Source organism: Amphibalanus amphitrite, unplaced genomic scaffold (genome assembly GCF_019059575.1).
Source record: "Amphibalanus amphitrite isolate SeventyFive unplaced genomic scaffold, NRLGWU_Aamphi_draft 001669F_arrow, whole genome shotgun sequence".
Classification (NCBI taxonomy): domain Eukaryota; kingdom Metazoa; phylum Arthropoda; class Thecostraca; order Balanomorpha; family Balanidae; genus Amphibalanus; species Amphibalanus amphitrite.
Genome location: NW_024883162.1, coordinates 1 through 125,565, shown reverse-complemented (window position 1 = coordinate 125,565; position 125,565 = coordinate 1). Strand labels below are relative to the sequence as shown.

The 125,565-nt window shown below is 47.7% G+C and overlaps 7 protein-coding genes across 12 annotated transcripts; 4 read left to right on the top strand and 3 right to left on the bottom strand.

Moving 5' to 3' along the window:
- The first annotated feature begins 4,274 nt into the window (after window positions 1-4,274).
- LOC122374541 lies at window positions 4,275-12,350 on the top strand. The gene is made up of 5 exons (XM_043353349.1): window positions 4,275-4,809; window positions 6,672-6,830; window positions 7,760-7,894; window positions 8,476-8,647; window positions 9,802-12,350. Exons 1-5 carry the CDS (start codon window positions 4,766-4,768, stop codon window positions 10,384-10,386), a joined length of 1,095 nt encoding a protein of 364 aa, XP_043209284.1. The 5' UTR covers window positions 4,275-4,765; the 3' UTR covers window positions 10,387-12,350.
- Window positions 12,351-25,505: 13,155 nt separating this feature from the next.
- LOC122374546 (tether containing UBX domain for GLUT4-like) lies at window positions 25,506-40,420 on the top strand. Its single transcript, XM_043353357.1, has 11 exons — window positions 25,506-25,689; window positions 26,983-27,122; window positions 27,457-27,626; window positions 28,084-28,243; window positions 28,640-28,909; window positions 33,617-33,803; window positions 34,134-34,270; window positions 34,747-34,882; window positions 35,493-35,580; window positions 35,898-36,075; window positions 38,854-40,420. Exons 2-11 carry the CDS (start codon window positions 26,986-26,988, stop codon window positions 39,047-39,049), a joined length of 1,659 nt encoding a protein of 552 aa, XP_043209292.1. The 5' UTR covers window positions 25,506-25,689; window positions 26,983-26,985; the 3' UTR covers window positions 39,050-40,420.
- A 4,202-nt stretch (window positions 40,421-44,622) lies between these two features.
- LOC122374540 lies at window positions 44,623-54,485 on the top strand. The gene is made up of 4 exons (XM_043353348.1): window positions 44,623-45,143; window positions 45,355-45,553; window positions 47,105-47,200; window positions 52,981-54,485. The coding sequence occupies exons 2-4, from the start codon at window positions 45,425-45,427 to the stop codon at window positions 53,134-53,136; spliced, it is 381 nt and encodes a 126-aa protein (XP_043209283.1). The 5' UTR covers window positions 44,623-45,143; window positions 45,355-45,424; the 3' UTR covers window positions 53,137-54,485.
- Window positions 54,112-87,633, bottom strand: LOC122374538 (transmembrane protein 184B-like). 3 transcript variants are annotated; one of them, XM_043353345.1, is made up of 11 exons: window positions 87,494-87,633; window positions 86,966-87,050; window positions 86,508-86,795; window positions 73,918-74,008; window positions 66,634-66,801; window positions 64,810-64,979; window positions 64,195-64,421; window positions 62,985-63,069; window positions 59,499-59,687; window positions 56,615-57,119; window positions 54,112-56,201 (listed from the first exon to the last, which is right to left on the bottom strand). In XM_043353345.1, exons 2-10 carry the CDS (start codon window positions 87,045-87,047, stop codon window positions 56,944-56,946), a joined length of 1,476 nt encoding a protein of 491 aa, XP_043209280.1. In that variant the 5' UTR covers window positions 87,048-87,050; window positions 87,494-87,633; the 3' UTR covers window positions 54,112-56,201; window positions 56,615-56,943. The 3 variants fall into 3 exon arrangements, with proteins under 3 accessions (XP_043209280.1, XP_043209282.1, XP_043209281.1); XM_043353347.1 differs by lacking the exon at window positions 59,499-59,687; XM_043353346.1 differs by lacking the exon at window positions 54,112-56,201 and having other exon boundaries at window positions 56,680-57,119; window positions 59,538-59,687.
- Window positions 87,634-92,558: 4,925 nt separating this feature from the next.
- Window positions 92,559-98,947, bottom strand: LOC122374545. The gene is made up of 6 exons (XM_043353356.1): window positions 98,281-98,947; window positions 95,808-96,154; window positions 95,424-95,533; window positions 95,087-95,216; window positions 94,601-94,754; window positions 92,559-93,689 (listed from the first exon to the last, which is right to left on the bottom strand). Exons 2-6 carry the CDS (start codon window positions 96,095-96,097, stop codon window positions 93,129-93,131), a joined length of 1,245 nt encoding a protein of 414 aa, XP_043209291.1. The 5' UTR covers window positions 96,098-96,154; window positions 98,281-98,947; the 3' UTR covers window positions 92,559-93,128.
- A 756-nt stretch (window positions 98,948-99,703) lies between these two features.
- On the top strand, window positions 99,704-109,030 carry LOC122374544 (N-acylneuraminate cytidylyltransferase A-like). Of its 4 annotated transcripts, none has more exons than XM_043353352.1 (6): window positions 99,704-99,727; window positions 101,846-102,094; window positions 102,538-102,690; window positions 103,050-103,202; window positions 103,702-103,840; window positions 106,468-109,030. In XM_043353352.1, exons 2-6 carry the CDS (start codon window positions 101,947-101,949, stop codon window positions 106,748-106,750), a joined length of 876 nt encoding a protein of 291 aa, XP_043209287.1. In that variant the 5' UTR covers window positions 99,704-99,727; window positions 101,846-101,946; the 3' UTR covers window positions 106,751-109,030. The 4 variants fall into 4 exon arrangements, with proteins under 4 accessions (XP_043209287.1, XP_043209288.1, XP_043209290.1 ...); XM_043353353.1 differs by lacking the exon at window positions 99,704-99,727 and adding an exon at window positions 100,946-100,959; XM_043353355.1 differs by lacking the exon at window positions 99,704-99,727 and adding an exon at window positions 101,399-101,667 and having other exon boundaries at window positions 101,854-102,094.
- Window positions 109,031-117,286: 8,256 nt separating this feature from the next.
- Window positions 117,287-120,505, bottom strand: LOC122374543 (heat shock 70 kDa protein cognate 4). The gene is made up of 2 exons (XM_043353351.1): window positions 120,143-120,505; window positions 117,287-119,385 (listed from the first exon to the last, which is right to left on the bottom strand). Exon 2 carries the CDS (start codon window positions 119,382-119,384, stop codon window positions 117,429-117,431), a length of 1,956 nt encoding a protein of 651 aa, XP_043209286.1. The 5' UTR covers window position 119,385; window positions 120,143-120,505; the 3' UTR covers window positions 117,287-117,428.
- Window positions 120,506-125,565: the final 5,060 nt, after the last annotated feature.

The window sequence follows — 125,565 nt, the reverse complement described above, 5'->3', positions numbered from 1 at the left end:
TTTGAAGAAACATCGATTACTTTTTGGGATATGTACCTAATTTCGGCACTGTTGCGCTATCAAAGTATTAATTTTCTTTCACGTTTTGCCACTAAACTCTTTCAGCCATCTCTTGAAACTGTTGCTACGCCAATTTCCATGAAGAGTAACGCCCATTCAATCAATCGCACTATGGATAATGTAATTAGTATAGGCAAAAAGCGACAAAAATCGCTAGCACGAGGCTCAACCACCCAAAAATTGCATTGAGCTCCGAAAATGGAATAATGCCTGCAATTTTCACTCATACGACCACTCAGTGTCTCGACTCCTGGCCCAGCGCGAGGTCTGTTCACCCGGCTGACCTGGCCTAGTGCCTCGGGACACAACAAAGACCCCGGCAGGGACGCCGCTGGCAACTTGCCAGGAGCGTCTGTGTGTGATATACAGTGTACCTACCCCGGCCAGTTTGGCACGAAAAGATGCAGTGACGACATCATGACAGCAGGAGCGGGGCCCAGATTTAAAATCAGCGTTGTCGTGTCTTGTGGTGGAAATGACTTTTGAAAACTCATTTTTAGAATAGATGCATGCTATATTTTGCAAAAGACAGCAATTGTATCAATAGTCAGTGATTGAGTTTGACCAGCGGTGACCCTACTCGGGTCCATGTGCGCAGTAGCTAACCATTTGAGTTGCATAGTTTTTCCGAAATGACTTGCACCATGCATGAATGTATGTCCTGTACTCATTTCTCAATCAAAAACATGAAAAATAAGATATAAATCGGAGCTTTCTTACGCCACAATTGTACTGCGCAATACGCATTTATTACGGAATTAATAACGAAATGAATATCGAATAAGAATTTTCATATACAGCATGTACAATGCAAGTGCGTACCTAGCTTGGTTATGCACATATGTATGCATTCAGTCAGAACATTTATGCGCAAGTTAAGTGGTCTGAAGAGTGACCCCTCGGACCCAATAAGTCACGCTGAATGCTAGGTTTGAGCAATAGGATTAAACTCAATTTGACATTTTCCGGGACTTCTTGTTTGCTCTGCTTCTGAGGTACAGCCTATTCTGCACCACGGTCTATTTTGACACTCAACAAAGAGACAATAATTAAGGGGCAGGCACTTCGCCATGATGCTAAGACAAAGAGTCACGAAAGTGACAATGAACGAACGAGTTGTGGATGGATGAGTCTCTGTATCGTCACAATAACTTGTGTCAGAAATGCCTTAGGCTTCGGCGCGCATACTATCGTGGTGTCTTTAGCTTGGCTTTGGGTAAACATTATCGAATCGCTTATCCACAAGCTTCAGGAAACGAACTCAAAATGCAACTGCCAGCACTGAAGTTTCATTTATTTGGCGTCGCTGTCGCTGTGAAGCTCTGCCAAAACTCTCTCGGTAGCTGTTTAGGCCTGTGCACTCCCTATGGGGCGCCGTCTCAGCGCTGACGGCGAGCCATGCCTGCCAAAATCTCCAGCAGGACTCCACCGAGTGGCAGCCTGCCATGAAACCAGGAGGGGCCCCTGCCATGAAACCGGGAGGGGTTATATTCGTACAACCCGGGGGTGTTGATTTTGGCTAGCATTTAGCCCATTTATTTGTGGATTCAGGATTGTAGGTGGAATGATACCGACAGGGCCGCCAAATTGCTTGAGCAGGAGCTGGCTGCACTCATGTTCGGATCTCTGTTACCTGACGTCTTACGGCTTGTTCTAAAGCTTAAGTATTTTTAGAGGGTCATCTGACTCATTTGTCCCAGGACTCATCCTTCCATGCAAATGCGAGTCAATTCAGGCTGCTGACTGCCTTGCCGGCATAGTCTCAATTTTCGTTTTTACGACAGTCAACTGGTACACATTTGGTGCAGATTAGGTGCAGATTTGGTCAACTTAGGTGCATTCGCCAGATAGCCCGTCGTGAAAGCGGCTAATAAGAGCTAAACTACACAAATGGCTGATATATATGAGGAGTGTCGATTTCTGGTTTGTCTACAGAAAATGTACTTTGGCTTAGCCGTGCTGGGACGTACCCTGCCCTATCCTATACTGTATCAAATTCCATACCCATGCCATATTCCATACCTACCCATTCCATACACCCAGCGTGCACGTCAAAGCATGCTTTGACGTGCTGGAACGCGCTCCATCATATCTTGCCTTTCGGCTTTCAGCCAGCACAAGGTACTATTACCGCAAGACCGCAACACCGCACTTCTGGGCAGGTGAATCATACCGGCGCCAAGCAGTCGTCTGTACCACTACGACGCGAGTTTTTACTCTCTTTTTTTCTGAAGAATGAATGGTGGCGGTTTTGAGTGCCGCAGCGTTGGTGCTGGTATCAGATAGGATGATGGTTTGTTTGAAGATCCCGTGCCTCAGTTTGGTGTCCAGTAGCAATGTTGTGCTTGCCGAGCAGAACATCAACAAATATTCGGTAGTACTTTGTCGCATGTAAGCTCTTGTAATGTTGAGTAATGTATCATTCCGTTAGTATCACTCAAGTGTATGTTTAGCTGATGTGAGGTGAATACCATTCCCGTGTTCTGCTTATTTACACATGATCGAGAAGGTCGCTGTTGAACGTCCTTGCTCTAGAATTGTTGGCATAGGGATTAGTTATCAACTGCTCGGCATCCGGCTAGGGGCTCAACCTGAATGATAAGAGCAAAGTTTACTTTATGAGTCCACGTTGACAGGCCTGCCAATGGTTCATATTGCGCTTTTGATATTGCTTATTTGGTAAAGATTCCTTATTTGGCCTTGCTATACGTTGTGCCCCACTATCATATTGTTCGTGGCCGATCCAAGCGACGTCGCGCTGACGCAAGACTGTGATTTCGACACATGCTCCAACTTTGGGTTTGATTCACCAATATCAGGGCGAGCACCAGGGTGATACCGCGCGCGGCCCAGAACCCCGCGCACATCTCTCTCCCTCTCTCTCTCTCTCTCTCTCTCTCTCTCTCTCTCTCTCTCTCTCTCTCTCTCTCTCTCTCTCTCTCTCTCTCGCTTAGGCGACGCGCTAGCTGATTCACATTTATACCTATGCGTCACACAAACATGATCTGTTATAGGACGGGTTTTGATGATCGTTATCTTCCTCTATTCGCGTGCTTCATGTCTCTAGTCTTTTTTTCCTCCATCATATTTCGTCATTTTTTCTATATCTCAAACTGTTTGAAGAGAAACATCTACCCCTTGACCCCATCGTCTACAACGCATCCCGCGCCGTTTTTGCCTCCGTGACGTCAGCGAGTGTCCTTCGTCGGTCGGCGACCCGCGTGGCTGATTTGGCAGGTCTTGTTTATTTCCCGCGCCAGAATCTCGACGGCGGCGAGCCTGTGCGCCAAAAATGCCGTGACCTGGCCGAGAAAAGGGCGTTACTGGGCCACTGCCAGCTCGTGCTGCCATGACACCGTTCTGAAATGGATTTATCTAGGCGTTCGCACTTCGCATCTTTGTGAGCATGTGGCGACACAGTAAGGAAAATAAGTAGTTTGATGTGGATTGGAGATTGATGTCGATTGTGGACATTTATCTGTTAATGTGAAGAAGAATGATTGTGATACCATGGAAAGACAAGTTACGACTTCATAATATTTACGACGCTTGGGATGTCTCGCAATATGTCAGCAATCAGCATCCAATACTTTGCTGACACTCATGCCTATAAATACATGTATTAAAATTGTCATTTGCGTGTGCATTTACCCAAGGAGAATGGAAGGGCGAAATTGGTACTGAAGTTATCGAATTGGTCAACGTTCCCAGTCAATGCTGTTTCGACGTCAATACCAATGATAGGTACTAATATACGGATGGAATATATTTCGTTATGTGAAATGTACATTTATAGGCATGCCGTTAGGTCTTTGGTCAACTACTGATTTGTGGAATCACTTAGTGGTCGGTTTTGGAACAACTGATCTGTAAGACATGATCTTCATGGTATGAATGATTTCCAGGTACACACTTTGGTAGCTCACAAGCAATCACGTTCAGCGTTCATTTGGAGGGTGGCAGCATATATTGTTGAAAAACACCTGTCACAACATTAGCTAATTAAACAAGAAGTACCCAAGCGGGATCGCAGCGTAAGGTCACAGCCATACGATCACTTGTTATGTTTATGTGTGCCTGCAATACCCTGTTTCATCAGCTGAAGGTTCTGAGACGTGATTCGGAGGCGGGTCAGGGGGCCTGGCGACACCCAGGGGTCACGTGGGCATTACTCAGTGGCAGCGCGGCCGTCTGATAAACCGGGGGGCCCGGAGGGGAGGCGAGGCTGGCCTCTGCGGAGCACGCCACGCCTACCGGGTAACCACCACAGCTTCCTATAAGGTGGATGTGCCGCGGCGGTCAGCCAGTCTGGCACCAGCTGCAGCATGGAGCCGGTCGCCATCAGGGGCTCCAGAACGCCACCTTCGGCTCCGGCCCGCACCTCCAGCAAGTGGACGAGCACGGCTCAGAGCTGACATCTGACCTGACATCTGACCTGACATCTGACCTGACCTGACATCTGTCAGCTGACAACTGTCGACACGGTCGCAAGGTGATCGCAGCCGCGTACTGACGGACGCAGCAGAATGTTGACGAATGATGAAGTTGTTCTCTGACAAACGCTGAACGACTTCAACAAACGCTGCCAGGTGTTTACGACTGCAATCGGACGGTTTCTGACACTGACCGGATCGAGACGGACGCAAACGGACGCTGACTTTCGAGCGAAGTCGCTACCGAACACCGACGCAGCTCTCGCAGCATCATGGGTGTCTTCTCTAAATGTTTTCTGCCGCCCAAGGCCGCCAGGTGAGTTTTAAGCTCGCTTAAACCGTCAACGTGTTTTTTTGTGAAGCATTCAGTCGCACTTAGCAGCAATCTAATCTAAAAGAATGTTTGTGTATCAATCATCCAGATCGGTTTCGCTGATATTAACGTAATCATGTCACAGGCCTCGGCTGTTGGTCCGATGTAATGCATTATTTGGTGAGCTATGCTATAGTTAAGCCGATCAACAATATCGTTACGTTAGCAATATACGATGGTTGAATAGAAAATAAAATCAATGTAATGTAGCGTAGTTCACTGTTTTATATATGTTTTAGATCTGCTTTAAAGTTTTAAGCACAATCTTTCTTCGTTTTTTAGTGTTTGATTTTTGACGTACATGGTTTTGGTTTCATATTGCTTCATGTACTTGACGTGGAACAGTAATACCCAATTGTTTGGAATGTTCCAATACACTGAACTGAACGCTTAAATAATTTAATGATTTTTTGAATAAATAATTGAAGCATCAAAATAAATCATTAAAATAAAGATATTGCTGGTGTTTCAATCTATTCGACTTTGGGGGCACACGAACCCATTTCGCTTGATGCTAACTTAGTGGTCATCGGCACTCCTTTCAGATTGCATATACTCAGGTTTTTCACCTGGTGCATTAGGCATTCATGTTGACATGCATCTAGGGGCCACCAGCCACCGTGTTGCGTTGTTGCGTACTACAACCAAACCGGTACACGGAATAATGAGTATCCTCTGTATGCTGAGGAGGTGTTTTGGAATGTGAAATGTGTGAATAAATAAATAAATGATGGCTCGGTTTCGTTTTTTCTGATGTCTTTGTTTTGCAGAGGTGCAAGTTAACCGGGTAGCCGGGACCTTTGTAGACCTTTCAATCTTCTATACATGTGCATGGTGTCATGCCGCACAGTGCATGTAACGTGAAAATATTGTTTTCGTATAATCGATGTTCATGTTGTAATATAAAGCGTATGAAGCAGGTTTATTACCTATAGTCAACACGTAAAGAAAAAGTTAACAATTTATTAACGCATCGTTAACGTTGTTTGATCCGTCGATTTTTACCTTTTCAAGTTTTTGTAGGGCGTGGGCTCCGGCTCTGTCAATCCGTCCATTCAAACATTCGAGATAAATTTATAAATAAAAAAATCCGGGGGTAGACGCTCGCGGTCTTTCTATAAATATATCATTTGGTGGTGGCTTCTCTCAGTACGGCGGAGTGTGTTAGGTTGTCGTGCCTCCCACAACTCACACCCGTCTCTTACGTTGTCGTTTCTCAAAAATCGCTCGACCGATTCTCACCCCAGTCGCTGGCCGCTGGCGGCATCGATTTTGACCACGCCTGCGCTCTGCTGCCCCGTCCCCCAGCCCCCACCCTCCCCTCCTCCCCCCACCCCACCCACCCCACCCCCATCCGCCGACGATGCGACCCAACCAGCGAGTCGGTGAGGCGTTCCCGCCGACTTGGAAATGAAACACACGAGCTGAATTGAACCCGAGGTGTCTGAAAAGGACGCATAGCGTAGCCGTTAGTCAGCTTTTCGCGAAACATGACCAAAAGCAAACACGTCGGGTCTTTCCAAACGTTTCATGGCTATTAAATCCTTGAAACATGTGCTCTTACTTATCATTCGCTCCTCTGCAACGTCTCAGATGACCCCGTGATGACCCAAACGTGACCTTTCCATGACCCTCTATAGTATATGTCCCTGCATTGCCCCTTGTGTGACCTTGAATGCCTTCGACTATAGTGCTGAAAGAGGCCTACCACTAGCCCTGCATTTATCACTGCATGATCCTTTATGACCCTACGCAGGACACCTATGTGACCTCTGCATTGACCCCTCATTCGCCTTGCTTTTCAGGGTCGATTTGATGGTGAACGGTGGCGAGGTGGTTTCTACAACGGTCGATATTATTCAGCGGAACCCTGTGCTCAACATGCTGTGGCAACACTCGCTGGCGGAGCCCGGCAAGCCTCTGCAGCTGAAGGATGACAAGAACGATGTAGTGACACTGCTCCGGTATGTAGATGCCGACGGACGAAATATCCGTGTTTGAGTGAGACCAGGCTGGGAGTGGGGGTCTGTACGCAAGTGTGAATATATCTTGGCATGTGAGTGTGTGTTGGTCCCAGGCCATCAGTGGGTTGGATTAAATGTATAAATTACACCACGGAAACGGTTTTGTGTGACGGCATTTGCTCATTAAGTTCTGGTGCTACCAAATCATTTTTCTGGCCCCGTGTCGCATCCTGTGCAAACGCCAGGCATGTAAAAGACTGAACAGCTTTCTCTCAAAGGCTTGGCGTTAATTCCGCTACATCTTTCTTTTTCCTGATGTCTTGGAAAGTAAAAAGAAAATAATGCATCAATGTAATGTTAAAACATATTTCTCTAAGATTGTCACTTAGATCATTTCGCCGAGTCCAGGGGCTCCCAATCGCCCTGGCGATGGGCCATTTGTGGCTCTCAAACCACCAAACTGGGCGTCTCCCTCCTCTGAAGTAATCAATAACTTGGAAAGAGGAGAGGAGGAGGTAGAGGGGTGGTCGAGACGTCGGGAGCCTTCGGAGAACGAGAGTGGAATGATCGATCTGTTTGTCTGAAGGGCAGGTAGAAAAGGCGGGAATGATAGACGTTTTTTGGTTGTCATTGAACAATATAACGAAAAAAATCACTCTTTCCTCTAAGCCATCAATACCATAAGATAGCTCAGAATGAATGAATGAATGAATGAATTACTGACTGAATGAAGGAAACAGTAGCCTTGAATTGTTTGCTAAAGCTATATTTGGCCGTTAATTATTGTCACTTGTCTCGGATACCTGATGGTGTTTTTACCCACCCCACCTCACGTCTGTTTTTACCCACCCCACCTCCCCGTCCCGTCTATCATACCCTCGCGTTCTGTCCCATTTCGTCCGCTGACCGTTCCGTTCTGCGCCGCTCAGCCATCTAGCCGGACAGCCGGTGGATCTCAGTAACCGCGAGCTGGCCGAGCTGATCAAGCTGTTCTGCAGCGTCCACCAGTACCAGTGCTACCGACTCCTCTCAGACATTCTGAGAGAAATGGAACGCTTCCAGAGGTACGAACAACACCGCACAACAATACAACAAAAACTACGACACTTACAGAGCGTCGTCCGCACAGCACTCTAATTTGACGTAGTTGTGGAGACGTAGAGACGTGACTGAGGGCGTTTCTAGGAGCCAAACGCTCCGGGTCACTGGCACGGAATATCACAAACAGGCTGAGAGCAGCCAAAGCTGGTCCGAAATTAGCCTTCAGTGATGATGAGCACTTTGAGTGAAGGGTGTCGGGGACGAGAGGCGTATAGGAGGGGCTCAGAGGTTCGGTGGTTTAATAACGAAGGACGACACTACGGGACGCAATTTGCTTGTAAAATGAAATAGGTACATTCTTTGAGTGGTTATTTTTTCTGCAATGTCAGCAATGGTTTTCAAGAGCAAAGTTAAGTTTCAAAAGTTTATTTTGGCTCTCGACATATGTTTAACATAACAGCATCTTCTTTGCCAAACATGTGTACCTATTGCGCATCAATGTTTAGTTTTAACCTGTATTATGACTACCATTGTTACTGTATCTCGCTCGAGCCAATAACCCATTCAAACCATCCCTAATAAGAACCCCACTTGTATCTTCCAGTCCGGAGTATCTGCTGCGTATCTACAAAGTTCTGCGGCCGCTGCCGGAGCTGCCGGAGATTGGCGACCCTGACGGCCCGAGTGCCCCTCCCGAGATCGACCTGCGAGACGTCGACCCGGAGCAGGACGATTTCGCTGCTCAGCTCACCCGCACCTACCAGCGCTGTCTGCAGGTCAGTGGCCGGGTCAATCACGGGTCATCCGTCCACTGGTCATTCGGGCATTATGTGTGAGATGAGTTGTTGAGCTGTTTGTGAGCATGTCTCGTAGGTGCCGTTTTAGTCGATGTGCATAGTTAAATGCACAAATGGCGTATAATATTATTACGTTTTTGTTTTATCAGAGTATACGTTCTTTATGAGAAACTCAGATAGTTTGAATGAACTCTAGGATCACATACTATTTTTTTTCACAACTCAGACGGCAGTTTACCATTGAGCTGTAAAAGTAGCCATGTTATGTGCAGTTACCACTTGTAAAGATTGTAAGGCATCAACAGTGACACCACGGTTCACCAGAAGCGTCACAAAACACGAATGCCGGAACGTAAACGTTGTGCTGATTCACATGTAGACTGCATTGGTGTGACCTATGACGTCGGCTCTGGGGCACTGCCTATGGCATTCCAATGCCCGGTTCCACTAGCAACTATGTTTATTTAGTTACCGGGCAAGTGGCCTTGATTAAGTTCGCACTGATCGGATGTTGTATGTAAATGTCGTGGTGATGTTAAACACGTCTTGTCAGTTTATCTCGACAACGGTGGGCCTCCCAGTCATTCCCGTAACCCGGGACTCAAAGCTGCTTCCCCGTAATAGTAGAAAAATGTAGGGTCGCATTGGGAGTTGTTGTTTTTGGTCAACTTTTGGTTGTAAAAGTTTTGGTAGATAAATATTTTCTAGAATTTAATATGTGACGAATGAGCTTAGCAATTTAGCATTCCATGATACAATGAAAGATCATGCGACATGTACCCTTATCCCTCATCGCCTAGGCGTCTACACTTACTAATTACTATCGTGTCAGTTCCGGCCCGTTTCCACGAATTTCCTACGGCTCCCTCTTAGCGCAGTTCACACCTGTTTTATGACCTTTGCACTGTGCTGATGGCTGGGTGACCTGTTGATTTGTTGCTTTGACCAGTTGTATGTGAGCTTCTATGTGTGACATGCCGGGTGATTCCCATGCTATGTTGATCTGTGCTGTAATATTTTGTGCTGCGTGACGCGCCCTCTCACCCGAGTGACCTCGTCTCTGACCTCCTGTGTCCTGCCCTCTGACCCACCTGACCCGCCGTCTCACCCCCCCCCCCCCCCCTCCTCCCCAGGTGATCGACAGCCGCAGCTCGGAGGTGCTCAGCTCGGACGCGCTGCTCTCGCTACCCCTGGAGCTGCTGGAGGAGCTGATTCAGAGACCGACCCTGAAGGCCCGCGAGCTGGACATCGGCCGCGGTCTGCTGCGCTGGCTGCGTCACCACCGCTTCAACTCGCCGACGGGCAGGTCGGACCCGGGCCGCGCGCTGGTGCTCGACTCGCTCCGCCTGCTCACCATGTCTCCCAAGGATCTGAAGAAGCTGGAGCTGGAGACGGAGAACATTCTGAGCCGGGAGGAGCTGGAGGCGGTGCTGCGACTGGCGCACCACGGCTCCGGTCCGCTGCCGCAGCAGCTGGAGGAGTACCGCTCCTACTGGCAGTGTCCCCGCGGCGGGTCTTCCCGCGATGGAGGAAAGGCCGGCAGAGGGCTCCTAAAGAGGCTGGTCGGACACACCAAGGGGAAGGGTCACGGCAGTCACAGAGGTCAGGACGTGACCGACTCGGCCGAAAGACGCGAGGCCATCCGGCAGAAGCGCAACCGAAGCGCCGATAAGTTCAAAATGGCGCTGGCCACCGGGGTCTCGTTTGTTTTCGATTGAGGGTATCGGCAGCGGGGCTTAGAGAGGCTTCAGGTGTGGCACGCCGTCCGAACGCGGGCTTTCTTGTTCTTTCAATCACGCTTGCTTCTCGGCTTCTGGAAGTTCAGAGTCAGAGCGCTGAATTTATATGCCACAAGAAGTGGCGGGATGTTTCGAAGCAGGTTGGGGGCTGCAATTGTATCTGCTTTATGGGGCGCAGAGAGAAACCTTGGCGCGTTTTGTCTAATTATCCAAGAAACTGATTTGCCAGACTGAGGGCCTATCCCAGAGTTTATGAGCTAATAAGTGTAAAAGAATACCAGTTAAGTAAGCTTAGATTATAAAGCTAGGAGCGCATTTGTGATAAGGTTGTATAAAGTATGTGTGCGTTTTTTGTAGCTTTCGAAAAGGCCCTACTAGTACCAAAAAGTTTTGCGAAGAGTTTCCTTTTTGCGCTTTATGTTAAAGCTGTCTTATCTCTGAATACCCTTAGAAACGGTTCTATGAAAATACTTTATCTACACTACCTGTTACTTTTTAGAAATAGTATGTATGCCTTTTTAATTCTCATTCGTTTATTCATAGGCAATGCCTCTGTATTATATTATAGGTTCCCGAATTCATTTGGTTTTGCATTGCACATAGAAAATCTGTTTAATTTTTTCATCAACTTCTGTCATCTCATGTCATTGCTTCATTCAAAACAGCGGGATCTTCTTTTTTCTTTCTGTTTTGCCTATATCCATAATGATATCGAAATAATACTCCCTACTTTGAATGGCAAAGTAACGATAAGCAGCTTGGAGAGCAAGCAGCATAGCAGTATGCTTCTTGATGTCCTGTGCATTATTCAATGCGCATGAAGCTACAAAGCTGTCATTCTTGTCAAATGCCAACTCACTTGTTACATAGTTTTAAAACAAGTTCTGGACATAAGGTCCAACGTAACCCACCGAATTAAAATGCTCTATCGAGTTCTAACGTTACTGGAAGAAAAAGAAAAATTCAAAACGTATCTCCAGAGAAAATACCTGTCGTTGAGCTTAGGTAGTCTTCGCTCTAAAAGAAACAGCGTTAAAGCTGTCAATGCATTTGTTGAGTGTCCTGTTGCGTGTATTGTTGTTGGTTATGTGTTGTTATTTTGTGAGACCCGGCGACCACTGTCATCGCTTTCGCTTTTCAACTAAAAGGCGCGCCAAGGCCTTGCTGCTTTTGACGCTATGCCTGGCCGTGCAAAGTACCAACGTCTCTACTGTATGCCCGTTTGTGCGTGGTCCAAACTCGGAACGTTGATCAGTTTGGCTGTTGTTGTTGTTAAGCGATGCCTCGGTGGGCTGAAAGCCGGCAAACACATGGTATGGCATGTCGAATCTAGTCAGTTTCACATCATGCCAATGCGCTCGGCTGTGGCGAGTGAGTTCCTCAGTGCACGTGATTCGCTGGTTTTTAGCAGTCTGTCACCCTATTTTGTTTTCCCTCTGAATTCATTGCACCCATGTTCGTCATATTTCAAGCCTTTATTTCTTGTTTAGCTTGCATGTCTTCATTTTCACAGTAGTGTTAAGTTTTTGGCTATCCACCTCTTTTGTGTCAATTGCTTCAAACATTAGTCACCTTCTTCTATAATCAATCCATAGCGCTTTGCCCTCGCTGGGCGCGAATTGTTGTCCTAGTCGTGTTGATATTCGAACTGTGTGATTACATAGGGGCGCGCTGTTAGCTGTAGGTATAAATGCGTGTATGTTTGTATGGCTTGGCCACAAATGTTGCCCTTTGGGGTGAGTCCGGCGCAGAAAGTCTGCTCTGTCGAAGCTAGTCAGATCACATCATGACTTTCAGCATCGCGCCGCCAAATGTTGTTGTTGTCTTTGCTCTCGCCTTTCGCCGCGCTTTAGGGACAAAGAGCGAGTCAGGGTGGAGATGTGAGAAAAATGCTTATGTAGGTATAGCATTGTATTACGTTGTCAATAAAAAAGTGGACGATACTTGTGATTTAGCATGGTAGGTACATACATCCATATCACAGAACGGTCAGTTTGTTCGGGTAGCCAGAACAGTTATGTTCCTTGGTCAATTTTATACACTCACAGAAGCAATCATGGTTGAGCGGTGGTTGGGTCGTTTTGAATAAACGCGCAAACGGTCAACGGACATATAAATTGGCCACTATGTGCACACAAAAAGAAGAAAATTCGGGCTCCACACTTCTTGTAATTTGAACGTGATCAGTTCGTAGAAATAGTATCTAGAATGTACCTTCTTCTTGAAACAATATCTAAAGCCACACCCACACACAATGACGCTAATGGGCCATGGAAAAACATTAGGGGAGAGCGGGGAGAGTTGTATCATGTCCAAGTTGTATCAGGGCGAATTGTGCCAACCTTATCCAATAGATAGCGCTCGTGACACGACCAGCCGACGAGGTTTTCCGGGCGCCATCTTTCCCTGTTCTGTCGTGTGGCTTGGTGGACGCGTCTCGAGATGAGAGCCGATTTTATGTTTTTTTAAAGTCATTCTAAAAAAAATAAGTTGCAAGAAAATGTGTGTTTTGGGCATTTAGATGTGCACGAATTTGAAAGATCTTCGTAGCGGTGGTGAGGGTAGGTTCTAAGGCTGCGTGAGTAAAAATGGAGTTCTCCAGCTGTCCGCTGTTTTTGAGCACGAGCATGTTTTTTCCAAGATGGCGGCGAGGTACATGTTGTATCAGAGCCGGGTGGGGTATGTTGTAACATGTATGTATGTATGTATGTATGTATGTATGTATGGGTATGTTGCTTTTGATTGCGAAAGCTAAGCCATGGCTCGCGTTTGTAGGTAGCTAGTCAATACTCGTTCCATTTCGGCACAATGTGTTGGCTTCTTTGCTCTTAACCCTCGCCGGCACAGGCCATTTTGCGTCCTTCGACGGCACAAGGGGGGGGGGGGGGGGTTGGTACGACCCCCCCCTCGCGTTTGGCCCCTGATAGAGCTAGAGCTTCGCGGAAAAAACGAGCGTGTTGCCCGTCACGAGACGAAGCCGATGATACCCAATTTTAAGGTCCTAGGTCATCGGATGACCTTCCAGGTCAGGTCAATGACCCGAAAACCGGGAAAATCGGGACCTGTTAGAAAGTCGTAAAGTGTGGCTGCTATGTGGTTTTCCGGGGTGCTGATCACGAATATCGTGTTAGTTTTGATCAGAGATGATGTTTTTAAGCATTTAGACCAGGTCGGGTCAGGTCAGGTCAGGTCAACCGGTAGGGGTTGTGACGGGTATTCGTAATACGTGTCAACCGCCTCTGACAGCTTCGTAACATGTTACGAAGGCACCAAAACTACTTCGTAAATGTTCAAATGGTTGGTAAATTCGAATTCAGCTCCAAAAAGTAGCCTAGAAACATGTAAAACTCGAAAAAGTGAACCGAGGTCACCCGAGGTTACCAAAGGTCAATGACCTGACCTGACCTTCAGGTGACCTTGACACCCACCCTAATGTATGGGAGCAACATCAAATCACATGTTTGAACGTTTGAAACCACGAAAAGCTTGCAAACGCGCGGCTAATGCGAGCCGACATACGCCGAGTCGCGATTTCGGCCAAACATGGTCACGGAAAAGAGGTCACAGGTCAAAGGCCATTGGGGACAGGGTCATGAAATTTTCAGGGAACGTGTAAAATTGATCAATGCGAGGGTACTGAAAGTTTCGTTGCGATCGGCCGCTTTTTACGCGAGTTATTCGCGAAAAACCTTAGGGGGGTTGATGCAACCCCCCCCCCCCCCCTGTGCCGGCGAGGGTTAACGGGCCACTTTTGCGTCCTGTTGATGTTTCGTTCGTTTCGATGTTTCGTTCGGGTTGCATTGACCTAAGTTTGGTCTAATAAAAGTGAAGCCTTTGAGCATATCCATTGTATTAACCCCATTTAATGTTGTTGTTATGTTCAAAACCAGTAGCAAGCACACTCCCTGAAACGTGAAATACTTAGTGATACAAATTACCCCACCATGTGATACAACTCACCCAGGCCATGGGGCAAGTTGTGGGGCATTCCACGATAGATCGTACCAGGCCCGTCACCCTCATCTCTCAGATTTTAATGAAAATCGGTCCTAGGGGTAATCATAGGCCCCAAAGACGCCTGGCAAAATATCAGACTTCTCAGATCAAAACTTTTTGAGTTATATTGCATTACATTTTTTTTAACTTCGATATGTAACGGTGAGTTTGATGGCCTATAACTCAAGAACGGGTTAAGCAACCAACAAAAAGTAAACAACACTAAGCTTGCGATGAATCAAAAATTAATATTACCATTTAAAAATTCCAAAGAAAAAATTTCATTGTTGAGCAAGAACCTTAATCTTTTTTCATTTGCCTCTAATGACTTTTGGGACCAAAATTTTTCACATTTTTATTTTTTCAAAATAAACTTCATGTCAAAGCAATTCGACATGCAAAAAATTAGAAAGGTGTTCTTTCTATAAGTTCCTCATTTTCCCGCAAACAAACTGGGTTTCGGAGGGGTTGATACGACCCCAGCACGCCGTTTCGCTTCTAATAGAGCTAGAGCCTCGCGGAAAAAACGAGCGTGTGTGCCGTTACAAGTCGCAGCGATTGGTACCCGATTTTAAGGTCTCAGGTTAACCGGTAGCGTCTGAGGTCAGGTCACGTGACTGAAGTTACGGGTTCGGTTTTTAGTAAATAACTTCGCAAAAAAATGGCCGCAGAGCCGCAATTTTGGCATCATTGTGTTCGCCTAGCTCAGGTGCATCGAATGGTATACTTTTTGCTAGGGTGAGGTCAACTTAAGTAGTTGACCTCGGGTCAAGGTCAGGTCAGAGCCCTCAGGTCATGAAGCTGAGCAAAGGGTATCATATGGCATATCATTCGATTCGGAAGGTCTTCCCGAGTCCATTGGTGGCTTTCCCGACTCTCTAGCTCCATTTGATCGGGAGTTATTGACGAAAAACTCGTACGACCCTAGTAACGTCATAAATGACGTCACGCAAGGCTAACAATGCAAAAGTAAAGCATTGGACTTTGCAAGGAGTGCATGAAATCACGATACCATGTACGTAGGATAGTTTTAGATCATTCTCGGCACCAAAATAACAGTTTTTTTATATTTCCCCATTGATTTATAACAGTGATGTCACGTGACCGACCTTACCTCATGTAACCTTGAAAAATTCCCAGATATACAAGTTGTGAGACCTCTGGAGGACACCATGTATGCGTCCTGTAACTTTCATCTCGGACAGCTATGGTCATTGGCGTCCAAAACAATGTCAGAACCAAACAGCCTTTTTCACCCTCGCGCTTATAGGAAAGAGGGTTGGATGAACCCTCTTTTCACTTTTTTTCAGATGACTCAGACTTAGATTGAACTTTCAGTAACCCGTGATGTCACTATAGGCAGCTTTACCACGCCATTTGTAAACTCGCCTCCCGAAATCACTATTCGAAACCGTTATCGTGACGTAAAATAAATACATTTATAGAAAGAACACCTTCCTTATTTTTTGCATACTTCTTAACAATGAGCCAAATATTTTTTTAAAGAAATAAAAATTTAAAAAAAATTGGTCCCAAAGTCCAAAAAATACAAATGAAAGAAAACTCGATATGTCATCTATCAAAAATAGCGTATTTTTCGAAATTTCAAAAATACATATTAATCTCTGTTTCATTGCAAGTTCAATATTATATAACATTTGGCATTTGAATAATCCGTCTTAGAGTTACAGCCCGCCAAACTTAGCGCTGCAAAGCAAGATCCAAAAAATGTTATACACCATAACTAAAAAAATACTTATCTGATAAGCCTGAAATTGTTACAGGTGGATTGAGAGCCCCTGATTACCCCTGAGACCAATTCTCGTCAAATTCCGAGAGATGAGGGTGTCAAATTGGAAAAAAAGTGGTACGATCTATCGTGGAATGCCCCTTGTATCAAAAACATTGTTCTATTCGGCAGACCGTAGAAGAAAAACTGGTAGAGGTAGCGGAAAAGTTACTTTGCTCAAAAGAGCAGAAGAATCAAGGAAGGAGATAGTATGGAAATAATGAGTTTATCACGGATAGTTACGAGGTTATGGGTCTCGGAGTAAAAACTGATACAACCCACCCCACTCTCCCCGCTCCAGCAGCACATCTGCCTATATCTTTAGATCTTTAGAGTTTCGGAACAGTGAGGTTAGGGTGCACTGGCTTCATACTAGCATTGTTAGATTCGATGCAGACATCCTGCTTTTTTCGCTTTTTTTGCTTTTTGATCACGTCTGCAAGCAGACGTGATCTCCTTGCCAGTGCCAAGGCCAAGGCCAAGGCGCCACTCGCCAGAGCCAACTCATGCTCACTAGCCAACACATTCCCGCTCTGCTGTATTTAAGTGAGAACTTCATTTATGAAAAGCCTCTGAGGTATAATGACAATTGACAAAAAAGCTAGACGGCCTTTTACCTCGAAACAGTTTCTAAGCAAAATTGGGCTTGCTCAAGGGTTAAGAAATTGCTAGCTGCTTGCACCATCAAGAAGTAGCCAAATGACACGCTTCTGCGGCATTAATTGGTATACCTGCTGTGTTCGTTTCTAGGAGCAGCAGCTGCTGAGTGAGTGCTCTTCATGAACCTTTGTTTACATTTACGATCAAAGAAACTTCAAAGGCTCACAATGCTACAGTTTAAAGCAGGGGTCGGCAAATGGTGGGGCATGCCCCCTTTGGGGGTAATGGAGCCCCTCGGCGGGGGGTAATGGGGGCCTCTGAGAAAGCCTTATCTTAGAATTAATGTCTCCCTTGATGGGACAGACATCACGCCTGTTTGGTCTCAGGGTTCAAAGTCCCTTGATGGGACAGACATCACGCCTGTTTCATGTTTGGTCTCAGGGTTCAAAGATCGAACGCTGACCGTCGCCCCTCTATTGGCGTTTTCATAACAGCTAACGTAAACATTAGGATTATAAACGTAAATATTAGGATTATTAACGTAAACATTAGGCGGCAGGCCTCAGGAAGCACTGCGCCCTTTACCCTGCTGCGCTGTTGCTCATGTTTTTTCTGAATTATTGCATTTGGTGTGAACTCTATATGACGTCATGTTGTAATTGCCCGTATATATTGATAATTTCTCGTATATATACCTTGATGGTATTGTAATTGCCCGTATATATTGATAATTTCAACAGGCCATTCGGTAATCACGTTACCGAACGTGACCCCACCCCAACCCCTACCTTGTCCCCGTGAGAGCCTTACCTTGCTGTCTCCTCGACAGCTGACCACTTGACTGAGGAGCGGACGGCGGCGCGGCCGGAGAGTACCGGCCGGCTACCTGACTGTCAGGCCGACGGTCTGCCTCTAGCCGCGCTGACGGACCCAGTCATGGCTTGGAGCTGTGGCGGTGACCGATGGGTGTTGCGACCCTGGTTGATTGGGAGGATGGAGGAGGAGTGCTGACGTGAAGCCGTCAGGGAACCGGTGATGCTGTCTGAGGCTCTGCTGCCGGGATTATCACCGCTGGTTCAATGGCTCAGAGTGTGCCGGCGTTCCAGATCAGCCTGGTCTGTGTACGATGGATATGGCGATAGCGGCGTACCCGGCCACTATCATGAAGATCATCTGATCTTGTGGCTAACTGCGCTGGTCCCTCGACGGGTGGTGTGGTGGGGGCGCTGGCTCATAGCGGCGGCGCTGCTGCTGTCGTCTGCGTCCCCGCCTGGCCGCCTGGCTGGTGGCCTGCCTCTGTCTTCCGAGCCATGGTGGACTCTGGCGGAGATAGGTGATGCCTGCGACCTGGAGTACGGATGAGCTGACGACCATGGCGAAGGAGTCCTACCGTGAACACGAGGGAGAACGCGTGATGGAGCCGGGATCAGAGGTGCGGCTGCGGAGGTGACTTCTGCGCTTGTGCTGCCCTGCGGACCTCTGGAGCTGTGTGTTCTTGGTTGTTGCAGGGCCTCGGCTAACATGTTAACTGGTGGGCCAAATGGCCCACCAGTGACCCGAAATGGCCCACCAGCCTCAAAGATTTGGCCCACCAGTAATTTTCCGAGAAATCTAAGTTTTCACATTTCAAATTGAACTAGCAGATCTTATCGTACATTTTCAGGCTGTAAAGTACCCATCGGTGAAACATATTCTTGTGATAAAAAACTTCAACCTATTGTTTGCAATATCCTCTTGGGGTAAAAGTGGAAGAACAGACCAGTTCAGACGGTCGGGGATAAGCCTGCGAGCGATCTCAGGCGGCTGGCCGATAGACACGATATAAGCCAGAGTCAAACTAGAGGTAGTGTCGGCGACTTCCAGCCGATTGAAGTCTGCAAGCGATATTAATACTGCCGAATTTTGGCCACGACCCTGTCGCCGAATCACGTCGTGTAGGAAATCGGCGAACAGTTTACCGACAGGGGCGAACAGTTCGCCGACAGAGCCTGATTTGCAGAAAACGGGTGGGGCCCCCCTAATCGTGCGCGGGTCGAAGCTGATCCATGTTTCGGCGAAAATCGCGAATGAATGGCGAATCTGTTGCGAATAGTCGGCGATGCCTTGGCAACAAGTCGACGCACGCAGCGACATGTCGGCGGCGACTCGGCGACTGTTTGGCGATCATGTTCGTTTATTATAAATTCGGCTAACGGCCACGAAATTTTCATTTTTCATGAAATATTCGTGGCGGTCGTGACGAACCGTAAAAGTCACGCGGTGGACACCGACTGGTCTGCGAAATGCCAAGACCGTGGAAGAAAGATCCCGAATCGGTCCGTGACATAGGATGACTTGCATATTCGTGCACATTCGTGTACCAAAATTCGGCTTTATGCGTCTTCACGACCGGTATGATGCTTGCAGTCACACATCTGACCAGTCGGACGAATTTCGAACCGTTCACAGTCAACGTTCCAAAAATTTCTCATTTGGGCTGAAGATGACACTCAAGAATAAGAAAGGATAATTTTCCACTCTCACATTTTGGGTGGCTAGAATTTTCCACTCAGACACCCAAGACAAATCGGAAGTTTGGGACACTGTTCACCAGGTGTACATAACTTTTTTTTTTAAATAAAATATTAGGGTTGCGCACTCACGCGCAGTGCGCTTGGGCTTTTGAGTCAATTCTTTTCCATGCGACACCAGTAGACTTAATGATCATTTTATAGATGTTGGGGTTGCTGCTACAACCCTCTTTTGGGGTTCCTGCTACAACCTTGTTTATATATAAAGTTGCACTCGTGCTGTTCACAATTCCTCCCGATCCACCCGACAACGCCCGATCTCTTCCGACCGCTTCCGAATCTCCGACTAATCGGCGAGCGATCCACTCAGGGCTCGCTGATTTTTAACATCCGACCGGCCGTAAGTTATCGTCCAAAGTTTTATAATCTGCGTCAATATTTTGTGCATACTTGTGCGATTTTATGTGCACTGCCGGAGTATCACCGCTGAGAGGGTTGTGGGTCCCTTGTCTCTCCTCTCTCTGAAGAGTCGGGGGGGGGGGGGTCGAGCCCCGTTTTTTACATTTTTTTTAAATGCCATCCTGACGTTTTTTGCAGAATAAAGTGGCCGAAATCTGGGGAGAAATCGAAAATTGGGGGTGGGTGGGCTATGGCTACGAAGGTCAGTCCATGTCGCTGCCCAAGTGGCCCACCAGTCAAAATTCCTTAGCCGAGGCCCTGGGTTGTTGGGTGCTCAGCTGACCATGGCAGCCGCCATGAGTGTCGTGGCCGTACCACAATGGAGTGGGTGATGGCGGTGCGGCCACTGGTTGGGTGGTGTAGTGCCGGTCTGCTCGGCGGCTGACATATTTGGCCTGTCGCTGATGAACTAATCGACCTGCTGATAGGTAAAGAGGGGAAGCCGCTGACGAACTGAACGCTCTGCTGTGCGGTGAACTGGAGGCGACGGGGGCACTGGTGGATGAACAATGGCCTTGACTTTTGTTTGTTTGTTTTTTGTTTTGTTGGGTTAGGCCCTTTCGGTCCAATTAGACCATTTCAGAGCCGGGAGGATGATAGGATATAGGGGGAGACATTGGTCTGGGCAGGCACCCTAGTGAGTCGCCGGGGCTGAGCCCGTCCAGAGGACAGGCCACCCAGCCCCAAGGCACTCACTGCACCCGGCTACGGGGTGCGCTCCCTCGGGAGCAGCGGTGCCGCTCCAAGGGAGCAGCCCGCATGAGATAAAGTTGCCTGTCCAGCCCGGAGGGGGGTTGCGGCGTGGAGGAGAAGGATTTCAGTATCCTGAGGATAGAAGCACGGAACGGTGATGGCCTTGACTCCGCGCTGAGTCGCTAAAAGGGGGAGGAGTGTTGCTGCCGTTGCGACATTGGGTAATGCATTGTCCGATATTGTCATTGCTTCGACACTCTCGGCCCCAGTATTACTGCTAGCGCCACCTATCACGTTATGGACAGTGCCACCTACCTACCGTATGTTACAATGATTGACGACTGGTTATTTTCACCTCGTATGGCTTAGGATCTGCATGTATGTAAGCACGGTGGGTCTTAAAACAATGACACTACCGATTCCTTCCATATCATTAACGAATAACATGGACTCGCTACTAACATGACTAACTGTTCTACATCCTCCTAACCTATCGGTAGTGTCACATTGTTCGTTATCAATACGGGCGAATTATGTTTATTTTGACCTATTTGCGAGTTAGCTCATTTATTGTTATCTGCACTAAATGCATCGAAAGGAATGGATTGATAATAATAAACTACCGGTTGAACCCCGGACAAGGGAAACGGGGAGGGGCCAGTCGGACCCCAGCCTCTCGGCCTCTGAAATCTGAACTGGAGCTTTGCGGTAGAAAAATGAACGTGCTACCCGTGACGATAGGAAGACGCTGCTACCCAATTTTAACCTTCGCACTTATAGGGGCCTTTCCTCGGGTTTTCGCGAATAACTCGCGCAAAAAGCGGCCGATCGCGATGACATTTTCAGTGCAGGTTTATCAATTTTATACATTGTAGCTAGAATTTCGCAACCATTTGAACATTCATATACCCAGTAATTTTGGTGCCTTCGTAACATGTCACGAAGCTGTCAGTGGTTGTTGATGCCTACTATAAATACCCGACAGGACGCCTATTGGTTGACCTGACCTGACCCGACCTGGCCTAAATGCACGAAGACATCTGTGATCAAAACTTAGATAAAGTTCGTGATCAGTACTCCGACAAACTCCACAACATCCTCACTTTACGAAGTTCTGACAGGTCTCGATTTTCCGACTTTTTGGGTCATTGAGCCGACCTGGAAGGTCAATCAATGACCTAGGACCTTAAAATCGCGTATCATCAGCTTCCTCTCGTCACGGGCAACACGCTCGTTTTTTCCGCGAAGCTCATGCTTGATCAGGGGCCGAACGACAAAGAGGGGTCCAACGAATTTCTCCCCCCATAAATTAGCGGCTGGCAAAACACCAATACGGGTGACGGTTAACTTCCTTGGCCATTGGGTGACTTAAGACTTTCAAAGGGTCAATGACAATCCCAGTAAAAAATACCATTTGAAACCATTAGGATTTACCAATTGGTTTCAAATGTGTCAAATGGTTTGAAATAGGTTCTAATGGTTTTCATGACCATTTGAAATGGTTTCCAATTGGTTTTTTCCCAATTGGTCTGAAATGGTGTTTTCCATTTGGTCCCAATTGGTTTTGAAATGGTTTCCTAATGGAAAATAAATCCCATTTGATTTCAAATGGTGTTTTCCATTTGATTCCAATTGGTTCCAAATGGAATAAAACCATTTCATCCCAAATGGTGTGTCCCATTTGGTCCCAATTGGTATCTAAATGGTTTCCATATGGAAGAAATTCCCATTTGATCTCTAATGGTTTTTCCCATTTGATCCCACTTGGTGTCCAATTGGTCTCCAAATGGAATAAAACCATTTCATCCCAAATGGTATGTCCCCAATTGGTATCGAAATGGTTTCCAATTGGTAATTTCCCAATTGCTCCGAAATGGTGTTTTCCATTTGATCCCTATTGGTTTTGAAATGGTTTCCTATTGGAAAATAAATCCCATTTGATTTCAATTGGTGTTTTCCATTTCATCCCAATTGGTTCCAAATGGAATAAAACCATTTCATCCCAAATGGTGTGTCCCATTTGATCCCAATTGGTATCGAAATGGTTTCCAATTGGTAATTTCCCAATTGGTCTGAAATGGTGCTTTCCATTTGATCCCAAATGGTATGTCCCCGGTATCGAGATGGTTTCCAATTGGTAACTTCCCAATTGGTCTGAAATGGTGCTTTCCATTTGATACCAATTGGTTCCAAATGGAATAAAACCATTTCATCCCAAATGGTGTGTCCCATTTGATCCCAATTGGTATCTAATGGTTTTTCCCATTTGATCTCAAATGGTTTTTCCCATTTGATCTCAAATGGTTTTTCCCATTTGATCCCAATTGGTGTCCAATTGGTCTCCAAATGGAAGAAAACCATTTCATCCCAAATGGTTTGTCCCATTTCATCCCAATTGGTTTTGAAATGGTTTCCATTTGGGAGTCGGGAGATATTCATATTTGATCTAAATTCTCCAAGTGGTCTCGAAATATAATTTTATCTGATAAAGCGTGTCTTAATTAATCCCAATTGTTATTGAAATGGTTTCCATTTGGAAGATATATTCCTATTTGATATGAAATTGACAATGGTTTTCCCATTTGATCCCAATTGGTGTCGAAATGGTTCCCAAATGGAAAAGCAAATCTGTTTTGAAATGGTGTTCCCATTCTATTTCAACTGGTGTCGAAATGAAAAATGCATTTGAAAAGCATTCAAGGGTCGTTTTAGGCAAGAAAAAACATACTTATATGGCAATAACTTTTATTTCATGAGATGAATAAAAGCAAAGTCCGAACCGTAGTCGGAGCTGGAGTCAATTTTTGAGTCAGAGTCGGAGTTAGAGTCATAAATCCACCACTTTGCAGCCCTGTTTCCAGATGTGTGACAAGTATGCTTCAAAAGTGTTTCTACCTTGATGGTCTCTAATGGTTTCAAGTGTGTTTTGAGTATGGACTGGGTATCTATTAGTTCCCAATTGGTACCCTAATGGTTTCTAATGGTTTTTAAACATTTGCTTAAATAATAGACTTTGAGGTAATGGGAAGACCTTTGACTGGTTATACTTGATAAGCATCACTACAAGGCCTTGGTTTTTCATTAAATAAAAATGATTCGCAAAATCCCCGCCGTTTCCGCTCATTTAAACAGCACTACTTTTTCTCTGTGTGCCTACGCTGGCGGCGCTCGACCGTTGGCGCCCGACCGTTGGCGGCTTGGCGCCCGGCCGGCCGCGCCGGCGCCACAGTTCAAACCGGGCGTCGACGTCGGCCGGCCGGCCGGCGCGCCACCGTTTCGCGTTCGCTGGGCCTGGGACTGCCCGCGGTCGACCGGGACCCAGTCCTGCTGTAAAAGAGGAAGCTGAGCAGAATCACGCGGCTGGTGAGTGACTTTTCTTGTGCCTCTGTATGCGATATTCGTTTTACGACTGCAAATACTGAAAATAGTTATTTGAATAAATTTGGTTGCATTTGGCATCCTTGTAAGTACCTTACTGAGTTTAACAGAGGTGAGAAAGAGGCTTAAAATTAGCGATCACAATTTATTTTGCCAGCAGAAAATTGTCAGTGCCATATTTGTTGTGTTCAGGCTGCCTAAATGACAATGCAAGTTGCATGAGCTTAAAGTTATTATATTGTGATATTTGACAAATGACCCTGTGTGGTAATTAATTTGATCCCATCGCCCAATTAACCCGTGCTGTCCTGTACTGTTGCAGGCACGAACTTGCACCAGACAGACGCCGTCTACCGGTTCTACACGGGTCCAGATGGGCTGCATGCCTGCATTATAGCTACGTTCTGACTTCTGAAAATTCTGATCGCCACGGAAGATTAAGAAATCTGTAAGAACAACAGACAGTATCACCGATCGGAATGATATTGTATCACGTCGTTCATTGTGCCTATGTGGAATAGCGTACGTATGGCCCAGTGTATAACTACATTGTAATTCTGTTCTTGATTCTGATAGCAGTCGCCTCATCGATGTGGTGTTGACCAAACAACAATGTCCATGATGTGTAGTTAATGTCTAATGTTGGTAGGTACGTACTGATGAAAATGTATAAGCTTGCAGAGTAAAACAATAAAAATAATTCACGGTGCAGTTTTTTATTTTGTGGATGAAATGCATGGACTTCAAAAGGATCTTCAAATGGTAATCCAGCTGCCCAGTAAAAAATACCATTAGAAATTTCCAAATGGTTCCAAATGGGAAAAACCATTTGACTTATTGAACACTTTTCCAAATGGTTCCAAAGAGGTTCCATTTGAAATGTGTCCAATTGGCCACCAATTGGTACCAATTGGAACCATTTCATGACCATTTGAAATGTGTCCAATTGGTACCAATTGGTGACCAATTGGATACATTTCAAATGGTCATGAAATGGTTCCAATTGGTACCAATTGGTGGCCAATTGGACACATTTCAAATGGAACCTCTTTGGAACCATTTGGAAAAGTGTTCAATAAGTCAAATGGTTTTTCCCATTTGGAACCATTTGGTAATTTCTAATGGTATTTTTTACTGGGATGGTGGAGTAGATCAGAACCCGCTGTACCTTCTAGAATTGAAATTTTATGACCTTCCATGATCTCAAGAAACAACTGCCTAACAAGTCAACAGTTATTTCTGTCAATGTATGACACATGTTTTATGGCAGATAAAAAAAAATGATCGGCTCGAGGGTAAAATTTTGTCGTGATCCGACGTTTTTACATAATAATACCCGAAATACCCAAAGAGTCACGGAAAGGTATGACATTTCAGTGAGCTCGGTTGTGTATGCAATGGTGTCTGGTAGGGTGGGGGTAATGGCCACGGTATATAGAGAACCAAGGCCCTAAATACAGTAGAGAACTGTAATGGCCATGCCTGGCGCCCGAAAAGGGGGCACGACCCCGGAGGGCCTGCCGACCACTGGTTTAAAGGTATTATTTTGGTCGATGTCACACAATTATATACATTTATGACTAAAATATTCACGTTTTGTCACTCTATTGACAGATTGAGCGGAAATACAGATGCCGTCAGCAGATGTTAGAACATATTGTATTTAGGGCCTTGGAACATATTTATCTCAAAGTAGATATTCGTGCGCTGCTGACACGCCGACATCAACATTCTTTTACCCACTTAGTTACCGAGTTCAAAACGGCAAATTGTACGGCACATATCCGTCACAGGAATATCAAATATCAATATCAAGACTTTTGAAAGAATCATCTTGAAAAACATATCAATATCAGGGTAAGCCACGTAAGTTATGAGGCGTGAGCAAGGACTACCTCAACCTACCAAATGCTTGTGACTTGGATCTCATGCTGTGTCGGATATTTTGGGATGAAATTTTTGGCTTGGGCCATGCCTGCTGAGAATAGTGACATCCACTGCTTAGCATATTATCAGGAAATATTCATTGTCACCGCAATCATTTTCTGATAGTCATTAAGCAGGCGCAACACTTGGTTGTAAACGGGCAGAGGTTGAGGTCTGGTGACAGGCTGTGCTTAGGTGGCCGCAAATTGATTATGTAGGTAGCAAAGATACTATCATTGCAGGATTTTCTATCAATGAAAGAAAATTGATATGCAGAGCATGAAGATCTTGCGTGATTATTAGTTTTGAGCTCTGCAAGAAAACTGAGATTGTTGGTTCAAATCCCACAGACAGTAAGAAATATCAAACAACCGTGCATTTTGCTGCTTTTTGCCATTCGTTATTAGATCCAGAGCTAATTTTTAACAGGGGACTTTAATGACCCTCATCTGTGATGACTCAGACTGTGTAGTGTCATAGTGTGTCATCTAATCTTATCTAACCTAACCTATCTTACCTTACTGTCTTGCCTTCCAGGGATTGGTAAATAGTTACTCCCAGGAATAGATTGCAGGCAATAGGTACCTAGTAAATCAAATATTTTAGGTTAAGTGGTTATACATCAGGCTTCAGGGCCTCAGGCCATAGGCCTGAAGCAAGATACACAACCACTTAACCTAAAATATTTGAATATTTGACCTACTATTACCTGTAATAATCTCTCCCACAAGTCAAAGTGCCATTGCCCATGGCAATGTACTGTTACATCATCTCTTAATCAAGGACAGGGCACCACAGTGCTTTACAGTTTGCACTAGTGTATCATTTCTCCTACAATTACTCTCCTCCGCTGGTGGAAATAACAGTGACCCCTGATCTAAATACGAATCTAAAAATTGGCAAAATGCACAGTTATTTATTGCCATTCGTGGGATTTGAACCTGTGATCTCAGTCTCATCAGTCATCACAGTGCTCAAAATTCATTTTCATGTGTGATGCTCAGCTCCGCAAATCAAAGTTCTCTCATCGATAGAAAAGCCTGCATCAACTCTGCATCGATAGAACGTTTGTGACTTAATTGACTGGCGGCCGTCTCATGGCAACAGCCCGCCACCGGACCTCCGAGTCGGAGGTGGTGGCGGAGGCCCCGACCGCTTACGCGGAGGTGTGACGCCCGCTTAATGACTACCCATTTTTGCACCCTTTTTTGAATTTTGTTTCAGGTGATGTCAATGTCGGTGACTGTGCTGTGCCCCGGCGGCCGCCGCCAGGTGGTCAAGGTCACTCCGAACACCAGCCTTCTGCAGATCCTGGAGGAGGCATGCGGCAAGCAGAAGCTGGATGCCAAGTCATTCAATCTGATGTAAGTTTTTATGCCGACAGACAGGAAGTAATTTTCAAATATAAATCAAATATATTGGCAAACAGAAGGTAGGTGCTTATGACAAATACAGTTGTTCGATTGGCACTAACTAACAGTGGTTTATAGCATGATGTACTTATTGATATACATAATAAAAAGAGGTTTAGCAGATTAAGTGTGCTGGTTATGAGTTTTCTTGCACTTGAGAAATGAGTCTTGTCCATAATAGTCATGTCTATGTTAAACACCATCTGACTATGGCCAGAAGTCACCAGTGTGAGATTTTAAGCAGCCATCACACCCCTCCCCTCCCTCCCTCCCCCTTCTCCAACAGGCACTACAACCGCCGCCTAGACCTGAGCAGCTCGGTGCGTTTCGCCAGCCTGCCGAACCGCGCGCAGCTGGAGCTGGCAGCCTCGGAGGAGAGCCGGGTGGACAGTGACGTCACGCTGGCCCTGCAGTTGCCAGATGGACAGAGGCTGGTCAAACAGTTCCCCTGTGCCGGTGAGGGAGCTCAGAACTACAGATGGGTCTGCCGGGTGTTTTGGGAAAGCTGCCGATCATTTACTAGGATAAGTACTGAAGTTTTGGTCAAAGTTGTCGGTTGAGCTAGATTGAATGCAACCCTGTTTTCCCATCACCGAAGTTCAGTTGTCTATCAACGGGATATGGCACACAGTCTATTCCACCCCTGTTCCTTGCCCAAGGCCACTTGCATCAGAAGCTTCTTGCACTGAGATTATGCTGCACCGGACAACCATCATGAGACTACCGTGTCAATTTTCTCATAGATTCTATCAAACGTATGTTTACGTTATGAGCTGGTGCAAAATAATTTACTGTAGTCTAGCTAATGATGAAAATGGTTTTCCGATTTAGTTAAACAGTTATTTTGCAACTGTTCCCAAGAGGTTTCAGATCTGCGTTCATCTCTTGCTGACCTGTCCGATCTTTCCCACAGCCACTCTGTACGAGGTGCTCGCAGACCACTCTGTACTGCCCTCGGACGACCTCACCGTTCCTGTCTGTATCTACGCGCGTCGCGAGGTAGCGGGGGCGGCCGCCCTCAAAGCCACCACCATCAGAAGTCTGGGGCTGACCGGCGGCAAGGCCATACTACGGTGAGCGATTGTCCTCTGGGTTGAGCGGGGTGGGGATTTTTCCCTTACTCTCACAGTAAGTGAGTGAGAGTATTTAGTGTGATAGGGTTATTATATAGCCCCAATAGAGGCTACAGTAGATACACTGTTAGGATACTACAGATCTGTAGTGACCAGTCCTGTTAGGATAATGTGGTTGATAGCTCAGATATTTTTTTCATCATGTAGAGCAGGCTGTTTGCTTATTTTCCTTTATTTTACCCTGCAAAATATTACTGACACATCGTCATGTGCGACTAATCCTGGTTGTCTCTACGTTCGTTCATGTCCTATATTGAGAAGTGGTGCATTGGCTTCCAGAAGTGGTTGAGTGAGTAACAGTGTTTGTTGTGTTGATTGTCGTTGTTGTTGTTTTAGGTACGCCCCTCGGCCCGCCAATCAGGAGGCCGGCAGTCAGGCACATGTCTCGGCGCCATTGGTCAAACCGGCGGCCCCGGACAGCCAATCAGCGCCGCTCGCCGCCGCCGCCAGCCAATCACAGACGGCCGTGTCGCCCGGCCGCGATGACGTCACCACCCGGCCGCCGCCGGCGGTGTGTGACGTCACACAGGCCAGCAGCGAGCCGGTATTGGCTGCTGGAGCGGCGCCGGCGGCGACTGAACAGCCAATGACTGTCGACGAGGCGAGGTGGGTTATCAGTGATCAGTTGTAACTTCTGTCCTATCTGGATTGTCTGTGAGTGTTTATAGAACATGCTAGGCCAGCGATTATCACTACAGCTCAGAATCGGACGCTCGTCAGAAACGCAGCTCGTCTGAATTTTATTCAGTGATTATGACTTATTGAGCTCAACTAACATAACCGATCTAAACGGCAGTAACTGTCGTTGTTCTTAACATCGGCATCACATATCACAACAACACAACATAGCACGTCACCGACTTGGTATTGCGTCACTTTGTGTCGATAGAAATTGTGACGGCAGTGCACGCCAGCTGGTCACCACATCAGCGGCTCCAACAGACACTTCTGATGTAGAAAGAGAAAGACTGGCGTGGGAGAGTCTGGTTTTTCAATGACTGGCTTCACTTTGTGAAACTAATTGATCTAGCTGATTTTATTGGAAGCTTCGTTAGATTAACTTTCAATGTTTGATGCCAGTCAACTTGAAAATCTGCGATGGTCCTCCTGTATTGTGAAGCCAGTCATTTCAGCCATGTCTCAGTCAGCGAGACTTTTGACTCAGTCAAACCTTTTTCTGAGGCAGAGCAGCGTCTGGGATTGACAAATGTCTGAGACACAGGATTGTCACGTGACTGTCAGACCAGACACCAGTCTCTTCAGTGTATCAATCGGAAATCACACAGACTGGCGCCGGGGCCGAGCCGTCACTTCCGATGCTAGCGTCTGCCGGGCTTATCTGTAAGATCATCTCCGATAACTGCTCCAAACAGTCTAGCGACATAACCCATCACACCTAGCCCAAAGAGCACCGAGCTGACTTCCCTGGCCGCTGACTCGCTCACTTCAGTTTCGACATTCTGTTCAAATCGCCTAGCACTCTTAATGTATACGTATATGCTGTCGGACAGAATCATGATGAAAAGGGTGACTGTAGAACGTGATCACAGAGATCCGACCTTCGCTGACGAGGCAGGACAGAAGGTGTGCAGACATCATGCTGAAGAGGACGATGGCCACTATAGTAATGATCCGTCTCTGTATTTGAAGATCTTCAAAGTCGTGCTGATAATCTTTAAAATTGTTCCACATGGCGAATAGTGTTTGCACTTCCTTTTGCACACTTGTATTTGACGCTTGTTTTCAATGCTTGGCTGCACAATTTCCCGTTTTGAGGTATTTCACACAGTAAAGCTGAACGCTCACTGGCAGTATCCCGTGGCGGTGGATGAGCAGTGACGCCCATTGGCTCCTATCGTGTTATCGTCCAGGTATCTTATCAGCTCTGTGCAGGGTCCATGGGCTGACCGCACTGCTCTCATCTTTCACTGGTTGCGCTGATGGGGGTTATCGGTCGACTCTCAGTATTTGATCAGTTGGAGAGCGACCAAAGATATTTTAGATACAACTGAAATGCACTTACGAGCGTTCATCCCTTGTCTGTGGCTCGTATAACGGGCATTTGAAATTATAAATTTGTTGCAGAGGTTGAAGCCTAGCCGTCCCTTAGAGCAAGTATTTCAAAATTCAAGATGCTGTTTTAAAATGGAGTTGCCCCCTATCCCTCTGCCAGCCTTGGCGGCCTGTAATACTCGTCTTTGACACGGTGTATCCAAGATTCCTTTACTACTCAGGTTGGTTCACTGGGGAAATAAAGGCGCCGTGGTGACGTCATCAGAGGAAATCCTTCACGTTCAAATGAATGGGTCATTTGAATTGCTGATTTTGACTCGATATAGTCCTATTTTTTAGTTTCAGCCCCATTTATCGTGATGAGGCGAACTCATTGTTACGTTGGTCAACGTTTGATGACACAGAATCCTTGCTTTTTTCTCCAGCTCGCTCGAAAGATGATGAAATTTGCATGCATGCCTATGGGTGAAGGGAGATTCTACCACCGTGGTGACGTCATGGTAAAGGGATTCTGGAGCTCGTGAACGGGGGCTGGGTGTATCCGCCTCTGGCATGCCCATCTTTTACCACCTTTCCGATTCTCTAGGATATTGCTCTTCATTATGACGCCCTCTGACATCGAATTGACACAAATATATGTTAACGTCACTTTTCCGGAGTATAAGAATATTTATGCACGAGACTTTGCGATTTAAGACCACATGATTTAAGCACATGTTCATAAATGAACGACCGTAGGGAGTTCATTTATGAACAAGTGCTTAAATAATCATTTAAAGGGACCCTCCCACCTTAACATTAGTTTTGAGTTGAGATAGCCAAGTTTGCGGCCAGGCTCAGAAACCACCATTTATCCTGGTCGCAACCCCCGCAGCTTTATGGTGTTCAAGAAATTTCTTCCCTTTACGTGCAGGGTGGGACCAGCGTGGTCCCTATCTCTTAACCATTACGGGAATCTGATGACGTCATCAGGCTTTCGAACGTCCGTTAAATGTTTGACTAAAACGTTTTGTAGCACGCGGTGGTATATGCTGCGTTGCGCGCAACAAATGCCGCACTGTTAAATAAAGTCGCTAGGAACAGCGGAGATCCCAAAAAGTAAACAAAAGTAAAAGTCTAATATCTTGAAAACTGGTGAATATTTTTCGGTGAAATTTGGTAGATATTCGTTTTCGCTCTTTCTGAACCGAGCAACATCACTTTCATGCCAATTCATAAACTTTTTTGAAGGTGGGAGGGTCCCTTTAAGCACGAGTGGTCTTAAATTGCAAAGTTGAGTGCATGAATATTCTTGTACGACGGAAAAGTGATGTTAAGTGTATTTAAAACAATTTTAAGTCGTGATTTATTATCACGAATGTGCAAAACTGCCCATTTCTGTATAGTTTTGTGTGTGAAGAGGGTTATTTGTGAGGTAAAGAAAAAAGTTGGGACTTAACCCTCGCGGGCCCGGGGGGGGGCGTTTTTCGCCCCCCCCCCCCTGGCGAATATTTGCGATAGCTCCCGAACGCTTAGGGATAGGAAGGCGAAACTTTCAGTACCTTTTCTCCCATCCATTTGACATCTTCTGAAGTAAAAAATTTGGACCTAGCCCCCTTGATGACGTCACAAGGTCCATTTTTCTAGACCCCTGCACGGCAAACTTCGGCGTCACAGACGCAAACTTCAAATAGCTGCTAAAAATAGAGTTTTAGAGATAAAGACAAATTACGAGCACGGTTGTGTAGCGTTTGACCTAGAGAAAAATAGAAAAATAGTTTTGGTGACCTGAGGTCAGAGGTCAGGTCAACGACCCCGAAATGTGGTTTTAGTTTTTCACAAATAACTTCGACAAAAATGGTCCTAGAGCTACGGCAGTGGTACCATCGCATTCGCCTTGTCAAGCCGCGTCGAATGATATATATTTTGTTCGGAAAAGGTCAAATTTTATGTTGACCTCATGTGACCTCGAATGACCTCTGGTTGACCTTGACACATGAAAGGTCGTTTATGATGGATTTGTACCCGCTGATCACGAATCTGGCATCTATTTTCCTCTAAACCTTCATTTAGAGCTTCCGGTGTGCAAAATTGTGTTATTTATTATTACTAACTTGAATCAGTGAAATAGCCTCTAGCAGGGATACTCTTCTGTGACCTTGACCTTTGAGCAGCCTTGTATCGTAAGATGAACCATAAATAAGGAACTGATAAGCCTCAAAACATTTCAAAACATCTTGGAAGTTAGCACGCAAGATATGCGAAAAAGTGCCAAGTTTGAGGTCAATTTTGAGCGTGACCTTGACCTTGACCTTTCACTTTGAGCACATTTTCAGAATCCTCAGATTCTCTTCTTTCGTTTGACAGCCAATTTTGCCGGTTTGATGCAGCCTGCCGTCCTCTAGAAGGCTTACTTTGAGATCACTACACATGTGGCGGTTTTTGCCTTTGACCTTGACCTCTGACCTTGAAAATTGACCTGAGGTCAAAAATTTTAGGTGCATTAGAATCGTCTCGTAAGGACCTTTCGTTTGGTATCGCTTTTGTTTCCGTAGCTCCCTTATTTACGGAGTTAGACAGGGGGGGGGGGCGAAAAACGCCCCCCCCCCGGGCTGCGGTGGTTGGGATTACCCCCCGGGCCCGGCCGGGTTAATTTTTGGGGAGGAGGAAAGAGCACATGATCATAAATAATAGCCCGACTGCAGACAGAAAATATATTTATAAACATGCGTCGTTTGTTCGGCTCCTTGCATTAATTCACACTTGCTCTCTTCGTTCAGCAGGAAGTCCTGATGTCTTTTTGATCGGGTTGAAATTCCAATTTCAGAAACTTTAGATAATATACTAAGGTTTTAAAGATTATTACGATTTTTCACCTCATGTTTTCATCTATAACCAAGTGAATGCTGCTGCCAAGGCTGCTGCAAGGGCTGCTGCGGCGACGACGGCGACGTTTTGCAAAATTGTCACCGTTTGTTTTGTCTGCGAGCAGTTTGCACGTGATTTATGCACAGCAGCCTCATATTTAAAACACAAAATTAACATGGCGTTTTTTGGAAAATTGTTTTAAATATGCTATTCTCTGACACCATTTTAACACAAACTTCACACCAATATGTATCAAAGTTAATATTATTATGATAATAATATTTCACAAATAAGTAATATGATATCAATATGACACCACCGCTGACACCAGTGTGGCTAAAGATGGCATTACCTCTGACACTAATGTGACACCATTATGACACTATTTTGACATCTATATAATGCAAATATGACACCAATATCGCACCAATATGACCGTACCCCTTCCCACAGTGACTGCCCGAGTCCACCGGCACCACTCTCAGTCTCAGTCTCCCGTGACGCGTCCAGTGCAGAGGCCAGCCGCGCCACCTCCAGTACCAGCGGGGACGCGTTTCTGATGGAGGGCGCCTCTCTGGGCAGCAGTGCTGGCAGCTCGCAGATGGAGGTTCAGGAGCAAGAGGAGGAACGAACCGTGTTTGTGAGTGGGGGGGGGAGAGGAAGAGTGTTGGGGGGAGTGGTGAAATGTTTCTAAGGGAAGGAGGGGTATTGTTTGAATATTTGCATCGAACGTAACATGTTTGTTGTGTATAGGAAAGACTGTAACGTTTTCACTCGTTGATGTTCAGTCATAGACCTATCTCCATATGCCGGTGTCTATGATTCAGTTTATTTACGATGCTTATGGCTACGAATCACTCACAATCTACGTCGGTACCTATCCAAGATATGCAAAGCTAGCGCATTGCTAACTGGTTTGTGTAACCATCAAACCCCTCGAACTGAACCTAACGAATTATCCCTTCACCAGTTGGGGGAGCGGCAAGCGGTGGCGTTTTCTCTGGACGACGCGGCATCTGGCAGCGCTCAGCCAGAGCTGCCAGATGACTTTTATGACGTCACGGTGAACGATGCCCGCCGGCGGCTGGCCCAGCTCAGAGAGGAGCTGTGAGTTAGCAAAGGGGGCTGGGGGATGAGATCTTTGGCGGAAAGATCGAATAGTTGTTCACTTAGAAACCAGTGACAGAAGAAAACTCGATCGGATGCAGAGATAGGATACATTACAATTTGCAAACTTTTGTCGTGGTAAATAATGTCTCAGAAGTGTGTCGACACACGTCATTTTAAGAGTTGATGTGACTCGCTAACAGCTTATGTTTACCCTATATTATGTCTGTCTATCTGACCGCCTCTCTGTCTCTGTCTCTCTCTCAGTTCAGCGATGGATAACAGCCCCCTGTTCAAATCGCGGTCAGAGAGAAGCCCTGTCTGTCTGTCTGTCTGTCTGTCTGTCTGTCTGTCTGTCTGTCTGTCTGTCTGTCTGTCTGTCTGTCTGTCTGTCTGTCTGTATATCTGTCTGTCTGACTGACACTGTCTGCCTGTCTGTCTCTATCTGACCTCCTGTCTGTCTCTGTCTCTCTCAGTTCAGCGATGGATAACAGTCCCCTGCTCACGGCCGGTCAGAGGGAGGCTCGCCGTCAGGCAGACCTCCTGACCAGGCTCTCGGCCCACCGGCATTGCGTGGTGCGGGTACAGTTTCCCGACCGGCTCGTACTGCAGGTTAGTGACTGTTGGATAGGATTGGGTAGGATGATGGGACGGATAAGGTAGGATGGGGACAGAATAGGACGGGGAAGGATGGGACAAATGAGATGGAATTTGAGTGGGATGCAGATATGATAGGACAAGACAAGACAAGAGATATTATATGATGAGATATGAGGATGACAAGAGATTATGATAGGAGGGTAGGGGCCAGGACAGGTTGGGTTTGGAGGGAGGTAGGATGGGGACGGGAAAGGATAGTGCGGGAAGGGGTAGGATGGGAAAAGATAAGACGGGATGGTTGAGAGTGAGACACTGAACCGGCTGGTATTGAAGGTTAGTTTGTGACGCAGTCAGTGGATGATGGGCAAAATTTTTTGCTAAATAGGTTGGCAGCTAGCGGATAGCTAGACGGATGTTGGCGCATGTAAACTTGGCAATGTATAAATTTGCTTATTTACTTAGTCCAATGTAGTTACATAAGAAATAAGAATTTATAATATTGTTTTTCGTATTCCGATTTTGCGTCACTTGTTGAAAATCTCCGGTAGGGGTCTGTATTCTATATAGTGTCACCACTGCCCTGAATCCAGACCCGTGTCTGACGCATCTCACCCGTTCCCAGGGCGTGTTTCTATCGACAGACACGGTACAGGTGGTGATGGACTTTACCGCTCAGTTTCTGGAGGACCCCGCCGCCAAATTCACACTCTGTGAGTGACTGTTGGGGTGGGCGTGTGTGGGTGTTTTGGGCTGATTTCGGGGTGGGATTACCGCTTGGGATAAGCGTTTTGCTACAGTTTGATATGCTTTCAACGTTTCAAGGAAGTTCTGTATGTTGTCATTTGCCCTGCCAGCATTGTTCTTAATTCTGATACTGGTTTTCTATAGTACTTTTGCTGAAATGCGAGCACTTTTGTGAAGAGGTCATAATGCCCCTTACAAATATGCATTATAGCTTATATCTAGCCTTGTTCACAACCAAATCCAGGACGAACCAAACAATTAACCCCCTTATCCCCTTTCCCAGTCGTGACTCCGCCCAAGACGCCACTAGCGCCATCTGCGCGCCTGTTCGAAGTGGACTGCGTGCCGGCAGCTCTAGTTCACGCTGCTGCCGCTGGCGGCGCCACAGTCGCTCTGTCTCCGTCCGTTCGGTCTCGTCTGAGCTCTCCGGCGGGGGCGGCACTGGCTCTGCGAGGAGTGAGGTGGGTGATAGGGGGAGACAGACAGAGACAGACAGACAGAGGATAAAGCTGTAGGTGCTGGAGTGCCAACTGGATGTGGCCCTGTGGAGTGGAGGGAAGTTGTGGCAGGTTCGAATAAATATCTGTATTGGTTGGGCCGTGGTCGAATATACCTAGCCCACTGGACAAAGGAGTTGTCTTCATGACTTTCAAAAACTAGGCATGAGTATGCAGCACAGGGTGGCTTTGGTTATCTTTTCCCAAATCAAATTCCCGTTGCAGATAATTCGATCCCTGGTTTGTTTCCATAAAACGTTTTACTGTTTTATTTTATTGCTTTAACATTTGCTAGCAAAGTACGATTAGCCGCCATACATTCCACTTCATTGGTATTTTACTGCTAACTCTATACCACAAAAAGCCCCACTCTTTCATATAATTGCTTTCATATTCGCTTACTACCTGCAAGAAACCATACCGCTGTTTAATTTCACTTTCCTGAAACTGGACCGTCTCCGTTACAAAGTACACACCAATCACTGTATCACGAGCCAGCCGGGCCATTTTGCCGCAGCGGCCGGCTTAGTGCCACCCAATCCTACCTAAATACAGTTATTCTCATTAATTGCAGCCCACCTGGCGACGACCCCCCTCCATCGACCCCCGGACCCCTCCCCCTGCAACCCCCCCCCCCCCCCCAGTTCCTTCAAAGTCGCCGGTGACCGGCTGCATGTCGCCGTGTTGACGCTGCATCTAGTTTGTATTCAGCGCCACGTTTATCATTAGGCGGCATATTTATCATGGCATTAGGGGAGGTTCGTTAGCCGCAGCTGGGACGGCTGTGGCGCCGAATAGTCGCACTGCGGCATATGTGGCGCACGCCATCCACGGGCGGAGGGGGTGGGGGGGGGGGTTAAGTCGAGGTTTGGTGATGTTTGGGATGATATGTGACCTTTGAATATTGTGTAAAGCCGAACAATGGAAGTCCGACGAGAGACACCTACGAGACACAGTCTTGTACGGTAGAGCATGTAAAATGGTGGGGCGGTAGTACGAGTCCTATTTACGAGTCCTTTGCTCAGTCTGCATTCTGCTGAGTGTACCGAAGATTCGTGGTAGATCACATAAAAACACGATGCATTGCAGAACGTCGTTGCCTATTTGCTTTTATCTGGTTATGCTATTCGAGCCATCTCGTACTGATATTTTTCATTTTAATTAGTGACCTTACCCTCGTAGTTTAAAAAAAGGTTAAATCAAAATACTTGTTTATTTGTAATTTCGAGCACAGCTCTTCATCAGAATGTAAACTAGCTAAAAATGTCACGATAAAAATCCAATCTTTATTTTTCACGTTATTTTTCTGATATTTTTCACGTTAAAAATAGATAAGCAGAAGCTAACATTCCAGCCGCATGCAGTCGTCATGATCCGTAACTGCTACAAAACCCTATAAACGAGTGTTATCGAGGCGATTACATGGCGCTACAAGACTCACAAGGACACCGGGCCTTGTCAACGCTTGTTCGCCTGTTGATCGCCGGCTATAAAAGTCTGTAATTCACGGTCGTATGCCTCGTCAATGTAAAAATTACAGCGGTCGAAAAGCATTACGGCAGAGCTGTGGCGTGACTTTTGGAAAGTTTACTGCCCCATGGAAACGTTTGCGAGTTCCGTTCAATGATCGCGTTAGTAGCAAGCTTTGTGCGTTAGTGGTAAGCGCCTGAAGGGTATGCTGCGCCGTGAGACCGTGTACTTTAAATTTTGCTCATAGATGGCGTGAGTGGTATGACGCCTGGAAGTGTGTACTGCTCCGCTGGACAGCAGCTTAGATTCCCGTCCATAGATGGCGTTAGTAGTTAAGCCTGGATTGGTAAGCAGTTCTGTGGTACAGTAGGTGAAATTCTTGCCCATAGATGGCGTTAGTGGTTGACGCCTGGACTGGTATGCTGTTCCGCAATGCATCAGCTTATAATGATGTCCATAGATGGCGTTAGTGGTCAGCGCCTGGATTGCTATGCTGTTCCGCGGTACACTAGCTTAGATTCCCGTCCATAGATGGCGTTAGTGGTCAGCGCCTGGATTGGTATGCTGTTCCGCGGTACACATGGTAACGGAATGGAGCAAACTGCGTTAGTGAAGGATGTAGAAATTCAACCAACATTTGAAATACGTGAATAACGCTGCCTTTTCATGAACCACAGTCTACATACACCGTATGTTAGAAATGTTCGCCTTCGCATTTCGCTTGGTCTTTCCGCTGGCAGCGCCGTTCACGTCCCCGTACGCATATTATTGATCGCAAGCTTGATTTCACATTTCAATTACTGGAGCCTCTAGCATACGTTTAGTATTATCGTAGTCAACAGTAATACGCCCACAGACCCAACTTGCCGCTCACAGTCACTCACATTCTCTTAAGTTGCCCGCACCTCGAACCAGACCGGACACGCTGCCTCGGCCGCATTGCCCCAGGCACCACCATTCGCCACCTGTTGGGTGATGACTCACCCTGGGATTTATCCGGCAGCATCTTTTCTTACATTCAATCTATCAGTTTTCCTGTGATATACTCGTTTTACTAGTATAACGTATCTCAAGTAGTTCTAGTCTTCTTCAGTTCGTCAGTTCTCTGTTGGCATATCCGCTTTACCAGTACAGCGTTATGGGCGCAAAATGACCACCGCAGTCGACGCGCCCGTAAACCCTAATGAACGAACGAACGAAATACTACAGTAGCTTGCCATTGGTCTACATTGTTCGTCACCATCTCGCTAATTTTACGTTTTATTTTCACAGATCGGACCCCTCGTCAGAGAGCACGGGCACAGCCTGTGCGGACTCCGGCTCTGTCTCCGGGTCCGGATCCGCCTCTGGATCCGCCTCCGGGTCCGGATCCTCGGCTGGAGCCCGGAGCAGGGTGGCACGTCCAGCTGCAGCAAGTGGGTCCACCGAGAGGGGTGTGCCAAAGTGGTTCAAAATGGGGCCGAAGTAGCTGCCTGTCTGCCTTTTGGGGAATGGGAGGGGTTTGGACGTCGCTATTAGGAGAGGGTGGGAGGTAGAGCGAGAGAGAGAGAAAGCGAGAGAGAGAGAGAGAGAGGGAGGGAGGGAGGGAGGGAGGGAGGACAAGGGGATGTGAAGCCTATTCGTAATAGAAAGGTGATGATGCCGTCGATATGAGTACGGTTTGTAAAGAATGTGAGAGAAGATCGAAGCCGTTGTGGAGATTAATTGAATGAATTGGCCAGTTTTCGTCATAATAATCTTCATTGTCGCCATGCTAAGCATCATCAGTCGAACTTACGGCATATTAGCGTGAGTAATACTTCCAGCAAAATGTTAGACATAATTACATGACATATTGAAGAATGACACCATAGTATGAATCAGGATAGTCGATAGGGGGATATTATTCTCTTGCCATCCGCTGCTGCTATGCCTTGGCCTACCACCCTCGGGCTGCTGTTAAACCGACATTTTATTGGAATGCAGACCATCGTAAGAAATCGTAAATGGTTTGTCCATCGCATTATGCTTTACGCATGCTAATCAAGCTTTGATTGCCGCCCGCTGAAACATGCATTTATCAGTGAGCCTTGAATGTTTTTGGCGCCGTCTATTGTTCTGTGTTATATTACACATCATAATCCGCGCATTCACATAGCAACAACTGCTTTTCTGTTATCCATCTATTGGCGTAGCGACTCTCTCATGCCTATATCAAGGCTGTAGAACTCCCACCAAACGCTGTCTTTGGCTGCCTTTCTAACAGAAGCGTGCTGCCACCAGTGCTTTGATTAGGTCCTGTTGGTGATTTTGGACCCCAACTTTGGTGACACCACTGTGGTTACGTAACGGAGTTTTCTGGCACGGATAACAACAGTGATCGTTACAGGGATTTGGAACACAAAGTTGGTAGTGGGAGCTCAAAAAATGAAGCATCGAAAATTGTGTCGGCTTCTCGTGTGTTTGTGAAAATTGTTTGTCTTTTCGTTCCAATAATACTTGCATAGGTATTGAATATCATTGAATTGCACTGTTTTTTATATTTAACCCTGTCAATGAATGTTTAAATCAATAATCCAATCCACGCATATTTTTCTTACATTGCAACCCCACTCATCACTCATATTCTTCCATGTTCTGCCTAGCACCACGCGCTAGCCTGCTGCCGGATGTCATATTTCGTGACCGGCAGCCGGGAGGGGGGAGGGGGAGGGGGTCAGTTTGTCAGTGTCCCGTGCCGGGGTCAGCCGCGTGTGTTGACCTTTGGTGTTTTGTCGGCGCGTGGGCCGTGGGCGGGTTAGCCTGGCCTGAGCTGTGATCCTTTTCGCTGTGGTGAACTGGTGTTAATAAAGAGATGAATCATGGTTATAAAAATAATGGTTTCTTTGGAGGTTTTGTGTACAGTTACAGATTACTGTATTATATAGTCATAGATAGGGGAGAGTGGGGTAATTTGGCCGGTGGTGTAAATTGGCCGCCCCCACCTGTACGAAAGCTGATAAAAGTGAATGAAATAACTTTAGTCTCTATTCATTTGTCGTCGGCAGAACTAACTCGAGAACAAATGTCAAAACTTTCCCCCTCTTAGTTTTATTCAAAATTAATAAACGGTGAATTTCGTTAGAAAATGGTAACTTTTACTTCCGTTTAAAACTTTGTATAACATGTAGTATTTGGGCTGTAAACGAATTCCAACATTATAGCGCCATTTTTTGAGGGTGTTTAGCGGTTCCAAGAGCAATTTCATCTAGTTCTGTACAGCCATGACGACTTAATAGACAAAAATTTTCAGAATGGCAATGTGGGGTTATTTGGCCGGGACTAGCGGGGCAACTTGGCCGGTGCGCTCAGAGTCACTATGCTGGAACGGCCGAGTTGTCATGGTCAATTATACCATAAAGGACATAATTCATGACCAACTTTGACTACCTTGATGCCATATTTCCTATTGGACAGCTGTAAGGGCATGTGACGTCATCAAAGGTTACCTAACGCTTTTTTGCTAATAAATACTTACAGAAAAAAGATACAGCCGCGCAAATGGTATCATTGTGATCAGCTCGTCAAGGCGCATCGAATGATATACATGATGACCTTGAACTCACGTAACCTTGAGGTCAAGCGACCTGAGGTAACGTGACCTGAAGCCAACCTTTGACCTTGACCTCTCGAGGTCAACACATACATGTTTCGATGCGGAATGACGAGAGAATTACGATGGTGCTTTTAGTTTTGGCCTAGCTTGATTACTTCAAAAGCTATTCGTAAAAAACTGTCATCGCATCTAGGGCCGCTATTTTGACTATTTTCGACCCCTGTGACGGCTGAGTCAACCTCCAAAATGCTTCAAATGCGTCGTAGGACACGCGTCATTGCTGAATGTGAAGCTGACTCGCCTATAACAAAAATCATGGCCTCAAACTAACACCGGCCAAATTGCCCCACACCCCCGGCCAAATAACCCTGCTAGTGGGGCAATTTGGCCGCTTTGCAGACCTTTGTAATACGTCACAATTTCAATATAAGTAGTTACTCTATCATTTCAAGTTTACTGTCCAAGAAATTTAAATGTATGCTACACCTGTCAGCGTTGAGAAAATGCAGAAATGTGTTGTCGATTTTTAGTTACATCGTTTTCTAAAAATAGCGGCCAAATTACCCCACTCTCCCCAACTACATATATATAAACAAGCCTATGACGCCAGAGTGGATGGTAATTGGTAGCAGAGGTCAGCCTTGTCTTGATTCAATTTTACATAACTTTGTAGTCCTGCAAATGGGTTGAGCGTATGCTTTCAGGTATGTGTGCTCATAATAGGTGTGCACGAGGATAAATGACAATCATGGTAGGATCCGTTTTACAGCGTCAAGTTTCGTGTAGGCACAAATATAAACCGAAAGTCAAAACATTAAGAATTTTGAATTTTCATGGTCATAAGCCATGACACTCCCGCTACCAACTTCCAACACTCAATTGTTTCGCAATGACAGTAATTGCCACTCGACTTTCAAGCACGCCGTTTGAAAGGGTAGCAGTTCTTACATGGATTCCACATGACACAGAGTTGGCTGCCAAAGGATTTTGAAAATCACATTCGATGGAAAGCGGAAGTGTCGAATTATGTTCTCATATCACATATCAAAGCCGACTAGAGAGGAACCGTTGCAAAAATGTATCAAATACGTTTCAGTGTTCCGGATGCATTATTGCTCACGTCCGGTTTCTGGAAAGCAAATCTCGCGCGTGTTACGCACTTTTGCTACTGGTACCACTTCATTTTTAATAGCACTGCACGGCGCACGCATCATTCAACATAGCCCGTCGCTTGACGCCTTTTTGACGGGAAGTTGTTACCTTGTCGTTTTCCGGAAAAATCAACACACCGAACACGATGTTTTACTTTAGTGAAATATTTAACCCTGTACCTCAAAAGTGCTGATATCACTTTTCGCACTACTTCAATGTCCTTTGGACAATGTCCTATGCAGGACAGAAGTAGAAAGATCTGTCCGAACAGTGCGTGTCCCCACGCTCGCGTCTTACCTCCATTTGACTGCGGGCGTGGCCCCCACGCGACGCGTACGGTCGATTTGGGACCGGCCGTCGCTTCACTCGGGGCACACTGGGACCAAAGAGGTGTTAACGATAAAACAACTGGGTCATATTCCTTACAACAAAGAACACTCAGAGGTCGGGGCTGCACAGTCATGTACGTAAATAGCACCTGGAGAGCCGTTATACATTTCTAAGTACCCTACGTCAGTGCATGCCACACAAACGCACTATCTACGAAAACGCCACCGTTGAATATTTGATCCCTGAGCGGTTTTACCCACATTGCGTCGTGTTCGTGTGAAGGGAAAGTATCACCAGCTGCTGTGATGATTTGATGTTGTGATCGTGCCACTGTGCGCCTGGTTACACAATCTCGGCTCATTAATAACTGAGTGGGGAGGCGACGTGCGTTGTTATTCGATGGACAGGATCGACCACGCGGACCGAGATTGGTCACAAACTGACAAACATGGTCAGATACAGACACAAACAGGGTTAGAATTGGGTGCTGGCTGGATGGGTGGTGTGACCTGTGAGTATGAAGTCCAGCGACCAGAAATCATCTAAACATTCGCCTGTCTTCTACACGATTTGAAGATGGGCGAGTAGTAACCTTTTTCTACATTCTTGAATAATTGCATTAGACTGCGTCTAAAATGTATTGAAAATCCCCCGGACACTGACGATTAAGGTGCAGAACGCATGTTTGTTTTGCGCTTTCCTGTTCAAAGATGCCACTGTAAAACGCCCTTTGGCAAAAGCCGCTTTACTCCTACCCCATGCTACTCCGCCCCCCCCCCCCCCCGTTGTTTATACATCGCTGCCATCTTTCCATGAAAGTAACCCAAAACTAACGCTTCCCCGGTCTAAAATAGCAGCAAACTGGCCTCACTAGCATAATCTGCTGTTGAAATGAGTCGGCTCAATGTACGAGCATTGTTTGATTGTCTTTAAAAGCTCGGTTCATACCACGACCGTCCGTCACTTAACTTAGCTCTTTAGCTTGATGAATGTGTTGTGGGGGCACGGAGGCTCTTGCGGCGACTTGCCATGACAGTAGAGAGGCTACGTAATGGTAGTGTTTAAGGTTAAGCCTGCCGGCGACATAAAATATGGAAGCTTACATGCCGTAAACGCGGAATCAGAATTACTAGAAACTGGATGGAAGTAGTTAACTTCTTGACGGGAAAGATAATGTCTCGATTTAGCTATTAGCAACCGAAATGTTAAACCAAATTTTCTGTAGTTTATAGCGTGTATCGTTCTTTAATGTCTTTGTCGATTGTCTTGCAAAATGAGCTAGGGAATATGTCAAGTCAGAGACTAGAGAGCCAATGTAAAAATGAAACAATACACTTTATTTTGAGAAAATACGTTTCTTTCAACAAGCGGGTAAATGCAAATGAATGTTCACTTCTGTTTCCTTGAAAAAACATGTTTCGTCAAAAAGTATTAGTTTTAATGATGACTGCTGAACAATCACGATTTAAGTTGTGTTAAAAAAAATCATCTATTAAAACTTTCGCGGAGCAGAGGACCGCCTTTTTAGCTTTGAGTTACGATGGAGCTAGGCTGATGCTACGTTAAACGGTTACTTACAGCAGTGAGGGCCGCCAACGCTGGATACTACTGTAACGACGACGAACAACTTGCTTTTGCCACCGTAACAACAAAATAAAAGCGAAAACCTTCCCTCTTTTACCACCACGCGACATTCACTAGCCATCATTCTAAGATAGATATCCATTTCACGCTACTCCTCGCCATAATGCATAGTTCGACACCAAACTTGCGTAAACGCAACAAATCACAATTGCAACCAATCAACCAACGAACCTACCAGCACTCATAACTCACCCCAGTTTTCGTGAAGCATCCACCCCTCCCCTCCCCCCTCGACCTGTGCGGCGATCAATGACGCATCACCCTCTCTCCAAACACCCCCCCCCCCCTCCTGCAGACGCCGGTAGTTGACACGGTCAGTTGTAGCGCCCGAGGCGCAGGAGGTTGACCTTAGTCGGCGCGGGACCCCAGCCGACGGACGGCCCAGCGATCGGACGCAGGTTTTGACAGAAGAAGTTTGACAGAAGAAGAAGACAGAAGTTTTGAAGCTTTGGATTGTCTGAGGGTGTTGGTTTGTGAATTAGTGAGGGGAGATCTTTTTACGCGTGATTTGATGCAACTTTTTTATCGGCGGTGGACTGCTGAATAAGACAGACTGAATAAGACAGACTGACGGTGAATTTAGAATCTAGACCCAGAAGCTGGAAGCACGTACATGTACATGTACATGTACATGGAAGTACATGTACTCGACGAATCTTATGGAACAAATCGGATCGGGAACATTTGAAAGTGAACTTTGAAGCGCTGAAGACCGCTCGAAAAGTCCGAAGGGGTGCCGACGATGAAGTAATAGAGACCAGCGACTCAGTAGGTACCTGAATCAAGTGACAGTCGACTGGAATCTGTCCTGGAAATTTGAAAAGTTTGAATAAATATTCAGTCCATCGCCTATTCTTGACAGGTAAGGGCTCATGAGTTTGATTGCTGCTTATGATGATGAACTTTTTTATCTATGAATTTATCATCTGAGTCCAAATACGCTCTGGTAGCTTAGGAAATGACTTTTCCAAGACCACATGCCTTTGGTTTAACGTTTGACATGCTTGATTATTACATACTTAATTTATAACGTTTTCAATTTACCTTGACACTTAACTTACCCCTGCTTTCAGCCTACAGCCTCTGAAGTCGCCCACCTCTTTGACTTCCTCTGATGGGCGGCAGCAGCGCCACCCTCGCCGTATGATCACCACGAAGCCGGGTAACAAAGTGGGCAGCATGTCCGACTCCCGGCCCGCCTCGGTGATACCGAGTATAGCTCTGAACGTGCCACCGCCACCGGACAGGACGGGAGGCGAGAATGGCGCCAAGGTATGTGGGACGAGAGAGAGAGAGAGAGAGAGAGAGAGAGAGAGAGAGAGAGAGAGAGAGAGAGAGAGAGAGAGAGAGAGAGAGAGAGAGAGAGAGAGAGAGAGAGAGAGAGAGAGAGAGAGAGAGAGAGAGAGAGAGACGACAGTGCTGTCTCAGCCATTTTAAGTGAGTCATTGCCAGTCATGTGACGCATGATGCGTATGGTACCGAGTGTGGTGTCGGTGTCTTATGAACCACGGTACATGTGGCGGCAGTGTCGTATCAGTTAGAAACGTTTTTCAATGACTGCCAGTATCGTTTTGTTATGGTAAGATCTTTTGTGCTTCACTTAGCTCTTTTTTATATTGTTTCTTTGAGTTTTTTTTCAAATGAAGATGGTCTTACTGTATTGAATATCTCTGAAAGGAATCGCATCATTTATTGTGACATGAGAAGTAAGGTCTCTGTTGTGTATTCATCTGTCTGCTACCTTTCCTTGGATGTGTCGCTGTACCGTCAAAACTTGACTGGCGGGCAGGAGCCAAATGCACACGGAAGTCACTTTTCATTTCAGTGATTTCATAGCCCTGTGATTAATTCACGCCTCAATTTCACCTCCATGACAAATTATTCTCGTAGAGTGGCGGACAGTGAACCGACCGGAGTTGACGAGCTTAGTCTTATCGTTCGTGAGTCTCATGAAATTGGGTGGTGCCTTCACGCTAAGAAGCTCATCTAACTGATTAGCTAGCTTCATGGTCATCAGATAATGCAGTCGACATTCTACGTTATTAGTTTGTGGATTACTTTGGTAGAAATCCGACCGTTAAGTGAACGTTGAAAGTTTCATGAGTTGGCGAAAATCGATTAGAAAAGGTAGCTCTTTGTTTACATGTTCAAACCTTGCTTTATGTGCCTAGTTTTGACGTCGCACAAACAACAAAGCTTCTTCCTCACGGGATCAACTGAAGAAATGTTTCGGTGCATTATCGTTTGTAAAACGTGTCACCATTTAAAAATAATTAAGTGTGGAATTTTATCCGACAAAACAAAGCACACTGCATTGTATAACCTTGTCGCACCCTGTCCGGCAGCCATGTTGACATTGACTCAGTCGATTCTGCATCATAAATGTACTTTACCGGCTCTATAATGTGCGTCACCCGTGTTTCGTTTGCTGATGTCAAACTTAGACGGTGGCGTGCTTCTTGGCACAGCACTCGTCACGGTGCAGAAATGGCCCAGAACATTGTTTAACGTTTGGATTCATGTTTTCATGAGTGCTGTGACACTGTTCGAGGTAATTACAAGCAGCAATGCATTGAGCAAAACGCTCAAAACACTGTAAAATGCATACCTATTCATATAACGCCTATTTATCGCTTAGTAGTACAATCGGCCATATTGCAAAAAAAAAATCAAACCATCACATATAGGTGTTGACTGTAATTTTCAAGTAATTTTTGGAAGAATCCAACGACTTAAGATCACCGAGAAGAGTAACATCGATGTCTTTAGTGTGCCTAGCCCCACGAAAAGTAGTCAACCTAAGCCCGTTCTGTTCCCATACAGGGTCCCCCGGCGCGGCGCACCATGGGTAGTCCTGAGGAGCCCGAGGAGGCTTACTACCGACTGCCACCCAAGGACGTCCGCTGCCCTGTCTGTCGGGTAAGTGGGGTAAATCGTCGGGCATGGTTAAGTGGGGTAAATCGTCGGGAATTTGCTATTTTGCCTGTCGGGTAAGTGGAGTACATCGTCGGGCATGGGTAAGTGGGGTAAATAGTCGGATAGCATCTGCCCCGTCTTTCAGGTCAGTGGGGTAAATGGTCGGGTATTCACTGTATGGTCTGTGTGGTAAGTCAGCTGAATCGAAGGGAGACATAGACCAGGCAAGTCAGCTTTGCCTTGTCTATGTATAGGGAAACTCGGCTAATCCACCGGATATTTGTGGCATGGTCTAGCTGATAGGCCAGCTGATGAACAGTTACACAAACTGCTTTGTCTCGTTGATTTTCCAAAAAGGGTATATTTGGATCGCAAGATGCCTTATTAGCATGCGTAATTTATTGAAGTCTGTGCTTCAATGGAGCTTATGGAGGCCATTTTCACTTCTCATATGTGAATAGGTATGTTCCTGCATCTGAGTTTTGCGGCAGATTTGCTGGTCTAGAAGGCAGTCCATCGGTTTTCTAGTCATGTTTATCATTCAGTTTACTGCGGGCGTAGTTCAAAGGCTGCGGGTGAATGCATTTGCATCGGAGATCCCTATCAAAGACATATATCTTGAATAGCCCAGTTTGAAGAAGACGGGTGGACGTGCTTGTTTACCTCTAGAAGTCAATTTATCACGGTATTGGGGCCCATCTGACGTGCATATAAAGGGCTGAGTCAAAATTAACATGTTTTTGAACTGTTGAGACATTATCTGACGATTTCTGTTTTAACCCTATTATAGTGGCGGGGGGAGGGGTTTCATCCATCCCTCACTCCTCAGTTTTTTTTTTGCGGAGCTAGGATATTGATATTGTGTGACTTTTTCTTACACTAAACTGGGCGTATTTCCTAAAAATTCAAGTTGATACATTGAACAGAGGCGGCTGCGGGACATCGGGAATCGAGAGGTCCTATTTGTTTCCACCAGTTTTGCGAACAGCAACTGAAAGGTATCATATGATAGCATATACACAGTGATTGTGCACCTTCCTTTTGCAATTTTTATCATAATAGGCGGGTCCAGGCGTGCAAAAAAGGGGCTTGATATTGATATACACCGTACCATTTGATGAGCAGTTTGCTGCTAGTTCTTCAGACTGTGGTGGAACGACTAAATTTATCATATGTGACCCTCAACACTTGCAAGCAATAGATTTCCGACCATCATGGGCGTGTTTACTGTCCAGTATTGGGAAGTATTTACACACGGCGAATGTTTGGTTCTTGGATCATACCGTTCGGTATGTCGAGTAGCAAATGCAATAGCGATTGAAATGAACAGAATTTGTAGATATGACATGTTCACAAGTGGAAGTGAACAACAGGTGATTCATAGGCGGTTCCAGGAAAAAGAAAGGAAGGTTGATTTCACCTCCCAACGTCGGTGCTCGGACGCCGCCTATGAATATAAACTTAATTAATAAAACTTAATTATGATTAATATAAACTTAAGATTTTATCATGTTTTTTTGTAGCACGATAAGATCATTCCTTACCCGTTTCAGTGACGCACCAACAAAAAGAAAACGATTTATTATGCATTTTGAATAACTCCAAAATTAAGTTACCTGTATCCGCCTATGATGTATCAAAATGCTCGTTTTGATGATACATGTCAACCTCTGGTTCATCTGCATCGATCGGCAGTAGTTGCGTCCAAATCGGTTCAAAAACATGGCCGTGGCGAGCAGTTAAAAAAGCATCTGCAATTTGGAGTTTTTACCCCTCCCCCTTCCCACTACCCCCTATTACTTTTTTGGGACAAATTGTAGATCGCGTGGAGTGGAGTCGAATGCCGTTTTAAGGTTGAAAATCGGCCGATTTCATCTCGAGATATCAAGGGGGGTCGTAAACAGTCCCTCCCCTGCCACTAATAGGGCCAGGAGCCTGCCACTAATAGGGTTAACATCTCCCCTCCCACCCCCCCCCCCTCCTCCCGGACTACGGTGGTTGGGATTGCCCCCGGGACTTAATGTTTAAAAGACAACACAAAAAAAGTAAATAAATAACATTACAGATCAGATCACGCAGTATACAAAAGTAGACCTCGAGTAAAGTCACCACAGAGCCCACCCACTTTTTTCTTTTTCCTTTTTATCGTCTTCGCCAGTTTCCTCATTTTTCTCACTTTCTGTTTGCTCATCATTCTTGTCATCTTTCTTCTCCTCTTTCTTTTCATCTTTCTTCTCCTTTTCTTTCGTTTCATCATCGTCGTCGTCATCTCCCGACGAATCGCTATCTGAGTTATTATCGCCATTTTCTGGCTTCAATTTCTCAACGCCCTTCTCGAACAGTTCGCGCACCTTTTCTCTATAATAAATCCCTAGAGCAATCAGCGCTATAGGGGTGACTCCCAACATGATAAACCCTATAATCACCCGCGCGGGCGGACCGGAGGGCGGCGGTGGTGTGTCCGGCGCGAACAAGGGGTGGTGCGTGGTGGTGGTCACGTTGGGAGCGATCACCACTAGAGTCTCGACCACCGACGGCACGAATTGCACGGCCAGTTTGAGCTTGAGAACCTCTATGGAGAGCTGGGCACTGGTGTAGAGCTCGCCGAACCGGCTCTGGGCCGATATATCCATGTGGTTCGTCTTGCTGATGAACATGGGACCCTCCGGCTCGTTGTTGGCCACTGATGAGAAACATTCCGTGCGCATCTGACCGAGGTGCGACTGCCCCCACATGAAGAAAAGCTGACAGTCCTGCTCCGGAAAGTCGCCGTTAATTTTTGTTTTGAATTGGCCCATCAGCAGTTTGGACTTTGAGACGGTTTGAAGAACGGTAACGAGAGCCTGAGTTGTGTTATCCGGGTGGTCAATCACCACGGTCACAAACTGATAATACTCAAACTTATCCTTTATGCCGTCCAGATTATCGGTCGACATGGTCTCCCTGGTCAAGTCGACCACTTGGTTACCTCTTACCTCCTTAAGTACTTTGGCTTTGGGCATGACAGGAAACATTGGTCCATTCTTCTTCTCGCACGTAGCTCCTTCATACTGTGGTGGACAAATGCATTCACAATTTTTGCCCATGTATCCCAAATTCTGGCACTTGGGTATGTTCTTGCCGTTTTTGGTGCATTCTTTTGCCCACATTTCTTCGCATTTGTAACCCCTATTCAAAGTGTAAAAGTCGTAATGTGTTTCCAGTTGGTTTGCATAGTACTTGTAGTTGAGCATGTACTGGTGTCTGACGTCTTTTGTTACGATGACTGGTAGGTAATCATCGTCACCATATTCATTCGTCGCATAATGCATTATAGAGCGATAGTCGTAGGGGATCGGCCAGTTGTTCATTTGATCTTTAGAGCAGCGACCTAGCTGCCCCCATTTGTTAATCAGCTTGGCGTTGTTTTCCTTGGAGGGCACCAGCCTGTAGAACTCGTTGTTGACCGTGATGAACTGATCTCGATCCGGCCTCCCGTGAACGTGCTGAAAGCCGATCAGGTGGCCGAACTCGTGGGTGATTCGGTGCACTTGGCATCCTTCCCCGATGGTAAACTTCTGCGACTCGCCGCCGTAAGGATTGATCCGCCCGTGATACGACCAGCAGCCCGGGAACTTTCCCACGCATATGGATGCCACCGTTGTATTTTCCGAGCAGGGCGCGTCGGGCATCTTCTCGAACTGGATACAGGTCTTGTCCATCCACGAGTTGGCGGCTTCCATAAACATAGTCTTATCGGGTGAAGTCTCGGTGTCAAAGTAATAGCGAAGATGTGGCTTGTGTGGCTTTTCGAGTTCTAGCCACGTGTTGAACCGTCTAAACGTGGACCAGCGGCCCGCCGGCTTCTGAGAGTTGAGCTGCCGAGGATCATAAGCGACATCTCCAAACAGAACCACTGAAGAGCGGTCGGCAAACTCTTGAACGACGTAGCCCTGATCACGGAGGGAGTCAATTTCCTGGTCATTTGTCCCAACTGATTTCGTGACGTTAATGTTCTTGTGAGAAGAGAAAGTAGATTCAAACTGTTGTTGCGATGTCCCGGCAGAAAACAAGATAGAGATTAAAAAGAAGTAATTACTGATGTGAAAGTCATTGTGCCAACAAATGTACACCATTATCTAGAACACCCAAACGCTCAAAAATGGGCAAAATGAACAAAAATGCTCACATTTTCAATGTTTCTCAGTTATTCATCCATTTAGTCTTGCAATGAACGCTTGTCGATTCAGATATTTCACCGCGGCTAAACGCATTTGGAAATCAAGAACAGATCTATCTTCGGTCATTACCTTGCAATTGGAAACAATGTTACCTTGCCGTTGTAGCACTGCCATGAGCTTGCATGATTGTCTTGGCTAGTGAGTGAAACTAAAATATCGATCTATCAGATAAATATGCAGTCATCACTTCACATAGGTTCAGCAAGACTTTACAGAAATTTGATTGCACTGTACCTACATAGTCTGTATTGTGCAAGTAATGAGCTACCTGATTCAGGTAAACGTTTAATTTTAAAGGTGTTTAATTTACGTTTTCACAAAACTATTTTCATTTTGCATAAGCTTTCCTTTTAAAATTTTTTCTCATCATTTCTATGACTGAATGTCGCTCGTGATTGTCATTGCAGACATACCTCAGTGACATAGGTGTAATCAAAACTATGGCGGTGTTATCAGCATGCTCCGTAAATGTCTGGCATGGACAGTAGCGGTGGAACACCTTCAATTAAAGGGGGGGGGCACTGCCGATTTTTGGTCCCATTCTTTCCATGCAACGCCCATAGGGCTACTGTTAAAATGTCAAAATCAAAAGGGGGCACGGTGCCCCGATGCCCTCCCCGTTCCGCCGCCTATGCTTAGAAATTGACTGTGTACAATAATTTAGTTCGTGCGAATGAGCCAGATGTTCCTTTTCTAGACAGGTGTTTATACAACTGGCATCAAAATTAATATACCCTGGAAAGCACTGGAGTCAGTGCCTAAAGGTATTCCTCCTAAATACTTATTAGTTTTTACCATGCCCACGTGTGGTGCGGGACAGTATAACTGACAGGAAATCGTCGAACCGTTATTCACTTGTCTGAGGATTTCGTCGCGCTTTCTGCTACTGCAGAATCAATTCATGTAGGTACGCAGGACTTATTGCAGCATCATACATGAAACACGTCATTTACTTGAATACTTCTAGGGGTATATAGGGCCTTGATTCTAGGAAGTTCGGCAATAACAAGTTTTTCGGTTGCCCTGGGTAACACAAAGCTTTGTATACGGACCTCCATCGATAAAGTGAACGTTTAGGTGTCAGCTTTCTGTTATTGATTCGTGACGCTCTTCCTTTGTTCGTTCTCTCTCTCTCTCTCTCTCTCTCTCTCTCTCTCTCTCTCTCTCTCTCTCTCTCTCTCTCTCTCTCTCTCTCTCTCTCTCTCTCTCTCTCTCTCTCTCTCTCTCTCTCTCTCTCTCTCTCTCTCTCTCTCTCTCTCTCTCTCTCTGTCTCTGTCTCTGTCTCTGTCTCTGTCTCTGTCTCTGTCTCTGTCTCTGTCTCTGTCTCTGTCTCTGTCTCTGTCTCTGTCTCTGTCTCTGTCTCTGTCTCTGTCTCTGTCTCTGTCTCTGTCTCTGTCTCTGTCTCTGTCTCTGTCTCTGTCTCTGTCTCTCTCTGTCTCTCTCTCTCTGTCTCTCTCTGTCTCTCTCTCTCTCTCTCTCTCTCTCTCTCTCTCTCTCTCTCGCTCTCGCTCTTCCTCTCCGCCCCCCTCTCTCTCTCTCTATCTGTCTCTATCTCTCCGACAGGTGGGCGCTCTGAGGACCCGGTTCACCGCCTGTGGTGTGTTTCTGGCCGTCGTGCTGTTTCCGCTCGGCCTCATCCCGTGCTTTCTGCTGCGAGAAAAGCGCTGTAACCACTGCACGCACCGCGCCGCACCCGGCGACCAGTCCTGGTCCGAGTGACGTCATCTGCAGGCGTGACGTCATCAGTGGCCGGTGAGGGAGGTATTTTAGGTAAGGGTTGTTTGTGTGTGTGGTTAATCGCATGTCACGAATAATGGAAGCGAGAGGAAGTTTTTGGAGCAGAGATTGGTGGGTTTTATGGATTCGAGGTGCGAGCATAGACAAAGTGAAACGATTTAAGCAGAGACTCTCATTGATTGATGGACGAGAGATGTGCGGCGAAATGTCTAATTGTAGTCTGTAAGTAATCCGATTACGTCAAGTTTGCAACATTAACTGTATAAGTACATCAATGTTGCCTTTTACTGAAGCTTTAGACTGCTAAGGGAAGGCAGCCCTCGATTCTAATCGGCTGATGTGTTATGCCTCTGTGTGATGCTACTGGAATATTGACGTCAGTCGCAAGTATGACGTGATGTGATTTGACTGACGCAAGGACGGTAACCGAGATCTGCACATTTTTAGAAATGTTTGAAATATTGGTGTGATTCAATATTCATCACAGAGGCATCGTGTCCAGCATTTCAACGTCTATTCTGATAGTAGGTGTTCAGCATTAAATGCGCGTTTTCTTGGTCTTAAGCGATGTGCGAATGCGACGCTGACGTGCCTGCTATATGTGTCGAATATCTCGCTTCGACCCTAGCAGTGTGTTAAAGTTACACCGCTGAGGTCCAGTCTGAACGGCTAGGAACACAGTCAGAGGACGGACGGCCGGAACCGGGAATCGAACCTAGGACATCCCGACTACCGGGACGACGCGGACGCCTTTGCCCACCACGCTTGCCCACCATGGTTTTCAGCCGTGGATATTCTCTCGTGAAGCGCTCTTTCGTGAATTTCCGTGAATCGTGAATGACTTAGATCATGGCCCTGCGAAGGATAAGGATGTGATTGTAAACCAGCGATGTTATCTATCCGATACCCAGATTTGCCATTCATCGCATCCACATAACATTTCCCACACATGCGAGACCCGTTTTGTGGTTTTATTCACGACAAAGCTTCGCCACATCTTGCACTCGCTCCCGCGCTCTCCCCTCCTCTCGTCCCCTCCGACAGCCCCTCTTTCCCGATAAACATTCACAAATCGATCTAACAGGTCCGGGCGCCTCGCTCGCCGGCGCAGAGGTGACAACCGTGGCGCGATGTCCAATTTCGGCGCACGGAGGGTCCTGCGCCACTTTTGACACACCTTTGTCGCACACTAACATGTACGAAAATAAATATTTACAATAGCGGACTTTGGGCGCGCGTGGATCGTTTGACAGTGTAGAGGCGCAGACGACGACAAGACAGATCGACGGAGCCCTCGACAAAGAGTCACGAGAGCAGTGGATTCGCCACAGTCAGAGGGATTCGTCGTGCGTAAACGCAACGGGACTACCCCAGATACATACTACCCCAAATCCAGGTAGGTTTAAAACGTGCATTTACTTTGCCCATGTATGAGGGGTAGTTTTTTTTCTATTGGCGTTTTATATAGTTCATCGCCGATGGGTTGTCTTGTAACCACGGTCAGCCGTATCGCACATTTGCAGTTTCTACACAGATTTCTATAGCCGTGTGGCGTCAAATTCTAACCCCTCCCCGCTTCTTCCCTTCTAACCCATCCAACAATCACCAATACACATTGCGAACAAAACATCCAGGAACGAAACGGCATGCTACGTACGACAGGGGCAAACTCCAATAGGACGGAGTCCCTTCCAGCCCGCCCGAGTCCCTTCCTACACGGGTATCGTATCCCCATACGTCCCTTTCAGCACCAGCCAGCAAGGAAGGACGAATCAGCGAACAGAGGACACACAGAGACTCTGGACTTGCCACACACGGAACAGTCTCAATAGGCAGTCACTACACATTGGGTATATAATCGTGCCGGCTCCACTGCGAGAAACTCCGGGTGGATACTCTTAAATAACGCTGTACAATCAGCACACTACAGGGCGCGGGAGAGCAAAAAGATAACGAGGAAAAGTAGAGAGACGAACCCATAGTCACTGGGGCTTGTGAAATAAAGAGCATCATAGCGGTATATGTCTGAATAGTGATTTGAATGAATATATCGGTGCCAAGGAATGATGAATTTAACTGAAATTTGATAGACGTATCAGCGAGATCACGGACCGATACCACAATAGGACGGGACGGGACAGACATAGACAAAACGTGTCCTGGTCCTTACACTGCCTGGTCTTCACAATCACCAGGATTGGAGCTGAGGAGACAATTCGCCATTGTGCCACATTTACCACACGACTGTCTTAGCACCACCATACAGCCTCATACATTCATATACAATTACATCCATACCAACAGCATACACCAGCCATACCAACAGCATCATCCACATACACATTGCCATACACTCGTACACATTACGATACAGCGGTACACGGCACTAAATACGTACGGTCAGATAGGGCAATAGGGGAACGCATCAGAGCATTCACGCAAACCTGACAGAGGGGCTGAAGACAATATTTATGGGGAGAGTAGCTAACCTGATAGCAGAGATTGAAGACATATGCTAGACAAGTTAAAGATCGACGCCCTAGTCTGCTATGCACATATTGTCACATATGGTATACGCTCACCACCACAAACTGACACAAGCCAATCATTCATCCAAATGTCGATAGATTCACTCGAAACCGACAGATAGAGACTGAGAGCGGAATCACGCCATCGAAGATTACCGATACACTCCCATAGACAGCTCGACCACAACTTAACTCTCGGCCACCTTACTCCAAAGAAGAGTCCCGCCCTCCCCTACTCACTACTTGATCGAAACCGTACAGACCCCGCGCTGCGGGTCACCCATTGGCGAAGGTACACCGAATAAATACACTCTCTCACCCCGGCTGATCTCGTACGAGCAGAGATCGTTACATCGAAGCTACAGCCGCCGAAAATCTCAGAAAAGCTAATCGTAAGTAGATAGGTGTTTGGCGAGAAAACGCACGCGCGCCAGGCGAATGTCGAATCACACCCGATATATGAGACGCATTATGCAATCAACAGGCAACACTACTCGGACGAAAACGATCGCAGATACTATAGTTCGTTTTTCTTAAGTTCGACCCTCACTGTAAACATCTTTTTGGAAACAGCACGAGAATTGCTAGCTGAATTACTGAGAAAACTCGTTGGCGCACAATGATTTCGCAAACGATCAATTGTATCAAAATTATTTCTACCTGGCTTCTTTTTCCCAGACTCGCAGCTCGGTATTTGCAGCCCCACAAGGATCGAGGAATTGTCAGGAAGTATAAGTAATTTAATTAATAAATCGCACGGCGTTTAGCGTAACAGTATATCATTGGTGTTAGAAACTTATTTTGAAAATACTCATCCATATCTCCAGTACAAAGTGCGCTAACCAGTTTTCTCAGTAATTCAGCTAGCAATTCTCGTGCTGTTTCCAAAAAGATGTTTACAGTGAGGGTCGAACTTAAGAAAAACGAACTATAAAAAGACTACAACAGCGATAGTTTTAACAAAATTACATCAATGCGTGAGGCTAAATGTGTGAAAAGCAATACAAAAACACTGTACATAACTTACACCTGGGAAAATCATAGCTTGTTATACCCGAGCTATGCTCCAGCGGCGCATAATTATCACGGCGTATATCCGCTGCGGTGGCACGTGATATCAACAGAAAACGTCTACCGCCCTCGCAGGCCGCGGAGCGACTCAACTAATCACAGAATCACCGAACCCAATCACCGGTCAGGGACACCTAGCGGCGCGCAGAGTAACTAACTACGGTATAGGTGTCGCCCCGGTCGCGGCCGCTCACGGGAACTCGTCGTCGCTAGAGAGCAGTGTGGTTTTCTCCGTGTAGCTGAGTCCGCTGACGCGCGGGTTGTTTGGTCTCTTGTTGCCATGGAGACTGGACTGGGGCACACCGGCGTCACCGTCGTAGCTGCCCGAGTGGGTACGAGAGTGGTTCTTGCTTGGCCGACCGCCGGCTGAAACCAGAGAAAACCGGTTATGGTGGGGCACAAATGGTCAAAACGCCGACACCCTAGGTAGAAATTAATACATCTAGTGAGCAAAATTATTGTCATTCATGATGGAAACAGAAATACTTAATTTACATGCGAATCTGGAATAGCCTGGTTATCAAAAATTATTTGAAAAGCCCGCAAAAAAAATATTCAACAAAAAGTGATAGGGACATTTTAAAGTTACTAAGTAAATCAGAATCTAAACAAAAATATTTAAGAAACACACATTTCATTGGAAAAAGCGAACCAAAGTGCAAAGCGTGCAAGAGACGGGCACATGCAGGCAAGAAGCGACACGAGAGGCACAGATAGGCATGCTGTGGAAATCCACATCCAAACGGAATCATGAAGGCTGGCTGGATCAAAATACAACATTATGCTTACGAACACAAGTCGAAACCCTTGTACCATCGATCAAAGAGCTTCACTACCCGCTGTATTTCAGTTAACTTGTCCGCAACCACTTGGCTAAGCTCTAATCATCGAAGCCAACTAGACAGAAGGCCGGCGCGCTAACTAATATCTCAAACGCCACAAATGCGCATCGAACGCTCTTTCCAAATAATTGGCAGCATCAGTCTAACAGTGCTGCACTAGCATGTCTGCTAGTTGCTTTAGGTTATGTCAGTGGAGGCTTGAGTTATGTCAAGTCTCTCCCAGCTGCAGCTACCAAAACACTTAAACACGAAATCGAAATAGAAGTAGAGCGATCTTCAGCCGTCCGTCCAGGTCAGGAGTTGAAAGACCGATGGCAGATACTGTGGGACGCACCAGTCAACCCGTCAGGAATCACTAGGAACTGAGAGAGAACCAGAATCGAGCCGACAATAACAGCCTCAATGGTAGCAGACATTAGATCAGAAGCCGTCAGCACACACCACCTATCAGCACGAATAACATCACCGAAACACTACAAACCAGCACCGAGTGGCAGAACCTCCAGCAGCACCAAAGCAGAACCAATTAACCACCGCACCAAACTAGCACCAGTCTCCACCACCTAGCACCATCCCCGTATCACCACCACCACCACCGCCAAAAGCCGTCCCCTGGCCGTCCCATCACGAACACATAAGGCAGCCCGGGCCGCCGGCGGGTGGCGGGCACGGCACTGCAGTCAACACTAACGCGTCTGGTCCGATCTACCGCGAATGTCTACTTTTAGGCGCTTAGATGTGGGTGAACGTCTGATAGACATCGGTGTGCGACTATGAACAACAGTGCTTAGAGCGGTGAGAATGTACACGAAGCAAACAGTGTTTAAGCTGTGGTTATGAGCGAGTGAAGGGTAAACGTACACACAAATCGCGCGTAGATGAATGAGCGAGAGGGGAATAAATGCACATTGTATATACTTTATACAGTATGCGAAACAGATACATATTATGACACAAATTGACACAGGGAATGGTGAGGAAAACGTTTAAGCGGATCCTCGAGATGAGATTATGTGTAAGACAGTAGCTAAAGCGGTGTGACAGAGTTGACACACTGAATGTGCAGCTGGAATACACATCTTATGATACATCATGAGAGGGACGGTCCAACAAAATGTCTAGGCGAGCCAGCATGACAAATATAATACAGTGAAAGAGTGACAGTGTTGGCGAGAATACGAATAGACGTGAGCAAGGCTAAGAAAAGTGAGAAGTGAGCCACGGCATGACGTGAGACAACCAACGTGAGACATGGACTGAGTGAGACAATGAGTGAGACACGATGAGGCCGTGACGGTGAGGCACAACAGTGAGACAGTGACGCAGATACAGTGATCAGTGAAACACTGACACATATTCGGTGAGACAGTGACAAGTGAGATACGGTGAGACAAACAGTGGCTGTGAGACAGTGGCGGTGGGGTGTCGGCTGTGAGACATACGAGCTGGACCACCACCAGTGCCGGGCGCACGCAGTCCAGGGGTAACGGAGCGCAGACGGTGCCGGAGTACACAGAATACGGACAAAATCAATAAGTGAGTTCAGAAGAAAACTAACTTATCATTCCCTTATTGCCGGTACATATAAAGAAAAAGATCAATAACTGTATCAACAAATAATGACACTCCACTTTTACGTTCATGAATATAAAATATGAGTTTTTATAGTAAACTAAAAACAGCAGCATAAGAATGAAGGAAGGAAAAGACACAAATTAGTTAGGTCGTCTCTGGTCTGACAAGACCTCATTGGCCTTCATCCCCAAACTCCCCACTCCGGCACCAGCCCGCCACTCCATCCCCCGCCCGCGTGCCCCTCTCCTCCACCAAGTGCTGAGCTGTGTTTCTACTGCGCGAGGTGCCGTGCCCACCACCGCCACCGCCGCCGAGCGCACGCCAGTACCCTGCTGATAGCCCGGCACCATGCCGCCGGTGCTGCCACCTGGCGGAGCGCTGGTGCTGCCGCCTGGCGGCGCGCGCAGCTCCTGAAACCCTGCCGACGGGCCGACAGGCGGCGCCACTGCGGTGGATGTGACGTCCAGTTCGGCGGGCCGGGAGGCGGGCGGACGGCGACTGCTGCCGTCACCGATGCCTGCGGGCGCCGGCCGGTCAGCGGCGGGTCACCGGGGTCAGGGGAGGGGCAGCAGGCAGGGAGGGGTCGGGTCACTGGACCGTCATACAGAGAACAGCCAAATTTCGAGCAGGACAAACACGGATGTAACAGTCATTGGTAAAACATTCAATATAACTGATTGGATGCATTCGCTACCGATGCAAGGCAGGCATATTTTAAGGTCATTCACGTGCAGCGACGGGGCAACACTGGGCAGGGAATCGTTCTCAATTTAAGCGTGATAGCTGGGAATTAGGTTCTACACAATCACGCCCAAAGGACCACACGTCTTATACGCCACATAAAAAAAACAAAGGCATGTGAATCGCACCGTCCCGGAACAAATCACGCCAACCAAATGAACGCATCGCGAAATCACATTCCAGTCACAGTCATATTTACTTCACAACCCCCTCCCCCTCCCATGCCGGGACAACCCTCTCACTCCCAAGGACCAGTTACAGAACACAACTTCTAAACAACTCAGTCATGACAATCCACCACTGGAGGGCGCCCACGGTTCCGCCAGATCGACCACGTCTCAGTTCCAGGAATCCGTCCCACCGACAGACCCCGGTCTGACAAACTTCAACCATCAATGGCCGATCAGCGACTCTGGAGTCTGGACACAGATCCTCCTCCTCCCACAAAGGTCACAGATCTCCAACAAAGGTCACGAGGCGGTTCCCCTAATCCCTCTCCCCTAAGCATCTGCCCCCATGCCTCTGAAAGTATGGGTGTCCCAGTCTGGCTGGGATTACTTTTAAATTTCAGACTTCGTGTTACCTTACAAAAATACATATTGTCATATCTGAGATAATTTGAAATTGAGAGAACAAAGGAAGCTTGTGAAACATGCTCCATCAGCTAACATGGTTAAAAGCGTTACAGGCTTCAAAAACAATGGGAACTCACATTTCACCCTAGAAGTTAAACAGAGTCATAAACCCAGCCAAAATCAAAAGGATGGCCGCCATCTTTTTATTCAGCCAGCAGAACTAGAAATTCGGTCTGGTGTATGGTCTGGGAACTGAAAAGGATCGCATTATTATATCACAAAAAGCACGGCTTAAAATCCAGAAGCATGTACATATGTTACTGTGTCCCGATATTTCCATTTGAACACATTTCTGTCCTAGATAAATATCACAGCGCGGGATGATAAAATCCTCCTCTGAGAAATTCGGACACACCATCGACCTTCATCACATTCTGACATTGCCACTCCACTGAGGAGAGTAGCTATAAATAGAGAGCATCCAGCGAGCGGCGACTGACTGATGTCTCTATAAGGAGAGGTACGACCGACAGAGATCCACGGACCGACGGCTATTTTTAGAGGGGAATGTAATCGGGGATTAATTACTGTCTCTGCTTGCAGAGAGGTGCGGGAAAACGGACGTCAATATAAAGCAAAAATACCCAACGGCTTATTCAAATAGCATAGTAAGGGACAAAGCACATCCATATAACGCAATCATTCGCGAAATGATACAGCTATACAGCAATGTACAACTTTTTACATCAAACACCAATCTTATACGGCACAGCACACGATACAATGCACGATAAAGCACATGATGAAGATGCGCTGCATAATAAATCACACAATCTACAAAGGGCGTTCACAAATTGAATCACATCGTACACCAAACCAATCAGGAAAGAAAACGACAAAACGATTGTCAAATATCAACCCATGCACGTTGGGAGAATTCACCACACCAAGGGCCCAAGACAAGTGCAGCGTTTAGAGTGAAGAGTCTCATCAGGCACATTTCAAACCTAACCAAACCAAACCAAACCAAACCAAACCCAGTTCACACCCTGTACGAGTCAGGCTCAGCCAATACCCTTACTTTATTGAACCCAAACCTTTCAAAGGGTGAATGTGTGGGTGGGTGCCAGTTTCGAGGTAAGAGAGGAATGAGATAATGACAAACACACAGACACAGGTCACTAAGCTTGTTGGATCATTGTCAGCTATCCCTCTACGACACCGGCTAAGTTTGATTAATCCTAAACGATATTCTAGCTATAGCATACACATACTAGCATACGTAGTTGCTACTAGCTAAAGAATACCACACGACTAAACTGAACTTAGAATTGCAGTCAGCAAATAAAAATGCATGGCAAAAATGCAAGCGAGCAATTGACGTGCATACAAGCAAAACGAGAATGCATTCTGTTGAAATATCACCTAAAACAAACCTACCTGAGAGTAGATGTGTACCAGCCCCTTCCAGGTGTGTTTGTAGTATCAGTATTATTTGTAGTGTGTCACATTTGAATTGATATCAACAATCACTACTCTTTATTTATATCCTAGGGCTAACGAATGGCGCTGCTTAAATACCCTAGTGTCCACATTTTGCATTACCAATCAGCCACGAAAAACACTCGTTCTTATCTGCCGTGAATTTGCCTCAATAGAGCTCACAGTGAATAAAGCTGACTGAATCTGACGTGAGACCCCCGTGAATTGTCACCCAAGTCGCGCAGCATTACCCCGAACTCATCAATTTGAACGAACCCCTGACAAAGTGCTCTGGACGCAGCGTCGAGCCGATGTCTGGAATACATTTATTGCCGCCGACAGCTGCGATGGATCCGTCTCAGCCAAAGCCAGCCCGGAGAGGTAAAAAAGCTCGGCAATCGTAGAGCTGTCAGGTACACAAATACCCGCATAATCGTGTTTACCGCACCGTAATGCATCACAACATGGGATTTACACGCACGGATGAAGATCATAGAATTATTCGCGTCCAATAGCTAAGTAATTTGTCCCTAGTGGTAGTTACCCAATCTAGTTGTTCGATACTTGGGAAAGCTGGTCAAACTAGGGAAACGTAAGGGGAAATACCAACAGCTAGCAGATAATAAAGTGTCTACTCGAGACGCTCAATGTAAGCTGCTTGCGCCGAGTCTCAGCTATTCTGAATGCATCTCACAGAAGTTCACGTAAAATGGAACGACAAATACATCTGGGGAGTCTTCAAAGCCGTCTGTGAAAGCACGGCTTTGAACGGCTTTTGCATGTAAAATCGAGCTTCTGTGACCGTAATATAAAACGGTACCAAACTATGGAAGTAATACGGGTGTAGTACACCCGTATTAGTACACCCGGTGTACTATTGGTGAACTATGTACTGGGTGTACTGGCTGTACTGAATGTACTGCAGTGTACTGCAGTGTACGTACCGGCGCTGTACTGGGTGTACTGGCTGTACTGCAGTGTACTGAATGTACCGCAGTGTACTGCAGTGTACGTACCGGCACTGTACTGGGTGTACTGGCTGTACTGCGGATGGAAGTTGTGAATCGCGTCCGTCATTATATCTCGTGGGTTCATCGTCTCCTGCGAAAACACAAAATAAAAGCGTCAAACATTAATTGTAATACACCCAATATACAGGGACGCATTTGTGACTTGTCTGATTTGACCACAACACACCATATCTGACGGCCAACGGAGATAACAGTACTTCATTACACACCAAAGACCGACACAGATAACAGCGGCAAAGGCATCACGATCAAAGAACGTACAGCTAATCGCTCGGTCGGCCGTTCGGTCGCCCGGACTAGACGTTCGGGCGTCGGTGAATCGATCCCGGAGTGGCCCACACAGCCCCCCCCCTTCCCCCCCGTGCAGAGTGCCGCACTGTGTGGTCTGGACCGGACGGGACTGGTGCAGTCATTGGACATGGGGAAAAGAGGATGGGGAGGGGAAAGAGAGGAGAGGCGAGGCGAAATGTAAGCAGCGCAATGTTGTGGGATGGCAAAAGAATGGCAGGGAAAGCATAGCGAGAGAGAGAGAGAGAGAGAGAGAGAGAGAGAGAGAGAGAGAGAGAGAGAGAGAGAGAGAGAGAGAGAGAGAGAGAGAGAGAGAGAGAGAGAGAGAGAGAGAGAGAGAGAGAGAGAGAGAAACTGCATTTACGGACTCATGGTCCATACGGACTCATGGTATACCGCGTTCAATGTTGATAATGTGATTTGTGGATGGCCTTTTAACTGTGAGTGTTTCGAAAGAGACGAGAGAGAAGACTGACTAGTTAGACGGGTACCGAGATGACCACACATCCTTCTACATAAACTACATCCGGCATAAGCGACAGTTCAGAGACTAAAAGTAAGTGTTAATGACTATGTTGACACCATTCATCCCATTCAAATCACTACCAAATGCGGGTGAAATCCGATTATGGGTACAATACCGGACGTAATCCATTCAAATGCTCTCAGGATACGCTCATGGATTACAACCGGATAAAAAAAAAACATCCTAAAGAAAGCTCACATGTAGTACAATCGGTCTCAAAAACAAAAACAAACGTAGAGGCTTACTATAAAAAACGGTTAACGACACCTAGGTACCACCTCCCTCTCTTCCCCTCCCTCTCCCTCTCTCACCCTCCCTCCCTCCCTCCCTCCCTCCCTCCCTCCCTCCCTCCCTCCTTGCCCCCCCCCCCACCAAACCTACCTTCAGAGAGCTGGAGATACTCGTCATGGTCACCGACCGTCCGCTCGGATCGGTAAAACACTCCTGGGAGTAGGTCGTATGCGGGAACGCGTAGCGCAGCATGATGGCGGCGAAGAACATCTCGATACAGACGAGGAAGTTCTGGTAGCCGGCCGACATGGTGCCTGGGTTGATGTAGCTGCGCTCCTCGAACATGTCGCTCCACTCGAGAATGGCCAGAAGCACGCCTGGGGAGGGGGAAGGACATGTTACTCATCTACAGAATGGCTTGAAGCACGCCTGGGGAGGGGGGGGGGGGGGTGGATAATGGAACGTGAACACTTTGAGTTAGAAGTTATCACGATCGCGGCTGTTTATTACAACTTCAAAATGAGTTATTTACAGGCTTAATGATCAATTATTGATCTGCAATTGTTGCAAAATAAGGCGATTTCCTGTCTACTCAAAAATTTGTTATGAAACACATTCTGTTGTGAAACATTTGATGAAATCGTCAAATAAAAACCAACGTCCGAATGAAGTAAAACAGAGAAAAACACTGCCTAGAAAACCTCGGCCTACAATCCAAAAACCAACGGACGTCTATGCAGGCGTCTCGTTCTATGCATATCTCACCCTGCCAGAAGGACAGAAAGATGACCGACTTCACTGTGAAGAACTTGATGACGGGATCGAAGGGTCGCAGCATCTCCCTGGTGGCGTGGTAGAACAGGAAGAGCGCATAGAGCGCCAGCGAAACGCTGAAGTTGTAGATGATGGTGATGTAGAGGTAGCCGCTCGTCGCGCTGGGGGGGGGGGGAGGATGTCAGACACACGCTGAAGTTGTAGATGATGGTGATATAGAGGTACCCGCTGGTCGCGCTGTGGGAAACGGAGGGGGTCAGAGATGGTGAAGTTGTTGATCAGTAGCGATGTTACACATGAAAAACTGTGGACTGCGCGAGGCATTACGGTTATGGAGCGCTTTGGCTATACAATACCGTCTTGTAATTTAGTCATGCTTTGTTATAATAGCATGCATTTAATTCAAAAACCGGCTTAAAACTTTAACGAAAGTGATCATCTATGAGCCAACCAATAATATGAGTAATCATCAGCTGTGGTGGTGCAAACATGGTGCAAATATTTTGCGGGTACACGCACAACTCGCCCACTGCAGACGAAACAAAATTTCCATACCCTATTTCAACTTAGGCGCAACCAATAAACAAAATAGCATCCGATCCTCTGCACCATATCACCTGCATGGCTGGTACGTGGCCGATCGATAAGCCACCGTACGTGTACGCTGCATTCCTTCCCAACATACATACGAACACATCAACACCTAAACTCTACTCTTCATTTTTTAACACACAAACCCAGGAACATTTTCTAACTCAAGCAAACTTCCCAGTTTGCCAAGCTTCATCAAACCCCACGTCTCTCGCTACGCGTCTTTCCTCGCCCAACCGTCACAGCAGGGCGAGCCTGGGGCCGGGCCCGCGCGCGCACCGTGGGCCTGATCTGCGCGTCCGCCGGCCGGCCGGCCGTGTCAGGCGGGCCTCAAGGCTGCGCGCCCGCCGGCCCGGCCACTAGTCGCCCATAACACCGCCGCCGCCGCCGCCGCCGCCGCCGCCGCCGAGGGAGCCGGCTCGCCTCGCTCACTCTGGCACACCTTGCTTTGGCGGCGGGCGCCGGGCGGCAGCGGCGGACGGCGGCGGCGGCGGCGGCGGCGGCGGCGGCGGCGGCGGTGGCAACGTGTGGCTCCCAGCGGAGCCACAACAGCTGATCAGGTAGTAGACGAACATAACTCGGCAGGCCGTCACAGCCATCGACATCCGCCAATACATTGGACAGACAACCATAACTCAGCGGAGCACCGACCGATGGATGGATGGGCCCGCCGATCGGGGATCAGAGAGGATAGATAGAGGTTGGACCCAGATCGGGCCGGATTACGAGAGGTCATGTTACGGCGACCAATTATAAATGGCTACATACAAACACAACACTACACATAAACACAAACTGCACAATATCAAACGTTACGAAATACATCAAAATGAAATGAATGTAGAGTGTGAAACTATTGTTTTTTCTTGTATGGGTTGTTTCATGCACACACAAGGAGCGGCAATCCAATTGAACTGAATTGCCGACAAATACAGAAATTTTGAAGCGTCTTGGGATTGGTTTGATCAAAAGAAATATAGCACCACATTGTGGCAATAATGGATTCACGAAGAACCATTCTAGCATGAAATTTCGCTGATTTTGACCGTAAACACACACACAACATGAAATATGTCAAACAGTGAGCATTTCATCTCTCTCCCCTACTTAACTAGCCCTTGCCGCATCCGGCCCTGCATCACTATACCCTTGGTCTATCTCACTCTCCCTACTCCTCTCCCTCTCCCTTGCCCCCTAGCTCTTCTCCCCCATCCTTCCTCTCACCTCCAGTATCCGTCCGAATATTTTCCGTAGGCCTCCAGGACGATGGTGACACAGGCCATCACCGGCTTGACCACACAGAACTGCAGAGTGGCCTGCTTGCAGAAGCGCAGGAACTCGATGGTGTAGCTGCGGCCGGCCAGACAGCAGGTGCAGCTGCACAGAGTCGTCCTGAGAATGGAGGGGGGGAGGTTAGATGGGGGTTAGGGTGAGGGTAAAGAGCGTCGAGGGGAAGGAGAAGGGTAATGGAACGGGGTTATGAAACAGCAGACAAGAAAAAGCAGAGGCTTGGTGAAGAGGAGGAGATGGAGATCGGGGTTCATGTCTGGATTATGGGCGAAGGACATCAAATTGGGTATAAGGCGACGGGAAGTCATGTAGCAGGGTCATGAGCAGCGGCGATGAACAGTGAACACACAAAGCAGCAATGATAAAACAGTACAAAGAAGCCTTCGGATTTATACCCTGCAAGAAAAGGAGATCAAAAGTGAGAAAATCGTAAGCAGTACATTGCAACAGATCTGGTCCTATTTTACCAAATAAAACGATAAAAACCTCGTAACCGTGAAAAATCTCCTGGCTGTGACAATTGCGGCACATTTTCTACGGAAGACAAACGACCGCGCCACTCCGAGTCTCCCGGAGCGTTAGAAGATAACACTTCGCCGACATTACTGATACGACGGACGTTTCTGTTAGAGGCAGCCGAGGTAGCTGTTTTGAAATAATCACATCCTGTCTCGTCACATAAATTAAAACTTAACCCGCGCCCCACTGGGGGGGGGCTATTTATAGCCCCCCCTCCCGTTTTTCTGCAATAACTTCCAAACCGCTTGACGAATCGACGCCAAACTTTCAGTACCTTCGGCTGCATCAATTTGACACCTTGTGTCAAAATTTGAACTTCGTAGCTACCATAGGTCGGCCGGAAATGACGTCAGAGTGACGTCATGTTCGTCCGATTTCGACGCAAAACATTGAACCACGGCAATCGCTCCCAAGAGCTCAGTTTTTAAGCTAGATCCAATTTCTTTGCATGAAAGGACTCAGAATTGACCGCGCTATCAAACTGCTATCTCGGATTTTCAAAATTTTGAAAATTTCGAAAATTTTATATAATAATATTCAAAATTTATATTTTTATATTTTTTTCAAAAAGTTTTTGACTTTTCGAAAAAACCGGAATATATGTGACAGAACGCATGATTATGACTAACTCTAGCAAGTTTTAGCTAAATATCTTCAAAAATGGCCACGTTATATGCATTATTGCAAAAAATTCACAATTATTAATTTTTCAAATCAATTTTTCAGTACGTATTTGGCATCATACACCAATATAAATGGCACCATCGTGTTCCTGAGCTCAAACTGCATCCAATAGACACCTTTTTTGTTGAAAAATTTCAACTTCAAAATTTGACCTTTTTTGACCTGAAAGTGACCTGACCTAAGCTAATTTCGACTCAAAATGACCTTGAATGACACAGACGACATCAAATTCGAAATCTATGGCCTAAATGGACCATAAAACATGTGTCACGTGACCGACGCATGATATAATATTTTCGTGACCTGTGATGACCTGACCCTGACCTGAAAATCAAAGTACAAGTTTGGTACCCTCAAGGTATCTAGAGCATCTGTTCACGAGTGTGGAAACCAAAAATGAGCCTGATCTGACTTGTAAGACGGCGGCCAGAGCCCAAAATGTGAACAAGCCAAAGTGCTAATAATTTTTACTTTGACCTGACCTGTGACGTCATCGGTAACCTCGAGGTCAATGAAATTAGGTTTCGCTCGACAGTTTTTCCGGGGCTATCAGACGCCGTTTGAATTTTGACGATCGGCCCAGTAGTTTCGGAGTTAGAAGGGGGGGCTATGAATAGCCCCCCCCCCCCCAGTAGGGCGTGTTATACACAGACCCCAGTGGGGCGCGGGTTAATTGTTGTGATGCATTCGGAGGATATGTGCTTCATCGAGATGCAAGGGAGTATCGTCAGACCTTAAAGACATCACTTTGCATCTCAAATCCCCCGAAGCCGTTCCAGCTTTAAAATTCTCGCTGACAAGTTCTCGCGACAAAGTTGGCTGCCGGGGGCCTTCAGCAGCGAGCAGATTGGTGGAATATGGGACATTATGATGCTGCTCAACAGAACTTGAACCAAATCGGTGCTAATTTCAGTCGTTGGTATCCGATCAGTATGCAATCAATCAAAGCCATTCGGAGAAATTATGACGCCAAGGCGTCAGCCAACTTCCTCTTGAAAGTATTCAACTTGATACAGTTGAAACAAAGCCCTGTGGTGACATTAGCGAGAAAACGAGTGAAGTGTCTGCAATTTAAATGAAGTCCCCAGGCCCATATGCTTTATCAAATGAAAACCGCAGCGTTTAGCGACATACTTTGGTTGGTCGATAATCATAAGATTGCATATATTGTGAGCTTAGTTAAGACTGAAGATACTCCATTATGCCTTATACCACCGAGGAATAAGTGCTTCAAAAAAGCAGAAGAAAGTTTCGCTCAGCTTCCGTCCATGTAAACTATAATCAGATGAACCCCAAGAGACCCCCGGGGTCCTGTCGACATCAATATCACGGTGATACCAATAAGAGCTCATTGACGGACCGTCCGGACCATCTGTTCAGTGACGTCACCGCCCGATGACGTCACAGATACATCAATACGGCCCCGAGACGACAAATAACTCGCTCGGTGCCAGCTTACGGAGCATAGGATTACATGGTACACCATTCAAGCTATAGGTCAGATTGGTACCAATGTAGGAGAGCGGTCACGCGTGCATAAGAAGAGAGACTGGCATGCCTTATGCTTCGCGAATTTATTGGGGCTCCTTCAGCCATGCGCCGTAATGGCAAGATGCAAGGTTCAGGCACTCAACAGCACAAAAGTGATATTAAATGCTTTACTCCCAGCATGATGAATTTCCTAAAGCACTCTGCAAGCTTATGCAGATCGTTACCACTTAGCGTTAGTGATGACGGCACTAAGGGCTATATTTCCACAGTATTGAGTCAGGGCCTCGCCTCTGCTGACACCGCCGGTTAGAGCTATTCTCAGGAGCTCGAATGGCCCGGGACTGACTTTAATTTTGGTGAAGTGGGTCGTCAAAACGCGGTGGTTTCACATACCGGCTGCAGCGGATTGGAAATATTCGCCTTCTGCGCACTATTGAGAGTTAATAAGTCACTGCACGTGGACTATTGGCATCTCTCAAAAGGCAACACTTCGATCTACACAACTTCATCACAAGCGACGTGTTACCACAAGCACAAGACAAGCCTCATCGAACCAAACCATCAATCGTTTCAAGCATTCACACCAAACACGTAAACATTGAACCGTTTAACTTCCCGTGATTGTTTTTCGAATTCATCGAGATCACATCCCCAGTACAATGGTCTCCTAATTGGAAAGCCGGAACAGGACCTCTCATCAATGCTGGATAGCTGAGGATTCGCCTAAGCTGTGCCGTAAGAGGAACGTTCAATACCAGACCACATCTACCTCACCATTGAGCAAATGACCTGCATTCAGAGACCGAACGTAGCATCGTTACATGTCAGTAGAACGAACAATGTGTTATAGGACACCGTGGGTGTCTTAGCTATGGGTGCCGTCCCCTAGGATAGTCATTAGTTCAGTAACGGCAGCCAACTATAGCACAGAGTTCCCAGAACCAAATAATAACTACGTTATTAATCCTGATCCGAGGTAGCCTGAGATGCGGCTAGGTATTTATAGCTACATATCCATCGGGGGATGGATGACCAAGATGCCACTGCACTGAAAGAACATTCGTTCGGCTGCACTCTGCAGCTGGCGCTTGAATGGGCCCAATTGACATCTCCTAGCCACGCCAACGCGATAAAGCGCATTGAAGACAAATTGTAAGACGTACGAGACCTGTCAAGAGATCGTCAATTCTCTCAATTACATGGGACGATGAATGCCCTCAACTAAATGCGATGAAGGGCCGTCTTCGTCACAGCCCTGGGCCCCACCACAGCTAGCAGGCGAACCGCTCGACAAACCCACGGACAAACCAACCTCAGAGGCTCAGTAGAGCGGCATGCCAATGCAACAGCGCAATTTGGTGACGTATCAAAACAAACATCGAGCTGGCTGACTTAGCACTGCACGGCATGAACCGCGCCTAAAGGGCGGTAAGGCGTGGTGGTGGTAAGATGTGATAAGGCACAGTAATAACGTAAACTTACTGGTAACGAAAACGAACAATGACACGATTTGTCGTACAGCAAGGCAACATGATGCCGTAGGTATGGCATGTACACGTGCGGCACAAAAAATAAAACACAGAATGGCGTCTGTTACCATTACCTGCTACTGCCCCGTAATGGCAAATACCAAATTGTATTTGCTTAATGTCATGCAATAAATAAAAAAGTGGACTCATAACGGACACAGCGAACGACGCTCTACCCTTCAACAAGGCAATTAGACGTAGAGTAACTCTAAACGTCAACTTCACAGTAAAGCACGACACATCACACCATGCAGACGTTTGATGCCTCCGCTACAGCAATTCAACCCCCGCCCTGTCCAAAGGCAGCTGTCGTCCCAGATCAACTGCCGAGCGAGCCGTATTGACCTACTCTCTACGGGATGCGCCGATCCCGGATCCCGCGTTGGCACGAGACCCGGCCAACTTTTAGACACAAGTTGCTCAAAGCAGCACACCGATACTATTTACACGACCGGGCTATTCAGGAGTGCCAAAGGAAGACTTCAAACTCAAAGGTTCTTTGAAAGTAGTTGCTGGAATGTCTTCAACTCTTCACCGAACGGAAAATCAAATAGCAAAGTCTCGTTTAAATTTAGAAACCTGTCCCCAGTTCTAAATGCACTATGCTGCGCGCACGGCAAACACATTACATATACATCAGGTAGTCAACTTCTCATCTTCATTCAGTCCATAGTATACGGGAGCATAGACCCATGACGTCATCATCCTCTAAATGACGTCATCAGAGGCATAAAGTACGTCACCAAGTAATAGGGTGATAATGAGAAGAGCACCTAGCCTCAGCGGCCGTCACCAGACGTTTACTTCCTTTGACTCAGACGGCATTCAACATGCAGCACACAAGCCCATTTGAATACGGGCAGGTGCTTAAGAATGGTGCAATCCAGGGCACCGCGACCTAGCAAACGTAGTAGACATTGGCATGCATCCAAGGCAACAGCAAGGTGAAAACCACTCTAGATGCGCGAGTGCTTGTAGAATGTAGACGCACGGGGCGATACTGTTACTGCAATCGTATCAGGTTACGTAACTGACTGATAAAACTCGTGCCTCAAGATGATCTTTATCGCTGAGCAGGGGGTTAAACAATCATAAAACACTTTCCATTTCAACACAGGAAGTGGTATTTCACGCGCCCTCAAGTACTCATGACAATATCCTGCCTGGGCAGGCTCGCTGACATTAAACCTCTGATTTGTTGATGGTAGGCAGGTTGATCAACGACACGCTTAGTTACGTCAACACCTCCAGACCAACAAATCATCACTTCCCTTCCCGCCGGGGCGCGCCTCCCCGACCCCCCCCCCCCCCCCCATCAGTCACAGGTTGGCAGAGGGCCAGGGGTGACGCAACGCCGGTCACTGGAGGTCATGGCCCGCGTCACGGTCTGTTACGTCACAGTGAAAACGGTCCGCCACTCTGACCTCGTCTAGCACGCGGCCCTTCCGCTGACAGCAATTCAGTGCTGGCGTCATCACTGCAGTGCTGTTAATTGTTTCTGTGTCTTTACCTGTCCCCTACACAGTCTCTACAGCTCAGTTAACCAGCGTCTAGTCCCACTTTGACAAATCTTCCCGTCAATGAGCGTCTTTTCTGATCATTTTATCCCCTTTTCTACCTTTTATTACTCCTCAAACGCCCTCTCTTATCACTAAAACGTCATTTTACTCGCTCGTCATCTTCACTCTGAAAATTAAGCTAATCTAAACGCTCTTGAGCTCACTCTAGCCATTCTAACCGCTCCTAAGCCCACTCTACCGTCTCTTATACAAACTACCTTTAATCTCTTCACTCTACCGTTAATCTGTTCACTCTACCGTTTCTCCTACAAAGCCCACCACTCTCCGTGCCGCCGCCAGTCTACCGCCGTTTGGTCCCATCCTCTGCCCCGCGGCTATACCGCAAAGGTCAAAAGCCGGGCCCGGGGTAACGGTTCGCTGCACGGCTACACATGCGACCGCCGCCGCCGCCCCCGCCCTCAGCCCGTCCGGGCCAGTCGCTCGCGCTGCCGTTGCTACTACCGCCCAAGGCCTCGCCAGCCAAAATCGCAGCCGCTGCGACCCTTACCCCTGCAGCTGCAGTGCAAAGCGGTCGTTATAGTTTGCAGTAATAGCTTTCAAGCTTTGTGTAAAGCTGCGGAACGGTCTAAAAATTGACGAAAAATCTTATAACATTAGAGAAATGTCTTCAGAAGAATTAGCTGCAAAATCCAAAAACATCCTGGAGTCCCGGATCTTAGGAGATCTTAGGAGAACATCCTAAGATTCATCACCATCCGCTATCCTGCTTTTAATGTATTTTCACGGACTTGCGTCCTAGAAAGATAAAATTCGCGTCATTCTCATCCTTATCCCTCCATCGATATTCCATCCCCTTCACCCCTGCCGTCCTACCCTCATCTATCACGGCCACAGCTTCCCTTCAAAGGTCAGACCTCCGCCCCACAGCTCAGGTCCCACAATCAGCTGGCTGTTGGGCCCACAGAGGAGAGAGAAAGGTCGAGCCCCCAGCGCGGCGCCCGGAGTCGCCGGAATACCTCTGTCGGTACAGAATGTCGGGACCGCGCCGAACAGCTGTTGCGCCACTCTGTGCCTCAATGGCGTCACGAACGCACCACAGCCGGTGTCGCTAAGGCTCGCTCTTACAAAGGAGCGTGATTGTGAATGGGATTCGGTAGCACTGGCCGAACCATTTGAAATACTGGCCGAATGATGAAATATTGTAGCGTGGTAGCAAATATAAACTGAATGACTGGGTTCTTCTAAAGCCAATATACTGGTTCCCCCACTTGGTTATACCATTGAACCTTCAAAATTACCTACAAACCCTACAAAATTCTTCGCCGGGACCATAAACAAGAATTTGTGGAGGCTCGTAAGCCGAAGATCAACATCCCACAAAATTCACCAGTGTTGAAGCATAAGAAGCTCGCAAGTTAAAAAAAAAAACGGAACCTACTGAAGCTCTGCCTAGGCCACTGAAGGCTTTCACTCACTTGATGGGCTTGCCGCGGATCTCGGACATGATGTTGCCCTCGCCGCCCAGGTACTCGTAGCAGAGCGACAGGAAGTTGTAGATGACGAACGCTGCAACAGGCAGAGACACAACGTCAGGGCGGTGTTGGCGGGATCACGCAATATGTTTATACAGAAATATATGTCAAAGTCTGCTAAAGAAAGCTAGAGAGTGGCTCAGATTAATTACAGAGGGCAATGCAGAGGGCACTCGAATTATTGAGAATTATTGACTCGAATTATTGACACTTCAACTTAGAGTTATGAACGTTGTTCGCATGAGCGCACAGGCCAACGTGAGTTCGTCAAGGGATGAACATGTTTAACTTCAATGTTGGCAGAGACATGAGCATGTAGGCATTATGGCAGCGCAATAGGCGGCCATCCGCTCTTCAATGCTGGAACGTCGAGTTACATAAAAGCGCCCCGTTTCTAATAAACCGTCCTAGACTTGAAAAAGTCATTTTCATATCCAAAGCAGCTATTAGCTTATACCAATAGCACAGTTTCAGATGGCTCACTACGGTACGGTACAACCAATACCCACATGCATTATACATGTCAATCCAAAAGGAATGACAATGTGAATCACATCCCGCGAACCCGCCACCTGACGTTATTTACATGAAATACACTCCACACGCGATCTGACCGGTTTACATAACATCGACCTTACAACCGTAACCTCCCCCCCCCCCCCTTATATCCGGGTCCAACCCAGTCCAGTCCACCCGCGCCCCAGCAGGAAAACTGGCCTCACTCTGAGCTCCGACCAATGCCAGAATCATCAGACGCTGGCTGCAGAGCTGGACCGAGGCCGGTCAGGGAGCAAAAGGCGGCGAGAGAGACGGAGAGTCAAAAGTTCAAGGCGGGTCAGGGATTTATCGTAAAAGGAGTTCTGTCTAAAACTACCCAAAAAGCATAGATAAATTGCGAGTGCTTCAGCGATGGACATAGCAAGAGATGCACTTTAAAATCAATAAATTTTACAGTCCCGCATGCAGCCACCTGTTCACATAATATCCCTTCCCTTGTCCACCATTTCAGTCAATTCCGCTGGTTTCTAACCTTCACTATCAAGTTGACACAAGATACGCGTTATCACCCAACAGCCCTGCCTGCTGGCGATATCTCGCTAAAACGCCGCGGTCATGGGACCATGGGCACATAGAAGTTATTGACGCGGCGTATCAGTGCCATTTCCACCAATCAAAGCTCAGGACAGCCGCCAGTCATGCAGGTATGCGGCCGGTCATATTCGCCGGTGACGTCATTAGTGGTTAGTGACGTCACTGGTGGTTATCTCTGTAAGGCGAACGGCTAGTCGCATTTGCAATGGCGAATATGAAGGAAAGCAGTTAAGGCGGGGACTGAGACGGAACGCATGATAGGTCTTCAACAAAGGGCGACAGAATAATATGGGATCCATGACGTTTTTCGTACAAAATGGACAAGTATGAACGATAAATGTGCGCCAGGTTCAAAATTTACTTGACTTAATTGTGTACTGTACACACGACAAATGCGCTGTGTGTAAAAGGTACCATTCAACTGTGTCAACTCCTCCTCCAGTATTCAGTATCCAGTATTCATTTGGCTGCTAATGTGCATTACAGATGTAACTATTGTTTCAAAAGTAGACCTAATTGATATCGCTTACAACCGCACCTGCCCAACATCAAACCCGCATTCAGGAACCACCTCTGAATCACCACCCAGCAGGCCCAAGGCCACACCCCACCTCAGCGTGGGTCAATGGAGGTCAGTGTGGGCCCTCCCTCCCCCTGGCCTCTCTCTTATCAGTCCGACCCCAATCCCCCACCCTGGGTAAGAACGCCCACAGTCCCACACCCAACAATCAGAGCCAGAAGGGCTGTGTCCGACCCGACAGCGAGACAAACGCTGGGTTACACAGCTCCGAGCTAAATAAAGAAGGTAATCTTTAAAAAAAAATAGGAGATGGTAGTTAAGGTATGGAGCTTTCATAAAAAAAAGGCGACGAATATCCACATCGCAAATCAAGTTGTTAGAATTGGTAGCCGACAACAAGAAACAGAAACTCGTCAATCCGTAAGTTTTCAGTATATTTCAATGCACATATTACACAACAACAGCAAAGGTGCATAGGGACCGTTAGTAAAAAGTCACCATTCCGTTCACTGATAATAATGCAGAAACTAGCGCGTAGCGCCTGCAGCTTGGTAAACAACTCCACCAAGGGCGATGTGATGATGAAGGTCAAGGTGAACTGCAACAGCTAGACGCTGCCGTACGAGTGGCAAAAACGGTGTCTCCGGTCTGCGCCTGCTCAAGATAGCGGTGTGGAGATAGGTGACTTGCGAGATCACGGGCTGATAAGTCACTCGGCGCAATATTTGATAACCTTCAAACAACACACGGGGCAGGGAAGCTTGTAGAATACAGAACTCCGACGCCTAACTGGTCAAGATGAATAGGCTACAAGTGACGGATTAAATAAATTCTAGCCCCTTTGATTGCTTTATTATGATGTCTGTACCTTACTCATGTTCAACTACTTATTCGTAATTGCTCCATGTCTATTAGGTACCGACATCGAATTATTCTATCGATATTTCCGATAGTGTTGCACGTCTCACCAAATCTAATCCCCCAATCTCGTACCAACCACCCCCACCCCCCACCTCTACCGGCCACCAGAACCGGTCCATCCCACGGCTGTCGGGGCGGTGACCGATTAACCCCCCCCCCCTGCCCTCCCCCTCACTTTCCCCACTGTGACCGTGGCCTGGCCAGCCACTCCCACACACAGGGGGCCAGGTCAGCGACTGAAGCCTGTCATATGGCGGCTAGACTAGACAAAGCATGGGGAAATCTAAAAATATAACGCTTCCGAGCTGAGAATATCTCAAAAACTGAGTAGATTCCTCTCAGATTTACATCCGCTTCCCTCGGATGTCTGTAATAGCGCTCTCCATGAGATTCCCTCAACCTATCACTTCATGGAACCCACTCAACCCAGCGCCAGTAACCTTGCCCTGATTCAGCCATACCAACACCTTCGTGTAGCCCACGTCTGCCTCCCCTCGGCTGGCACCAGTAGAACCGCCCAGTCACTGAAGTCAATCTCCTTCACGCCACACAGCAGGGAGCTCACGAAACAACAGGATGACTGGGAGAAACGGCTCGAAAACGGCTCGCAGCGGGCGTTCAGTGCTGCAGTAACAGCCCAGAGCTGCGGCGGATAAGAGAAGGAAAGGAATGCAAAGGCAGGAAAGGCAAAGAGAAAGAATCGGATGGCGGAGATAGGAAATAGTTTCACATCTTGTAGAAAAGGAAATAAAACACATAATAGTTGAGTGTCACGCTGTCTAGCGGCCTTTGATGGTGTGGCTAATGCCACTGAGAAATGAAATTCCAGAACAAATCGATGGTTTGAATCAACCAGGCCATAGTTTTAGCCTCTGTAATTAGCACAACAACTGGATTATCTCCGAAACACCTAAACCCAACAACTTTAGTGCCGCTAATACCACCCAATTCATCACCGTTTACTCCAAAAATATCACCCATTTAATTAATGAACACTACGATTCCATCGCGCCAACTTAATCGCCCTATCACCTATCAGAAACGCAGCGGCGACCATTGAAATCACCCTCCCCGCGAGGTGACCTGGGGTTCAGGGGTCCGTGGATACAGTGCAGGTGGGTTCGTGAAGACGAGTCCGTGGATACTGGACGCTGGCCCGTGGACAATGGACAATGGATAATGGTCCGTGGACGGTGGACACTCGTCTTTGGACATTGTGGTCTCCGTGGACACTGGGCACTGGTAATTCCGTACACAGTGAACATTGGTCTGTGGACATTGGTCCGTGGACAATGGACACTTCTCCGTGGACACTGGTGGGTCCGTGGACACTGGTGGGTCCGTGTGGACACTGGCCCCCTGTCCAGGTGACGCCGCCGCCGGGTAGCGCGATCGATACAGAGAGCCGGCCATCGGCAGGCAGCTCTGGCGTCGGACGGCTCCGGCTCCGGATCCGGACGAATCCGGCGGCCGGTAGGGCTCCTAGGCAGCTGTCAGAGAGCTGATGCTGCAGACAGAGCTGCTGAGACAGAGACAGAGCTGGTGCCGCAGACAGAGCTGCTGTCAGCTGCGGCTGCCCAGCGGGCTACAGACTCACAGCTCCGGGTAGTAAACCATACGCCGGGCGTGAGACAAAGCTCAGTCCAGACGTCACTCAGACACTCAGCGTAAAGGAGGTGCCAGGCAAAGCTCAGATACAGCTGTGGCTGAGTGAGCTGACAAAGACACAGACAGGCTGGGCGTCAGACGCCCGAATCAAGGCGCCAGCCCACGGCTCCCATATTTTGATATCTCTTGGATACCGTTTCAACCCAACAAACCTCACAAAAGTCAATCTTCCGTCCCAGCCTCAGACTCTCAATTTTTCTGCACCTGTCTGGTAAGGAGACCAGTCATGAAAACATTTTGTGGAACGGTCTTTTAACGGAAACAAACCCAGCCAGGGCTCATCTACAACTCTGCTCTAGTAATTTACTGTAAGTATTATCGAGTTCTCGTCTTTGCAGCTGGGGTTTCTCAGCCCAGTTTAATTGACCGACAGAAAGAAGCACGCACGAATCCCTCACACACCGGACGAGGGCAGTCGACGTGCGCCGCTTTCCGTCACGCACGCGCCGCCACTGCCGCCGCCGCGCCGCCACCTCGCGTGGGAGCGGCACAGGTCTAGTAGCGTTTGGATCGACCGGCAGCGGCACATACGCGTAACTAGCACGTGTAGTGATCATGTGCAGCGTGTTAGGCACGTAACTATATAGATCACGTAAATAGAACAACAGGGTGGGAAAAGGGCGGCGAGGTCAGCTATCCGGAACGCGAGGTTGGCAAATAAAAGTAAGCAAATAACAGGGAAGTAATGCTGAATCGGAAGCCTTCGATCTTACGTTCAGGACCTGTCTGCCCATGTGTATTTCGTTTCCATGGCCCAAATGGCGCGGTGGGCGGTGCAACATAGGAACACTGTAGCTAGGCTACACGAATGATTTTATCCATGACGATTTGGCGTTGCTTTCCACCCAAACTTTTCACTATTAGGGCCAAAACATTCAGTAACTAAACAGTTACTATTCTAGACTATCTCGCAAATCGTTATCATCCTTATTCCCGGCAAACTGAGGTGAACGCCACCCACCCAACTGTGATACCGGCCTGCTGGACACCACGGGGAGGGATGTCCCCAACGACTGAACTGCGCTTCCGAGGGATGTCACCGGTTTTCCGGTGAACGATACGAGGCCCGCTGTGGTTTTTGGCAGGCAGTTTCGACGGAAAGTGTGGGGGGGGGGGGCAGGAAGGGGGGACAGATCGACCTCCAACACACTCCGGTCAATTCGAGTTGTCGCCCACACAAGTACGTTTACAAGGAGTTATGGTCGGGAATCGAGGTAGTGTCCCTGGAAATGCTGCAGTGTTATTTCAGGAGCATGTGCTTTCAGAACTCAGTACTATCTACAGAGGCTCGGAGCTATGTGGGTGAGGCTATAGCGTGGAAATAAAAACGTCAATGATAAGCACGAAAAGAGCGTATAGTCCCTACTCGCCCGTCAGCTCACATGACTCAACTCAGTCTAGTACAAACAAACCCGCATGACCCACCGGCTAGACCGGATGGCCTGTGTCTCGTCTATGGCAAGGCTGCGTGCCTCACATGACTGTCCGATCAGACCCCGGTATCTGCAGACCACGCTACGGCCTCGATCAAGGCGCACCAGCCCGACAAGTGAGGCTAATGTTAGCTGTTCCAACTTGTCCGGTCAGCATCCGTTTAACAGAGAAAAAACGAGAGCTTACAACGAATCGAACTCTTGTCATAATGCATAATTAAATAAAGCATATAAGGTAGTTACTATGCAGTTTCCATCCTCTCCAGGGCCTGAAGAGATAGTGATGACATTATGTAAGCTGCAAGTTCGACGTTGAATTTCCCGCAGACCAGACGCAAGGCCACAAATTTTACAGCAAAACAACTGCGAAACAGCCGGGTGTTTTCCCCAAAGTCGTGGCTGCTGAGCAGATATTGTGTATCCAACGAGATATTGTGCTGAGGCCAAAGCGCTCCGAGGAACACTCGAGCAGATAAAAGAATCACAAGCTGTTCAATATTGAACTCCATATCCCCTACTCCCCGAGATCAAACGTCGAAACAAACTGGGTTATCCATTTGTTGCAAGTGTCACATTACAAATGGGATAGGGAACATGCTCAAAGCTGACTAGAGCAAAACCCTTTCTGTACTCAGCATCATGTATCTGATGAGTGTCCTTGGTTAACAGCAGCCTTGATTCTTCAAACAGCACCACCCATCCCACCATTGCCCTGCTCTAACTGCCCGCCTGCAAAACACCCAACCATCCCTCCAATACAGCGCCATGACCCGTTGACGCCGCCACACCCCCGCTTACGTCATGATTTCGTCATGATGACGTCACGCCGCCCACGCGGTGCCTCGCTCCCGCCTGGTTGGATGACTGGGCCGTCCGACCTGCTCCGACCCAAAGGCCGAGGCCCGACAAAGAGGTTACCGTTGCGCCACCATTGGCCAATGCTCTCAGTTCAAGTCGCTCACCAGATACCAAGTTAGAACCATGGAGAGGGATATCAGAGTTTTATGTCATTCGTCAGACAAAAGGAGAGAGATATTTCCTTCAATCTCTTTCCCCCTGAGACGGCTAAACACTGAGCTGCAAGATGTGGGCCGCTGCAGCGCTTTGTAACAGCGAACTCAAGGTCTCGCCGGGTGCGGGGTGGAGCCCTACAGTGGATTTCATAACGACCGATCGACGAGTCACGAGTCACGAACAGTCGTTCACGAACGACATTCATATATCACGAACTGGCAGGCAGCGTTTAAGGTCCATAGCACATAAGTAGCGTACGTAAGCCGACAAATTGCAGCAAGCTACCGATAGCGTTTACCAGACGAGCCTCAGCTAAGATCCTGACAACATAAGGGTATCTTTCTGGGTCATTTCTCTCCAATAGGCATCGAGCGCACGTCTTCCATGAATTTAGCCACTCAGTCGTCCAGCTCACAGGATAACATTTGGCCACTGAAATGTCGCCAGGAAATCAATTTCACCAGGCAGCTAACAGCTCCATACATCTGCATCTAACCTTCTACTATCCTTTCTAGTCGCCGGTGAAACTTCATGATTTCTACGATCGTCTACCCGCCAACTAGCATCACACCTTCAGCTTATCAACCTACCTTCTCTTTGCCTCACTATATTCAGCCGGGCAATTTGTCTTCTGTCTGCGCATCCACGTTCAGTGGAGCAGTCAGCCTTTGTCTACCCTTCTATGCTCAGTACAGCAATCATGTACAGTTCAGATACCTTCTACCTTCAGTCCAGTCATGTACCCTTGTCTATCCCTCTACCTTCTGCCCACCGTTCTACCTTCCCTCTGCCCCAGCCCCGACACCTATCCGGTCTGATCCGGTTGCCCACCACCGACCTCCCAGCGGCGTCAGAGCAGAGCAGAGCAGCGTTTCATTAGCGTCGTACAGAGACGCCGCGGCCGTCGGGGACGGTCGATCGCCCCGCCGGCCACGACGGTCCCAGAGGGGGGGGGGCGCGTCCCAGTCCCGTGGGAGGTGGGGGTAGGGGGAGGGAAGCTGATGGTCTAGCCAGACGGAGCTGGGAGCTCACTGGAATGGACCCCCGGGGGACCGGCACAGACGGTCAGTCAAGGTGGTGCGAGGATGTGAGAGGTGGGAGGGAGTAAGGGAGGTAACGGAGAGGTAAAGAAGAGGAAATAGATTGATGGAAAGGAAATGCAGCCATCAGGTAATTGCGTGAACAAAGAAAATAAAAAAACAGGTGCAATAAAAAAGAAAATAGAAAACCCAGCCTAGCAGATCTTGAGAAGGAACAAAGACATGTGAATGGAACGCCCATCTCTGTTTATTAGAGGAATATAACAAGATGAATAGAAAAATCGTCATTATATGGCAAACGTATCTGACAGCAATCCTGTGCACAAACAGTGAAAAGGCCTCGCTATGAACATAAAGTGCGACCCATCCAGCACCACCAAACTAAACATCCAGCAGGGTTCGGGAATTTCCCCAGTCCGGTTATGTCCAGCGTGCAGCGCTGTCGGTCTCCAAACGCCAACGCAGCAGCCGGTCATTCCGCCCCAGACTCGGCGAACCAAACCAGTTTGACCGCAGCATTCCTCCGAGCTCCCGGCGAACGAGGAAAATACTCTCGGCACCGTGAATATTGCATCACACGGCCCGGACACTATTCCTGTAGGAGACACAAAGCGACGCTGGGCCATACCAATGCCGCAGGGCTCAGGAGAACACCGAGTTCTACAACTTGGAGAGAAATGAGTCACGGCAAATCGGAGCCAGCAAAGTCGTCATGCAAAGTAAGGCGTTATGTGAAGAGGATGCATCGCTTGCCATTCACGACGCCTTCGAGTCACGGATCATGAAACCAAGATCATCAACTCACGGCCATTCACGGTAACCACGACAAATCACGACACCTCACGGCATGGCACGTCACATCACGGCGCGGGGCGGTGAACCGTCCAAGGTTTTTCCCACGGTAGCCCCCTGGAGGCGACTCCACGAGCTGTGCAGCGCTCGTAGCCATGGTTATCCACGCCGTGTGGCGCGGGTTAGGCTCACACCCTGCGCCCGTTCTCGTGATAGGTAAAATGGCACAGAGCCTGATATCAGTTATAGCCCACTGCGCAGAATGGCCAATGGCGCAGACATAGAAAGTAAGCCAGGAGGAACAGGCGACCAAGAACCTTCCTTACTCTAAACCCTATACACCTTTGATAAGCTGCATAGCTGCAATATAACGCCAGTTTTCCCTTCGCCACACATTTCCGTAACGCCCGCTTGTTTTTGGCACCATGCCAGCACCGTGCGCGTGCACTCGGCACGTGCAAAAATAGCCCCCGATCTATCCAGCTCAGTCGCAGCCAGCATCTGCGGCAGATTTCCCCGGAGAACGCGCGGCCCCGCGGCCCATGACAGGCTTCTCCTACCTTTTTTCATTATGCCAAGCCACGCCGGCGCGGTGCGGCGAAAAGGACCAGATGTCACAAGGTTGTGACGTCACTGACCGGACGATAACTAGAGGTCGAAGGTCAATCAGACCATGATTGGCGCAGTTTCCGCCATAGCGACTGGTGACCGAGAGAGCCACGTCGCTATCACAGAGACGAGTGGCGATAATCGAATAAAAGCCAGAAAAGGTCGCTGCTTTGGAGTGGTCCGTGAGCTTACTGCAAATTTTCAGAGTAGGTAATAGTTCTTTCCATAGCGTCGCTGGACAAGCTAGACAAACAGTAACTTAGAATAAATACTGCACAAATAATATCGATGCATAAATGTTCAGAATTTTCGGACAAAATCGGCCATATGAGTAAAAGGATGTTGGTCACGAAGCTAAAAAAGCATACTTGGCTCTATCTCTAGCCATGAAATTTCAGACGCAATTCTACCACCTACGCCCTACCCTCCCACTCCGGTGCCCCACTTCGCAGTTCGCACAACAAAGACCTCAGCCGCCGCCGCCGCAGCCGGTGAACCAACAGGAAGTTGATACAGACCGCAGCGTGGCACCCAACACAACGATACCGCGGGCCAACGCTCCAAGTCACCGGCTCACACGTTAGCCGGGGTGGCGGCGGCAGCGGCGGCGGCGGCGGGAAAGCTTGCATGGTGTGGTAAGGAGACATGAAGTTGAGTGAATGCCATCATGGGTCGCGAAAGGCACGGAGTCGATGGATACAGGAAGAATGGAAGAAAGCAAAAGAGAGCTGAATGCTCCATACAAAAGTGAATAAAAACGAAAGCTGACTTCTTAGAGTGTTGCATGTAAAAAGAGATTAAAATGGTAAGAGAACCATACCGCAGCTAAGGACAGAAAGAAGGAGCCGGTGGAAAGAGTAACAGCTGACTAGCGCCGACCGCCGCCGTATCGATTTGAGGGTCCAGCCGCCCCCCCCCCCTCCCCCTCAATGCCGTCGGCCACCAGCCAATACGGCAGTCAACACCAGCAACGGCACACTTCTCTGTCTTCCCTGCCGACTGGTTCGTCTGCGTCTGTAAAGTGCATACAGGCTCCCCTAACCCCGCAAATTTTATCCTCTGACGACTACATCAGTCTCCCAGCCTTCATATCTACCTTTAAGAGCTAAAAGTACCTACGGTCGCACAGCAACGCTCAAGGTCACGTGACGTGACGGGTCACGAAAAGGCATTGTCACGGTCACTGACTTTCACCGGAAACACGCGACATGAAGCTCCCCCCCCCCCCCCCCCCCTGAGCCGGGACCAAAACGGTAGCATGCCTGTCGTAATTTCCATTGTAGCTAATTAAACTCTAAGCTGCCTTACTCGAGCCGAGTACACGTGCGGTTTAATTGCTAGTGAGATGAAGCGGCTTGACTTCAACATGCCGGCGGAAGAGCTCTGAAGTGACGCGGAAATTAATTTGTCACGAACAATTTGCCTTTAATTTTGAAAATTAGTTAGGACGCTGTATTTAGATTGCGCTGCACGAGAACTCGGGGGTTTCGACGACGATCGGAGAGTGCTTAACCCGGCAGTTGCTGGGGTATTCCGCCACCCACCGTTTGCTGGGGGGGGGGGGGGGGCGTTAAACGCCCCCAGCCGATAACTCGAGAACCGATAGGCGCAGCGAAACGCACGAGGCGGCAAACGAAAGAACGCGACGAGACGCTTCAGATGAGTACTTTAAAATTGAATTTTGAGATCACAGGTCAGGTCAAGGTCAGGTCAAACACCTGAAATCGGGCTTTCAGTAGCATGGACTTCAGGACTTCGCAATGGGCGCCTCTTGTCATAAACTCTGTCAAAACGGTGCACAATCCATCATATAAGACCTACAAGAGTGTCAGCTCCATGTAGGGGTCAGTCAAGCATAGGTCAGGGTCAAGGTCAGGTCAACCGGGTAAGCACATATCCCCGAAAATCGAAACTGATATTCGCAGCCTGTGACACATGTTTTATGGGTAATTTGGGGCGTAGAACACGTTGGTGACATTCATTTTATCATATGTGTACGTGTTTGGCTCAAAAAGTTCAATTTAAGAAATGCATGTATCATGGTCGTGAAGAAGTCACGAGAAATTGCCAAGATTCAGTTCCAGATTTTGGAAAATGCGGAACGATAATCAAAAATCGAAGATTGCCATTTGATTGTTCATGGTATTGGCAGTCTAATGGCGTTTACGGCATGTCTGTATGTCTATTCTGTGATTTTATATGATTTTTTGAACATATGCCGTTTTTGGTCGAAAACTCAGAAATCATGACGTCACTAAAACCTCGATATCTCAAAAATTTTCCGACCGATTTTTTTGAAACTTTGTCACAATAACCTTCAATCAATTCCCTACAGGTACCCAAAATTTGGCGCGCCTGCGGCGCGCCGTTTTTATGCTATGGCCCGGCGAAAAAAGTGGGGGCGTTTAACGCCCCCCCCCCCAGCAACTCGCGGGTTAACGCAACACCTCGCGAAAATGCCTACATCGGGTACCTAGCTTTCACAAGACGTTTAAATCGTAACAGCTTATCCACCTACCGACAGCATCATAACCGTACTTCATTCCAATTGCAATTGCATTCCAATTCCAATTGCTTCATTCTCATTCCTTCATTCCCCTTTCCATTCCCACCCCCAATACCTGACGCTCCCCAATATTCTCTCACTGGTTCATCCACCAATAACTTCCAGTCCAGTAGTTACCTCTCATATTCCCTCAGTAAGTCCGTACCTTCAAAACATCACATGACTAGCATCAGCGGCCCGATACACACCCGCCTCTATTTGACGCGTGCCAGGCCGCGTCACTAACAGAATTCCACAGCAGAGGTCTGGTTTTTGTCAATCTGATCAGGGCCACCCGCCTGCCTGACCCAGAGCTGATGAGGCAGAAATGGAACACTGCCTGACTCAACTACAGTGGGTTTACACTCGCTAAATGGGTATTCGGGAAAGCTTAATAGGCTGTCAATTTAATTTGAATGAAGGGTGTAGGCATCAGTAGCGCTATATTTTCACGGCTTTCGAGCAATTATTAGAGCCTACAAATCACAATATCGAATCTGGCTTCATTTCACCCGCAGTTACCGAAGGTTGAAGTTCGCAACTATTCTCTACTGAATGCCAGTCCACGGGGCATTAAATTGAATGAAGACCAAAATGGCAGAAAATGTTATGAGGTCACCAATTTCACGAAGTTACTGAACTCCACTGAGTGAAATGCAACCAAGTTGCATCAGTACAACGCCCAGTGTAAAAAAAAAAACGTCAAGAAACCTAGCCGTTCTTCGAGGGGAATATAAAAAGTCAAATGTTAAAGAACGCTTAATTTGATAAAAATTATAAAATGAGCCTCGATAAAACAAAACTTGAAGGATAATGCCTCATGACACACCCAGTAAGGGCAAAATGTATCCGACGGTGGCTTACCACCTCACCCGTTCCCATCTCCATTCCCTCCTTACCTTCGTAGCAGTCCCGCACTGTGTTGAAGTAGATATAGTAATTATTCTTATTGAAGAACAGCAGGCTGAGCCACGAGTCGAAGGCGTAGATGGGCACGATGAACAGGATCCGCACTATCCACCGCTGCTCTGCGGGGTTGGTGTAGAACCGCAGATGCTGGTAGATCTGGTGGACTGTGATGAGGAGAGCCGCCCACACGAACGCGCCGGCGATGGCCTGGGCTGAGACGGTCTCCAGGAAGATGTAGCCCTCCTCGCCGGGCAGCGGCACGAGAGGTGTGACGGTGCCTGGGCGGAGAGAGAGGAAACTGTGAGACACAGCACTGCAGTTTGTTCGGCACTAGAATTCTGTGCAAAGGAAAAACTTGCCAGACAACAAGACCAGATGACTTCCCCAAACTGACTGACTTTCCCAAATTGGGACATGGCTGCTCCACAGTGCTTTGCGAAACACTTACCATCAGGCAGCTCTGAGGTATTGGTGGCAGCCGCAGTCACTGCCGTAACAGCGGGGGCAGCTGTTGTTGTGGTGTTGTTCATTATCTGCAACATCAACAATTCCATTTGTCAGCAACAATGCTGAAGAATGACATCCTAGATCAAGACACCACAATGGGCATGAGCTGGGCTTGAACATACCATGCTGCATCATCAAAAATTTGATTTACAAAGGTGGGTAGGTAGGCGGCATGGTAATGACTAATGGATAGCCGAAACCTTGCCCGAAACCACATGGAAGTCAAAATTGTGAAAATGCCATCAAGCAGACGTGCAGGCTGGCATGAAATTTGCAATTATTGATGAATACAATAGGTGATATGGCATAAAAAATAGATAACATGAAATAAATTGTAATTGGCATTACAGTTTACACTAACAATGTGAATGATTGGGAGTGGAACTGTCCACAAATGCAATTAAACCGCTAAAACGGGGATCAATGGAACAGCTGGAGCTTAGAACACATGATAAAACAAATTCCTTACCTCCTTCCAAACCTATACATTTTATTCCAAGCCACACAAGATAATTCGCCGACCGCACAGACACAAACGCACTGCACTCCAACACAGCCAACGCAACACAACGCAACACAACTATTTCGCACCAGATGGAGACGTAAACTGCGCGCAACAATAACATTTGTTGTTGGCGCACCATCACTATGTAATTTTGGGATAAGGGTTTTTCGCTTTTTCTTCAAATCAATATGACAAAAGTTGATTCATTAAAATATTTTATGATATTCTTTTCAAGGTGATGTATCAAAACCAGCAATCTAGGTAGGAAAACCGAAAAGGCCAAGAAATTAGCAAATGTCCCATCACTACGTTTGTTTGTGCAGAGCACACGTTATCCGGTACAGTATACCTACAGGCGTTTATTACCCTGCCATCTATTGAGTAAAAAGTAAAACATCTTTGTCGTGCGGCGCAGCATCTCTTCAGGCGTTCACTACTGGTGACATCTAGCGAGCAGTGAGTAAGCCCAAAGGGCGAAAGAATTAAATACCCATCAATCACCAAAACACGAAGCACCGATCCCATTCTTGGTAGCTGCTTGAAGCTTACAAAAGCCAAGATAATGAATATAACGGCTGCAGCGTAACCGCATAGTTACGGAGCGAGCGAAGCGAGCGGAGTCTTACGTAGAATAACGGAAATTTCTGAGTATGAGCGGCCGGCCGGCCGGCCGGCCGGCCGGCCGTGGTCACGCTTTTGCGAGGCTTATATCTCAGCAACCCCTTGACCGATTTACATGCGGTAATTTTTGTGGGGTAGCTTCATTCCTTCTACCAAGTATTGAACTATTCCCGATGCATGTGGGTGACCCCTTATGCACGTGCCACGTGCAAAACGAAGAGATGTCACTTTTGTAATTGTTGCAATATCTCGGTAACTACTTGGCCGATTGCGCTGAAAGTTGGCATGTAGGTAGGCACCCACTAGGCACTGCATATCCATGTGCCAGAGTTGGGGTGCTGCTGCACGTGCGCACGTGCAGGGGTCGTTTCCAGATCTCGAGAACGGCTGGACCGATGGCGCTCAAATTTGGTACATGGTTAGGGACCGGTTAGTAGGCTGCCGTGCAAAAGTCAGTTGGGACCCATTTTGCACGTGCGCACGTGCAGGGTGCCGCTTCCAGATCTCGAGAACGGCTGGGCCGATTGTGCTCAAATTTGGCACATCGCTAGAGACCGGTTTGTAGGGTGCCGTGCACAAGTCAGAAAAATTGAAAAAGTTAGAAAAATTGGTATTTAACAAAATCTACAAACATATAACTGAAAATGAACTTATATCCGATAAGCAAAGCGGATATCGTCCAAATCACAGTACAGATATACATCTTGTATACCTCACCCACCAATTATTTTCAGCACTAAACAAAAAAGAAAATTTCACAGCCGTCTTTCTCGATATTTCAAAATATTTTGATAAAATATGGCACAAAGGTTTACTAAAAAAATGTGAAATACAATACAACATAACAGGAAACGTCTTGGAATGGATAAAGTCGTACTTGAGCAAACGGACGCAAGTAGTAAGAGTAGGAGACAGTTTTTCTCCGCCGGAACAAATTTCGGCAGGCTGCCCACAAGGTTCAGTGCTCGGGCCTCTGCTGGCTATTATGTATCTTAACGACCTGTCAAAAGTCACGCAGAACGAAGCACTTTTTTACGCCGACGACACTTCCTTATATTCATCACATCCACATGACAGCCAGGACCACAGAACGACGATACAAAAAGACTTGGACGACATAGGACGTTACGGAGACGACTGGGCAATCACCTTCAATGCACAGAAAACTATACAATTGACATTTTCCAACGTACATGACAACCAAGACTTCAAGCTACATTTTAAGGGGCAAGACATTCCCACTACGAGTTGCCACAAGCATCTCGGACTCACTCTTTCGACTGATCTTTGTTTTCACCAACATGTTAATAGCATTGTCCGTACAATTAATTCATTACTTGGACCTATCTACCCTATAGCCAAATTTCTCACTAGGCCTATGCTCAGCGACATCTACACAACATATATAAGACCTTACTTTGACTACTGTGACATCATTTACGACGGCAACTTGACAATCAAAGACAAAATCCGCCTCCAGAGACTTCAAAATCGATGTGCAAGACTCGTTACTGGAGCACTATACAGATCACCGACAGACGCACTTTTGAATGACTTAGGGTGGGAAAGACTGGAAACGAGACGACTCATTCACAGACTCATTTTCTTTCATAGACTTTATAATAACAATCCTCCCCTACCTACATATATCACCAACATTTTGACTGACACAAGACAGGGTGCTACAGGACTTCAACTTAGAAACGCTACCCTACTGTCGCTTACCCCGATTAGACTCACATCCTTCCACCGATCCTTTATCCCAGCAACTATCAGGCAGTGGAATCTTCTTCCTGCTGCTATGCGTGCCATTCAATCCCGCTCTGATTTCTCTCGTGAAGTCTGGCAGCGATTTGGGACAGCAGAACCTCCACTGTCACATTCAGTCGGCACAAAGACAGCAAATACACACCACACTAGACTGCGCATCGGACAAACATTACTGAACGCACATCAATTCCGAACGCAACACCCAAACGTCCTTACTCCAGCGTGCACTTGCGGTCACCCAAATGAAACAACCACTCACTACATAATGGACTGTCCTCTGTACCAAACAGCTCGATCGCAACTGTTCGGTGTCATGCAGGCTATCGTTCCAAACTTTGATAATCTCTCAGGAAAAAGTAAGCTTGACATCCTTTTATTTAATAGAAACGTCACAAGCATGGTGGGTGTACATGTGGCTCACCACTTACAAACATACATTCAAAACACCAGGCGATTTACTAACACAACGTAACATTGACATAAGTACGAGTATACACACTCACAGCCACACACCACCTTCCAGCACGGCACTCACATCACTCATCTGAGCCGGCGGTGGCCGCCCTGTGCACGGGACCGAGCGGGCTTTCCCTATTCCAGTTGGATGCTTCGTGGGTAGTTGGCGGGGTCGGCGTGGTTCTGTCCCCTGCTGGCTGTGTTAGTGGATCCATGATTTATTATCTTGTTAAATTATGTTGCAATTGTTTAGCTTTGGAGAGGCGCCTCGACTTAAGCGTTAGCTTTTGCGCCGATCCGCCATGTAAACGTGTTTGCATTTGTCAATGAGACAATAAAATACTTGTGTGTGTGTGTGTGTGTGTCAGCTGGAGGTACCCCCTCGAAATTTCGCACGTGCAAGGCTCACCCTCTCGCTCGCTCCGTTAGTCGCCCCAAAAGGCGCTATACTGGTGGATATGGCTACGTGGTGCTCTAAAGTACAAATTTTGCCATACCATAAGCCCTCGGCCTCACCAGACACCAATGACCAATGTTTGGGTTGAACTAACCACAGCTTTCGTACCGGCTGAAAATGAGAAATTTTTAATGGTTTCTAGCGATTACACCTAACAGGCTCAAATGGCAACAAAGTAACTTTTAAGCGAGGCTGCTTCTTTGCGGTATTAAGTTTTCTATAGGTACGTTGTTCCATTCTGATTTTTAACTTGTCGCTTGCTGACAGTTCCTTCATTTGACCGTCGAATACTTCGACTCAACTCAAAGTAAAACTCAAAATCAACTTCACTGGTGAGCCTGTCAAATCCAACAGAAGTTTATTTTAATTTACCACACAATAGAGAGCAAATAAAGCACAGCGCATACACATAACATAAGGCCCTTAGCGTGCTGGTTGCAATATATCTAAACGTTTTTATTCGCCAGCGAATTCTCATTCCTCTTACGATATAACAAATCTGCAATAATATCGCACATTTTCAAATAGTAAATGCTACACTTGCACAGTAACAAATGAAACAAATATAGGGAAGCAGTGGCTGCAAATGTTACGGTTAGGGCACACAAGGTCAGCACGTAGCCATAACTAAACTATTTCCAACGACAAGTCGCATACAGCAAACATACCGAAAAAAAAAACAGTACAAGAAACTTACGGCAAACTCAAGTTATCTTCGAATTTAGACTGTCCAGTAAAGAGAACCGCTACTGATGACGTTATATCGACTAACTAGCAAGACCAGTAACAAAACTAAAACACCGGAAGAAAGAAAACTGTACATTAGTGGCACACATCATACCAAAGTTTTAGTAAATAGAACGATCTCCCATCTCCAAGCAAAATCAATACGCATTTTACAGCACTGCCTAATTTTAGAGACATGAAAATAACCCTAATATAGCTACACTTTCAATAGACATTTCCTCATAATCGATCAAAAAGCATAGCTTTAGCTATCCATTAGCACAATTTTCCCAATACCTTCACGCTAAATGTGCGTTTGCACTGTTCCAATTTATCGCTGACTTTGCTTACACAGCCGATATCCCTCAGAATCACACAAGTCGACATTTTCAAACACCCAACACAACAGTCGACACTTAGACATCTACCACACATTTCGACATTTCTGACATCCAACGCACGTTTTCCGGCATCCAAAAACACCACAGGTATGCTACCTTCTTACAAGACACCGCTTCTTTTCAGTGTGATCTGCAATAGACTACTACAGGTTATAGCACGCCCTATTTTTCACGCTCAAACACACTTCGTCGTTTAGCATCAACAGTCACCTTATGAAGTCGTGACGTCACACCCCGGACAATGACGTCACTCTTACGTCACTTCATGCCGAACAATCATCACATTTCACCTGCTGGAAGCCCGACCTAATAGAGACTAGCATACCTTAGGGCTTACACGAGATGGCGTTTTTTACGTACGGGATAAGGCTTGAAAGACTGGTCCTTTCTAAGGGATATGGCTGCGCTACAAAGGGGCACCGCCGAAGGTGATATCAAGAAGAGGCTGTGACAAGGCTACAATGATCCATGAGTTGTAACGTGGTACGTACGACTAAGTATTTACAGCATAAATGCCGGAAAACTTTAAGTTTTTCGACAGCGAAGCAAAAAAAAAAAACGTAAAAGCGCGAACAAAACAAGAAAGTTCATTCAACGATGATAGCACACAGAAGATGACAGAACACTGCAAAAAGCAATAATAACTTAAACTGATTTTGGCATAGCGCTTTGGCTAACCCTCACAATTATTATATTTCTTACATCCTAATGATTTATACTACATGCAAATAAACATTCAATAAAACTTAACGATAAACGAAACCGAAAAACCCTACGGTAAGTTCCTTCGTAAAGCGACTTTGCTAGCCAAAACATAAAAGAATACCAACTGCTCATACTCCTGAAATAAATTAATGCCACAAATTTGGCCGCGTTCTGATCGCGTTACCATGGCAACCCAGAACCCAGAATACGGGCGATCACTACCCATAACAGCAATGGCAGTTGCTTTCTCAATACATCCCCTAGAAACACGATAATAAGTCAGCCACGATACCCGGCCTACTCTTTGGTGTTAATATTGCCGGTTAAGACATCCCCCACCTCCCATATCCTACAGTAACACCACTTTTACAAACATTATATACAAACACGATCCTGCATTGCACAAAACATGGCCGAACGCTGTCTTCCTGTGGCAGGTCAAAGAATCCTAATCAGACCCGTTTCAGCCCATGTCCGACGTTTCAGTCTCTGACCGGGGACTATCGGAGCTCATACCAGAGGCCATACTGGGGCTCATGCTAGGGCTCATACCTGGGGTCATACTGGGACGAGCACCATAACCCATACCAGGTCCCATACCAGGACCCATTCCTCGTCCCATACCAGGCCCCATACCTGGCGTCCCTCTCGGGCCCATACCGGGCCCGGGGGACCCCTGCCAGTATGGCCCACTCCCTGGCGCTCCTCGCGCACCTCCCTGATACATCAGCGCCCTCTGCGGCTGAGCTGACGGCATCCCTGGCGGAGGGGGCGGCGGCGGAGGCGGGCTTCCATGACGCATATCCACCCATACGCGCGCTAGGAGGATGTAGAACCCTCCGACGATCTTCAGACAGAACTGCAGCAGGGCGGTGGCCAGAGGGGTGCAGCGTTGGACGAAAACCCCTGCCGTGTCGACGGCCCGCAGTAGCCACAGGTGGACGTCCTTGAAGCAGTTGACCAGCAGCAGAAGCAGCACGGTGATGAAGCGGAAGACCTCCCTCACCATGGCCACGCTGAATATCTGTCGGGAGAGATGGGAGGGGGGTTAGCATTCGGAGAGGGCGGGGCAGGATAGGTGAAAGAACGGGGGGAACAGGACACTAAAGAGTCAACAAAGAGTCAACAGTAAAGGGTCAAGGGGGGAGAGAGCGTACGAACGAACAAACAAAACAAAACAAAAACGATTGAAAAACGAGCAAACGCACAAACGGACGACGAACGAACTAACGAATGAACGAACGAACGAACGAACGAACGAATAAATGCTCGCGAAAGCGTACAAATGCTGAGATTTCTGAGGGGATCATATATGAGAGGGTAACAGCGGCGCACGGAAATAAAAGAGAAACGCTACGGAGTTTAGAACATTACATTACAATAAGACGACGAACATCCTACAAGGTGACACCCAGGGGTGATTATTTGTTCAGCCATCCCTCGAGTCACCACCTAACAAACACAACAGCTATCAGCAAAGCGGTTAGCTGACTAAGCTATGTAAAAACCGGCCACTATCTTGAACCGCAGTTTGCTGAGTCGCCAACTGTGCAAAATCAGGACATTACCGTCCGGTACCACAGCATGTCCAACGCTAGTGGACGAGCGAATTACACCAACAAGTATGCTCGGAAATACAACCAGCGACGATCATCGATAGGTGCCATTTTTGTCAATATTTTCATAAGGGTCATGATATGGTGTAGGCTGAGATTTAAGTGTATTTCTGACAGTGACGAATGCAACATGATCCAAACGATAATTGACATTTGCGTGATACGTCATTGTAGCAAAACTTTCTTCGTCATAAGCTCAACCAATCGCCGCTTCGACAAAATTACAATAATTGTGCAAATCCACGAGTTCGATTGGAGTACCTTGTATCTCCATCCCCCCCACACACACACACCCTCTCTCTCCCCATACTCTACCCACCTGTCGACAGAAGGCAGCCGCCTCTCCCCAGGGGAGAGCCGTCACTCTGGCGGTCATCCACCGCACTAGATCATCGCGAGACCACTCTGAGAGAGGCCGCCCGCCACCGGGTGCCGCCGGGTCCGCGGTGGGTCCGTCGCTGGAGCACACTTCCCTGAGAGGAGGGGTGATTTCGGTGGGTTGTGAGGGGTTCTGTTACACGTGGCTAGATGGGTCAGGCTATCCTGATTCCAGAATCATGGTGTTAAAATTACAGAGGGTCATGGGGTCAGATTACGTTATAATTGGAGAAGGCTGGCTGCAATGCAACAAATGCACATTTCATGAACTTAGAAAAGTTGAGTGGAGTGGTTAATTAGCACATTCCATGAGTTTAGGAAAGTTAAATGAAATGGTTCAATTACAAGCATACAGAGACATGATGACAACTGCACCTGTGCCATACATACGCCAAAGACGTCCACCTGAGGCCCCAATATATCGTACCTGAGGCATCTGATGCGCATCTCCAGTCCGTCTGAGCTGCGGTACTTGACCGACCGCACCAGGAACCAGTAGTGACCGAACGGGGTGCCCTCGGCCAGCTCCACGAACAGGCTGACAGTGTCGGCGTGTTCTGCGGGTGACATCAGGGGTGTCATCAGTGACGTATTACACCACAGGTAGAGCCGACACTTCAAAGGACAAGGGACCATATAGACTTCGTATTGTATTGGCACTTGATTAGTATTGGGAAGATAAACGTCTTTTGAATTGGCTATCAACATTGCAGGGTAAGTAGGTAGGTTGTGTGAATTGAATATAATAACAGAAAAGTCCTTACTTTTTATTCCAATCCACACATCTTCGTCCATTTCTTTCTTGCAGTGTTTAATCACTTCCTTGAATGTTTTGATGGCATTCTTCTCAACATCATCAATGACCAGCACATCTCTGAAAAAATGGAATTCAGAACAAACTAAGTTAAGATTGAGGCATACATCATGAAGAAAAAGATACACATCACATTTTAATGCAGCATGGCTAGGAAGTGTATGAAAAAAGCTATGAGGGATACACAGGGACACCTGGACAAAGCTTCTCATTTCAAATTGTGTGGTACATTACACAAGAATTCCCATGAAATTGGAAAATGATAACAAGGTATGCCCTTTACAAACCATTAACTAAGCCCTGGCAAAAGCAAAAAAAAAAAAGGACTACTGACCTGTAGCTTTTCAAAAAGTCCAGGTGGCGGCGCTCTCTGTATTCAGCTGAAAACACTGTCCATTGAAGCTTCTCCTTGATAAACAGCAAAGGCAGACTTAAATTTGAGGACGATCCCTCAAAGCTGTGCATGTTTTGCCTCTGTCTGCGGAGTGATGCGGGTGAACCCTCGGAGACCATGCTGGCATTTGAATTCTTACGAGCCCTTGGGAAAGGGGGAGCATCTTCCTGAATGGGAGAGCTTCTTCCTGAGCTTCTCCTGTATGCTGTCTTGAGAGGTGCTTGGGCCATTCTTCGCCTTGTGCCTGACAAATCTTCAAAGTGCGTTGCTACTTGCTAGTTAATCACCTTTAACAAAGATCAAAGGAATCAGTTAATGTTGCATTGCATCCTGAGCAATCTTTAATCCTAAATCCTAATAGGTACCTATTCCCTATCCTGGACACTTCTTCAGGCCATTCACCATTGAATTGCAATTTCAATTTGCAACAGCCTGAACAGTGAACAACACACGAGTACATGTAGGTAACACAACTTGGGCAATTTGATATGTGATTGACAGCTGTTCCGTAGTCGTAAAGCAGGCGTCACACTTGTTTATGCAACCAAGGATGCGCTATACCAATACATAACCAAACCAAACCAAACCAAACCAAAACTAGCCTAACCTAACCTGACCTGACCTACAACCTACAACCTAAAAACTACAAACTTTAACCAAAAACCCAGACTAGAAAACATTTATACACTACGCCGAACGCCCGTGACACCATCTTGCGCCGAAATTCGGCGAAAGCGATTTTGCGCTCTTGTTTCTGCATGATTTCAGCCGAAAATTGGGAGTCTTTTTGTGCCCAAATTAAGTCACTTTTATACAAAGCACATGTGTATATCTACCGATCAGGGCTTTATCAAACAGACAGAGCGTTCCAGGGCCTTGGACGCTCTCCCATGTTTAAGCGTCCGAACAAGCTTTTTTTCCACGGACACCTAACACCTCAATAGGTACGCTTAGCGCACTGCAGTGTCGTGCCGTGAAACAAGGCCGGAGCCCGAAGTTCTGGGGCCACAAAAATCGGCGAGGCGGTGTGTTTGAGGCTGGCGACAGCCCGCGAGGGCCAGGCAGCGGAGCGGCACGAGCTCCGGCACATCAGCTTCTTCTCGGCACACGGCGCAGAGCACCGCGGGCACCGCTTGTCTGGGCAGTCCCAGTCGCGGGTCCAAACGATTTTGTTCTCTTTTACAAATTTATACTGCGGCACCTGAAATCTCTTAAATTTCCAGCCTGTGTGAATTGTGATGAAAAACTGATATTACTACGCCTAAAACATGCAGTAACAGCATTGAGAAAATACATTTTATCAATTGTCACATTTAGTAGGCCAAACATATGATTTTCCTGTTGTGTTCTAAAAGCCGACCGGTTCTCCGGACAGATTTTATTCCCCGAGACCAGGACCAAAATTCACAATTCCAGCAATGATGGGCACTGCTCGCACGCCACGGAGTGGAGACAGCCGATTCGGTGCACGCACTGGAATGAGCGGCCCCAGTGCCCGCCCTCATCTGGCGCACCAAAACGGCGTCCTCTAGGTCCTCTCCGGGGTAGGGAGCAGTGGCGTGCTCCCGAGGAATGGCTGGAATAGTGACTCGGACCAGTTGTTGCGTCATTGATGCGAGGTCGCACAATGAACCGCCCTAGTCAAGGAGCGGGCGTTTGAGGGCGGAGCGGCTGCTTGTTTCGATAGGTCATCTGCGCTCTCATTCCTCTCGATACCACAGCGTGCAGGAACCCACTGCAGTATTACTTAATGACGCTTGGCGATGTTCAACAAAGTCTTCCATTCTTATCTCCATGCCGAGGGACGAGGGTTGAGGCCTCACCTGGGCGGCTGCTCCTCCGCCGACGGCCGAGTCGACTCAGGGTGGCTTGCCAGTTCGAGCATGCGACGATCGGGAGCAATACACACGGAAGTGTGACACCTGCTTTACGACTACCACTACCGGTTAGGTCAGGCAGTAGCGGAAGGACACCTTCAATTAAGGGGGGCAATGCCGACTTTTGGTCCCATTCACATTCTTTCCATGCAACGCCCATAGGGCGTATGTTAAAATGCCAAAATCAAAGGGGGCGTGGTGCCCCAGTGCCCTCCCCGTTCCGCCGCCTATGAGGTCAGGTTTGGTCAGGTTTGGTTTGGATCGATTAGAAAACATCTCTGGATATACTAGCATCTCACTCTCTCCTTGGTCACAAAAAAGACGTAAATCTACAATGACAAAAAGGGAAGCAATTAGCGAGATGGAATGGTGGTTGTGGTGGGACCAACGCCCAACGGTGGAAAGTATTTATCGCCTTGGGTGAAAGTAAGCCATGCAATTACCGCCCAGTGAGCCTCACAGCTATACCATGCAAGGTGCTGGAATCTCTGATTCGAGTCATATATTGCTGAAATTCTAACTAAAAACGAACTTACGCGGCACGCCCATCCACCAGCACAGCTTTCTTGACCTATAGAAGTAAAAGAGCAATGCGAACCAGGGTATATTGAATTAGGGTATATTGAATTAGATGCGAACGGCTTTCCGCCCTAACTTGAACTCTTCAACAACAACAGCGATGCGATGCGATGCGATGGTTTTCGGAGGTTTAGCCTTTGTATCGGCACCTCCTTGATTTCTTAATCTTTAACTTTTACTTTGATCGATGGGTTGCATTGTTATGGTTGGTTTGTGTGGCTAGGATTCTCACTAGGGGACAGGATTGGGTGTTGGGAGGATGAAGGTCAACTAGGATGGAGAACTTTGTTTTATTTCCAGCAGTCTTCTTTTCTTCCACAGCTTAAGCAATACTTCTTTCTTTTCTTCGATATCTTCCTCCTCAAACAGAAATATCCCTAAAATATCCTTTGCATAGGGTTTCTGAAGATGCATTGATTCTTTTCTTTCTTCTTCGTAGGCTGGGCAATTCAATATAAAGTGGGCGAGGTCTTCATTTTCTGCATTGCACATCATACATCTTGTGTCCTCTTTCTTGTATCTCTTGCGCTCATTTAGAGGAAGACAGTTAGCTCTTGCCTGGAAAAATATTGTTGATGCTTGCTGGTTGTCAATAAACGTTACTTCCTTCATCTCCTTTTTCCAGACAATGGCTTTATGCGCCATAGATAGCCTTGCGTGCGCCAGTTATGTACACGATTAGAGATGAAGGTGCACTAAATTGCTGCACAAATCGTAAAGCAACGTGTTGCTTTTTACTCGGAACGTAGCATGCATTGCCGTGCTGTAGGCAATGTCTTAGGAAAGATTAGTTATTAAAAGCAATGGTAAATCTGAAATCAAATATATTAAAGGTTAAGTGGCTGTGTATCCAGCTTCAGGCCGAAGGCTAAAAATATTTGATTTACCATTGGATGCTTTTTGATTTACCATTGGTTGCCTAGTGCGACTTTTTCCAAGTTCCCGATGGAAAAAACTGTAGGTTAGGTTAATTCAGGTGGTCATTTATTTTATGGAAATTTTCCAATCTATTTTTTGTTTAAATTTTATAGAGTTCTGGAAGTTTTGTAACGTTACTACTCTGCCCCAGGGCCAGTAGGTATGTTCACATGGCGCGTAAACATTGAAATGTCTTTTGTTGTGTTGGTCCGTGGTCGGTCAAGTAATATCCTATTTACACATATAAGATTAGTACATATTAGCTGTACCTATGTAGGTACCGGATAACTGTGAAGTGTAAATACAATCGTAATAATAATGCTAGGTTTAAATTAGTGGTCAATATCAATTTCGCTTAGGCTGCAATACTGCCGCTTCTGCGACATAACAAACCCAGACCGCAAGTAGCACATAGCGGAGGCCGCGGAGGCAGGGCGGAGGAAATCAATGCTCAATAATTGAGCCATATACCGTTCTCTATATACCGTGAATTGAGCAGTATATCGGCCTAGAGACCTTGAGTATATCTCATAAAAACACGAGAACACTGTACAGTAAAGTTTTTCCTTTTTCACGTTACGGTTTTCATTAGCGTAACCTGAGCGTAACAAGGGGGTTGGGAATGGGTATATCAGTAGGCGGAACTATGGTCAAGCGTACCCATTTTCGGGAACGCATTTTCGTTCCCATGTTTGGGAACGATAAACCCAAATATGGGAACGCCATGTAGGCATTATTTAAAACAAGAAAAAGAACTGTTAAATGACGTCCAAAAAATATAAAACGATCGTGAACCGCCTGATAGTTGTCTCAATATTGTTGGGAAAGAGTTTGATATTGTAAGGCCCATCGTAGTTTCAAATCGTTACCCTATTTCTAAAGCAGTCCATCACCCGGGCCGCGAGCCCAAATTTGGGAACGCTCTCGTACACTGGCGCTGCAAGCGTTCCTTATTATGGGAACGGCGTACCCAAAATTGGGAACGATTTCACCGACGCCTTTCAGGGGCTCTTTTCATTAACAAGCATCACGTCCAACGCCGCAAATTATTGTTAACGCAACAATCATCAGATGACCTTTCCGGCAAGACCGTTGCATGTTTCGCCCGGTCTTCTGCGCTTTTATTCCCGTCGATCTCGCAGCGGGCACGCCCCCCTCTGCAGGATTACGTAATCCACAACGCTCAGCGATGTTCAACAAGGTCTTCCATGCCTATATCCACCGTCCGCGCCGAGGGTGGAGACATGTCAAGCACCTGTCTGCTAATCACCGAGAGTTGACGAGCACAAGAAGTATCCAAAAATGGGAACGCTGAATATGTTACACCCTCAAAACACCTAGTCCCAATGAAAATCTAGTTTTTTCCTTTCTTAATGAGTGTAAGTGGCAAAAGGCCTGGTAGGATGGGCACGAGGTATGATCGAAATCAGCATAAAAATTATAAATAAGCCACACCGAGCGACCTATATCAGAGAAATTCCCCCCAAACGATCATGCTTAGAAACGCCGAAGACAAAAACCACGCTCATGACGCTGCTTATAAAACAACGCTAAACAGCTAGCATCCAAATAAAATATGTCTTTCAGGGCTGATAAAATACAGCTGAATGATTTTAAACCACTGAAACTGAGTTTACAACAGTAGTTCGGTAAAATCACTGACGTTCCACGCGGTCGATCGCCCCGACACCAAAAGTCAACAATATTACCTCGGGACTGTCCGCGTGTTCGCTTGCATATGTCAGCATCTGGTGTCGCTAGAATGAAACTTCATAACCAGGCGAAAATTATTATACTTGACCTCAAAATGTAAAAAATGCTTCATTTTCCTTAAAATTGCATGTTAAATGTCGTATAACCCATATTTCCACCATTCTGTCATTTTTAAAAAATCATTAAAAATATCATTCCACGGTCAATTTCCTTGTTCCACGGTCAGATTAAAGATAACTTTATGGAGATTTAGTAGATACTTAAATCAGCGTGCACTTTTTTGAGACGTGATGCACTTTTGAGTTTTAGTGGGCGAACGGCCGAAAAATTGCCTTCCGTTCTCATAAATGGGAACGCCCGTTCCCATATTTGGGAACTCCGTTCCCAAAAATGGGAACGTTCCTATATTTGGGTACTCATGACCATAGTTCCGCCTACTGATATATAGTGTAACGGGGGACCTGGGGTGGTCAAGAATTGGCCAAAAATCATAACGTAATTTAGGGACAGCCCCACTGATGCCGTCCCTGCCCAAAATTGCAGTAAACCCCAGAGTTTTCATTGACACATTTGGCACTTCAACAACCCCAACTACCACAGAGCTTTTCCCTGGCACATGCACCACGACAATCGACATCGGCGGTGCCTCTTCAATTCATATTTCAGTGTACAGCGAAGAGTGCACTGTTTTTGGGGCCTTGGTGTGCACCATAACCCTAATATACAGCTTTGACCATAACCACACTATCACTATTGGTGCAGGCGAGGCCCAAAAATGAAAAAACAGGTGCAGATGCTTATCGCCCTGGGTGCACCACGTGTCAACCAACAGTTGGCAAATTGGTCTGTCACTTAAGGTGTCTGCTGCTGAATAAGGGGAAACTTTTGCAGGAATTGACAATTATTGACTGGCTGTCATTTGTTGCCAATTGCCATGCAGGTTATTGCAATTTAAATGATAAATCTTGGATAAATCGATATCTGAAGCCTCTATGGCCTCAGATTTTACAAAAATGGCAGAAGTTTGCATACTGATCCTTGCTAGAGGTGGAAGCAAAGGTATTCCAAGGAAGAACATGGTGCATTTTGTGAGCAAATCTCTAATTGCTCACTGTATCTCTACTGCTCGAATGGTGACAAGTAGGTAAAGCATTCCAGTATGTATTTTTTATTTTGTATATTTTTGTTACATTATTTACCATAAGGATTGTGCCATAACGATGGTTGCTTCTTTTGTTGATATATACCTCTTAGATTTGAAACCACTGGTTATCTGGTAGGTAGTTCAAAGTTCAAACTATCTGGGCATCAGGGTTAGTTGCAAAATGTTGTTTTCTTGCTGTGAATAGGGTTGAATGTTTCTTATAGATAAATATCACCGTTCAGGACATGTAGTTCCAACAGGTCTGCACTAGTGCACAAAAAAACTTGCTGCTTGTACTGATAGTGTAATTGATAATATCGGTCCACACTCGTCAGTCCTCGACTCTTCTCCGGTCTCCCTCTCCCTCGACCACCGAATCAATCACTGTCAGCCGAACTCTCCTTAAAATCTCCGATCTCCGTCTAATCTCTCCACACAGAAGCCGACTCTGTCTGGGTATCCACTGATGACTCCGAGATCGCAGCAGAGTCAGAGGCAGCCGGTGCCCGCGTCCACCACCGCAGTGCGGCCACCTCCACCGACACTGCCTCGTCACTGTCTGCTGTACTGGAGTTCCTGGGAGACAGGCCTGGTCAGTCGCTGCTGGGGTAGAGGCAGTAACAGCGGCTGGGTTTTGAATGGCAAGGGCTTCATCCCCAATTTAGGTAAAAAGGATATATCTTGCTGACTACCTATTTCAAGCTTGGTAGGGCCAAGGGTAGGACATGGGTCAGTTTAGATTGGTGAGGACAATATGAACTCGATTTGTAAGACTGGCATGATTTTTATATAAAAAAGTGAGTTAGGATTTCCCTTCCCTATATATCCTTGATTTGATTTCTGGGTGTTTTTTGCTGGCTGAACATTGCATGCCACTGGGTTTCACAACCCTTCTATCTTATGTCTACAGCTCTTCACCAGTCTGTTAACTCATTCCACCTCCTCCCACAGAGGTGGGCACCCTGGCGCTTCTCCAATGCACCAGTCCTCTGACCCGACCTGAGGACGTCTCCCGGGCCCTGCAGATGCTCGACGGAAGCTACGACTCCGTGTTCTCACTGGTTCGACACCGACCCGGTCTGATCTGGAGGGAGACGGAGGATGGTGGGTGGAGAGAGAGAGAGAGAGAGAGAGAGAGAGAGAGAGAGAGAGAGAGAGAGAGAGAGAGAGAGAGAGAGAGAGAGAGAGAGAGAGAGAGAGGGAGAGAGAGAGAGAGGGGGGGTGGATTAATGGGCGGGGAGAGGTCATGGGCTTTGGTCGTTTCTCCTTACGGTTTTTGTGCCGTCTCATCGGTTACTCTGTGACGGTTTGCTAAGTTCGTTGGAAACATCGATTCGAGCGCGATTTTGAACGTCTGATTCGTGATTATGCGTTATAATAGGATCGTTGGCATTGTAAAAAATGGCCTTCTAGCTCTAGCTAACAAACATTTGCTCAGTGTGTGAGGGGCTATCGAATATTTACCAGTAAAATTGTATTTAACGTTCCCCGAAATCCAGATAAGTACCCCTTTGCGCTTGAAGCTGTTGTGTAGCTCTGTCTTGTCCCCGATTATGGTATAACGCTTCTATTCCTAATGACATCTCACCGTTTTATCCCCCAGGCGGCCTGGAGCCGGTGAATTTCGACCCCCTCAATCGGCCCCGCCGCCAGGAACTGCCCTCACACTTACAGGAGAGCGGCAACTTCTATGTGACCCGTGCTGCCCTCGTGCGGAGCGAGCGACAACTACAGGCTGGCAGGTAATTGCAGATGTCGCTGCTGTAGCCGCATGTCTGGGGCTTAGTGATCTTATGCGGATTTGTCTTGGACCATGGATTACTTTATAATTTATATGTAATCTATGGTGTAATCCATGCTTGGACTTTATTTTATTCGATCGAAGACATGTAGCTGATACTTCGCGTAATTATTTAATCTGCTTTCATCAGTATATCAGGAGATTCCTGGATAGGGTTTCACCTCGTTATTTAGTTGTTTTTTTTTTTTAGCCGTTTAACGGATGCTTGTGCCTGCGGCATGTAACTGAGGAAATCCTTCGATTATTTGAAAAAACATTGATATCGATAATCTATTCCTCGTCTAAATAACATAAGTCTCACAACTGATGCAGCTCTCCCTGGTCCCGTCGCGATCGCTGCCAGACGATATGTCCACTTTCCCAACCCATCCCCGGCCAACTCCGGTCATATTCGGAAACTGAACACCGAGGGTGTCCGATGGTGTAATCTGACACAGACCCACCCCCCGGTCTGTGTGACCTTTGTACTGTGGTGGCGTGGTGTAGGGTGGCTTTTGGCTCTGTCGGATTAGGCCCCGTGGGTCTGATACGACCATTGCAGCTTACAAGACTATGAAAAGACATGATGAGGATTGGGAATGGATTGAACGATATGATGTATGTCAAAGCTCAAGTGCTGTGTGACGTATCTGGTTTGGCTATGTTTGGTTGGTGCTGTAGTAACTAGCAAATTAAAGTGACCATCCCACCTTAACATTAGTTTTGAGTTGAGATAGCCAAATTGGTGGCCATGGCCTGCAAATACCGGTTTGAGCACTAACAACATCGAAAAATGCTTTAATTCGGAGATATGGAATTTCAAACTTGCAGTTTTCGGATTCTAAGGGGCTAATGCATTGGAATGCCCCCTTAGAGTTTGCGACGTCAGCGCAGATCTAACGATTTTAAATCTTTTACTAAAACGTTTGGTAGCACGCTGTAGTATATGCGGCTTTGCGCGCAACAAGTGCCGCACTTTCAAATAAAGTCGCTAGGAACAGCGGAGATCCCAAAAAGTAAACAAAAGTAAAAGTATCATATCTTGAAAACCGGTGAATATTTTTCGATTAAATTAGGTAGATATTCGTTTTCGCTCTTTCTGGACATCACTTTCATGCTAATTCATTAACTTTTTTGAAGGTGGGAGGGTCCCTTTAATTCGGGCTTTACCCCGCAAGAGATCCTTCCGGCGGGAGCTTTCGCATTGTATTTACAAAGCTTTGTCCGCGTGTCGTATTTGGGTCCAGGGGTATCAGACGCAAAATTTGGCTGGTACTGTTGGTTTGGTAAACCAGTTTAGGTCGGAAAACAGACTAGCATGCTGGGGCTGGGGTTAGCATGCATGACATGCTAGCGTGTGTCATAGCGTCGGTGTGGCCGTGGCGGGTAGACGGGCTGATTGGGTACGGTACCCAGTACCTATGACGTGTTTTGCGTTCCGGTGCGGTGTTGCCGTGATACCAGGCTGGGGCGGTGGTGGGTCTTTGTCTGTGCCGGATATGGCTGTACACTGCGGGACAAGTCCGGTGGGCAGGACGTGTCGGTTGATTGAGTGGTAATGGGTGTGATTGCTGATTAAACAATAAGAAATTTCCGTGGTCCTTAATGTCCTATATGTTATACGATACGATTACAAAAAAAAAAATGTTGCTGTTATGAGACGTGTTTTCCTTACTACATTGAACACGGCCAACGTCTCTTGCAACGATGTCATGAGATAATTTACATAAAACCATGCAGTTTCTATCGTCATTCGACTTGCATCCCGATGTGCGACTTCCCTCGTGACCTACTTTTGCCCCCCCCTCCCCACTCTCCCATCATCAGCACACCCATTGCTCCCTTCGCCCCATGTATGTCTCTGCCTCCCCTCCCCCTCCTCCCCCCTCCCCTCCGGTACCAGGCCGACCCATGAAAACCCGGTCACGTTCGCGTTTTGTCGATATAAGGCCTGTGCCAGGGTCGGACGACCGTCGTCGCTGCCCGCTGCCGCACCCAGCATAGAACGCTGCGGGCTCAAAGCTGGCCGCTGTAACTACCCAGCTCGTAGTGGTGGAGCGGCGGTCAGCCTGGCTATAAATGGGGGCTGTATTTTGTGTTGGGAATGGTGCAGGCAGTGCTGCGGCTTTTCGCATACAGACTGCAGATTGTCAGTCTGGAGCTTTGAGCTTTTTATCATGCAGAATGCAGCTTGTAGCCCTTAGCGATTCTTGGTCGCTTATTTATCGTGCGTTTGGCATTGGGATAGCCATTGGGGGGGGGGGGGGTGCAATGTGCATTGTGAAAGCAGCACTTCTCACCGTCGAAAACGCAATAAATTGTTCGGAGATTGCCGTGGGGTTTAACCGTTTCACAGAATCAGCGATCCTTCGACCTTTGGATGTTATAGCCATTAGCCAGATCCACTCACTCTTTTTTCGAACGCTCATTTGCCCAACAACGTTTCATGTTCCTTGTTCGTGTCTTCTATTCCCGTCTGCATATAACCTCCTCCCCTTCCCCCTCCTTCTATCCGCAGACTCTGAGTGGAAGTACCCCATGAGACAGATGTGGATACTCACCCCCCCCCCTCCCTCCCTTCTTTCACAGGCGGGGTTATGTGGAAGTACCTCCTGAGACAGCTATCGACATCGACACACCCTCAGACCTGGAGGTGGCCCGCCTGCTGGCCCGACGGTCGCTCATCGAGTCACCGAGGTCAACTGCAGAGGTCAATGGGTCAGAGGGGTCAGTGGAGAGGTCAACTGTAGAGATCGGGTCGATAGGATCAGAGGAGGGATCTATGGAGGTCAAGGGGTCAGTCAAGAGGTCAGCCGAAGGATCAGAGGGGTCAGCCAAGAGGTCAGCTACAGAGGTCAGCGAATTACAGTGAGTGATCATCCACAAAGGTCAACGGGTCACAGCGATCTACTGAGATCCATAATCCACCCGACGGCTCACAGAGGACAGAACTGACTCGGGTGACTTTCCAGTCGCTTAGTTATGACGTGAGGAATCTCTAGTGCCAAATGTTTTGACTCAGGCTACCAAACTGTATGAATGTCTCTGCTGTTGAGTTTACCTTATTCACGGTGTTAGTGACGTTTTGTGTCCGGTGACATTTCCAGTGTTCATTAGCCGCACCTTTTCAGCGTGTTTGTACATTATCAGCATTTTAATTTATTTTGTATCATTGACTTGAATGGGGCAGTGGTCCTTGGTGGAACGTCGCAACCAAGTCAATTATTTGAAATACGCCGGCCTGTTCGTTAAAAGTAGCTGAATCACGGTACTACTCAGAGAGCTGACGTCACAGGTTCCACAATGACGTCATACGAGGACTCCTAAGACGCCTTATGACGGCCGGTGGATTAGTGATGACGTCATCTAAGGCATTGCTCGGTAAGGCGCTCTGGAGTTTTCATCAGACTGTAGCGACTGAGTCGGCATGAAATGTCAGGAGTGGAGTGGGTGGGTCCAATCTATGTGCAAAGTGTGAACGGTATCTTGAATTTGATTGAGCCCCGTGTGGTTTCCGATAACGTTATGAGCAGCAGTAAAACTGAGATGGAGTCGTTTATCGTCTAGTCAGAAGTGGCCGAGAATTTGTATACTTATTTTGTGCGAATGTGTGCCTTCTTTTACCCTGGTATACGTTTGGTTGGTTTTGTGATCGATGGAACTCAGTACCAAAGGATTTTAAATGATGTAGAGTTTATTGTATTTACAGTGTTTATGTTCGCTATTGTGTTCAAAAACTTCGAAACTCTGCATATGATTCAATGGTTTATCTAATGATCTCCCAATGCTCGTGAATCGCTTTGGCGGTTTGGCTATGATTTTAATATCGACACTCGTGTTTCTACACTCGTGACCCCCCCACTTTCTACAGGGTGTCCGGATAGTTCTGGCGCTTTTCAACATTTTCTAAAACAAATGCCATTGGTTCATAGATACTAATCAATGGATCAAAACAATGACCAGGGACACCAAGCCACATGCTTCCGCTACGTGCTCATTCAATGTAACCATCGTCGGCGCCGACGACGGCCTCGACGTAGGGGAGGAAGCGTCTGCGGGTTTTGACGATGCGGGGCATTTCCAGGTCCTCCCATGCTGTCATGATGCGAGTCTTCAGCGACTCCAGGTTGGGGTGAGAAATGGCCTAGATCCTGTTCTACAAAACGCGTAGCACGCCTTAGTCGAGCGGGTCAGGTTAGGAGAATAAGGCGGCCTGATCTCATTTCGCCACGGTGATCTGGCCCGGCAAGCTCCTCTGTCAGTTTAGCTTGAATGGCAGCGGCGTTGTTGGAGGGTGCTCTGTGCTGTTGAAATGCGAAGTGACCCTTAGGGCATGTCGTCTTGACCCTCGGGTTGATGTGGCTGTCCAGGAACCCCTCGTGGGCCAGCCTGTTATTCATTTATTCGACATTGACGAAGATGATGGGACATTTTTGTCCATCAGACCCCCGCACTTTCTTCGATTGCCGCGCTGAAATGCTGCTCCGTTCCCATATCGCGTTCGAAACGGTCTGAGGATATTTTCTAAGGAATTCCCGAGTCGAAATAAACCTTTACCTGCTAAACCATTCATCGAAAAACGCCGCATCGCGCTGCAGCTCGAGCCTCGTTCAAGTCGCACCCGGCCGCCGCGCGCAGGCATTCAGCGACAAGGCGCATCTTCGCCCATCTACCCATCACTGAAAACGATTTCAAGGTCATATTTACACGGCCTCTGGCTGAGCAATCAACGAGGGGTCATGTCTGTGATGATTGGCTGAATGTCCAATAATCACAGCGCGCGTTACACGGCGTCCAAAAGAAGCGCCAGGACTTTCCGGACACCCTGTATCTACCATGTCCCCCGTCGTTCGTCGCTTATCATCTCCAATGACACATGACCTCCCCCCCCCCCCCTAACGTGTCTCATTTCCGGGAAGTGCGGTTTGTGCAATGTCACCCTTACCAACGCTCCATGTGTAGTGGGTAAAGCCCTGATAAGGTGTTCCGCTCGAGCGGGGAAAGCGGGGGAAATACTCTGTTGAGTGTTGAATGTTTGATAGGAGGATTGCATGATAATTCGAGTGTTGAGTTCATTGGGTTCGCTACTTTATGGCGAGTTTCTCGTGAGCTTGAATTATGATTTATGAAAATAAATTGCCTCCCTTTGGTACGTTTCTGTTTGATTTCACAGCGGTGGTGAGGTCGCCAGAGGCCAGCTGTTGAGGTCACGGGTCACCAGAGGTCACGGGTCAAGCTAGAGGAAGCCCCGGGGGTCAACGGACGATCACAAGACACGCTTGCGCAGGCGAGGATTGGGCAATGGACGAGCATGTTCAACCAAACAGCATTCAACCCTCCCTTGATCACTAACCCAGCCGACTGTAGCGTTACGGGTGCGACTGTACCCCCCCCCCCCCCGCTGTTCATCGTTCCATGACGGCACAGCGGAAAGAACCGGCGTCAGATGGGGGTCCTCAAACTCCAACCGTCAGTGGATCTTCCTCCGTCTACCACCTGCCAGTCGACCCATGAGTTGTGAGCCCCTGGATCCCCAGGCTGCGGCTGGCGTCAGTGAGTTGTGATCCCCTGGGTTCGTGGACTGGCTGCCTCCCCTCCCCCTCCCGTCCCGTCTGTCCGCCCCTCCCCACCGCCGCCGGGTGGGGGAGCGCCGGCCGGGCGGCTCGGGCGGCTCGGGACGGCGCCCACGTGGTCCGGGGCCGGCTCGGGAACCTTCCACTGCGCGATGACGGGCCGCCGGTGGCGGTGACGGGACGGACGGCGTGGTCGGACCGCGTGGTGGTGGTCGCTGGGTGCTGCGGTCTGCGCTGAGGGCAGAGGCGGGGACAGAAAGTAACAGACATATTTCAAACATGAAATGACCCTAGAAAGTTCAAGAAGATATCAATTCGTAGAAAAAAGTTATTTTAAAGAGGAAGACGAACTTGATGGATGAAACAGGCATGAAACGGACTGGTTGAAGTCAAAAATGGGAAACAGAGGTCCGAGGGCATGTTCTAGTTATTCCTCCCGCCTTTCAGTGCTGGAAATCGTGCCAAAATGCGCATTGTGTAAGCTTCGTCTTCGGTTTGTTTGTAGCGTGTCAGTAGTCTCATTTACAGGTTACAAGTGTACAACCTGCAATATAATTAAAATTACCAAAACCCTCGACGCTGCCACCAAATCCTTTACCCTCTCCAATCGATACTCCTACCTCCGCCCCTGCCGGCCGGCTCCAGTGCCTTTGACTAGCCGCGCCGGCAGTGCGGCAGGGGCGGCGTCAGCTCGATAAATCGATAGTCGGCAGCTGAGCTGCGCGCGACTGCCCCCGGAGACTGCCGCAGGGCCGGCGTCGCCCCGTCGGCCCGTCGGTTATCCACCAGCTGTGGGGCGTCACTAGATGATAGGAAGAGGGCGGGTCAGGGGGGCCCGGGGGCGACTGACGAGAAATGACCTTTTACGTAACATATACCCATTGCTTGCCGTTCGTTCAATTTTGCCGTTCCAGAACACAAATGGAGATGCTGAGAAAAAGTCAGCTGCCACAACTTTTACGGACGCTTCACTCGTGGACGGATCTCGAAATAAGGACCTATTGATTCTTTAGGATCTTTATCTTATAAGTCGAACTCTCAGGTTAGACCAAAATAGAAATGCTGCTTTCTTGGTCGTGTCTCGCTCTAAAATCGGTCAGTGAGCGTCTATACGCGTACAAAACCTATTTCTCTCCCCGCCCCGCGCCTGGCGCCGCCGCTGCCGTCAGCCAGCTCACAGCTGATACGTCATCCTGATCACGGACAGACCACTCCTCACAGCACGCCGTCAGGCTGAGTCGACATCCTCGGCCCAGGCCCAGCGCGCCGCCAACCCAAGGCCGACCCGCCATATGCGCTTCGCGCGCGCGGGAAAAACTCGCGCCCCGCCTCGTCCGGCCCAAGAGAGAGGGAGGGGAGGGAGAGGGGAGGGGCGTCAGCACTGACGTCATCTCTCGCCCCAAGAAGGCGCCGCCGCCGCCGCCGCGCCGGCCGGCCGGGTTTCGTAACCACCCTGTTCCCGGGTAGACTCTGACTGACTCATGCAGTGTCGGCTGGAGCCGAGCCGTTCGCTGAACTTTAGACGGGCGGATGTTAGCTCAAAGGCGGCGATCTTTAGAACAAGGCAGCTGCCACAGGGCAGTGAACTGTTATGCAAGATGTATGTAGTGATAGCGCGAATAGTAAACTATTAATCCGTCGAGACCTGTAACCGTTTGCAGCCTCTACCCAGTGACCCCACCCAAACCCCACCCACCGGTCTCAAGCGAAGGCCTATCTCACCTGGTTGACTCACCTGGTTGGGTTCCCAGTGTCAAGAAATGTAGATGGAAGGAAAGAGTAGGACAGACAGGAACCCTGAATCCTAGACGCGCCAGCCGGGGGAGATCTTCACTTGTGGTTGGCGAGTGCAGAAAGCTGGAATTTAGCGTCTTCCGTTGAGTCCGACGTGTATGCATGTACAAACACACTGTGGTTTTTCACAGAGAAAAAAAAAGAAAAAGAAAATGAATACAGTGCAGAGAGGCCGGCAGAATATGCAGCGCGCTAAAGTTTTGTACAGTTGTTCAAGTAACGTTAGACATAGCCAGGCGAACAAACTCCCATGCAAAGTGTCATGCAGGACCTCCTTGAACCTAGATAGGTTTGGGGCACATACCGCCTCTGCGGGTAGGGCATTCCAAAGACGCATACACCTCACAGTGAAAAAACGCTTCCTAACATCTGTGCGTGAGTGCAAGGGAAAGATCTTGTGACAGTGACCTCTGGTGCGAGTTTGGGGACACAGGCTAAACAGTTCATCAGGAGCAATGCAAGACTTCCTATTGAAGATTTTCCAACACTGAATGAGATCAGCGCGTGTCAGTCGACCCTGAACCGAATACAAGTTCAGCTCCTGCAAGCGATCAGCGTAGCTCAATGAGGCTAGCCCATCGATTCGCTTGGTCCAACGTCGCTGAACCCTCTCCAAGAGTCGCATATCCTCTATGTAGCCAGTGTACCAGACACAAGAGCAATATTCAAGCATTGGACGAATATGAGTAAGCAATAGAAACAACATGAATTCACGCGATCGGCAGACAGTCGACTTTAACAGATTCTGTGCCAAACCACTAGCCTTACGAACCACACCCCTGATGTGCTCGTGAAACTTTAATTGGCAGTCAACGGTAACGCCCAAGTCCAGATGGCTCTCAGCAGAAGGGATCTGTTGGCCGTCAAGGAAGTACTCTGGAGAGACTAGCTTTGATCTAGAGTTGGCAAATCTTAGCACGACACATTTATCTGAGTTCATTCTAAGACCCCATGATGCTGCTGTGGTGTGTAAGAGGTCGATGTCTTTCTGCACATGTTGATAATGAGACAGTGTTGATAGAGCGGGAGCATGAGACACACAGGCATACATTTTAAGATCATCGGCGAAAATCTTATAACTGCTTGTTAAAGGGACCCTCCCACCTTAACATTAGTTTTGAGTTGAGATAGCCAAGTTTGCGGCCAGGCTCAGAAACCACCATTTATCCTGGTCGCAACCCCCGCAGCTTTATGGTGTTCAAGAAATTTCTTTCCTTTACTTGCAGGGTGGGACCAGCGTGGTCCCTATCTCTTAACCATTACGGGAATCTGATGACGTCATCAGGCTTTCGAACGTCCGTTAAATGTTTGACTAAAACGTTTTGTAGCACGCGATGGAATATGCTGCTTTGCGCGCAACAAATGCCGCACTTTCAAATAAAGTCGCTAGGAACAGCGGAGATCCCAAAAAGTAAACAAAAGTAAAAGTCTAATATCTTGAAAACCGGTGAATATTTTTCGATGAAATTTGGTAGATATTCGTTTTTGCTCTTTCTGAACCGAGCGACATCACTTTCATGCCAATTCATTAACTTTTTTGAAGGTGGGAGGGTCCCTTTAAAGGGACCCTCCCACCTTCAAAAAAGTTAATGAATTGGCATGAAAGTGATGTCGCTCGGTTCAGAAAGAGCAAAAACGAATATCTACCAAATTTCATCGAAAAATATTCACCGGTTTTCAAGATATTAGACTTTTACTTTTGTTTACTTTTTGGGATCTCCGCTGTTCCTAGCGACTTTATTTGAAAGTGCGGCATTTGTTGCGCGCAAAGCAGCATATACCACCGCGTGCTACAAAACGTTTTAGTCAAACATTTAACGGACGTTCGAAAGCCTGATGACGTCATCAGATTCCCATAATGGTTAAGAGATAGGGACCAAGCTGGTCCCACCCTGCAAGTAAAGGGAAGAAATTTCTTGAACACCATAAAGCTGCGGGGGTTGCGACCAGAGGGGTGTTCACGGGCACCGCACACTGCTGCGTGCGGTGTGTGCGGTACGTCCAGCAGGCGTGGGGGTAGGGGATGGGTAGGCGGCTCTGACGTCACGGCTGCGTGCGGTGGACGGTCCGCTGTGGCCAGTCCCGACCGGCCACAGCGGTCGCTGTGTGCGGTGACGCAAGGCTGACGTAGGGACGCAGTGGGCGGAGCTTGGAGGCTGTGTGCGGTCCGACCGCACACAGGGTCCGTGAACAGCCCTCAGGATAAATGGTGGTTTCTGAGCCTGGCCGCAAACTTGGCTATCTCAACTCAAAACTAATGTTAAGGTGGGAGGGTCCCTTTAACTGTGAGGCTATGCTGTTCACATATACTAGGAACAGAAGTGGTCCAAGGACACTACCCTGTGGGACACCACTAAGGACATTCCTTGGCCGGCTCCTACAGTCCTTAACACAAACCTGCATCTCCCTGCCATATAGGAATGAGGAAAGCCAATCAAGCAAACGGCCATGGATACCCAGAGACCTCAGCTTAGCAATCATCAAATCGTGACAGACCACATCAAACGCCTTGCTGAAATCGAAGAATATTACATCTGTGACTCCACCCATGTCAGCTGCTCTCGAAACGGCGTTATACACAAGTAACAGCTGATCCATAGTTGACCTGCCTGCCCTGAAACCAAACTGATTTGGTGTCAGTAAGTCATTTGATTCCAAGTAGTCACGAAGTTTGGCACAAATAATTCGTTCCATGCTCTTGCACACCACAGAAGTTAAACTGATGGGCCTGTAATTAAGTGGATCATATCGTCGGCCTTTTTTGAATATCGGTATAACATGGGACAGCTTCCATAGGACAGGCAGTTGGCCTTCCTGGAGAGATCTGGAAAAAATCATGAGTAAGGGACGAGCCAGTTCTGCAGCACAACGCCTAAGTACCAAGGGATTCAGTCTGTCAGGGCCCATGGCTGAGTGTGGGTCAAGGGCCATCAGCGCAGAGCAAATGTCTTCGGTCGTCAGGTCAACATTTTGAAGTGACCCGTCAAACTCCTGGTGAGGGGCAGGGTTGGTTGGTGAGTTAGTCGAATACACCGATGCAAAAGAGGTGGCAAACACTTCAGTCATAGCCTCGGCGTCATCACTCACTTCCCCAGATTGGAGAAGCAGGGGGCCAACAGATGGGCATCCCACCTTCTTGGATCTGATGTAGGAGTGCAGGAGTTTAGGATTTTCAGCGGACCTCTCCATTAGGCTAGCTTCATACAGACTCTGGGATCTCACAGCAAACCCTTTTAACTCCTTATTGACAGAAGCAAACTCTTGATAGGCCATGCGAGACTCATGAGCTTTTCTCCCTTTACGTTCCCTTACTAATTTGTAGGTCTGCCATGCCCTGCGCCGACGGTGCATTAGACTAGTAGGGGGTCTCTTTTGCCAGGATGGTTTACCTCTGTTTGATGTCTGTTCAGGTACAAACTCGTCTGTCAAATCACAGATAAGCTTAGTAAAGTGGTTGAAGGAATCATTGCAATCACGATGTGCTAATTCAAAATCCCAGTCAATAGTCCTTAGTCTCTGGCACATCAGTTCATAACGACCTCTGCTCCAGGCTCTCCTGCTCATCTGTGGGGGACCTGAGGGCACATTTGTACTTTGCATCTCAAATATATAATCAAAAAGAGTTGGGCAATGATCGCAACCTGGGAGTGGGGGACAAACCTCCAACAGTCCAAGGCGGTCTGTCTCAGAAGTCAGTACCAAATCAAGGATGTTTCCTGATCTGGGGTAGGTTGGTTGGGTGACCCATTGAGTAAGACCGGCAAGGCTGAATAGATTGCAGAAATCTCTCTCGAGCATTGAACAGTTCTGAAACCCATTTGGAGCATCCCAGTCAATGTTTGGCAGATTGAAGTCTCCCAAAACAATCACCTCTCTGTCAGTGCAGAAGTCTGAAAGGAAAGACATCAGCATGGTATTCTCAGCTTCCAAGTTTGAAGGCGGTCTGTAAACAACTACTACATAAGTGTTGTAGATAGTCAAGCAGAAAGTTAGCACATTTGGGACAGGAGTTGTGACACCATTTGTAACAACATTTTCTCTCACATATACACAAACACCATGCTTGTAGACAGTACCAGCAACATCATTCTGAATAAGTGAATATCCAGGCATCTGTACAAATGAATCCTTTGTGTGGTTAAGAAGATGTGACTCAGTTATACATACAATATCAAGGTCATGGAGTTTAGCAAAGTTGTTAAGCTGATTCATCTTGGATGGCAAACCATTAACATTGACTTGAGCAATCCGGATCACTGAGGCAGTCTGCAGGCTGGGAGCTAGTTTCCCGAACCCGCTTGGGTAGACGCGTTAGCTGGGGCAGGGGCAGGGGCACCAGCGGCAGCTTGTGGGAGAGCAGCCTGTTGACGTGGAGCATCATTAAGAACATCCACAGGTCTCTGGTCCCCAGCTCTCAACCCAGGCTCCTGCTGCCGGCGGGCCTGGCGACGATGGTAGAGCTCGGTTCTCTGTGAATAAGTCAGGTCCCTGTTGACAAAAACTTTGTCATATCGAGAGCCTTTTAGTTGCTTTGCCTTCTCCAGGATCTCTTTCCGTTGGTCATCATCTGGTACCCTGATGCGATAGAAGTTTGAGTGACCAGTTATAGCAAAGGCTTCAGATGGCTCAACCCTCATTCCCATGCAGTCATCAGTGAGCTGAGCAAACTTCCTGATAAATTCTGAGGCTGAGTTAGCAGGAAGACCCCTGACAATGAGAAAGGATCGTCGCTTTTCACGCTCTTTCTGCTCCTTGAGCTCCTCACGTATCATGGTGCGATAGTCCTGTTGCTGCTGTGGTTGATGAGGCTGTGGTTGTGGTGCTGCAGCTTGGGTTTGGGTGTGTACAGCAGCATCACAGGGGCATGTTTTCTCAGTCTTAGCAGACAGGGTCTTAACCTGAGATGCGAGATCTCGAATGGCAGAACAGATCCCTTTGACTTGATTGAATAAGTGACTGACTGTCTCGGCTAGATGTGGTTCAGTATGGCTAGAGGGAGATTTACCACGATTCTCAACATGTTGTACCTGGCACTTCAAGCACATGAATTGGATTCCTTTACCCTCATATTTCATTATAGCCTCAATGAGCTCCTGAGGTAGACCTGAGCACATTTCATTCCCATGGACCCATTGTTCACATTTGTCGCACCCTATGGGGTCATTTCCCACATCATCCCCACATGTACCGCATAAACACTCTTCTCCCCTAAGTACACCAGCACCAGTGACACTTGCGCTTCTCCCACGCCTGCCAGCACCCCTGGCATTCCGAGACCCTCTGCGCATTGTCCTTGTCAAAGCCAGCCAGGCAGCAGCCCTCTTGCAATCGAGCTTGGCGCGTCACAGGCTAGCAGGGTGTGGAAAGCTTGGCTGAGGCAGGGGAAGGCAAGGCAGGGCCCAGTTGCAGAGCACTAGCATGTGCAGCAGACAAGCAAGGAGTCCAAGGAAGACACAAATGGTACTAGCAACCAGGCATGCAGAGGCAGATGAGCAGACGCGGACGACAAGTAGACGTAGTGTTGACGTTGTCCGTTCATGCAGTCACATGCATGTCACATGCAAATTTCTTGAACTCAGACTCTCGGGGCTCGGTTATAAGCAAATTAGCGACTCCAATGCTCAATGCTCTATGCTCTTGTCTTGATAGCCTGAACTCCCCTCCCTGTCTCCCTCTGTTGTCTTGTAACTCAACTCAATCTTGAACTCTGCTGGGTATCCTGTAAATCGATTGCCTCGTGCTATAAAATCGATATGTTATCAAAAACAATAAATCCTTCCAAATCGTTCACACCTGCTGCGACGGCTGCGACCTCACTGGACCTCACAAGTCCTGCCGGAGTTCACACAGATACAGTTCAATACAAATACAATACAAATAGATATATCCGTCTCGCAATGCTTCCATCTATATGTATTTCCGTCCCAGCCCATTGTCGGTCCCACTTCCTTTAATTTCGTTTCTGCTGTGACCCTGACCTAGCCCGCTTTCCCTGTGTTCTTGACCCTCCCCCTCCCAGAAATCCCAGCAAACATACGAAATCGGGACATAACCAGGAACTTTTTATTCACGCATCAAAACATGTGCAGGGTACGGAGACAAGAAAATAAAACAGGGTGAGCGACCCTCAGGTCGCCACCTTTTTGGTTGACCATTGGACCCGTCTGGGGCGAGGGACGGCGTTTAGTCGACCTCCTCAATGGTGGGGCCGCCGGCGCCGCCTCCGGGTGCGGCACCTCCGGCTCCGGGAGCGCCTCCGGGCATACCTCCGGGCATACCGCCGGGCGGCGCGCCGCCGGCTCCCTGGTACAGCTTGGTGATGATGGGGTTGCAGATCTGTTCCAGTTCCTTCTGCTTGTGCTCGAACTCGTCCTTCTCAGCGAGCTGGTTGGCGTCCAGCCACTTGATGGTGTCGTTGCACTTGTCCAAGATGGTCGTCTTGTCGGACTCGGAGATCTTGTCCTTGATCTTCTCATCCTCGACGGTCGACTTCATGTTGAAGGCGTACGACTCGAGGGCGTTCTTGGCGGAGATCTTCTCACGCTGGGCCTCGTCCTCCTGCTTGAACTTGTCGGCCTCGTTGACCATCCGCTCGATCTCCTCCTTGGTGAGCCGACCCTTGTCGTTGGTGATGGTGATCTTGTTCTCCTTGCCGGTCGACTTGTCGGCCGCGCTGACGTTCATGATGCCGTTGGCGTCGATGTCGAAGGTGACCTCGATCTGGGGCACGCCGCGCGGCGCCGGCGGGATGCCGGTCAGCTCGAACTTGCCCAGCAGGTTGTTGTCCTTGGTCATGGCACGCTCGCCCTCGTAGACCTGGATCAGCACACCCGGCTGGTTGTCGGAGTACGTGGTGAAGGTCTGCGTCTGCTTGGTCGGGATGGTGGTGTTCCTCTTGATGAGGGCGGTCATCACACCTCCGGCCGTCTCGATACCGAGCGAGAGGGGCGTCACGTCCAGGAGCAGCAGGTCCTGCACCTCCTCAGACTTGTCGCCGTGGAGGATGGCAGCCTGGACGGCAGCGCCGTACGCCACGGCCTCGTCAGGGTTGATGGACTTGTTGAGCTCCTTGCCGTTGAAGAAGTCCTGCAGGAGTTTCTGGATCTTGGGGATACGGGTGGAGCCTCCGACCAGGACGATGTCGTGGACGGCGCCCTTGTCCATCTTGGCGTCGCGCAGAGACTTCTCGACCGGCTCGAGGGTGCCGCGGAACAGGTCGGCGTTCATCTCCTCGAACCGGGCGCGGGTGATGGACGTGTAGAAGTCGATGCCCTCCATGAGGCTGTCGATCTCGATGGAGGCCTGGGAGGAGGAGGAGAGGGTACGCTTGGCACGCTCGCAGGCGGTGCGCAGACGACGCAGCGCGCGCTTGTTGGTCGAGAGATCCTTCTTGTGCTTGCGCTTGAACTCCTGGACGAAGAAGTTGACCATGCGGTTGTCGAAGTCCTCTCCGCCGAGATGAGTGTCTCCGGCGGTCGACTTCACCTCGAAGATGCCGTCCTCGATGGTGAGGATCGACACATCGAAGGTGCCGCCGCCCAGGTCGAAGATGAGCACGTTGCGCTCGCCGCCGACCTTCTTGTCGAGGCCGTAGGCGATGGCCGCCGCGGTGGGCTCGTTGATGATGCGCAGCACGTTCAGACCGGCGATCGCGCCGGCGTCCTTGGTCGCCTGACGCTGAGAGTCGTTGAAGTAGGCCGGCACGGTGATGACAGCATCGGTGACGGTCTTGCCCAGGTAGGCCTCGGCCGTCTCCTTCATCTTGGTCAGCACCATCGAGCTGATCTCCTCGGGCGCGAACGTCTTCTTCTCGCACTTGTACTCGACGCGGATCTTGGGCTTGCCGCCATCGCTGACGACCTCGAACGGCCAGTGCTTCATGTCGGCCTGCACCGGGGCGTCCTCGAAACGACGGCCGATGAGTCGCTTGGCGTCGAACACGGTGTTGCCCGGGTTCATGGCCACCTGGTTCTTGGCGGCGTCTCCGATCAGACGCTCCGTGTCGGTGAAGGCGACGTACGAGGGCGTGGTCCGGTTGCCCTGGTCGTTCGCGATGATTTCCACCTTGCCATGCTGGAAGACGCCCACGCACGAGTACGTGGTGCCCAGATCAATTCCGATCGCCGGGGCCTTTGCCATTCTGCAAACGGAGATAAGAGGTTAGTAACGCGCACAGAAACGAAACAAGTGCATAAGTGCAATAAATTACGCGTTACTAGGGTAAATAAGACGTTTACGTATTATATTTGAGCCACTCAAGTCAGGACTGAAAATTGAAGTCTTTGACCTGCTACAGTAGGTACCTAATTACTCACAATAACAGTTTTCACGACGGACTATTTGGCGAATGTACTTATTTGACCAAGCTTGCACCAAATCTCATTACAACAAGCATCTTAAAATCATGGATTTACTCTAAATTTATCAAAAATAATCATAATATGAAAAAAGGGGTCCATTAACACCTGCGCAGCCCAAACTAGCAAGAAACACAACGAACGTAATTTGACACAACCTGCACCTAATCTGCACCAAATGTGTACCAGTTGGCCGCTGTGAAATCGACTAATATGAATAAGTAGTAAGTAGGTACCTACTACACACGGTGAAAAAGTGTAAAAAAAAACGAGGAGCTCCGGAGCAAAAATTCACCAAACATGATTGTTAGAAAAATAGAAATATGAGCGCTTACGCATGTCGTATACTCCAGATAAGTGCGAGAAAATGCCAAAAGAAAGCATACATTCGGTCCGGACAGCACAGTTCAAGTTCGCGCGGTTTCTCGACAGCGAGGCATCAGAATCAAAAGCAAACGCCAAACGACATAATTGTACCGGGAACGCAAATTCATCGAACACACGACAATAGACCGCTTGCACATTTCAGCTGTTCCTTACCTGAATTATTTCGGTACGCAGTCTGGTGCAACAGATCTGTACCGCGCGCACGACCTCCTCCTCTGGAATCTCGCCGGCAAAGAACATCCGGCGAATTTGTAGCATAGAAGCCACTCGCCGACCGCGTCCGGTGCGCTGTCCCCGGCCAGCCAATGAAGTTCGCCGACACAGCCGACGATTCCTGCGTCCGCCTCTGATTGGTGGAGGCGCGGGCCGAGTGCGTCACGAGTCAGCCGGCGCCCGGCGTTGCGTGGCGGGTTTGCGCCTGCGCTAAACCTCCTACTTACGGATCTGGAATGTTCGGTAAAGTGGAGTAGCATAGGAAGTGGAAATATGAAAGGTCGGATCAAGGCCCTATATACCAGGTAGGGTCGTCCGGCGATTCTACCTGATCGTGACGTCAGCTCGTGACGTCATCTGGGGGCAAGTCTTAAAGTCCCGTTTAAGTCCTATGCAAATGGGCGATTTTTAAAGCTCTGTAGAGCAAACTCTGCTAAAGCTAGCACAAAACTAAGTGCATCATCGGAAAGCCGAGACATTTTTCTTCGAATTATCTAGGAAGCGTTTTTCACTAAACCCATTAGTTTTTCCGAAAATGCGTAAAAAAGCCCCCATGCCTCGGCAGCCTCCCTTCCGCCGGCCGCCGCGCCGCCGCGGTAGTGTAGTGGTTAGGATGCTTGCGCCGTAATCCAAAGATCGTGCGTTCGAATCTAGGCGCGGGTCGTACTTAAATCGAAATTGCAAGCAGATTATGTGTTTTTTTCTTGATAAATCACTTATATTACAGCTAACCGTTCATAAAACTATCGATAACAATTGACTGAAACCCAAAATGTAGATTACATTCTAATAAAACAAATTCAAATATGGCGGCCGTTGCGCCAGGCTCCACCCCCGACTCCGCCCCTTCGTGTGACGTCATCTGTGCACCTGGACACACAGGGAGATAGGGGACGACATGGGCCTGGGTCGGATGATAATTGAGATAAATGCGAATTACGTAAGAATGAAACGATTAGAAATGATCCCAGCAGGACTTTCTTTAAGCAACAAATAAATGGTCCTATCCCGTGGCCGTTTATGCAGGAGCAGGTTATGCGGTAATTTGTCCACGGGATAATAAAAAACCCTGAAGCAATTTTCCATCACTGGACGCAGCCACCTGAATTCCCGCTTCCCAGATGCTCCATCCTGCCCTTTTCCCGTCTTTTGTGCTTTCCAGTAGTCCCCACAAGACGTGCCGTTTAAATTTTAAATGCTCCGTGGGCCCCTGATTGGCAGACGTGCCCCACCAGCTGCCCCCTCCCCCCCCCACCACCACCACCACTAGGTGCCCACTGTCCCACAGCGAGCTCCCCCGATTGTTCCCGAGCCCCAGCGACACGGGGATTATCCACGGGAAACGCGAGGGAAAACGTGCCGAGCACGTGGTCGGAGGGAGTTGGAGGGGGGGGGGGGGTATGGCGCAACATATATTAACCACGTGGGTCGTCTAATATTTATAGCATGTAAATGTTCCATGTGGTAGTAAGTGTATCCCACTGAGCCGCCCTTCATGGTATCCAGTGCTTCTTCTTTTCAGTTTTCACCAGAGAATTTTCAGTAGTCCAATGTCTGTCCTTTCAGGTAGACACTAGACACTTTTATTCAGGTGCACTTATTCGTAAAAATCCGCACATATTTGAAAATCCGTTCCGTGTCAATTCGATGCAAGTTCGACACGTTTTCTTGAAAAATTTAACCGCCCTGTCCATATTTCATCCTGCACTCGCGTCTCGCCGCCTCTCAACATCAACTCACGCACCATCGTCCATCAGTAGCACGAGGGCGTGTGCTCGTGTCTACCGGCTCTTCCTGTGATACTACGCCCAATCAGCTGACAGGCGGCACTCCACCCAGCCCCCTCCCGTCTCCCCCCCCCCCCCCCCCGACACCTTTGCTCCACGACATGGCACCGTGTATCAGGACACCGGGCTGTCGAGCTTAGTAGAGGAACGGGGAGGGGAGGCAAGGTGCACTGTACCTCTTGAATTTGCAATGCCGTAGGTATGTATAAGCGAATGTGATCCTTTTATGGGAGTGCTCATTCATCTTTCTCCAAATCATTTACGCCGGACGCGGTACGCTCATGCTCTCATGCAAGGCTATCTTTTAGTCTCATGGTTGCTGTTTCTTGTTTTAACCCGGCGGCCGCTGGGCCTCCGCGCCACCCGCCGGCCGCTGGGAGGGGGGCATATATGTTGCCCCCCTTTACTTCTGCGACGATATCGTCGCAACGCGAAGAGATAGAGAAGCGAAACTTTGCACACATCTTCCTGAATACCTAGCCGAGGTTGTGTCCAAATTTGGTGTCGATCCCATTTGATTTGACGTCACAGTGACGTCATAAGTGAAATTATAGATTTGCGACTCTCATATTCCTCACGATACATCAGATATATGGGACCGAATATAAAGGGCCGATTATTGGTCAGAAACTAGATGGAAGTGTAGTTAGATGTTTTAGGATGACAGCAGGTGCTGTCTAGTTCATTTACAGTCGAGTTTCATGCTCAGCGTCATCAGAAACGGTCCATATCGGAAAACGACAAAACTTTATGACGTCACTGTGACGTCATCTTAGGTGCTACAACCACCAAACTTTCCTCAAACATTGCCTAGGTATTCATTTGAAGCTATGCCAAGTTTCACGTTCGTAGCTCATCAGGTTTCGGAGATATTTCACAAAACGTAAAGGGGGGCAACTTTATGCCCCCCCCCCCAGCGGCTCGTGGGTTAACGTAATTGGGCACGGAAGGCATCTCGGGAGAGCTGTCGGACAAATTTGGAAACAAGGACACGAGTCGGAGTCACGAGTGATCACTTGTTGCCTTCTACGGATATAGGGGCGTCATGGACTAATGGGTGTTTATAATACCTTTTTATCCTTTTAAACTTGGAATTGTTGATATTAATTGAGGCTTTAGGGCACACCGACTACTAAGATCATTTTGCGCCCATTTAAACTTGGAATCAAATTACGTATATTCATTATTGATTAAAAAGGTCAATCGTTCGTCTCAATTCGTAATCACATGCGATTATGAATAAGTTAGGTATGCTATAAAAATAACTTATCTATTACAATCAGAATATCTAGCTAAATCTACCTCTCCCCTCCCCGACGTCTTCACTCCCCCTCCCCCCGCCCGGCCGTCCAGCGTTTCTAAGAAATGCCTGGGGCGTGTTTGAGACGGCTGAACGGTGACCTTAGGCTCTGGGTAGCAACTACTTAGCAGATATACTCGCCATACCATCTGACTGAGGTGGGGGACGGGTGGTGGGTCACGTGGTCCAAGGATGGAGAGAGAGAGAGAGAGAGAGAGAGAGCGAGAGAGAGAGAGAGAGAGAGAGAGAGAGAGAGAGAGAGAGAGGAGGGATATTAAATTTAAAAATTAAATCTCCCGATCCCACTGAAATCTTATATTGACCTAAATGAAAATAAACGCTGCATTTAACGGTGGTATAAAGTCTAGGAACCTAGGGCGAAAGAGCAGAATGCATGTAAAATGCATTTTATAAACTCATCGTTCTTTTTTCAATATTAGAATAATAACATAAACTATTGTTTAGTAGGTGCGCATTTATAGTAGCCGTCAATCGTCATGTTATGCACGCTTCAAATCGATTTCCGTCGGGCCACTCACGACCCTGCGCATTGACCCCCACCCCCACCCCTCCCCCCCCACCCCTCCCCCCGCCCGACCAGTAACCAGCGCGGCCTTCGCGGTAACCCGGGTAACCAATCACGTGACCCCAGGTAACCACCGATGCACTGACATAACGTCGTCGGTCGCGTCGACGGTTTCGACGCGGCCAGCGGTGGATCGAACGATGGACGGTTTTCGCTGCGACGGCGGGTCTCGGGTTATTAGGGAGAAACGACGAAGCGTGAGCAAGGATGCGGGCAAGCAGTGATGATGATTAGGCAGTGATGTAGTGCCAGTGATTGCAGTGAAACCAATAAACTCAGGATGAAGAAAATGAGAGCAAATGTGAAGCAGTGACAGCAAAATCAAGACGAGACGTTTTCCGGCAGTGAAGTAATTCGAATAAGCTTAACCAGCTGAAAACATGGTTCTGTGAGTATTGTTGACCTTAGGGTCACAGCCAAGTAAACATGATGCCATGAAGTAGAGAACAAATAGAGATATCACATTCCGTTGTCTTGTATCCAGTCGAATATCCCTGTTCCACCCAGCTCTAGCTCTGCCTGCCACTATTTCTCGGTCCGAGGCGGGCTAGTGCCTGTGCTTTCGGACCATAAAAGCTGAACAGAGCCGGGTCTAGGAGACCGGTTTTGTGGGCCACCATTACTCAAAGACACAGCAGGCAGACGCCGAGCGAAAGATAAAACCAGGTTTGGAAACAGGTCAGAAAATAGGCATTTTGTGCCGTACAATTAAAATTTATTTAAAATAATTACTGTAACCTACAAACTGTCGAAGCAAGACTCTTTTTAACTTCTACTAAAAAGTCCCCGAAGTCCAATGCATATCGCTGTCTTTCTGCAGGATCAAGAAGGGCGGCAACACCCTGTCTCCCGCCGGGGGCGGGGGCGGTCAATACCCGCCCCTGTCTCCGTCTCGGGGTTTCGGTGGAGCGTCTCCGTCTCCGGGGTATGGAGCGTCTCCGTTTTCGTCTCCTCTGCCGCCGAGGGCGTCTCCGGTACCGCCGAGAGCGTCTCCTGTTCCGCCGCAAATGGCTCCTCAGGTGGACCAGGGGCAGGGTGAGTAAGGGAGGGGGAAGGGAGGAGGGGAGGGGCAGGGAGAGAGAGAGAGAAAGAGAGAGAGAGAAAGAGAGAGAAAGAGAGAAAGAGAGAAAGAGAGAAAGAAAGAGAGAGAGAGAGAGAAAGAGAGAGAGAGAGAGTGAGAGAGGTAGAGAGAGAGGGAGAAAGAGAGAGAGAGAGAGAGAGAGAGAGAGAGAGAGAGAGAGAGAGAGAGAGAGAGAGAGAGAGAGAGAGACCGGAACGGAAGAGGACAGGGAGAAAAGGAGGAGATGGATGCTTTTTTAATCCTCCAGATAGAATACTTGCTCAACTTTATTGCCCTAGAGGTTTTGCCCCCTTACATGCAATTCAATAAAAGTTCAACATCCCTAACGCAATAAAAGTGACCGACTTATACCACGAATGTCCGCCACGTAGCGCTGAACCGACTAAAATTCAGCCGATATCGGATACAAGCTTAGACAATAGCGGACCGAAATGCGGGCGATAGGCAGATAGACAGACAGGCTGTGGACTGTGTGGGCGAAGTTCACAGTCTGCTCCACGCAGTCCCACTCGGTCACGTGCTAGAGAGACTAGAGCTTGTCTGATTTAATTTCTCCGAGTGGGGCGCAGGCGTCTCTCCATATGGGGCTAGTGCGTCACATCAATCTCT

Coding starts and splice junctions, on each gene's coding strand:
- LOC122374538 (XM_043353345.1), bottom strand. CDS start 87,047: ATGAACAACACCACAACAACAGCTGCCCCCGCTGTTACGGCAGTGACT. Junction 74,009..86,507: donor AGTGCGGGACTGCTACGAAG/GTAAGGAGGGAA, acceptor TGCCTGTTGCAG/CGTTCGTCATCTACAACTTC. Junction 63,070..64,194: donor GTATCTCCAGCTCTCTGAAG/GTAGGTTTGGTG, acceptor GTGTTTTCGCAG/GAGACGATGAACCCACGAGA.
- LOC122374540 (XM_043353348.1), top strand. CDS start 45,425: ATGATCACCACGAAGCCGGGTAACAAAGTGGGCAGCATGTCCGACTCC. Junction 45,554..47,104: donor GAGGCGAGAATGGCGCCAAG/GTATGTGGGACG, acceptor GTTCCCATACAG/GGTCCCCCGGCGCGGCGCAC. Junction 47,201..52,980: donor TCCGCTGCCCTGTCTGTCGG/GTAAGTGGGGTA, acceptor TCTCTCCGACAG/GTGGGCGCTCTGAGGACCCG.
- LOC122374541 (XM_043353349.1), top strand. CDS start 4,766: ATGGGTGTCTTCTCTAAATGTTTTCTGCCGCCCAAGGCCGCCAG. Junction 4,810..6,671: donor CTGCCGCCCAAGGCCGCCAG/GTGAGTTTTAAG, acceptor CTTGCTTTTCAG/GGTCGATTTGATGGTGAACG. Junction 8,648..9,801: donor CCTACCAGCGCTGTCTGCAG/GTCAGTGGCCGG, acceptor CCTCCTCCCCAG/GTGATCGACAGCCGCAGCTC.
- LOC122374544 (XM_043353352.1), top strand. CDS start 101,947: ATGGCCTCAGATTTTACAAAAATGGCAGAAGTTTGCATACTGATCCTT. Junction 102,095..102,537: donor TACTGCTCGAATGGTGACAA/GTAGGTAAAGCA, acceptor CTCTCCACACAG/AAGCCGACTCTGTCTGGGTA. Junction 103,203..103,701: donor CTGGAGGGAGACGGAGGATG/GTGGGTGGAGAG, acceptor TTTATCCCCCAG/GCGGCCTGGAGCCGGTGAAT.
- LOC122374543 (XM_043353351.1), bottom strand. CDS start 119,384: ATGGCAAAGGCCCCGGCGATCGGAATTGATCTGGGCACCACGTACTCG.
- LOC122374545 (XM_043353356.1), bottom strand. CDS start 96,097: ATGGCCCAAGCACCTCTCAAGACAGCATACAGGAGAAGCTCAGGAAGA. Junction 95,534..95,807: donor GACTTTTTGAAAAGCTACAG/GTCAGTAGTCCT, acceptor CCATTTTTTCAG/AGATGTGCTGGTCATTGATG. Junction 95,217..95,423: donor TGTGTGGATTGGAATAAAAA/GTAAGGACTTTT, acceptor TGTCACCCGCAG/AACACGCCGACACTGTCAGC.
- LOC122374546 (XM_043353357.1), top strand. CDS start 26,986: ATGTCAATGTCGGTGACTGTGCTGTGCCCCGGCGGCCGCCGCCAGGTG. Junction 28,910..33,616: donor ATGACTGTCGACGAGGCGAG/GTGGGTTATCAG, acceptor CCCTTCCCACAG/TGACTGCCCGAGTCCACCGG. Junction 33,804..34,133: donor AGGAGGAACGAACCGTGTTT/GTGAGTGGGGGG, acceptor TCCCTTCACCAG/TTGGGGGAGCGGCAAGCGGT.